Here is a 106,491-nt window from a genome sequence, read left to right on the forward strand (position 1 = left end):
GTTCCTATTTATTCTTCCTACTTCCTTTAGTCCCTGATCCCCTACAAACTGGCTTCTGCTCCTACCCCATGAAAGCCTAATTTCTTTCAGCAGTTGACACCACTTCCCATTCCTTAATCTAAACCCTTTCTTGTTTGGTCTTCTCTGACATCACCACCCTGTGAGAGCTGAAGTAAGTGACACAACTGACCTAAAAAGAGGGAAACCAAGTAGGACAAGAGACTAGCAAAGAAAGAAAAGGTGAGTGGAGGTTGCTAATTTCTGAGCGGGGACTTGGGACACAGAACGCAGAAAGGGTCACCGTGGGCGCTAAAACAAAGTGAGATATTCACCATCACCTTCATCATCTTTCTCCCTTCTTCCTTTAAGGGCCTGACGGTATTCAAGGAAAAACTACAGGGTAATGGCCACTCGAGAGACGGCGGGAGCCGGCCCCGAGGCTTCGACAAGGGCGAGCACTCCCTGCGGCGCGGCCTCCACCAAGTTGGCGGCGGCAGCGGCGGCGCTGGGGTGTCGGCGGAACCCGTGCGCGAGGCCGCTGTTGCAGCTCGGCGCGGGGCCGCTGGGGGGCGGACGCGTGTGCGCGTGCGTGACGGCCCTTCCGGCCCGGGCAGAGGCGAAGCAGCTTCTGGATGTGCGGGAACTTGACGTGTGGATCCCTTGGCGACTCCAGTCGTGTAACCGTGCGGGATACCTTGTAGGCGGGTTGAAGCCTGGCCGCGGCCTCCACCCGCCGCTGGCGCTAGGAGGAGAGCGGGAACCCCCTGGGCTGGGTGTCCTCAGCTTGGCCCTCAGCCAGCGGCGCTGAAAAAGATACGGGGGATAGGGGTTGGTGGGGAGATGCAGGCGAAGTAGGTTTCTCTACAGATCCAGCGCCTTTAAACCCTGCGCACACTTTTTTAAAAATGAAGAAATTAAGGCTTAAGGAACTAGAGAGTCGCCTGCAACAAGTGGATGGATTCGAAAAGCCCAAGCTCCTTCTAGAACAGTATCCAACCAGGCCGCACATTGCAGGTAGGGCGGCTGCTGATCACGCCCTTGTTTTGCGGGTTAGGCCTGTCTACTCTTTCTTATAACGAAAATAAGACAGTTATTTGGATACAAGAATGTCTAGAGTAATTTCGCTCTAAGATTTCACGTTGCGTGGGAGAGAACTTCCTTAACACTGCAGCTGAAAACGTCCCACACACAGGACACGCTGTCGTTTTACTGTTTGGTTTTCTGCATACCCCTTAATACTGTTAGACATCTTTTTAATGTGTTTATTAATCTCATTTCACAATTAACTCCCTGAGGGCAAAAATGTGCTGGTTTGGTTCACACAATTCCCAGTATCTAGAGTTCCTTATACTACTTAGGAGCTCAGTAAATATTTGCTAAATTAGGATCAGTTTCCTAGTGCAACGAATTTGCCAGGGCAAGAATTCCTGCGCGCTATACTCTGCCCTAGAAATGAATACTAAAGTTGGTAGTAGAAAGACTTGAGTTTTAACAAATTCAAAATAGGTGCAATATTAAAAATGAGGATGCATTTCAGTTTTAACAAATGATCTGAGAATCAGTTGCTTAATAAAGATTGGTACTGGAAGTAAAAGAACACAGGAAAAACCATTATATTAATAAACATATTACCAAAGTCATTGAGAAAGTCTTTGGAAGATTAAGTTGTTGGGAACACCAGGGGAGGAATCCCCTTAACTTCAACATAGTTCTGTTTCTAAGCTGCTAAAGAAAGTCGGGGGAAAAAGGGTGTACCCGCACTTCATTCCAACATATTTGTCATAATTCCAATCAAAAGTTGCACAAAATTGTATCTGGGGTAAGACCAGTTTTCCCAGTGTAGATAATGATTTCTTTACTGTCTTCTGGCTGTAGTGAAATCGTTTTTTTCCCCCCAAATAAGAATCTGTTGTTTGAAACCCACTGTGTAAACATACACATAGTTGTGCTAGTTCTTTGAGATACTATCTCTAAAGACATTAACACCTGCAGCAGTAATCAACAGCACAGTCAGTCTGAGACATCCTGGTTATTGTGTGTTTTGATAAAACCTCTGGATCCTGGGGCATCAGTGATGGCCAGCAACCTTTGGTAGGTTCAGAGATAGGCAGGGAGGTGTCAGTGGATATTACTCATGCTTAACCTCCATATATTCCCCACCTTTGTGTATTTAAAAGATCCCTTTCCCATCTCAGCAGCCTCTGTTCTGCTCCTCAATAGTTCTCTTATCAAGTTTCATTAGTAGATATTGTTTCTGTAGATCATAAGTATATGTGTGTGAATATTTGTGTTTAAAGGCTATATTGTGGATGTAGGTCTTTTCCTTTCCTATTCTAGCTTAATACAGAATATTATGATGACTTGAACTTTCTTCTCCAGTTGAGGATTTGTGTAAAGAAAATTTAATTATATGTTATTATTTTTAAACCTGGAACATGAATTTGGGGGAGAACTTAATAATGCAAGAGGAGAAATTGTTTTATAAAGGGTCATTTGCACAAATTGGATTTTTGGTCATCCACTTGCCTACTTACTCCTTAATATATTTTTTGATCTTTCAGCATGTATGCTCTATACAATCCATAATACATATGATGACATTGAAAATAAAGTGGTTGCAGATCTAGGATGTGGCTGTGGAGTGCTTAGCATTGGAACTGCAATGCTAGGAGCAGGGTATGTGATCCACTATATTTCTATTTTAGTATGGGGTAGTTTTAATAAGAGTAAATAAAATCAACTGAATTATGAGACTCTACAGAACATGATGAGAGGAACAATAATCCAATACTGAGTACATTTTGAATGGGCAGAACATCAAAACAAACTTAAAAAAAACAAAAAATGGTAATAGCAGCAATTAGAAGCCTATATTTTAGATGAACCTGAGTTTCCAACCCCTGACAGTTTAGGAAATCATGCTGTTGAAAGGCATCACTCACTGTCACTTGGCCAGTTGGGTTAAAATGGTACATGGTTTTGGTTTTGTTGTTTTGATTTAGGATCTATAAGTATTTACTTTGTGTTTTATATTTATAGGTTGTGTGTTGGATTTGACATAGATGAAGATGCATTGGAAATATTTAATAGGAATGTAGAAGAGTTTGAGTTAACAAATGTAGATATGGTTCAATGTGATGTATGCTCATTATCTAACAGAATGCCCAAATCATTTGATACAGTAATTATGAATCCTCCTTTTGGGACCAAAAATAATAAAGGTTAGTAATAATAATCAGCTGTGCTGGTATCTTTGTAAAAAAGCAAGTTTTAAAAACCATTTTTTCATTGGATTGTTTGGTTAAGTGACTTTATCACTGTTCATTAAATAAACCAGTCTCTTACCTGTGTAATTATTACAATTTCAATCTCTGTTTAATGCATGACTAGAGAACTGAATTTTTCAATCTTTGTTTTCATAAATTTGTGCTAAGTGAACAAATTTATTCACTTATTATTTATTCTTCATCTGATTCCTAGAATGATTTACCTCTTTTGAAGATTTCTTATAAAGTGTTTTATACTTTTAAAACCTCTTTTTAATGCCTCAACATTCAAAGATTTCAGTAACAATGACTTATTGTGGCTATTTATTTTATCTGTTTTGTGGGCAAGGAGGGTAGGGAGTGAGCAACAAGAGGAAAAGACATGCACAGTTTAAAAAGCCCTCCCTCCACCAGCTCCCATCATTCTGATTACTACTTTACCTGTTCTCTTCTGCCCTCTTTGAAAGTTGTTAATTTGGAATATATTAAAATTTTTACTTTAGCCTCATTTAAATGAAACAGTATAATTCTGATTTTCTTCCATCAACCTTAAAAGATATTTAGACATCTTAGATATTTGTACCCTGTCTTGTTACAGAAAGAATTTGAAACAGCTATTTTGGAGTTTGAAAAAAAAAGTTTCCAAATCCCCAGTATTCCTTTAATCTTCTATTTTGATAACAGTTTTTTCTACTTTTAACAGGGACAGATATGGCATTTCTGAAGACTGCTTTGGAAATGGCAAGAACAGCAGTATATTCTCTACACAAATCCTCAACTAGAGAAGTAAGTTCAAATCATCATAATATTCTGTGTTATTTATTTTTAAATTCATGACAGTGTTTGAAGGATTTACTATCAGTACTAAATACCAAGGTATCTAATTCTCCTGAAATTTTTAAACATCTGGCACTTAGAAATTAAATTTTCTCCTTAACTAACTAGCATTTATGAGTAGCTTTATTTGTCAAAGATTTGTCCAGGCAGGAATTGTTAACAGGAAAGAGATTATATAATTCAGGAATAGAGAAGCATGGTGTGACTGTGGTTACAGTATGTCCTGGTTTGCTTGGGTAAGTCCTGGTTGATGCCTGTAATCCCAGTGTCTCTGTATGGCCTAGTGTACTTGAGAGAGGCAAGGACAGCCTGGTTTTTAAGAACACTGAGCCTAGGAAGCTAAACTAATCTGAGTTCAGAACTTATTTCTTCCATTATTTTTTATTGTCAGCACATGATACTTGAAGGTGCATAAGACATATTCTAGAAAATTGGGGGTGGGGTGGCACATTTTTTTAGTGTCAGTTTAACATAGTGATCAAGAACAGACTGTAGAGCCAGACTACCTAGGTTCAAATCTGCTTCACAGCTGTCTTCTCTTGGTCAAGGTTCATTTTGAGTTCATTCGAGTTCACTTTCATCACTTACCCTGTACTCACCTATACTCTTATAGCATAAGGAACTAAGAGTACTTTATACTTTGTAGGGTTGATGTGAGGATTAAATTAGTTACTGTTTACAAAGCACTTATAATAGTGTATAGCAATTGGTATGTTAGCAGTTATTTTTAAGTGATATATATATTAAGAGATTTTAAGGTTTTGTAGGAAAAACATTAATATAAATACAGTGTACTGGAATTCGGTTGGAAACAAATTATGACTATATGATAAGCTAATAAACTTTAAAATATATAAAATTTCATAGCTAAAAATATATATAGGCATACTTGCCCTTTATTGTGTGGGGCTTCCCCTGATGGCTCAGATGGTAAAGAATCCACCTGCAATGCGGGAGACCTGGGTTCGATCCCTGGGTTGAAAAGATACCCTGGAGGAGGGCATGGTAACCCAGCCCAGTATTCTTGCCTGGAGAATCTCCATGGACAGAGGAGCCTGGTGGGCTACAGTCCATGGGGTCGCAAAGTCAGACACGACTGAGCCACTAAGCATAGCACAGGATTGCACTGTGCAGATAATGCATTTTTGCAAGTTTAAGGTTTGTGACAACCTTGCATCAAGCAAGTCTGTCAGCACCATTTTCCTAACAGCATTTACTCACTTTGTCTATCTCATTTTGGTAATTCTTGCAATATTTCAAGCTTTTTATTGTATTTGTTATGGGTGTTGGTGCTCTTTGATATTACTGTTACAGTTGTTTTTGGCATTGTTTAGCAATAAAGTAATTTTTAATTAAAATATATACTTTCGGGGGACTTCCCTGGTGGTCCAGTGGTTGAGAATCTGTGCTTCCACTTCAGGGGGCATGGTTTGATCCATAGTCGGGTAACTAAGGTCCCACATGCTGTGAGTTCCAGCCCCCAAAAAAGTACTTTTTAAAGACATAATGCTATTGCACACCTAAAAGACTACAGTATAGTGGAAACAGAACTTTTATATGCACAGAAAACAAAAATTATTCAGGTTACTCTTGTGATATTCACTTTATTATTCTGGTCTGTTACCAAGCCTGTAATCTCTCTGAGGTATGCCTGAATACTGCTGAACAATTAGTAGTGATACATGTAGGTAAGCAGCAGAACACAATATAACTTTATTGGTAAATAAATCCCCATTCAGTTAAGTGAGACCAAACACCAGTAATTATTGCTATCTAAAAAGCCTGTGTTGAGGAGGTCCCCAAGACCATCCTCAGGTTTGATGATTCACAGGGAAGTCTAACAGGACTGAGCATATAGCCATACTCATGACTGTGATTTATTACAGCTAAAAGTTACAGAGTAAAATCAGCAAAAAGGAAAGGTGTATAGGTCACAGTCCAGGAGAAACCAGGTGTAAGCTTCCAGAGTTCTCTCGCAGTGGAGTCATATGGGATGCACTTATTTTTTCCAGCAAAGAATTTTTGTGACAAGGCATGTGAAATGTTAACCAAGGAAGGTCACTGGAGACCTGATGCCAAGCGTTTTTACTGGGGACTGATCACATATCACCCCCTTGCCTGGCACATACCCAAATTGCAGACTCCCAGCAGCAAAACAGGTATTCAGCATAAACAGTTTAAGTACAGTAACCCACTCTTATTAAAGAATGGGGAGTGAAAACTCTCTCAAAAATCTAACTTTCCATACTCCAGCCAAAGGCCAGACTAATATGTAGACCTTTCCAAGGATAAGCAGTCAGGACTGCTGTGAATTCTTCTGCACAGCCTGGCATAGGTCTTATATTACTCATACATAGTTCATGCAAACCAAGTAAAATATGCCAATAAAGAGTGCAGTTAAGCAGCAAAGCCTAATAACTTGAATAAATTCCTTTAGTCACATTACCAGGGAATGCCTGTCTTCATTGTTTGGTATTGCCATGTTCCACCACCAGGAGGCAGCAGTATCAGCATTGTCTTGGCTGGCCTAATAGAATTTTAAGCAAATATCTCTTGGAGTTGGTGATGGACAAGGAAGCCTGGCGTGCTGCAGTCCATCAGGTCGCAAAGAGTTGGACATGACTGAGTGACTGAACTGAACTGAAGCAAATATTTACTTAAGTACAGTTTTCTATTTTAGCAATGCAGAAGTATTTCCATTAGCAGAGTAACTAGTTTGAGAAATTAATCTGGTGTGTGTTGTGCATATTGTGAAGATGTGATGAACTTCTAATATTAAACAGTCCTTAGATTATGCTGTAGATACATCTGCTATAAGCCTTGTGATAATTTTGCTTAAGCATTCTATTGTAACTAGTAACATTATCACTGACGCTTATTTCAGACAGACCCCTTAACTATAGACCCTTGTCTCTTTTAAGTACTTGGCCCTCTATTCATAATACAGGTGCATTTGATACAACTTTTTGATAGAAAATTTGATATAAAGCATGTCCTGGCAGACTTATACAATTTACTGAAAACTTCTACTGGCACCCAAGGTATTTGTTCTTTCCAGGCTCAGACAGAACCTTACATATCATCACAGTGACTCCAGTATGCTGCTGCTGCTAAGTTGCTTCAGTCGTGTCTGACTCTGTGCGACCCCATAGACGGCAGCCCACTAGGCTCCTCTGTCCCTGGGATTCTCCAATAAGCTAGACGACTCTAAAAGTTGTTGCCTTATCTTCTTTCATTAGGCATTATGAGAACTTAAGTTCTTGGCTCATAGTTAAATATGTGAACCTCAAATTTAGGGAGATGTAAATAGCTAAAACCAGCATTTAGCACTTGTTTTTTGTGCCACCACAGTTCAAAGCACTTTTCACCAGTCTAACAATTTGATGAGATACCATTACTATCTTCATTTAACAGATGAGGGAACTGAGGCACAGAAAGCACGATTTGCTCAGGGTTACATAGCTAATAGAGCTTCAGTTCAAATGCAGGGTGTGATTCCAGAAACTATGTCCTTAACCTCTCTACCATACTGCCACTGAATTGCCCTTGGACACAGATCTCTGCTGGTTTCTGGGAGAGCTGTGTATTTATCTTTAATATTTTTATGCACATCAAAGTCCATCAAGCGACTTCTGAAATAACAGCTTTGTTACTTATATAGTTTAGTTCAGATTATTAAATGGCTTGGCTTCTTACTAAAATATTATCCATCCAGTTGAAAAAAATTTTAAAGGTCTAAATTCTAATGAAATTTTAAAAGCTTGAAAACTTACAATCAAGTATTAGTAAAAAGCAATTTTTTGAAAACTGTTTTAAGACCAACTCACATTAACATGTTTATGTTCAGCATATTCAAAAGAAAGCTGCAGAGTGGAAGGTCAAGATAGATATTATTGCAGGTAAGACAATTTTTAAGTTTCTCACAAAACAAATTTCAACCATAATTATCTATGTTTGGTAATGGGTTGGAAATGGAGTAAAGGCAGGGTATCAGTGTTTGCTCAAGATTATCCCAATTTATGCATTTTACTGAGAACTTTTAAGCGATCTAAGAGCTTGGGCTTAAGAGTTTGTCAGGTCTTCATTTGAAATCCATTCCTGAAACATACCACCAGACTATGCTTGGATTACTTTTCAATTTTCTAATTGTTCCTGAAGTCAAATAACATGAAGCTTTTTCTTTTAGTGGGGGACAGAATATAATCATCCACACTATGTAAATCATGTTTGATACATTTTTATTAGTAAATTGCATAATACTCACAGACATCAAAATGGCAAAAGCATATAACTAGAAGCTGACTATAACCCAGGTAATTCTGAAAAGTCTGAAATAAGAGTATACAATAAGGGGGAATTTTTGTGGTTTTTTTTGGACTGGATTTAACAACATAACTAGAAATGTCACCTTCATAACAATTAGTAATGTGTCCAAGTCTGTATTCCTATTCAGTACTGTCATTCCTTTCTTAGTTTAAGATATAATATGCAACGTGGAGACCTCAGAACAGTTCCAATAGTAGTATACCAAGTCAGAGACTTGCTACTCCAAGTGTGGTTGTCAAGTATGGACCATCAGCATTGACATCCCTTGGGAGCTTGTCAGACTTGCAGAATTCAGGCTCCACCCAGACATACTGAATTACAATCTGCATTTGAACAGGATTTGACTTGAAGGTGATTTGTTTGTGCATTAAAATTTGAGAGCTGTGATTTAGAGAGAATGCTTAGTAGGAAGATAATTAGCTACTGACTACTGTTACTAAAATCCAAACCAGAAATTTTTAAGATAATCATGGTTATTATGAAATTGGTAGCTATTGATTATTTAGGAAATTACAAATAGGAAGGTACTACCATATTTAAGTCAAGCGTGGTAAATGTTTAGAAGTACAATTTTCATCCTTAGGTGGCTTTTGTTTTATAGAGCTGCGATACGACCTGCCAGCATCATACAAGTTTCATAAAAAAAAATCAGTAAGTCTCTTGATTCTGGTTTATCCACATTCAGTACTGAAAAACTTCACAATAAGTAATTATTTCTAATGCTATCAAGTTGCTTGAGTAAATACAGAAAGCCAGCCTAGAAGATAAATATTTAACTACAGAATGGGCCTATGATCACAACAGCCAATATGCTGGTTTAACATGAATTCTTTCTCCAATACTTTGGGCACAAAAATAAAAAAAAAATAAACTAAGTTTATTTTTATGCAGTATACATTTTATTACTTTGTACTAATGCATTCATATTACAAAGGCAACTTAATGGAAGAATGTTTCTTTTGATATTTGAATAATCCAAAAGAACACAAACAGAACTGCACATTAAAAAACTCATTTCGATAACAGAAGACAAGTTCAACAATAACAACAACAAATCTTCCTTTCTTACAGGTAGACATCGAAGTGGATTTAATTCGGTTTTCTTTATAACAGCCTCCAAAGACAAAAGCAGCTTAAAATCTAATTAAAATGAATAAAAAATTTGTTTATTAAACTACTGGTCTTCGGCACCATTTTCTGTTTTCTGTTGTTTTGATGGAGGTTCTTCTTCGTCTCTTTCTTCTCGTGCTCTTTTTACTGCTCCTATACAATAAGAACTTTCATTAAGGGCACTGAAAGCATTACTCTTGAGCATAATTATCAAAAATAATTTTGTTTAAAAAGATTAGCAATAACTTCCCTAGTGAGGAAAGGCTTTTCCTTTAGTACAGACCTGCTCTCTAAATTTAGCTTCCAAATATTTTTGTTTGCCACATGTAATACCACCATAACCAGGGTCAATCACAATCTGAGAATATCACTTACACAAAACCACACTGCTGTTCTCGCCCAAATAATTTTTCATCAAAGTACCAAAGGACTTAGAAAAACTTACCAGATGCACCGTTTGCATCACGTTCATCATCACTATCAAATTTAGTTTTCTTGCCCTGAAACTGTACTCTTCCTTTAGCAGACCCAGCCTGGGCAGCTTTATTTCCCTTTCCTTTTCCTTTAAATCTGCGACCTGTAGCGACATAATTAAGAAATCATCACTCTTTTAAATCTCTTGTCGATGTCTTTTAACACCAATTATAAATTTTTAACCAAGTAAATGAGTTAAATTGTAAAAGAAAATCAGAACTAATGACCTTTTGACTTCCATTTGTTTAGAGATTCTTGTTGATCTTCTATTATTTTTTTCAGTGCTTCTTTTTCCACATCTCCTTCTAATACTTCCCAGGTGACGTCTTTGTTCCTTAGTTGTAGGTTACCATTATTGGCCTCTTTTGCTTTATCCAGTGCTTCCTTAGCTTTTTCTTTAAAAAGAATTATTCCCTACACCAAAGACAGAAAACAAAAGCCAGGGAATTCTACTGAACATCAGACATCAGGAAGGAAGTTATTAAAAAGCTTGCAGTCACTAATTTCCAATAGTTATTCACAGCACAATCTCAAAAATATCAATCAGACATCATGTCTAGTTATAACAGTAATAAAACAATTGCTTTCTTCTTTAATGTCATCTTAAGATAAGTTTCTATGGGTTTTTTAATTGATTGGTAAAAAGCATATGAATATTCCCCAAACCTCTTTGGCTCCTCTGACAAAGTGTATCCATTTTATTTCACCATGATTTGAGAAAAGGGTGTGCAAATCTTCTCTACACGTCTGATCATCTAAGTCTCCTGAAAATTTCAGCAAGCAGCCAATCTTTTCTTCTAGAGATTTCTGTAAAAATATACAAGGCAATACAAAGTTTCTTAAAGCAATCACAAACCAGAAATGGCATGTACCACTCTCTACATATATAAGCTAAAATGTTTTGAAGTAGTTTAAGTAGTTGGTGTGTTTTCCTTTATCATCCTTTGTTTTACATGGCTTCTGATTTTAACTTACTTTAACTTCTCCAGCAAGTCATCATTAGTATATAAATCTTATTGCTCTGTATAGTAGTAATTTTAGGCAATATTTGGCTAGTACTTCAGTGCATTGACAACTGCAGACTTGCTTACATATTTTCTTTAAAAAGTCCCCAGAGCTTTTTGTTCTAACTTTGAATTACAGATTTCTTAAGAGACTAGTAATATATACTTACCATTTCAGCACTTTCTGCTAGCTTTTGTTTTTCTTCTTGCTCTCTACAAATAAAAATATCATTAGAACATTTCCATCTACTTTATGCATAAGAAAATTAAACCCTGATAAAGTTAACCTTAATCATGATTACTAAACTACTAAATGGTACAGTGATCTATTCTCTAACCACACCAAAAGCTCAGATTTTACCATCAAGCCTAATTTTAAGTTTCACATACAAAACAAAAGCCAGTCCTTGCGTTTTCTGACTCTCTGATGCTAGAGTGCAACAGAATGTGGCCCTAGGATTATCAAGGCAGCTTAGGACCTCAATATTTCATAAGCAGAAGAAAGGTCTATTGCTACTCATATTTCAGAGCTCATCATCAGCTTCACCTCCCAGAACCAATAACTTTACCTTTGTCAAAGCTTTAAGGAACTAAAATGTGATTAGCTCAACGTACTTACTGTTTAGCTCTTAATTTAGCTTCCATTTTATTTTGCTTTCTTTCTTCAATTTTTTTGGTGAGGTAATCTTCCCTAAGGACACACAATGTAAAGGCTAAGTTCATGAGAACTTTTGAAGACTGAAAGTTAAATTGAATGATTTAAGATATCACATAAGAATAAATGTTACATTTTCTATCAACATAATTACCTATAAATTCAAAATACACTAAGGAAGTTACTCTTATTTTTAAAATAACAGTTTTACTAAGAAGTAATTCACAGGCCATAAAATTCACCCTTTTAAAGTACATAATTCAATGACTTTCAGTATAACACTGATAGCATGATTTATCACTATGCATCTCTAGGTCCGTCAGGTTTATTTTAAGTACTTAGTATTTAGAAGACTGTACAATGCAGAAGTAGGAGATTATGGACCTGCAATTCACTTTAACATGAAAATGTCCAGTCTGTGCTAGTTTTTAGACACAAAGGGCGATACACAAGAATGTGATTCAAATCGCTATTTATTAGTCCTCTATACTATATGAAAACACAGGCATATAGACTGTGAGAAATACAATTAGATAATGATTGTACAGTGATCTATTCTCTAACCACACCAAAAGCTCAGATTTTACCATCAAGCCTAATTGTAAGTTTCACATACAAAACAAGTACTGAAACTTAACCTTCTTTATTCATTGCTAGCAGTGAAAAGGTCCTAATAAACCCTTACAGTCAAAGGACTAATAGTACCACTAAAAGAGCTTTAAATATTTCTCAAAGAATGCCTAAAAGGATACTGAAAAATACTGGTCTTACTTAACCCCAGCGTTTTAATTCTAGATAACTAAGTGCCCGCCTCTCAAAAAAGTCAGCAAACAGACTTACTTGAAAAGTATTAGCAGGTCTGTGTCTTTGTACTTCTGGCCAGGGGTCTCGACAAACTTTTTAGCTGATTCAATACTATCAAATACAGCAAATATTGAACCCTTTGAAAAAAGGAAGAAAAAAAAATTTTTTTAAGTTACATCCCAGGTAATTTTCAACCAGAAAAAGTAACAACATACAAGCATACCTTAAACGCTTTGTGCAACGTTCTTCTCATCTGAATATTTAGCACTTGACCTTTATCTTCCAACCATTCTTTTATGTCATCAAGAGCTGCATCAGTTGGGAAGCCTTTCTATGAAAAGAAGAAACACACAAATGGCATCTCAAGTAAACAATGTCTCAGAAATTCTGATTTACTGTGTCTTGAAATGAAGCCAGGATATACATATTATCTTTCTGTCTCTTAAATGTTTAATAGCTCTAGTTAAAAGCTGTTGTTGACCAGTGCAATAGAAGTGACCCGTTTATCTGGGATCCACTTCAAAATAATCCAGGTAGGGCAAAGATAAAGCAATATTAATCATGCTAAAAACTGTTGAAGAGGATAGTGGTACATTTTATATATTCAATCTACTTTTGTATGTCTGAATTTTTGCAGTATAAAAAATCTACTTAAAAATTAACATTATAAAAAAATTAATGTTGAAGAAAATAGCTATCAAGTTTAACTATTGATAAATAACAGCCAATATGCACTTGATGCTTACAGTATGTCAAAGATTCTGTCCCATGTTATATGGTTTTTTTGTCATTTAATTCTAACAACAGTTCTATAAGGTAAAAAATATTATCCCCACGTAGGAAGATAAGGCTAGTAAGGTTAAGAACATTGACCAGAAATATACAGCAAGTGGTGAAGCTATGATTCCTGAGTCCTTATTCTGATCCAGTAAGAATCCATGTTATTTCTACATAACTTTTAAGATACAATTAAAGGCCCACTTACAATATAAACAGATCTGTTTTTTACATCATTTTTATACTCATCAGTCACTTCAGGGAGGGGTTTGCTGGGAGATCTTCTAATTTTAGTTTTATCTTCACTTATTTCCATGAGTTCTGCCTTTGATTTGCTCAGGGCCTCTACTATTACATTAAAGTCTGTCGTTAAACGGTTTAACCTAAAAAAATATAAAAGCATTGTAAGATTTAGAAAAAGCCCTTGCTGTTAACAGAAAATCTAATAACTTAAAAATGTTTTTACCTATTAAACTTTATCATTATCTCCAAAGGAACCCAGCCTTCATCCAGTTTGATCTGTTCCTTTAAAAATTTGTCCCGTGGCAAATTGAAGTCTCCAAAATAATACTGCAAGATAAGTACAATATACTGCAGAGCACTGTAGAATATCAACTCTAATCCTGGAGTTTTTAAAAATTACCATTACATCACCAAGGTCTAGGCTTTAAAAGTAGCAATATGTGTCAAAAGTTAACTGGCAATAAACATTTTCCCTTAAATACACTTTAATAAAATACTTATAATGCAACTTAATAAAAATATAAAACTAAAAATGACTATTGAAAGAATGTAATTAGCAGACATGATAATAGAAAGCCTTAAAAAAATTTAAGGATTTAACAGATGAAAAGCCTCATTTCAGTGTGGAAAGAAGAGACTATTATAAAAACTGGAATAAACTTGTTAAACACTCTAATTTTAATTGTTTTTAAATTAGAAAAATCTACTGTTCTCTACATCATGTGAAACAGCTTTTAAAAAAATTACTTTAGCTTTTTGTTTCAGCTGCTGGACAAGGCAACTATATTCCAGCACATCTTTTTAACCTAATGAAACCTTCTTAACCTTCTTAGCCAACCAAAAGAAAAATAACTAACTTATGTGTAAAAATGTAAAGGAAAAGCTTATGATTATATAACAGGGAATTTGAATCATCAAATAAATTATCTTACAAAAATCAAACTTACTTTCAAAACACTTTTGTACTTGTGAAAAGGAAAAACTCATGCTGAAATACAAAATCTGTAGGCTTGTATAATGAATTAAGAGCATTCTTACACATGAAACAAATGGTTCAAATATTTTACACATAATTCAATTTTCAAAAAATATGTTGGAAACATGTGACTAGTGTGGCCAACAGACTGTAAACAGAAGAGGTAACCAGGTGCATCTTCTGAACTGTGCAATTAAGAGCCTCTATCGCAGGCTTCCCTGGTGGCTCAGTGTAAAGACTCCACCTGTCAATGCAGGAGACACAGGTTCGATCCCTAATACGGGAATATCCCACATGCTGCAGGGTAACTAAGCCCATTGAGTCCCAACTATTGAGCTTGTGCTCTAGAGCCTGGGAGCTGCAACCGTTGAGTCCATGTGCCACAACTATTGAAACCCAAGCACCCTAGGGCTGTGTTCTGCAACAAAAGAAACCACCACAATAAGAAGCCTGCACACCACAACCAGAGAGTAGCTCCTGCTCTCCACAGCTAGAGAAAAGCCTGTGCAGGAATGAAGACCAGCACAGCCAAAAATAAATAAAATATTTTTTAAGAAGAAAAAAAATAGAAAAATCTAAAAGTTTATTAAATTTCCTGTGTTATTTTAAATTTCCCATGTTACAACTTTACTAATTTCTTTACAATTGTGAAGAAAAATTACAAATTATTCTGTGTTCAATATTTAGAGGATATAAAAAGTTTATCAAAACTTATAATTGAAAGCAATGAAAAACATTTTCACCTAACAAGTTCGCCAAAAATTCTAAAAACAAGAATACTTACTATTGGCTTGAACACAGAGAAATGGTCATGCAGGTAGAGTATTAACCACCAGTAAATATCAAATATCAAAAGTTCTTAAGAAAAATCATGTATACCCTTGAGACAGAAATCAGTAAACATGTTTAGTAGTATTTATGTTATACAGATACTCATCACAGAACTATTACAGTTAAAAAATTGGAAATGTCCTACATATCAAATAGTAAATGGTATAAATTATTGGTGATATGAAACTACTACCCCAAAATGCATCTTATTTTTGGTGGGAGGGAAAGGGAAAAAAATTATGTTATCATGAGTACTGACCAATGTGTGAAAGGGTATTCATCAGTCTTTTAACCTTGACTACCTCAAGAGCATGAGATTTGAGAAGGGGTAGGTCGTGGAAGGGACATTATTGACTTTTTCCACATATATTTTTGTATTATTCCAAATACTGATCATAGAATAATTTATAATTTTTCTTCACAATTATAAAGAAATTAGTAAAAAAAAAAAAGTTGTAACACAGGAAATTTAAAATAACAGAGAAGTGCAACTTGTTACAATACCTAAATTAAAAAAAAAGTTTAAGAGAACTTTGAAAACAGACACTTAAAAGTTACGATGACTGAGAAGACCTAATTGAGTACAAAAACTATCAGGACCTTCAGAATAAAGTTCTATTTAACAGGGAAGGTATTTTACAAAGAATTTTTAAATTATCCTTCTATGTGCTATGCATTATTCCAAAATGTTTGACATTTTATGAACTACTGTAAACCTCACAACCATCTTATGAGGTACTAATTCTATCCTCATTTTATAGACCAGGAAACAAAAGCAGTAAAGAAGTAAAGTTATACTGGTCTATAGTGTTACCTTTTGAAATGTCTTTGTCCTTGGGTTTTAGAAACTGGCTCCACCAATATAAAACTGTACACTACTGTACATCTATCTTAACTCCAAGAATCAAAAACAAACCAAAATGTTAGACAGGTCAATATATCAAAATTAAATGCTCTATCTTTGTTTTAAGGTCCTAAATCTCCTCTCAAAGAGTCTGTTTTCACACTGTAATACCACAAGAATCATACCTCAATTTGATGACAGATTTTGGCCTCCAGAGCGGCCATTTTTTCATTATCACCATTTTCAGCCATTCTGGCTATCTGCAAAATTTTCCAAATTGGCATAAAAGTTATTTACCTTTTACATAGAACTCAAGACATTTAAAAGAATGTTTTAATTATCAATATCCCACTATTTTCCTAAATAAAAAACAATTTCACAGGTTCAATTTCTCTACTCAATTTTCTAATTTCAACAAAAGAAAAATTTTGAACTAAGTGATGAAAAACTATCAACAATCCTCACTTCTTTCAGTAAATCATTGTTCCATCCTCTATAACAAAGTGAGTGGGTCATCTTCATTTAGCTGATCCAGAAAGCTCTGAGGGGAAAAAACTCCATGCATTTAAGCATATCAGTTGTTAATATCATGGATCTCAGTCTTGTTTGGTGTGAACTGAATTTCTTAAAATCAGCCACAGTTGATTTACCAAAAACAAGACTATGTTATCAAAACTTTTGGGTGAAACAAAATTTTAAAAATATTACACAGTGTTAAATAAATAAATGCTAATATTAAGGAATATATGAAAATGATCATTTGAGAACCTGAGAACACTAAAACAACATTAAACTGGAGTATGCCTACTATTTGGGCTTCTCAGGCGGCGCTAGTGGTAAAGAACCCGCCTACCAATGCAGAAGACACAGAGAAGGGTTCCATCCCTGGGTCGGGAAGAAGCCCTGGAGGGCATGGCAACCCACTCCAGTATTCTTGCCTAGAGAATCCCATGGGCAGAGCAGCTTTCTGGGCTCTGTCGCAGAAGTCGGACATGACTGAAGCTGACTGAGCATGCACATACACATGCCTACTAACATTGGTTAACCTTACAGCCACATTCCTGTTTCACATCCCTCACAGTAACATTGCAAGAAAATCATAAGTCTGTGAAGTTGGTTTGCTAGGACTAACAGTCTCCTGACTTCAAATTATTTGCTTCTAGTTCTCCATTAAGCCATCAAAACACACTGTATATTTATAAGAATTCATCAAGGCTATCTGCCATTAGTTAACTCTAATGATACACTTCTTGGAGGCAACCCTTTATAACTTGTAATTACTATGCAATAACATGGATGCACACTGGAATCTCTCCTATGGTGCAACACCTTACTAACAAAATTTGGTCAATCTTACGCAATGGTTTTTTCACCAGGATTCCTAAGTTATTACCGTGATCTGTTGTTGTTTAGTAGCTTAGTCGTATCCGACTCTTTTGCGATCCCACGGACTGCAGCCTACCAGGCTCCTCTGTCCACGGAAATTCCCAGGCAAGAATACTGGAGTGGGTTTCTATTTCCTTGTCCAGGGGATCTTCCAGACTCAGGGATCGAACCAGCGTCTCCTGCACTGGCAGGCGAGTTCTTTACCACTGAGACACAGGGAAGCCCTACTGTACTCCAGAGCCTTCTATAAAGGAAAGGGTGAAATAAAAGAACTATTTAGTCCCTGTAATACTTCTTTGGCCTACTCAAAACTGGAACTTCGTTTCATGAGATACACTCTTAGAATGTACAACTGAAATATTACCCACGTTTCTCAATTTCGCTCAGAAGCCCTGATGTGAGTGAATAATGACCGTTAAAACCCAAGAGAGTGACGCCAGGAGAAAACCTGCGGCCCCGATTCCCTGACCCCAGTCCGTCTCGTATGATCCAAGAAACCCTTCTGCGTTTAACCCACGTCAACCTCCCCAGAATCTTATACAGCCCAACCGAAACATTCGTTTTCGGCGACACTGCAAAACGGTGAAGGTACGAAACCTTAAAGACGCAGTGAGGATGCAGGCAGCCTGAGTCCAAATAATCCGCCACAGTCCGTCCCAAAGCAACCAATTGGTCGCCTGGGCCCCAGCCACGTGCGAGGAAATCCTCACTCCCCCGAAGAAGGCAGGATCGGCTCCCCACCTCGCAGCGGCCCGCGCCCCTTAGCTCCCAGCGCAGCTTGCCACATACGGCTGCGGCCCACGCGGCGCTCTCCCGGAATGCGAGGAAGGCGAGGAGCGGACGCACCCAGCGTGAGGCAGCAATGAAAGGGACGCGCCGTCGCGCACCACGCAAAACAGACCCTTTTGTACTTTCTTCTCTTTAGCCACGTAGAGTTGCTCACCTTGCAGTTCCTGGCCCCACAGAGACGTGGCACACGATCCCCAGCAGCGTCTACACTCCTCTGAGTCGCCGGCTTGCCCACCGCGCGTAAAGAAGATGGGGGCCGTCCCGGCAACCCTCGCGGTTAAAGTGGGCGGGGCTTCGGCGCACCAGAGCCGGCTCCGCCCTGTGAGCATGCGCCTCGGCTGCAAGCTCTCAAGGTCTGAGATGTCCTGCGCCTTATTTCGGTGGGGTTGGGATACAATGTTCAGCAGCACTTTGGAAGTGTTAGGATTAAATATTTATTTTTAAGTATTTCTGGAGAGCATTTGTATTTCCAGTCCTTCCTTGGGCTCTCCATTCACATGAAGTGGTTGACTTTTTTCTGACTATACTTAAAAAAAAAAATTGTTTTGATTATCCGTAATAGTTAACCCGTTTTTTAAAAAATGACAAGTAAAAAATTTCATATTTTAAATGAAAAATTCATGGAATTTTAAATTTGAGAAAAAAATACAGTAGCGAGTTTAGGAGCTGGAACTCTTGAGATCCGACTGCCTGCGGTCAAATAGCAGCTCTCCAGTTTACAGGTTCTGTGACTTTGGGAAAGTTACTCAACCTCTCTATCCTTCATATGTAAAATGGGGCCAGTGATAACTATCTTACACTTTATATAGCTGTCGTGAGTATAAAACATGGTACAACATATACCTTTTGTCGGGAACTGTGCCTGGCATATAATAATAGGAGCAGCATGTATTAATCTAAAACAAAACACGTCGTTTAAAGAGACCGAAATGCCATCCATAGTAGTGCAGAAACTTACTGCTCTATTAGAGCGCCTGTTTTTTGAACCAGCTGCAAAGACTGTGGGATCTTAGTTCCCCCACCAGGGATTGAACTTGGTCCCTCAGTAGTGAAAGTCCCGCACCCTAACCAATGGACTGCCAGGGAATTCCCAAGAGCCCATTTCTATTAGTATACTTTTTGCACAATAATTTTAGTCACTTAAGGGAGTTTTTTCTTGTGGTGAAGCAAATCTTTCCAGCGTTTTCTTGAAAATTTAAAACATCTGGTGAAATAGTCTTTTAAGTGAGTTCAGAGTATTTTGGCAGTTCCAAAACAGATCAAATGAATTTATCTGGGGAAAAAAAATTTCAGTTATAGATTCAATCCAGACATTACATCAAGCCAATGAGAAAAAACTGAGTTATGCTGAGGTAATTTAAATTCAAATTAATCATGTTCACTTTTATCCACTCAACAAATATTTATCAAGTCTCTACTTTGTGCCAGACAAAATAAAAACAATTCACTTTATGATCAAGTTAGTGAGAATATTAGTATTTAATAGGACAAATTATATGCATGTCAGGGTAGCCTCACTCAGTGGTTCTGAATATTATTTACTCCATGCCTACTAATGTCCTGGGATGGAGCTTGGCAATGGGAATAAAAAGAAGACCCAGACTCTGCCTAGAGACAGTGACACCTGAGCAAATGTCCCTGCTCCTTTATGCCCCCACAATGTCTGGGTAAACTACAGATACAGTCTACTACCAGAAACCACACTTATTGCAGAAGATATATTTATTGCTCCCATCAGGCCCCTGGTCCTTTACTTCTTCCCTTTCTTCTTCCCTTTCTTCTTCTTTGTCTCTCTCTTCTAGGGGCCAAGCTCTATGCAGCTATCACCCTTCAGGGAAAATGGATTCCTGGCTGCACATGGGGTAAGTTCTTTTTTCAGATGAAGCACCAAAAAGGCTCTCTCATGCTGATATCCATTTCTCTCATGCTGATATCCAGTTCTCTCATACCATAACTGTATAGGATAATATATTAAAGACCATCTTTTTGAGTTTTACTAAGTAGACTTAGTAAAAATATTCTAGACAGTAACTTGGTAATAATATGTGCTAAAGTTTATGATATGCATAGTTGATGCCCCCAAAGTGTATTCTAGGGAAATTTTTACATATGTGCTTAAGAAGGTATGTTCAAGAATATTCATAGGTGCATGGTATATAAATGCAAAGAATTGGAAATACACTAAAGGTCCACCAAAAAAAGAATGGGCAACTAAATTGTGGTGTAATTAAACAATGAACTAATTAACTACACAGTAATGAAAAGACATAAACCAAACTACATGCATTAACACTGATGAAACTCACAAACATGATGCTGAGTGGAAAAAAATTTTTAGAAGAAATATAAGTAGCACCCCTAGCCATTGTGGCAATGAAAAATCCCTCTACATTTCTAAACACTGCTGCTGCTGCTAAGTTGCTTCAGTCGTGTCCAACTCTGTGCGACCCTATAGACGGCAGCCCACCAGGCTCCCTCGTCCCTGGGATTCTCCAGGCAAGAACACTGGAGTGGTTTGCCATTTCCTTCTCCAATGCATGAAAGTGAAAAGAAAGTGAAGTCGCTCAGTCGTGTCCGACTCTTAGCGACCCCAAGGACTGCAGCCTACAAGGCTCCTCCATCCATGGGATTTGCCAGGCGAGAGTACTGGAGTGGGTTGCCATTGCCTTCTCTGTTCTAAACACTAAGAAATGGTTATTGCTTTTCCCCTTCCTTTTCTCCAATACTGAGAACAATTAGTCTAGGATAATGGCATTATTTTAGCTTAGTTAGGCATTTAGTTTGAAATATTTGTTAGCCATCCAGGTAGAGGTGTCAAGTGGACAGCTGATAGATGAGTTTGCAACTTAGGAGAGAAGGCAAGGTTGGAGATACAAATTTTGGAGTTATTAATGTAAAGAAAACATTTAAAGTCATGACATTAGATGAGCTCTCCTAGAGAGAGTATAGACAGTGAACATAAGAGCCCAAGACTGAACCTTCTAGTATTGCCACTTTTGGGATATTAGATAAAGTAAGAGAAGCATGCACAGGAACTAGAATAAGCACAGCATTCAGAAAACTAAGATCATGGCATCCAGTCCCATCACTTCATGGCAAATAGATGCAGAAACAGTGGAAACAGTGGCTGACTTTATTTTGGGGGGCTCCAAAATTAATGCAGAGGGTTATTGCAGCCATGAAATTAAGATGCTTACTCCTTGGAAGGAAAGTTATGACCAACCTAGACAGCATATTAAAAAGCAGAGACATTACTTTGTCAAAAAAAGGTCTGTCTAGTCAAGGCTATGGTTTTTCCAGTAGTCATATATGGATGTGAGAGTTGGACTATAAAGAAAGCTGAGCACCAAAGAATTGATGCTTTTGAACTGTGGTGTTGGAGAAAGAAGACTCTTGAGAGTCCCTTGGACTGCAAGGATATCCAACCAGTTCATCCTAAAGGAGATTAGTCCTGGGTGTTCACTGGAAGGACTGATGTTGAAGCTGAAACTCCAGTCCTTTGGCCATGTGATGCGAAGAGCTGACTTATTTGAAAAGACCCTGATGCTGGGAAAGGTTTAGGGTGGGAGGAGAAGGGGACGACAGAGGATGAGATGGTTGGATGGCATCACTGACTCAATGGACATGAGTTTGGGTGAACTCTGGGAGTTGGTGATGGACAGGGAGGCCTGGCGTGCTGTGGTTCATGGGGTCGCAAAGTCGGACATGACTGAGTGACTGAACTGAACTGAATTGAAGTCCCTAAGAGCATAGAGTGCCAAACCAACCCTGGTGGCCTCCTAGAATGGATTCACCATTTAATCAAATTTTTTAAAAAAGCAGATATGTCTTTGCTAGATTGACACAAAAATGTAGATTGCTAGATTTTAGATCTGAGTTAGGCAACAGATCTGTCACTAAGTGGCAGAATATGCTAATAAATCAAAGCTCCAGGCCAAGATCCCCACTCTGAGGCTGCTTGCCTTGTGCTAGACCTTTATGTTTGTGTGTGTGTGTGAGATGCATGTCAGAATGCCTAAAAGCCAGAAATCCAGTGTCTCTCTGAGCTTTGGGAATAGGTTGTAGGACTTTTTTTTTTTTTTGTCTTCCTTCTAATAGAGTTTTTTAATATATGACAGAATCTTGTCTGAGACCTGCCATTATATAACATATATATATTAGATCACCTGAGCATGAGATTCTTGGAGGGAGACTTAGAGCCTGACCCTATGTCTGATAATTGGAGGCCGCTAATATCCCCTCAATTATCTACTAATTGTGAGTAACCAAGTTTTCTTGAGTCATTTGTTACATTTGATATATATGCACATGTTGATATATATGTAAATTGTAAGTAGACCTTATATAGGCAACAGAGAGAGACAGACAGGAATTCGCTACGTCTGTCCAACTCTTTGCAACCCTATGGACTATATCTGACCAGGCTCCTCTGTCCATGGGATTTCCCAGGCAAGAATACTGGAGTGGGTTGCCATGCTCTCCTCCAGAGGAATCTTCCTGACCCAGGGATCGAACATATGGAAATTCATAAAACAGCACAGGTTCTGTACTAAGACTTTGTTTAAAATAAAATATTTGTGACACATAAAGGGAAAAAAAGGAGCTTTTGTGGGTAGGGGGCAGGTAGCTGTAAATTTTTTTTTTAACTTTAAAAACAAAAATTATACAAACAGTGAAGTGCGTGAATTTCAAGGGTATGGCTTGATGAAGTTTCACAAATGAACACTACCTTGTAAACACCACCCAAACCAAGAGAACATTTTCAGCACTCCAGAATGTTCCCTTTTCCAGTCAATACCTCCTTAAAAGTAACCAGCACAGATTAGCTTTCCCTGTTCCAGAAAGTCATGTAACTGGAATCATGTAGTAAATATATATGTGGTATATGAATGTACCACAATTGATTTATCTATTCTTCTGTTGGTGGATATTTGGGTGTTACAAATAAGCTGGTCTGAACAGTGCATGTCTTTGGGTAGATGTGTGCGCTCATTTCTGTGATTTATAGCTAAGAGTGAAATTACTGAGTCACTGGGCAGGCATATGTTTAGCTTTACGATGCACTGCCAAATGGCTTACTAAAGTGCTCAGATCATTTTCCACTTGTACCAGCAATATATCTGCTAAGTATCCTGGACAACACCCTATCATTCTTTTTAATTTTGGCCATTCTAATGATGGTGGTTTCTCATTGTGCCTTTAATTTGCATTTCCTTGATGATTTCTGACTGTAGCCCGCCAGGCTCCTCTGTCCATGGGATTTGCCAGGCAAGAATACTAGAATGGGTTACCATTTCCTTCTCCAGAGGATCTTCCCAACTCAGGGATCAAACTCGTGGCTCCTGCATTGACAGGTGGATTCTTTACCACTGAGCCACCAGGGAAGCCCCACATAGGCAAGTACATTGTATTTAAACTATTTACATAGTATTTACATTGTATTAGGTATTATAAGTAGTCTAGACATGACTTAAAGTATATAAAAGGATGTGTGTAGATTATATACAAGTACTATGATATTTTATAACAGACTTGAGCATCTATAGATTTTGGTATCCACAGAGGATCCTGGAACCAGTTTCCCCTGCAGGTACCAAGGGACAACTGTATACACACACTCACGTGCACGCACGCATGCACACACACACACACAGACACACACAGATGGAAAATTACTCAACCACACACAATAAAAGAACTCTTAACATTGGTGAGAACATGGATGGACCTTGAGAACATTATGCTAAGTGAAATAAGTCAGATAGAGATAGACAGATATGTATTATCTCAATAATGTGGAATCTAAAAAAACAAAACAAATAATTTTTTAAAAACCCAGTTCATGGTACAGAGAACAGACTGATGGTTGCCAGAGGCAGGGTGCAAGATAAGTGAAATGGGTGAAAGGAGTCAAAGGTACAAATTTTCAATTATAAAATAAATAAATCACGGGAAGACAACATACAGCATAGTGACTATACTGAGTAATGAAACCAAGGGCAATCATCAGTTAGATCTCTTACACTTAATAAATAGTATCCTGTAACCTGCCTTCACTGATTAAACTTGCCTTGATTGTTTCTACAAATTGTGTACTATCCAAGCCTCACATGGTTATATAACATTTTTGAAGATTCCTTTAACCATCCCCTATGTTATCTAACATCTCTGACATAGATTGGTTTCTCTGGTGGTTCAGTTGCTAAAGAATCTGCCTGCAATGCGGGAGACCTGGGCTTGATCCCTGGGTCGGGAAGATCCCTTGGAGAAGGAAATGGCAACCCACTCCAGTATTCTTGCCTAGAGAATCTCATGGACAGAGAAGCCTAATGGGCTACAGTCCATAGGATCATGAGAGTCAGACAGAACTTAGCGACTAAACCACCACCACTGACGCATAGGTTGCTATAGTAGTGGCTGCATAAGTTGTTTCTCAGGTAAAATGGACCTATATTGCCCAGTTCAAGCCGGTTTAGACCACTGACCATTTAACTAGTCCTGCATAAGTGGCGAGTGAATGACATTTTGATGTCAAAGGGTTAAAACTCCACCTTCGGATTATGCTACCATCCCTATTTTCTTAGTGTACATCCTCTGAAGAAGCTTGTCATCCAGATACACCTGCACATAACATTGATTACTTCACTTCTTTCTTGACTCTGATGGTCTCTCATACCCCAGACCACCCTGCTTCCTTATCCCATAAGTATCCCGAGTCTCTCGCCTTGGAGTAGGCGAATTTTAGGTTTGTTCTTCTACCTCCTCCTTGCTTGCCTGCTTTGTGAATAAACCCTTTCTCTGCTGCAAACCCCACGTTTGGCTTGCTGCAGTCTGACAAATGAACCTGATTGGATAGCATTAATACTGTATTGCATGTTGAAAGTTACTGAGAAAGCAAATCTTAAAAGTTCTTATCACAAGGGAAAAATTGTAACTATGTATGATGACTAATGATAACCAGATTTATTGGGGTAAACATTTTGCAATATATATACATGTATCAAATCATGAGGTTCTACACCTGAAACAAATACAATGTTACACATCAAGTACACCTCAATTTTAAAGAGTAAAGAAAATGGTTAAGATGATAAAGTCCTATGTATATTGCCACATTATAAATTTTTAAAGAAGCCAGGTAATAAGCAGCTAAAAACAAGATAAATCTCCTTGAGATTGGTCTAACACAGGGCTTATTTCCATGAGACCCCTCCTACCACATCCAGGCCATGGGGACAGCTTAGGCTGCTGCCGGAGAAAGAATCCACCCTAACAAGGTGACAAATGAACCACTGCAAGTGCCACGGCAAGCTTAGGTAGTTGTGGCCCTCTGTCCTGACCCCAAAGAAAGATTGGCATCAGAGGCAGAAGGGTGTCATACTGTGGTATACTCATTCAGAAGGTCTGGTTCAGATAGATTCAATAATTCTATACTGGATAATCTTTTATGTTTTAAAATTCTATTAAAAAATAAGTAACTTGAAAAGGCAGGTTTATATACTATTACATTCAGTGGAGTGAATGCCTCCTGATTCATCATTTGGGTTCTCAGTTCCCATAAATTTGACATGGCTTTCAATAGTAAAGCTTTTTATACTTTTTGTCTCTCTCACTGGAAAGTCAGCACTTTGAGGACACGAGCATATTCCTCAATCTTCTATAAAGGTAATACTGTGCATAAATTTTCTTCTTTTATTAAATATACTTTCCAGTATTCTTGCCCAGAAAACCCCACGGACAGAGGAGCCTGATGGGTTACAGGCCAGGGGATTGCAAAGAGTCAGACATGACTGAGCACACACACACACCCCACGCACACATTAAATATGTCCACTGTAAAAACAGTGGTGGATGATATAATTTAGTAAGCTAAAAACTGGACCACTGAATCTGGCCTGGGTTCAGGGAATAGAGACTAAAGACTTGGCCTCCACTCAAGTTGCTGTTACTTTGATTTTGTTCTGAATAAACTAACAAGCAGAGAGAAAGATACAAACAACATGTACATGCCAGAGAGTGAATGTGTCTTCCCATAGCCTTTCTTGTGTCTTTCAGAAGGCACCCAAAGTTTGCATTTCTTAGCAATTCTGCAGGTGGGATACCCCTCAAGTCAAAGCCTCAGGAACAACTTAGACTATCATAGAAGGTGATTACCTTGAGACTCAGCACCATGTGGCCAGGCCTAACTGCCACATTCTGGGCCTTGAAATTCTTATACCCACAGTCAGGCAGTCTCCCATTTCCTCTGAGTACAAGGGAGGGCATGGGAGTGCTCCATTGCATCTTTTTGGGTTTTTCGTGGGCAGGCCTTTTGAAAAACAACAGGAAACCCATACATGAAATTGAACCCAAGTATCATCAAGCAAGGGCTTCCCTGATGACTCAGATGGTAACGCATCTGTCTGCAGTGCAGGAGACCCAAGTTCAATCCCTGGGTTGGGACTATCCCCTGGAGAAGGAAATGGCAGCCCACTCCAGTATTCTTGCCTGGAAAATTCCATGGATGGAGGAGCCCAGTAGGCTACAGTCCGTGGGGTCGCAAAGAGTCAGACATGACTGAGCGACTTCACTTTCACTTTCATCATCAAGCAATGTATTAATATATAGAAAATTATGCTCGCTATTGCTTAGTTTTAACATGAATTGTTAATTCCACAAATATACATGGCCTGCCTACCATGTGTTTGAAGATACAAAAGTAAATGAAACAGCCCCTGCCTCCTGTATTAGGAAAGCTTGGAGTCTTGTTAAATTCATTGAGCCTTTCTCTAAGACCCTTACTTTACTGAGGGTGGACAGGAAAAAAACAGGATACACTGGTTTGAAACTTTTTTTTTTAAGTTTATTATCATTAATACCAGGTTGTTTAATAACCTTTTGATCTCTTTTGGTTTTCCCCTATCCCTCTGTCCTCTGCTATTTCCCCTAAAATAATACTCAGTGTCTGTTTTCATTAACTGGATATGTTTACTCTGAAAACAAAGCTGTGTGCATGTTCAGTCGCTAAGTCGAGTCCAACTCTTTGAGACCCAGTGGGCTATAGCTTGCAGGGCTCCTCTGTCCATGGAATTCCCAAGCAAGAATATTGGAGTGTGTTGCTGTTTTCTTCTCCAGGAGATCTTCCTGACCCAGGGATCAAACCTGAGGCTCCTGCAATGGCAGGCAGATTCTTTACCACCAAACCACCTGGGAAGTCCTGAAAACAGAGCTGAGGGTTATCACCTTGAAAGATTCTTCCTCTTTTGTCTCTGGCTAAAGCAAACTTTGGGAGACTCACAAGAATATGCAGAGATTTATTCTAGTTCTTAGAGTGCTAGCAAGGACCACTGACAGAGACAGACAGAACTTCATCATTTTTAGGATTTCAGGAGTGCATTGTGGAAGATCAAATGTGGACATGTGAGTCAGCCAGGAGTAGGCTTTGTACAGTCTCAAATTCCAGATTAATCTGAAGAAAATGAACTTGTTTTCATGAAAATTCACCCTTTGTATTTCTTATGAATTTATTGCTTAATGAGTACATATACTTCTTTCTATAATTGTTCCTGGATTTTGTAGATGCAAAATATTCTAAAAGAATTAACCAAGCCTAGGGAAAATCCTTTTACATAGTAAGTATACAAAAGATCTCAGAGGATACATACCTCAGGGCCTTTGAACTATTTGTTTTTAAAATCCTAGTCTTTCTTCCTTCAGGCCTGAGCACAGATGTCATATCAGAGAGAACTTTGCTGACCACCATATATAAATAGAACCTCTCTCACAATTTTGCCATTCCATCTTCTTCACCCAGATTTAATTTTTTCATAACATTTATCACCAACTTCTTTTTCAGTTTTACTGAGATATAATTGACATACAGCACTGTATAAGTTTAAGATATACAGCATAATGATTTGACTTACCTATATCATGAAATGATTACCACAATACACTTTTTTAACTTTATCTTGGAGCTTACTCAGGTATTATGGCTGTATAATATTCCATTGTGCAGTAGTGTCTTAATTTAAATAATTTTACATAGACATGTAGATTGTTCTCAGTCTTTTCCTACTCCAAATAATCTTGCAATGGATAAACTTGTATATGTGTTATTTTACACAAATGTAAATACATCTGTAAGATAAGTCCCTAGATATGCCTTTAGATATTAGAGTGATAAATAACACTCTTCATCTTCATCCAGGTTTCTGAGCCAATTGAGACACAAATCAAAAGCATTAGGCAGATAGGTGATCAAAAGTATGACCTTTATTACTGATAAGATCCGATGCTAAAGAATGTGACATATTTACTTACATAAGAGGGCTTCCTAATTTTGAATCTCTCCATTTAATCATAGGTAATGTTGGTCACCTACAGGCCTCTCAGAACAGGTTTTGGAGAGAGAAAGGGCTGAGTGGAGCCTTCCCTGTTTATTCTTTACAAATATAATAATTATAATAGAAAAGTCATCCCTGGTGCAGTCATTATGGAAAACAGTATGGAGATACCTCAAGAAATTAAAAACAGAATGACCATAAGACCTAGAAATTTCACTTGCAGGTATTCATCTGAAGAAAATGAAAACATCAATTAGAAAGGACACAAGCATTATTTACAATAGCCAAGATATGGAAGCAATCTAAATGCCAATCAATAGATGAATGGATAAAGAAGATTTTGTATATATTAATATAATAGAATATTACTCAGCCAAAACAATGAAATCTTGCCATTTGTGACAACATGAATGGACCTTGAGGGTGTTATGCTAAGTGAAATGTCATGGAAAGACAAATACTGTATGATTTCACTTATATGTGGAATCTAAGAAACAAATGAATAAATGTAGCAAAACAGAAATGGTTGTAAATATAGAGAACAAACAGGTGGTTGCCAGAGGGTGGGGAAGTGAGGGGAGGAAAGAAATAGATGAAGGATATTAAGAGGTACAAACTTCCAGTTGCAAAATAAATGAGTCACGGATATAAAAAATACAGTGTAGGGAATATAGTCAATAAATGTAATACTTTGTATGGTGATATATCATAACTAGACTTACTGTGGTGATTATTTTGAAATATGGAATCACTATGTTGTCTATCAGGAAGTAAAAAAGTGTTGTGGGTCAATTTACTTCAAAAACAAACTCATAGGAAAAGAGGTCAAATTTGTAATTACTAGAGAGTGGGGGTGGGGGGGGGGAATTGGATGAAGACAGTTAAAAGATACAAACTTCAATTTACAAGGTAAATAAGTATTAGGAATGTAATGTGCAATGTGCAACATGATAAATATAATTAACACTGCTGTATGTTAGATATGAGAGTTTTTAGGAGAGTAATTCTAAGAGTTCTCATCACAAAAAAAAAGGTTTTATGTATTTCTCTAAATTTTTATCTATATGAGATGACGGATGGTCACTAAACTTATGATGATCATTCTGTGATGTAGATCTTAATGTTACACAGTGCTGTATGTCCCATGTCACATACCTCAAAAAAAACAGGAATTAAAAAATGAACAACAGCAAAATGATAGTCATTCCTCCTTCTGTAGGAAGAAGCAAGGTGGGGGTATTAAACTAGTAGAGCTACTTCCACATCGAAGGGCCATCAGGAGAGGGGAAGAAGTGTTCCCACCCTAACAAAGAACTCTTCTGATTCAAAAGGATTTGCATGTATATTATAGATCAGTGAAACAGGATAGAAAACCCGGAAATAAACCCACACACTTAAGGTCAATTAATCTATGACAAAGAAGGGAAGAATATACAAAAAAGAAAAGACAGTCTCTTCAATAAGTGGTGCTGGAGGACTTGCCTGGTGGCTCAGTGGATGAGAATCTGCCTGCCAGTTCAGGGAACACAGGTTTGATCCCTGGTCCAGGAAGATTCCACATGCCACAGAGCAACTAAGCCCTTGTGCTGCAACTACTGAAGCCCATGCGCCTAGAGCCGATGCTCTGCAACAAGAGAAGTCACTGCAGTGAGAAGCCTGAGCACGGCAATGAAGAGCAGCCTCCACTCTCCCCAGCTAGAAAGCCCGAGTGCAACAACGAAGATCCAGCACACACACACAAAATTAATTAATATTTTTCAAAAAGAAAAGATAATATATTTTTAAAAGTAAGTGGTGCCAGGAAACCTGGACAGCTACATGGAAAAGAATGAAATTAGAACATTTTCTCACACCAGGTACCAAAAAGCTCAAAATGAATTAAAGAACTAAATGTAAAACCAGATACTATAAAACTACTAGAAGAAAACATAGGCCACTATGGAAAACAGTATGGAGGTTTCTTGAACAACTACAGAAAGAGTTATCATGTGATCCTGCAATCCCACTGATAGGCATGTATCTGGAGAAAACTCCAATTCAAAAACACACATGCACCCCAATGTTCTTAGCAGTACTATTTACAACTGCCAAGAACATGGAAGCAACTTCAGTGTCCACCTATAGATGAATGGATAAAGAAGACATGGTATATATACAATAGAATATTACTCAGCCACAAAAAGAATGAAATAATGACATTTGTAGTAACATAAGATGGACCTACAGACAATCATATTAAATGAAGTAAGTAGACAGAGAAAGACAAATACCTTGTGACATTAACTGCATGTGGAATCTAAAAAATGATGCAAATGAACTTATTTACAAAACTGAAATAGACTCAGACATAAAAAACAAACTTATGGCTACCAAATGGGATAGTGTGGAGGCGGAAGTAGAGACAAATTAGGAGTTTGGGATTAACATATATACACTACTATATATAAAAATAGATGAACAAGGGTCTACTGTATAGCGTGCCTGCATGCTGTCATTTGTGTCCAAATCTTTGCAACCCAACAGACTGTAGCCCGCCAGGCTCCTCTGTCCATGGAATTCTCCAGACAAGAATACTGGAGTGGGTTGCCATGCCCTCCTCCAGGGGCTCTTCCTCACCCAGGGATCAAACCCAAGTCTCTTATGACATCTCAGTTGGCAGGTGGGTTCTTTACCACTAGCGCCACCTGGGAAGCCCCTACTGTATAGCACAGGATGAGTGAGTGAGTGAAGTTGCTCAGTCGTGTCGGACTCTTGGTGACCTTATGGGCTGTAGCCTCCCAGGCTTCTCTGTCCACGGGATTTTCCAGGCAAGAGTACTAAGTGGGTTGCCATTTCCTTCTCCATAGGATCTTCCAGACCCAGGGAACGAACTTAGGTTTCCCCCACTGCGGGCAGACTCTTTACCGTCTGAGCCACCAGGGAATCTTAAATCACTTTGCAGTACACTTGAAAATAGCACACAGTAAATTAAATATACTGCAGTTTCAGTTCAGTTCAGTCGCTCAGTCATGTCCGACTCTTTGCGACTCCATGAACCACAGCACGCCAGGCCTCCCTGTCCATCACCAACTGCTGGAGTCTACCCAAACCCATGTCCATTGAGTCGGTGATGCCATCCAACCATCTTATCCTCTGTTGTTCCCTTCTCCTCCCGCCCTCAATCTTTCCCAGGATCAGGGTCTTTTCAAATGAGTCAGCTCTTCACATCAGGTGGCCAAAGGATTGGAGTTTCAGCTTCAACATCAGTCCTTCCAGTGAACACCCAGGACTGATCTCCTTTAGGATGGACTGGTTGGATCTCCTTGCAGTCCAAGGGACTCTCAAGAGTCTTCTCCAACACTACAGTTCAAAAGCATCAATTCTTCAGCGCTCAGCTTTCTTTATAGTTCAACTCTCACATCCATATATGACTACTGGAAAAACCATAGCCTTGACTAGACGGACCTTTTTTGACAAAGTAATGTCTCTGCTTTTTAAGAAAGGTTAAATGGCCTGGTTCAAAATTGGGAAAGGAATACATTGAGGCTGGATATTGTCATCATGCTTATTTAACTTACATGCAGAGAACATCATGCGAAATGCCAGGCTGGATGAAGCACAAGCCTGAATCAAGATTGCTGGGAGTGCTCGCTTCCAGCACATATGCTAAAATTGGAGTGATACAGGGAAGATTAGGATTAGCAAGGCCCCTGCCCAAGAATGACATGCAAATTTGTGAAGCGGTCCATACTTTTTATGTTTGACAGGAAACAACAAAATTCTGTAAAGCAATTATCCTTCAATTAAAAATAAATAAATTTTTTAAAAAGATTGCTGGGAGAAATATCAATAACGTCAGATATGCAGATGATACCACCCTAATGGCAGAAAGAGAAGAGAAATTAAAGAGCCTATTGATGAAGGTGAAAGAAGACAATTCAAAAGCTGGCTTAAAACTCAACATTCAAAAAACAAAGATTATGGCTTCCAGTTCCATCACTTCATGGCAAATAGATGGGGAAACAATGGAAATAGTGACAGGCTTTATTTTTTTCTTATCCACAATCAATGTGGATGGTGACTGCAGCCATGAAATTAAAAGACGCTTGCTCCTTGGAAGGAAAGCTATGACAAACCTAGACAGCATATTAAAAAATCAGAGACATTACTTTGCTGACAAAGGCCCATGTAGTCAAAGCTATGGTTTTTCCAATGGTCAGGTACCGGTGTGAGAAGTGGACCATAAAAAAGGCTGAGCACCAAAGAATTGATGCCTTCGAACTGTGGTGTTGGAAAAGACTCTTGAGGGTCCCTTGGACAGCAAGGAGATCCAACCAGTCCATCCTAAAGGAAGTCAACCCTGAATATTCATTGGAAGGACTGATGCTGAAGCTGAAGCTCTAATATTACTTTGGCCACCTGATGCGAAGAGATGACTCACTGGAAAAGACCCTGATGCTGGGAAAAACTGAAGGCAGGAAAAGGGGACAACAGAGGATGAGATGGTTGGATGGCATCACCGACTCAATGGACATGGGTTTGAGCAAACTCCGGGAGATGGTGAAGGACTGGGAATCCTGGTGTGCTGCAGTCCATGGCGTTGCAGAGTTGGACACGACTGAGAGACTGAACAACAAAACTCCTTCCAGGTGAGCACCAATGCAGGCCCGGACACTTATGAAAATGTAATATAAAAGTTTTCCAATTATCTGGTTTTCTACTCACGTTTCAGTACCTGAGGTTTTAACCTTGCTTCTTTATCTTGAAATATAGCACACCAGATTTTAATTATAGTAGCTTATAATAGCTTTATAGCATTTTAGTATCTGGCAGAGACTGTTAATGGTTCCCGTATCTGTTACCCCCTTCTTTCTGTCTATAACAAGACTCTAAGCTTCTACCTGAGCATATGACTCTCCATCTTTGTGTCCACCTACAACAGCACACATGCGTACTATTGGAAGGACATAGACTTTATCTCCAAATAAAACGGAGAGTCATCACAGGGGTTTGCACAGAGGAGCGACATGATCAGGGTCTTTCTGTTGTCAGCAGGGATTTATTTGCTCATCAGCAAAACCTGGTGAGTACAAGGCAAGGCACTTCTCAAATAGAATCAGACCAGAACTAAAGCCGCTCTACAGGTTGAGACTAGGATGACAGAGAACTGAATGGGTGGCTCTCCCTTTGCTTCACTCCAGTTCTTCTAAACGTTTGGGTTTTACAGAAAGGGAAGGGGAATGGAAAGGGAAGGAGCCTGATGAGAGTTTCAGATCTTAGATTTATGAGACAGGATGCTATGCTGCTTCCAGAGATGTTTGTTTTTTGTTTTTTTTACTTTCTGGCAGTTGTTTTCTCATAAAACTTTGAGCTTCCTCATTGAAAAAGATTTCAAAGCTTCAGCTCATCCACTGCAATGGCCAGGAACATCTGTATTTATAACTTATGGAGTAAAAACACAGGTTCAAAAATAATACATTTTTTAAAAAGTAGGTTCACAGAAGGCGGATGTCATTATGGAAAGATGCCCAGTTAGAACTACTTTTTAAAACATTACAGGTGCACTGATGAAAAACACAAATATGAAATACAAAGCCACAAAACGCACTGGAAGACTGAAGTTGTGTCCAACCAAGAGAATAATGATAATTTATATTGGGCACAATTTTGATTTAAACTTTCTAGCAATTCTGTGAACTACGTGTGTGCTGTGATTTTGGTGGAGCTGAGGAAATTCCTGGACACAATAGGGCTTCTAAACAGTGGGCAATTTCAGCCCCAAACCTTCTAAGAGAACTTCCTTCTTGTTTAAGAGACCAAGGTTATGGACTCTATCATGTTGCCTTCCTAACTTCTTTTAAAAGCAAAGATTTTAAAAAAAGAAAAAAACAGATACATTGTTAAACCAGTAACTTTGGGTTTCCATTCCTACTTAATCACACTGGAAAATGATTGTATGTGTCCTTTGTGGTGTTGGAGAAGACTCTTGAGAGTCCCTTGGACTGCAAGGAGATCCAACTAGTCAATCCTAAAGGAAATCAATCCTGAATATTCATTGGAAGGACTGATGCTGAAGCTGAAGCTTCAATACTTTGGCCACCTGATGCAAAGAACTGACTCACTGGAAAAGACTCTGATGCTGGGCAAGACTGAAGGCAGGAGGAGAAGGGGACGACAGAGGATGAGATGGTTGGATGACATCACTAACTTAATGGACATGAGACTGAGTAAGCTCTGGGAGTTAGTAATGGACAGGGAAGCCTGGCATGCTGCAGTCCATGCGATCAGAGTCGGACACAGCTGAGCGACTGAACTGTGTGCACTGGACCTGCCGTTAGGCCGAGTGGGAAATGTTTTCCGAAAAGTCTTACAAGCTCTTGGCTGAGCTTCCAAAAATAAATGACTTTTGCTAGAAATTAAAGGATATAAAAGCAGAAAGAAGCTCTAATAAAGACTGTATTTCAGAAACTTTTAAAAATTATGAAGAACAAAGTGCTCTAAAACTTTACTTTTAATGTATGTTTAGAGTTCCTGACTGGGATTATTTACCATTCTTTTCTTCTGTCTGATGTAAAGTCTCGGTGGTAGTCAGTCAGTTTCAACCTCACCTACCCATTTACTTTCTATTTGGAATTTTGAAGAGGTCCAAAATTATTGAAAATTTATACCCAAACTGCTTGTTGGTACTATTATTGTGAGAATGATGTGTGTGCGTGTGTGTATGCGTGTGTGTGTGAGAGAGAGAAAGAAGTGGAATAAAATGAATTATAAACTGATTTTTTAATTCTGTTATGCCAGGTGACTTTGAGAACCAGGATACTTTCTGTGAGAAAAAGGGCTACAGATATTGGGCTAGAAAAAACTAGGTAAATATCCTGTGGAGCTTTTACCACTTCCTGACGATGCTGGAACCTTAGAAATTTTTAACTGTAATTATCTCTCTCCTGTATTTAGTATTTTTATTATTATGTATTTTAATTTTAGGCCTAGAAACATGGGACAATCTAGTAGCAATAAGCATCCGTAGCATCCAGACTATGATTTTGCAATACCAGTTTTCACTGCAAGAAATCAGGGCTGCTTGGAGAAATGGATGATTACAGGTTTGAGGTAGGAAACGTTCCAAGATGAGCCAGGAGAATCTTGTCACACCAGATAGCAAAGGAACCATCAAAAACTACTGGGGCTGTGCCAAAAGGAACTGTGCCAAAAGCAATCTGCAGAGCCTTTCACTGGCTCATGATGATAAACGGAGCATCAATAAGAGTAACTGCAATGGACTGAAAGATGCTAAGTACATTTAAATCTATGAGTTCATAATGATTTAAAAAACAACAAATCTAATAAATCACCTTTGAAGGATGGTAACAACTATTCATTTTGCAAACTGGTACATAAAGTTAGGAATCAAGCCATTTCTTCTACCTTTCCCATACAAACTATACCTCCAGGTAAACAACTAGTAAGTGAAGGAAGGTTTCTCTTTATAAAGTATTTCAACAAATATACCAAGAAGAGAGAGCGCACTGGAAATCACCATTTTGCAACCCCTAATGAATTAAGGATTGGGTATTGAGCATCTATGGCTGCTAACATCTGAAAGAGACAATTATGTCTTTTGATGAAGGAACACACCACCACCTGTGAAGCAGTTTTAACCAAAAAAAAAAAAGAAAAGAAAAATGAAATCTGAATCTGATTAAGCTTCTGGATCTAACTACAAAGTTATAGGAAACATGGAGGACAGAGGAACATGCTAAACTACACAATAGGAACACAAGCAGTACAATCTCAACCCTGGAAAACCAGAATAAATCATCTAGCTTCTTCAACAAATAAATTGCAAGGAGTTAAAGAAAGAAGAGCTGGATGGGGAACTTATAGATTAAGAGACCTTAAAAATTTTTTCATGCATGTGAAAATAAAGGTTAATGTGCCCTTAAGCAAGTATCCTGATCTTGATCCTATTTCACTTGCAGTTTAAAAATAAGATTTGTGAGAAACAGCAACTTTCAAAATTTTGATATTTAGAGTCTTCTTAATTAAGTCATACTTAAAATCATCTACACAACTTTAATTATTTTGTAAAATAGTGTTTGCCCCTCCAAAGCAATGGCTTACATGTAATTACAATAAAATATTTCTCAGTCATACAACAGTGATTTGGAACTTGGAACAATTCCAACTGAATGTTTATCTTTCTCAATCCTTTCTTGGTACATATATCAAGAGCAAAAAAAAAAAAAAGAAATTTTGCAGAAAACAGGAGCTGGAAATAAAACATCTCAGATCACAAACTATTTTTCAAGATCCTTCACGCACCTCGAGATACTTTTCTGTAAAATTGATACCATCATCTTTCAGAAAAAAAGTATGCAGAATATACAGATGAAATGTTAGACCCTGAGAAGACGAAGATGGGATTCATGATCTCAAAATTAGCCAAGAGACATAATATGCACATATAAATGTTAAATTCTTTAAATGTGACAATGGGAGTTGTACTGTGGCTGAAACAGGAAAGAATTTCCAGTGGCTAGGCTTGAGTCAGGATTTTATAAGATCTGGATAAGCTGAAAAGGAGGTGAAGACGAGTCTAACTGTTCTCATCTGTTCATAAAAGAGATCTCTAAAGTACTACTGATAAAAAAATTATTGGTTCAGCATTAAATGCAGATATTCTTAAAGGCAATAAAATAGTCTATAATTCAGTTACAGGATGAAATAGTCTATAATTCAGTTGTTTCATTAATTCAGAAGCTTAATTGTTCTTCAATTTAACTGGCCCCAATTCAAGCAGCTTTACCATACATACGGTGATTTATTTATTTTTATTGAAAATACAAAGTAATATTAAAGAAAATTATTTAAATAATTTAAAAATCATTCCATATCCCCTACACTAACACAGTGAATTTCAGTTCTGCATATTACTTTCCACATGCATGAAGATTTTATAGTCATAATGATAGTGTGCATATCATTTTATATTGTGCTTACTTTGCTTATCATATCACAGACATGTCCACATTTCTACACAGTATTCCAAACAATTATTTTAATGGCAGTATAATACTTTTTTTATTAACCCACTTTATTCTTTGACATTTAGATTATTTCCAATTTTTTGTTATTGAAAATAATGCAGACATAAGCAACCTCATGCATTTATCTTTCTGTTTGTTTGTTATGCTTTAGGTTACAATATCAAGGAGTAAAATTTATGAGGAAAAGATATGGCCGTTATTATGGTCCTTTCTATATAGTACCATATTTATTCCCAAAGGGTTATATCTATTTAAAATGCCTTTTGAAACAAATGCATTAAACAGGTTCCTTCTAAAATTTAAAAATAAGTCAGAAGAGTTAGGTAGTTTTACACTTACATATTTAAGGTTAAAAATAATTATTGCCTCTTAAAAAATGACGAGTGTGGGTAGATGATCTAACAGATTTTACTAAGTTTAGATGAGTTAAGCAACGCTTCCAAACTTTTCTCAAATTATGGCAGACCTGGAAAGTGATATGGTAGGCACGATGGAGAAAATGAACAAAGATGTTTCTAGCCCAGAAGCTGCAGCCACCCAGACCACCTCAGGCAACCCCAAGAGATGTGGGATCTATGTCTAGGCACTCTGTCACCCAAAGTACCCGTGTACCTGGGAAGGGAAGCTCTAACTGACAGTAGGTTAAGTGACTCAATACAATTTACAAAATCTAGTTAGTGGAAAATGAATTCAAATTTCTTTTCATCAATGTATTTTCTACTGTATTACAATGTTCTACATGCTTTCCAGCTCAAAGTTCAATTTCATATGCAGACAAATATCTATACTTATGAACAAAGAGGATTTTCTAACATGCTTAAATTAGATACCTAAACTAGCAATTTACATCAAAGCTGAAAATTAAAAATAGTTCTTAGGATCAGCAAATATTCAACTACTTTCTCTGCAGCTTTTCAGATTTTCCATTCTTTTAGTTTGTAAACTCTGTGAATAGTAATAATCTTCTGCACAGTATCTTGTATATCTCTGTTGTCAGTAAATAATCATAACAATAAATAATACACACTATGAAGGAAAAACACTAAACTTAAGTACATTCTAAATAATTTTAAAGGTGAAAAAAAAAGCTTAAGTGTTGATTTTGTAGAGGTAGAGAATATTCCCTCCTTATATTTCAAATTCCTTGCTAGCTAAGTGGAAACAACATACACTAATACATTACAGGATCATAAGAGACATCTCATTCCACAGAATGATTTTGACCTACACCCAGTGTTGCTGCTACCAGGAGAAAAAATTCAGTACAAAGGCATTTCACCTTTTACCAAGTGTCCAGCATTCCAAATCACCTTTGATGAGCAAAGATTATAGGTGTTGACTCCATTGATTTATTCAACTGTAAATATACAGAAGGTTCTTCTTGACCATTAATCATTGGGTTGAGGTGTAGAGTGGGGGTTAGGAATAAGAATTTACCTATTATGTGCCAGGCCACAATAACAAGTAAGAGACTCCAAACCCTACATTCTTTTCTTACTACACCATGAAATAGTGATTACTTGGTCATTTCTTTGGACTTGATCAGACATTATACACACAAACACACCCATGGGACCTCATGGCACTTGGAAGATTACCCACAATTTCCCACTTATTAAGATCTGGATCGTATTTCTCAATGCTCTGAAGATACGTCCCCTTTGAGTAGGAATAGCCCCCAGTGACATAAATGCATCCATTCATGATGACGGCACCACACTCCATCCTCCTTTCCATCATGGGAGCGATCTCTCTCCATTCATTCTGTTCAGGGTCATAGCATTCTGTGATTGTAGTTTGTCCACCAACTAGATAGAGCTTATTTTCAAATGGAACTGAACACAATCCATATTCTATTAAAAAGAAAAAAAAAGCACATTTTTATTAGGGTAAACAAACAGAAGAGATACCTTAGGGTAGTGATGTAATAATGCTTTACAATTTGGCTTACAAAAATAGAGTAGTTGTGACATGTTGATTCCAGCACAAACTACTGCAACACGGACCCTTAAAATCCACTCCCAATCATCAGTTTCAGATGACTAGTTCCTGCCGCTGTCTTTCAGATTATCCTTAAACTGGCTTCTCAGGGTGCTGGGAAGAACTCATCCTCAGACCACTACCCTTCTGGGAACTTGTCAGCACAGGCGCCTTTTCTCTATGCCTGTGTGTAAAAGGTGTAGCAGCAGAGTCCCTCTGCCATGAACATGTCCTAGGTAACTGTTGTAGGATCCTTCGGGTCTTAGCAGCTAACCCTGAACTGGTACGTGCTGCCACAGATGCTTGCCTCTCTCATACTGCTGGTTAAGTTAAGGACACAAGAAGTTAAGAGAAACACAAGCCAGTTTACTGGGGGCACTGCAGTCTGTGACCTTTAGAAGCTGTGGAAGGTGCTCAAAGGCAGAGGGCTGCTGTGTGAGGTCTGTGTCCTGGAGCTGGGAGTCCACTTCTTGGGGCTCAGCCTTCCAGGCTGTTTTAATTTCTTCCACTTTATCTCCCCCTCCACATCCAAACCGGCAGGCTGTTTAAGGCACTGGGATCTCTGGCAACTTCACTTCTTCTCCCTTCTTCCCAGGGCTAGGATGAGGCAAGTGATGTGCCTAGAGCACAAAACACCACGAGGTGCTTCCTGTCCAAGTGACTCCTTCCGTTTGTGCCTCAGGTGTCTCGCTTGCCTGATGCTAGTCCCAGCCCTGATTCTTCTAACATCCCAGGTCTTAGTGCTCACATCACTCCCAGCCTATGAGTTCATTCTATGGAATATCAACTACAGACCTGAAGGAAGAGCAGGAGTTGTCAGGGGGATGAATATTATAGCAAATAAATGAAGATTTAGCTTTCCATTGCTGAGCTGTTCCTTCTGTCTGGAAGTCTTTTCTTTTCCCAGGTCTTTGCATAGCTGCCTCTTCTCATCATTCAGTTTTCATCTTACTATCAACTCCTCACAGGGCCTTCTCCTGTCATCCAACCTGCAGGAACCAGTCAGCTGTCTCTACAACATCACCCTACTTTAATTCTCTCTGTAGCACGTCTCACGATCTGATGTGGTTCCTGTTTACAGTCTCTCTTCCTTCCAGCAGTGCAGGAACTGTGTCCTGCCCAATGCTCCATCCTATTTGGAGGATGGGTGTTCATTGGAAGGACTGATGCTGAAGCTGAAACTCCAATACTTTGGCCACCTCATGCGAAGAGTTGACTCATTGGAAAAGACCCTAATGCTGGGAAGGATTGGGGGCAGGAAGAGAAGGGGATGATGACAGAGGATGAGATGTTTGGATGGCATCACTGACTCGATGGACATGAGTTTGGGTAGACTCCAGGAGGTGGTGATGGACAGGGAGGCCTGGCGTGCTGCGATTCATAGGGTCGCAAGAGTCGGACACGACTGAGCTACTGAACTGAACTGAACTGAAATGTCTGGCACCTTGTAAGGACTCAGTAAATGCTTGTTGGATCAATGAATGAATTGTACCTTGTACCCTCTGTGACCAAATATGTACTCCCAATACTTCATGGAAAAAAAACTGATAAGGCCTTCTTTAGAAAGAAAGAATGCACAATCATTCTTTGATTTCCCCTGTAAGTAGGGAAGACAGGTTCTTATCAGTAAAGCTGTTGCTATTTAGGCTTCAAAGCATAAGGAAAAGCCTGAGAAGATTGGTATTTCTGCTTTGAGTCCACATACTGATGTTCTCCAGTTTCTGACATCCAAGAATTCTCCCACCTCCGAAAACCCATTTATTCCTTTTCAGTTAAATAAATGTAGAATTTTTATAAGATTTCATTGTTTTTTGAGTACTTGTGACATATTATTTATATAAATCATGAGTCATTCTGTTAAATGGTTACTGTGAAAATTAATGATACAAAAATTTTATCAGTTGGTATAAATGATTCAACAGTGAGCTTAGTAGCCTATTTTTAAATTATTCAAATCTTACCCAAAGAAATCATCATTTTGTGACTCATGTTAAAGAAAAATCTCAATCTTTCCATAGCAACAAAAATGTCCAAAATAAAGTGACTCCTGGGCTCTCTATTCTGATTCATTGATGTATGTGTCTGTTTTTGTGCCCGTACCACACTCTTTTGATGAAAGCAGTTTTGTAGTATAGACTGAAGTCACTGATTCCTCCAACTCTGTCCTTTTTCAAGAGTGTTTTGGCTATTCAGGGTTTTCTGTCTTTCCATGCAAATTTTAAAATTATTTGTTCTAGTTTTATGAAAAATACCCTTGGTGTTTTGATAGGGATTGCACTGAATCTGTAGACTGCCTCAGGATAATGTGGTCATTTTAACAATATTAATTCTTCCAATCCATGAACACAGTATATCTTTCTACCTGTCTGCATCATCTTCAATTGCTTTCATCAGTGCTTTAGTTTTCTGAGCACAGGTCTTTACCTCCTTAGGCAGGTTTATTCCCAGCTATTTTATTTTATTTTTTGATGCAATGGTAAATGAGATTGTTTATTTAATTTCTCTTTCATTGTTAGTGTATAGAAATGCAATATATTTCTGTATGTTAATCCTGTATCCTTATGATCAATTATTCTACAACAAAGGAGGCAAGAATATACAATGGAGAAAAAAAAGTCTCTTCAACAAGTGGTGTGCTGGGAAAACTCACCAGACACATGGAAAAGAATGAAAGCAGAACACTGCCTCACACCATATACAAAAATAAATTCAAAATACATTAAAGACTTAAGTGGAAGGCTATTTACTATAAAACTCTTAAAACATAAGCAGAACACTCTAACATAAATTGCATCAAGGTCTTTTTCAATCTACCACTTAGAGTTCAGTTCAGTCGCTCAGTCGTGTCCAACTCTTTGCAACCACTTAGAGTAATGAAAATAAAAACAAAAATAAACAAGTGGGGCCTAACTAAACTTAAAAGCTTTTGCACAGCAAAGTAAGCATAAACAAAATGAAAAGACAACCCTCAGAATGGGAGAAAGAATATGCAAATTAAGCAACTGACAAAAGATTAATCTCCAAAATACACCAAGAGCTTGTGTGACTCAATAGCAAACAAACAACCCAATCAAAAAATGGGCAGAAGATCTAAACAGACATTTCTCCAAAGAAGACATATGGCTAAAAGCATATGAAAAGATGTTCATTATCACCAATTATTAGAGAAATGCAAATCAAAACTACAATGCAGTATTACCTCACACTGATCAGAATAGCTGTCATCAAAAAATCTACAAACAATAAATGCTGACAAAGATGTGGAAAAAATAGAACCTTCCTATATTGTTGGTGGGAATGCAAATTGGTATAGCTACCAGGGAGAACAGTATGGAGGGTCCTTAAAAAGCTAATCATAGAACTACCATATCTTCCAGAAATCCCATTCCTAAGCATACATTTGGAGAAAACCATGATTTGAAAAGATACATGCACCCCAGTGTTCACTGTAGCACTATTTACAGTAGCCAAGACATAGAAGCAACTTAATGTCTATCAAGACATGAATGGATAAAGATGTGATATATTTATACAATAGAATATTACTCAGCCATAAAAAGGGATAAAATAACGCAACATAAGTCTAGAGATAATCATATTAAGTGAGGAAAGTAGACAAAGACAAATACCATGTGATATCACTTACATGTAGAATCTAAAAAAATGATACAAATGAACTTATTTACAAAACAGAAATAACTCACAGACATAGAAAACACACTATGGTTAAAAGTGGGCAGTGTGGTGGGGAGATAATTAGGAGTTTGGGGATTAACATATACATACTACCATAAATAAAACAGGTGAACAATATGGAACTTAATATTCTGTAACATATACATACTACCATATATAAAAACAGGTGAACTCAATACTCTGTAAATGGTCTATGTGGGGAAAGAATCTAAAAGAGAGTGGAGATATACATGTATATAACTGGTTCACTTTGCTGTATGCCTGAAACTAACACAATATTGTAAATCAATTAAACTTAAATAAAAATGAACAAATAAACATTTTTTTAAATGACAAAGCAAAAAACACAATGGATGAACAGATAAAAAAGATATGGTGTGTGTATATATATATGTGTGTGTGTATATATATATATATATACATATGTAAAGGAATACTATTCCACAATAAAAAAGAATGAAATTTTGCCATTGGCAACAATGGATAGATTTGGAAAGTATTAGGGCTTCCCAGGTGGCACTAATGGTAAAGAAGTCTCCTGCCAATGCAGGTAGACGTAAGAGACGCAGGTTCGATCCCTGGGTTGGGAAGATCCCCTGGAGGGGGGTATGGCAACTCACACCAGTATCCTTGCCCGGAGAATCCCATGGACAGAGGAGCTTGGTGGGCTATGGTCCATAGGGTCTCAAAGAGTCAAATAGGACTGAAGCAACTTAGCACACATGGATAATATTATGCTAAGTGAAACAAGGCAGACAGAGAAAGACAAATATTGCATGAATCACTTTTATGTGGAATCTAAAATATAAAACAAACTAGTGAATACAACAAAAAAGAACTAGACTCACAGATCTAGAGAACAAACTAGTGGTTACCAGTGGGGAAACGGAATGGGGGAGCAGCAGGATAGGGGTAGGAGATTAAGAAAGTACAAACTATTATGTATAAAATAAATAGACTAGAAGGATGTACTGTAAAACACAGGGAATATAGCCGATATTTTACAATAACTATAGAGTATAAAAAATTTTTTAATTGTAAATCACTATGTTGTACATCTAGAACTTACATTGTACATAAACTACATCTCAGTTTTTAAAAAGTATAAAAATAAAATGATTCCTGGTATTTTTTCCCATTACCCAAATGCAACATAATGTTCTGTTATAGTTGGTGGAAACTTCCTCAGCTGTTAACTGACTTTTTTTTTTAATTGGTCACTCTATGAAGCCACTGAGGCTAAGGTACTGTATCTTGTTTATCGAGCTCCTAGCACTGTACACAGCATTCTAATGCTGTGCTTTCTAAAGCACTCAGCAAATATCTGTTGGACAAATGAATGAATGAGCAATTTCAAACCCAGTATGAAAACAGCTCAGAGTTTACACACAAATGTTCAGTATAAAAACATGGCAGTCCATATTCAGTTTTACAAGAGTGATCAGAACAAAGCCATGCAGGCATTCAGAAACAACCATAATATTTTCAGGTATTCAATATCCACTTTTTTAAAAAATGCTGTAAAATTTCTACTTAAGATTTTTTTTCTCACTGAAAAGAACTGTAAAGCTTATCTAATCTAACTTCCTCATTTTGCTGGAAAGTAAGACCCAAGAGCTTAATCTGCTCCCCAAGATTAGACAAGTAAATAAACAGCAGAGCCAGGAGAGAACATTCTCTCCATTGGACACAGCTCTCCACATATTTTTCTTCCTTATCACTTACTGCTTCTCCTGGGTTCTTCACACATTCTTCTTTCTTTCTCAGCTCATCCTTTAACGAATGCCGTTTCCCAAGATTCTGCTCATTGATGTGTTGTTAGTCCCAACCTCCCAAGGCATCTTATTCACCTCCACACCTGGCCATCATCTCTAAGCAAACAATGCCCAAGTCTCTGTATTTACCCACATTCTTCCTCCTGAGCTGCAGAACCACACTTCCCATTGCTTTCTGGACAGCTCTTCGAAGTTGTGTTAGTTCTCCAGTCGTGCCCAACTCTTTGCAACCCCATGAACTCTAGCCCAGCAGGCTCCTCTGTCCATGGAATTCTCCAGGCAAGAGTAATGGAGCAGGTTGCCATTCCCTTCTCCAGGGGATCTTCCCAACCCAGGGATTGAACCCTGATCTCCTGCACTGCAGGCAGATTCTTTACTGTCTCAATAACTAGTTCTTAACATTTCACTCAAAACTGAGCTCGTCATCCCTCCTCTTCCCCCTTCCCATTGGTTGCTACTTCAGTGCTGCCAGTCAACGAGCCAGAGAGTCTTGCCCTTATCTCCGATGTCCAATCACCCAAGGGGGTGATCACTACCATTCAATCAATGGTGAACCTATACTATTCCTCACACCTTCCTGTTTTCTACTCCTACCATTTCAGGCTGTCAGTATTTCTCACCTGGCATAGTATAGCTTTAGTAGGCCTCCCTGCCATCTTTCTCCCAGTCTACTCTCAAAGGAACTCTTTTCTTAAAACTAAAACTGACAATGCAGCATTCTTTTGCTCTGAAACTTTGGTAGTTCTCTATTTTTAAAATTTATGGAGGCCAGTCAAAGCCCTCCATGACATGATTTTCAAATGAACTTTGTCATTCAGTCTCTCATTCTTCCCTCTTGCATCTCACTCATACTTCTACTCCCAAGAACTGGAGTAAACCTGGAATTTTCCCATCAGCCTTCCTTCATTGGCTAACTTTCTGCCAGAAAGCCTAAATCATAACAACCTACTCCTGGAAGCCTTCTAAGATTGTCAGATTCCCCTTAATCAGACTGACGCTCTCTCTACCCTCAATTTCAATAGCACCTATTTGTAAGATTGTCTTGTGTTCCTGTTATGTATGTATATTTACTACTATATTCTGACTTCCTGTGGCAGTAAAATTAATCATCTTTAATGTCTCATGTAGTAACTATCAATAGGATGGTATCTTTCCCAAGGTAAGGTCTCAGTAAATGTTATCTTGAATTTGATGGAATTATACTCCCCTGTCTTTCAACTATACAAAGCAATCACCCTTAAAAGCATTAAGAAAAAGTATAACATTTATGTTACCTTTTAAAAATAACAACAGTCATTTAGTTGCAGTCTAAGCTACATATATGTAAGGTAGACTCATTACTGACATTTTACATTCCTCAGGAGGTGCTCCTAAAATGTGTAGGAAGCAAGTTGTTGTTGTTCAGTTACTAAGTCACGTCTGACTCTTTGGCGACTCCATAGTCCTCCTCTGTTCATGAGATTTCCCAGTCAAGAATACTGGGGTGGGTTGCCATTTCCTTCTCCTGGAGATCTTCCCAACCCAGGGATCGAAGTGCGTCTCCTACATTGGCAGGCGGATTCTTTACCACTGAGCCACCTGGGAAGCCCCATAGGAAGCATAAGTTGATATAATTTAGAGGATGTAGATCCAAACACTTCCCAGGGCCAAGGAGATAACAGATTAGCAGAATGAAGCAGGCTAGGGGTAAGAAAAACAGCAGCCACCACTCCCCCAAGGTCTATGATGTGATGAGCGTGGAACAGACTGTGGTGAAATGGAAGCCTCATCTGAAGCGAACAGCCACTACCTGACCCCAGTGATTGTTGCCAGGAAGGAATACGATCCAAGGTTGACAGATCTTGCAATTTTCCTAAAGGCCAGAAATAATGATTTTCTATTTGAAATCTCCTGAATTTTAAATATTGATAACAAGCCAGTTAAAAAATATTTTGAACACTGTGAGAGCCAAACAGAAGATACACAACATAGGTGATAATATGATATCTTCATTTCTCATTTTATGTTCAACCTGAATCAAAATGCTCCATATGGAATTCTGTGTTCACAGGGATTGACACTGTAATTTAATATTCATTTCTGACTGATTTTTCAATTTGCCGTGGATTTACATCCTTTGGCTAAAGTCTTACTAAGCCACCTGGAGTGGCTCTCCATCAGCCAACAAGCCATATCCAGTTTAAGTGTGTTATGGAAGATTTATTTTTAAAGGAATCCCTTTATGAAATATAAATTAAGCTTCTAATGTAGACAACTGCCCTCTGATTTGTTGATCTGACTTTTCCTATGTTGGATCTTCTTTGTAAAGATAAGTCAGAATAATATCTAACTTAAAAGGTTAACATGAGGATCAAATGAAGTAACAGTGTAGTTGTTCAGAGAATGGGCTTCCAGCCAGGCAGCCTGGATCTGAAACTCACAACAGCCTGGGCTAGCTGACCATGGGCAACCTATTCACTGTCTTTGTGCCTCAGTGAGCTATAAAACAGTAGTAGTATCTAGTTCACAGGATTGCTGTGGCTCAGAGGGTAAAGAATCTGCCTGCAATGCAGGAGACCTGGGTTTGAGCCCTGGGTTGGGAAGATCCCCTGGAGAGGGCATGGCAACCCACTCCAGTATTCTTGCCTAGAGAATCCCATGGACAGAGGAGCTTGATGGGCTACAGTCCATGGGTTTGCAACGAGTCGTACATGAGTCAGTGATTAACACTTTCACTGGATTAATACATGTGAAAGTACTGGAAAAGTTAGTGCCTGGCACATACTTGGGCTTCCGTGGTGGCTCAGAGGGTAAAGCGTCTAATCTTAGCTATTACAGGCATACCTTGAAGAAAGTGAAGTTTGGTCAGAACATGGTAATAAAGTGAGCATCACAATAAAGGGTCCACACAAATTTTTTGGTTTCCCAGGGCACAAAAATGTATGGTTACACTATACTGTAGTCTATTAAGTGTGCAATAGCATAATGTTTTATATCTAGAAAAACAATAAATATATGTTAATTTTTTAATATTTTATTGCTAAAAAATGCCAATTCGATTAGAATAGAATATCAAAGACTGCCGATCAAAGATCACCATAACAGATATAATAATTATGAAAAAGTTTGAAAACATTGCGAGAATTACCAAAATGTGACAGGACAGTGAGCAAAGGCTGTTGGAAAAATGGCACTGACAGAATTCTCAAGGCAGGGTTGCCACAAACCTTCAGTGAGTACAAAATGCAGTATCTACAAAGCACAAAAAACAAGGCCTGCCTGTAGTCAGTAGGACTGTTATTGTTATTCTCTACTGTAATTTCATTAGTTGTAACAGCAAGTTGTGGGGATTCTAGGATAATATATCTGAACTACTAGGAGATGGATGACTACCTCTATGATGTCTTCAAGAGCCAGGACAGCGTATGGCTGAAGTCTCTTTGTTGTGAAAGTCCTATTGTACATGGAGACACAGCACCAGATCAGGTGTGCTCGCCCTGAACTGTGAGATGATGCATGCATATGATGCGTGGTCAGGCTAGCTGCATTGGTTAAAAGTAGGAGAGCTTGCGCCCTTCCAGAGAAGCAGACTGCTTACTGGTTATGCCACAGGTTAATGCACTCAAACTTCCTGACTTTGAATCCTGACCCACCACTTCCAAACTGTGACCTTGGCAAAGCTACTTACCCTTTCTAAGCCTCCATTTTCAAATATGTAAAACAGGGCTAAACTCACCAAACATACCAACTCACAGGATTGTAGTTAGAATTTAAGGTAGTATTTCATGCCAAGTGCTTAGGCAGTATTTGACCTATGGAAAGTGCTCAAGAAGGTTAGCTATTACTATTATTCTCAGATGGTTCAAGCTTGTGAATTTTGATTATGCACTCCAGTGACTGACATAGCAGCCTGATGCCATATGGAAAATGATTCCAAGTAGTAGAGGGATATGGTGACATGAAACTTTCCTAATGAAAAAATCTTAACCAGATGGCATAACTGTAACAAGTCTATGCTTTCCCCTGAGCCTTACCCAAAGAGACAAGCCAAAGAACAAAGGACATCACAGAAGGCAGGCCATTCTTTGTGGGCAGACAAGATCCTGTGATGACTGAAAGGCCAACAAAGAGCTCTGCACATCACAGGAGTAAGTGCTTCATACCTATTGAAACTCAGAAGAACATGCTTCTTTAAAAAAAAAAAAATCTTTTCCTAAAAGGAATTAACAGACATCCTTCCCAACTATTTGACAGACTAGTGTTTTTACCTGTCCATAAAAATTCTGTTTTCTAAAAAAAAAAAAAAATTCTGTTTTCTGTAACACATGTAGTAAATGAAAAAAAGCATACAACTAAGGAATAGGGAACAGAAGAAAAGAATCTTTGTAAAAAAATTTAAAAAGAAAAAAAAAAAAAAAATTTAAAAAGAACTAATACTTTTAACCACACAGGCTTAAAATATTTGTCATGTAAAGACATCAGGGACAGAAAGATAAAGACCATTACAGTATACTAACACATATATATGGAATTTAGAAAGATGGTAATGATAACCCTATATGCAAAACAGAAAAAGAGACACAGATGTACAGAACAGACTTTTGGACTCTGTGGGAGAAGGCGAGGGTGGGATGTTTCAAGAGAACAGCATCGAAACATGTATATTATCTAGGGTGAAACAGATTACCAGCCCAGGTTGGATGCATGAGACAAGTGCTCGGGCCTGGTGCACTGGGAAGACCCAGAGGGATCGGGTAGAGAGGGAGGTGGGAGGGGGGATCGGGATGGGGAATACATGTAAATCCATGGCTGATTCATGTCAATGTATGACAAAAACCACTACAATATTGGAAAGTAATTAGCCTCCAACTAATAAAAATAAATGAAAAAAAAAAAGATGACCTGAATTGTGCCAGGTAGAAAGAACAACTGTGAAGACTTTTGTATAGGCTGTTCTGATAGTTTTTCCAATATGTATTACATGTGCCCATGTATTTATGAAGAGAATCATATTGAACAGGTGTTTATAATAAACTTTTACTACTTAATGGTACGTTAAAAAAAAAGAGAGAGACATCAGGGAAAGTATCTGTAGATGTCTTCAAATTGGAATAAGTTAATTGTGATTGTTGTCAGATGAACATGTGACTATTTTGGGCCTTTTAATTATACCCAAGTATAGTCTACTATAAATTTAGTACTGTCTACTTCCAGCATATTTTTAGCCATCTTTTATGCTGATAAGCTCATCGCAACATGTACTATTTGAGACAGTAATTTGTTACCTGGATGTGGACTGGAGGTGATGAGGCTCCATTCATTGATATCTGAATTGTAGCTCTGGACCTTGTCATAGGTGCAGCTGCCTCTGTATCCGCAGTGGCCGCCAATGACGTAGATAACTTCGTGTAAGACACAAGCAGTAGCATTCCCCACGCCTGTGTGTTAAATTAAAATCACATCTTCAGGTTGATCTTTTGGTTTTGCAATGAATACTGGACTAAGTTTATTATTGCTTTTGTTAATATGGACATTAGACACAAGGCATTGTCCTAGGAGTTATGAAGGATAGAAAAAAAATTTTTTTTAAGGCTCCCTCAGTTTTTTTTTAAAGGGGGGGGGTGGTGAGACATTAATACAAATAATTAGAATGCAGGGTAGAGAACTCCTGTGAGTTTTCAGAGCAAGGAGACATTGCTTTGTCTGGGGAAATCACGGCACAGTTTGACCTGGGCCTTGGTAGGTAGCCTTTGGCAGGTAGAGGTAAGAGAAAGCCATCTGAAGCGGAGGGAAAGGGGAACACAAAGACTCATTGGACAATGTCAGGTAGCCCGATTGATTCCCAGCACTTGAGCAGGCAGGTGGCACTCCTGGGGCTGTCGTGTGGGAATTAAAGCTGACGTGGTAAATTGAAGCCACATGGCAAATTGAAGCCTCATGCCCAACTAAGAAACATGCAATTAATTCAGTAGGACATTTTAAACAGAGGAAGGGAGGGACTATAGAAATAGAAGGGCAAGAGTCAGAAAAAGAGAGGTATTGGCCCAGGTGCAAAGTACCAAGGGTCTGACTTAGACTGGGCCTTGAGTATGGGGGAAGGATACCGAGGTAAGAGACACAGAAGAACAGATGGGCCTCAAAGACTGACTGCATCTAAGACAAGACTCATTCTGAGGTCCTGAGCGCAGAAAACTGGGAAACACCGATGCCACAGAAAAATAAAGAAGAAATGGATTCATCAGGGGAAGAAGATATAAGGAAGAAAAAAGTGAAAAGAAAGTGCTCAGTCATGTCCGACTCTGTGACCCCATAGACTGTAGCCTACCAGGCTCCTCCGTCCATGGGATTTTCCAGGCAAGAGTACTGGAATGGGTTGCCATTTCCTTCTCCAAGGAAGAAAGATGAGGAAGCTCATTTTAGCTGAAAACATCAGGTTAGTCTTTTAAGCAACATTTTACTTAGCCCATTCTGTGCAAGGTGCAGTTCGATCTTCCTGTACATTTCTACTCCAAAACAAAAGTGAGTTTGTAAGCAGTGCAGTTATGATGAAAGAGAAAAAAGTTAGGATTTTCTAAACAGCCAAGTATTTGGTTTTTTTTTTTGTTTGCTTTTTTTTTTGTTTTGTTTTGTTTTTTGTTGTTTTTTTTTTTTTTATTTGTTTTTAATGTACCTTTTTGGCTGTACCAAGTCCCACATGGGATCTCAGTTCCCCCAGCAGGTACTGAACCCACTTCCCATGCACTGGAAACTTGGAGTCGTAACCACTGGACCGCCAGGGAAGTCCTAAACAGTCAAGTATTTATTTCTTCTCTGTACATCCCTAAACCAAAAAAGGAAATGAATCTGAAATTTGACTCTGCCCAATTTTGGTGCTCATTACCGGGGAAAGCTGCTAGTTCATTTCATGACTACCAAATAAAACAAACTGGGGAACATAGTGTTATTCTTTCTAGAGACAAATGGGAAACTTAAAGTTCAACATGAGTCCACCCATCAGAACCAGCTCTTGCAAAAAGTGCACATAACTGACAAAAGTGTTATCCTTCCCTGGGATGGTCAGATATAATGAAGAATCAAAATTTAAGTTAAAAAATATAAAACTCTGGAATTTCAGACCCAGCTAGGAGGTAGAGGAGGACTTCAGTATAAGAGAGTCTTCCATTCCACTCAAGGCTAAGGTGAGAATACTTGTGGCTTTCTTTACAGTGTAGACACCCTTGCTGCATTTTTCTTTCCAGAAACATTGTTTCAAATATGATTTAACAACATTTCATAAAGTAATACATTTCAACCCTCAAAGAAATATACTCTAAACTACAAAACCACTGAAACTGTGATCTTACCATTAAGAAGCAAGGCAGAAATATAGCCAGGTTTACAACAGCTGCTAAAATATTTGAACTTTCTTTGTTTCTTTCATAGGAAAGGAGTTAGGATAGTTAGAGCCACTCTAGGGAGGGGAATTAGTAAATGGGGGAGTCAAGCTCGGGCAGAGTGAAAACCAGGGCAGCAACAGCACTGCGCTTGAAGCCACTTCTCCCATCCTGCCAACTGCTGCGGAAACTTTGGGCATGCAGGAGAGAGGCTGTAACTGAATATGAAAGATATTTCTGCCCTATCAAAGCTGACACGTTCTTCTCTAAGGATGGTCATCACCAGGACTTCCCTAGTGGTCCAGTGGTTAAGACTCTGCGTTCCCAGTGCAGGGACACAGGTTCAATCCTTGGTCAGGGAACTAGATCCCAATGCTGCAATAAAGGCTGAAGATTCCATGTGCCACAACTAAGATCCAGCACAGCCAAACAAATAAAACATTTTAAGGTGTTCATGACCATAATGCCTAACACTTACTGAGTGCTTACTCTATGCCTGTCTCTGTTCTAAGTGATTCACATGCATAAATTCAATTAATCCTCTCAAACCCTAAACTGTGTAATCTTGTCACCCCCATTGTACAGATGGCAAAACTGGGGCACAGGGAGATTAAACCATTTGCCTAAGCTCACCAGCCAGTAAGTGAGAGGTCAAGATTTAGACCCAGGCAGCTTGGCCTCAGAAGCAGTGTGCCTGGTCACAAGACCATTTTGCGTCTCAGGCTTCCTGTTCTCATCCAAGGATCACACCGGGTCAGATTCCCAGACCAGGTCAGATTCCCACACCCTCGCTAGCATTAAAAAAGAAACAGAAAGGCCTGGGAAGAAACATCTGGGATAAAATGACTCAAATTTGGTAACAGCCTACCCCTTTGTGTGCAACTCCCCAGCACCAATGAATATATGTAATGAAATAAATGAGATAACAGCTTAACGTTTCTTCCAGTAGGAGGGAACAACAACAAGGCTAATCTAGTACCAAACACAGTAGAAAATACAGTGTCTATCAGACAAATACTGAGATCCAATTGTGTGCATGGCTGTGTGGGCTGTGTGCAGGAGACTGGGGATCTGCCCCTCTCCTTTACCCTCTAAGATATGACTGGAATCACAAAGAGCAGAGGCTATGTGTCCTCTAGTTTTTGAAAGAATGTAATTTGTTACACCCTACAGGGACCAAACCTTTCAAGGTTTTAACGAAAGACCTTTTAAAAGACAGATGATCAGATGATGAGGAAAAAAAATGAATATTTAAAAGCAAGATTCAAAAAGCTTGGATTTCAAGAGCAAGAAAAAAAAAATTAAACATGAATAAAACTACCCAGTTTTTTCTCTTCATTTAGCCTTTGATTTAAATATAAATTCTTGACTGAAAGCAAGATGTAGATTCAAAACAGTCTCTAGAGTAGGCAGAATGAATTAGACTGTTTTCTTATATAAATAACATTTCTTTTCCAGCCTGGGTAGCATATTCTGACCAAATAACTCTCAGTCAAGTTGAGGACTGCTATATTATATTTTTACTTAGAACATTCTAGAAAGCATTATTTGACTTGTATAATCCAATTATAGCTCCAAGGTAGCATTCCAAAGTGATAAATTTTTTATAATGTTATCTGTGAGATAACATTTGTCTAATCTCAAACACCTAAAAAATACAGAATAAATACAGTCTGCACTTACCTTTAATCATGTTTGCAATAGGAATCCACTTCTCTTTCAATGGATCATAGAACTCAGCCTCTTCTGCTGGAGCCCCCTTTCTGTAACCACCTAAAGCATAGACACAGCCACCCAAGGTGACTGCACAGTGGTAATACCTGGCATTGAGCATTGGCAAACCTTCTGTCCATTCATCCCCTTCACTGTTATAGATCCACACTGTGTCAAGAGCTTCAATGTTATCAGTTCTGTAACCCCCGGTTACATAAATATTGGGTCCCAAACACGTAACACCATAGCTCTCCCTAGTGTAATCTGGTATTTCTGCCCCTTGGATCCAAACATTTGTCAAAGGATCCCATATGTGTACCTCTGATAAAGGGTGCCAGTAATAGCCTCCAATGATATACATTGTGGCTGTGGATCGCTGAGAAATCTCTTTATGCATGGGATTCAAAGCATTGTATATTAGAGATCGGATCTTATTTTCAGTTAATAGGCAGCTTCTTTGAAGGCCTAAAGCTGTTTTTAAATACACTGGATCTACATCTATGTTGATATAGCTTAACAGATTATATAGGCATTCAATTCGATTTTCTACATCATGAGCAGTCCACTTAATAACTGGCTCTATGACAGCTTCTTCTTTCCAAACACTGAGATTCTTTCTGGACAAGATAAAGAGAAACTTTTCAAGGCTGATTTCCAGAAATTCTTCTTGTTGCCATACTTCCTTAAACCTTGAGCACAGAATTCTTCGAGATTCCTTCTCTAGTTCTGGACACACGTGAAATTCTGCAAAGGAGTGCATTCCAATACAATTATCAATATCCAAGTGCCTTACCAAAAACTGCTCACATGCTTTCTTCACTGAAAGGAACTGTAGCAGATCGGCTGCTTCAAGCAGGCTTTGAACATTTCTTTTAGTTATCTCAATTTGGGAAGTGTACGCGTAATTTACAAGGCCTTCCAAGATATCATGGTGGATGCCAGAGATCTTTATTTTATTTTTAAATTTTTCTTTCATGTCAGCCGTGAACATTGCCTTAAAATAATTGCTGCAAGCAGCTAAAACAGCTCGGTGACAACGGAAGATTATGCCTGAAGGACACTGAAGGGTAATATCAGTAAATAATCCATCCAAGTAAAATGTTCTGAATGCATCCAGAAAATCCACTGGATGCGTGGTATCCTTGAAAAGGTAAATATAATCTTCTTGTCCTTTTAGAGCCATGGCTGCAATAAACATGAAACAAACGTGTTTTCAATTTTGCATATTATCCCAGATAATCAGTGCCCAATATTCCTGTCATTACAATGATTGATTAACATCGAATAGACAAAACTAGATAGACTAAGTTTAGCAGTCTAAGTCACAAATGCAAAACGTAGAAGACTATTTCATAATTTATATGATGGTCAATTTAATTTCAGGATAGCTCGTAGTCTGATATGAGGCCCCCGGATTATTCAGTGGTCCTCTCAAGAAGATGTTGATTTGCTACCCCATTCACCCAATCTCTTCAATCTGCCCTGAGCTAGCGGTCCTAGAGGGACCTCACATTTGACAATCCAAGCGTCCAAGAGGTCACCTCACTCGAGGCTGGACCTTGGCCGTCTCGGCTCGGCCCCAATTCAACCTTTTTCCCGAGCTCCGTCTTCCTTTCAAGTCGCATCGAGATGCCAGGAAAGGGATCATAGAAATACAACTGATTAGAAGAAATCTGGGGAAAGGGAAACCCTGTGCCTTTCTACTCAAGGAAGGACAGAAAGGAAAGCGGCCGGACGGCGGCCCCTCTATCCCCGCGCCACCTCCGCGGACTGCCGCAGGGGTTTCCGCGCGCCGCGCGCCTGGGCCCGGAGCCGGCGTTCCCGCCCGGGGACCGCCCCGCCCGGGGGTCGGCGCGGGGACTCGCTTCGAGGGCGCCGCGTGCCGTCCACTGGGCCGGGTGCCGCGTCCCTCTGTCCCGGGACGCGGCGCAGGTGTGGGGAGGGCGTCGCGGACGGCCCCGCGCTCGGCCCGGCCCGCCGCCCGCGCGGCCATTGTCTCCGCGCCTCTGCCGCAGGCGGGCTCGGAAGGCGGCGTGGCCTCGCTCCCCGCGTCCGGCCCCGCTCGCTCCCCGCCGGCTGGCCTCGGGCGGCGGGTCCGTTCCGCACCTACCTCCGGCAGTGGCTCCGGGACGCGGTGCGGACCTGCGGGCTAGCGGCGAGCGGGGGCGGGGGCGCCTCCGGACCCTCTGACCATCTTTGGAAGAGGCGCGGCGGAGGCTGCCTGCTAGTGCAGCTCCAGCCCACAAGCGGCTCCTATTTTGGTGCCCCGGCTGCTCCCCGCCTCCAACCGAACAGCCCCCCACGCGGCTGGGGCGCGGGGCCACTCGCGGGAACTCACGGGTGGCGGGGCCGCGCTGCGGGCAGGGGCGGGGTGGGCGCGCGGGCGCGCGGCTGCACTCCTACCGGAGGCTCCCCCTGCAGCAGGTGGGAAGGCTTCTCCGAGGAGACCGCCGGGGCCACTAGCTTTTCCCTCTTTCCTTAGACCTGTCTCCCTAGCCCCACCCCCCACACACAGACACTCCCGAGAGTTTTCTCTCTAGACAAACTCTCTAAGTCCTGAGTTAGAACCAGATATAGGGATTGGGGACCTCCTTTCTCCCTCCTTCAGTAGCTCTCCGCAGCCCAGGACCTAATTGTGGAGTGGAATTGGGGGTGGATGTTGGAGAGAATGCACCAAAGCTGAAGGTCTGGGGTTGAGGTTTACCTTCAAAATGCCAGAAGTAGGAGCTACTTTCCCGTGAACTCCATCCCACCCTTAGGAGAGCACTCTGGAGCCCCGGGGACTAATTTATGCAGTGTGGGTTAACTTGGAGCTTTGAGAAAAACTGAAAGCAGCCAGGGCCAAGGATTCAGGTTACAGTATTTAGAATAGAGTAGCTGGAAGGAGCAGCCTCCAGTCTTTCTTCTGGTGGCAGCCAGTCCAATCATGTAAAGGTGTCTATATGCTACACCAGAAAGTTCATTTTCTTGTTCCAACAAAACCTAATATCAAATATTTTCATTTATTCAGTCATTTGCAGGACTGTATTGGGTGCCTGCTCAGGCATAGGCACCGGTAATGATGTAGTGAAAGATGGTCCATAACTTTCATGGAGTTTACAATGTAGCCCGTTGCTTCAAGGCAAATAGATGGAGAAACAATGGAAACAGTGACAGACCATTTTCTTGGGCTCCTTAATCACTGTGGACAGTGACTGCAGCCATGAAATTAAGACAGTTGCTCCTTGGAAGAAAAGCTATAACAAACGTAGACAGCGTGTTAAAAAGCAGAGACATCACTTTGCCAACAAAGGTCCATCTAGTCAAAGCTATGGTTTTTCCAGTAGTCACGTCCAGATGTGAGAATTGGGCCATAAAGAAGGTTGAGCGCAGAAGAATTGATGCCTTTGAACTGTGGTGCTGGAGAAGACTCTTAAGAGTCCCTTGTACTTCGAAGAGATCAAATCAGTCAGTCCTAAAGGAGATCAGTCCTGAATGTTCATTGGAAGGACTGATGTTGAAGCTGAAGCTCCAGCCACCTGATGCAAGCAGCCGACTCATTGGAAAAAGACTTTGATGCTGGAAAAGATTGAAGACAGGAGGAAAAGGGGATGACAGAGGATGAGATGGCTAGAGAGCATCACCGACTCAATGGACACGAGCTTGAACAAACTCTGGGAGATGGTGAAGGACAGAGAAGCCTGGCTGCTGCAGTCCATGGGGTAGCAAAGAGTTGGACATGACTTAGCAATTGAACAATAACAACAGTGTAGCCAGCTTAAGGGAGGAAGGAGACCAGGATGAAAGGAACACCAGAGGCCCAGTGTGTTTCTCAGAATATGGTCTGAGAGACAATATACAAACAGACAATGACCAGACTGTATATGACACAGTACTTTGAACAACACAAAAAGCCCAAGAAGCCAAACCACAACTTCTGCAGCAATTAGACTAGAACAATTAGACCAGCAATTAGATCAGAATACTGGAGTGGGTTGCCATTTCCTTCTCCAGGGGATCTTTCTGATCCAGGAAGTGGTCACTGACAGCCAACTTACTGATTTTTACCCCTACTTCCAACTCAGGACCAACCAGAGAAAGCCAGTTTGTTCCCCATACCAACCGCATAAAATATTCCTTGATTCTGTAGTTGGTCTGGAGCTTTATTTACCAGGCCAACAACCTCCAGTAAAGCATACTGGAGACCTGCTTCTTCTTCCTCTTTTACAAAGCTTGTTCCCTTCCCTACCTGCCTTTGAGTTTCTATCAAAGATAAATGATGTTCTGACTCTCTGGCTATAGCATGATCTGAATAAATGGCCTCTGTTCTCATTTGAGTGATTTTAGTTTAATTCCACAAGTCAGGCCATCTCAATTGAATTATGTGGGATGCTAGAATCTGCATTTAAATCAAGGGCATCAGATGATTCTTTTGCACAATTAGAATGTCGGACCTAAAATGGGAGAAAAATGAAAGATTTACTATCTCAACATTCGGTAAACAGTTTAGTAGAGAAGAAAAGTATATGAGATCTTTTTCAGGATTAACATTCTCCTGTGTCACTTATCTATCATGTAACTTAACTGAGCTTCTCAGATCCTTAATTTTCTGACTCGTAAAAGAAAATATCAGTACTTTCTCAACTAACATAAGGTTACTGGAAAGATAAAGCAAAATTATGACTGATGCTGAAACTGAAGCTCCAATACTTTAGCTGCCTGATGTGAAGAGCCAACTGATTGGAAAAGACCCTGATGCTGGGAAAGATTGAGGGCAGGAGGAAAAGGGGACGACAGAGGATGAGATGGTTGGATAGCATCACCGACTCAATGAACATGAGTTTGAGCAAACTCCGGGAAATGGTGAAGGACAGGGAAGTCTGGCACACTGCAGTCTACAGGGTGTGAAGCATCAGACATGACTTAGCAACTAATCAAATGACCGTGAAAGTACTTAGGATGTGGTATGTAAATGTTAACTCTTATAATGAAAGAGTGTGAGTGTGTGTTAGTCACTCAGTCGTGTCCAACTCTGTGCAACTCCATGAACTGTAGCCTGCCAGACTCGTCTGACCATAGAATTCTCCAGCCAAGAATGCTGGAGTGGGTTGCCATTCCTTTCTCCAGAGGATCTTCCCAACCCAGTGATCAAACCAGGGTCTCCTGCATTGCAGGCAGATTCTTTACCATCTGAGCCGCCAGAGAAGCCCATAATGAAAGGATGTTTACACTCCTCTATCACAACCTCGATTTGAAAATTAGTATCTTATTAACATTTCTTCCAAAATTACAAACTTTGTAGTTAATTGTAATTACAGTTTGTCCTTCATAATGAGTAGTGATGTCATTGTTGGTGTTGCCATTCAAGGACACAATTGTGATTGATTGAAGAAGTGGCTGCTTGTGGCATGATGCTGTTTGTTGTACAGTAAGTATAGGCTCTATCTAACTCAAAGGAGGGCTTCTAGAATCATAATAGCATGTAAACATGTAACAAATGATTCTTGAATTACAGAATTCACTACTATATTGTCATTTGTGTAGTTATTTCAGATTGCTGCAGAGCCCAGTTAATACTTTTGCTTTCAATGCCTGACATTCGTTGGTTTTGAATTATTGCTTAAAACTATATATCAGCTACATGTCTACTATAACTAAAAGAAAAGACCGAAAAAAGTGCATATCAGTATAGAGTAGACTGCTTCAACCTGCCAGAAGAGCAATCTGCCAACAGAAGAGTATGGGCAGGAGCAGTTCCTCTTTACACATGCTTTATCAGAAAACCACTGCAAATGCTAATAGATGCAATGCACTCAGAAATATATAATTAGCGTTCATAAATCAAATAAATTAATGACACTGTTCAAGAAAACAACCATGCCATCTGTGAGTCCAAGTCTTAGGGAAATAAAGGGCCACCATAAGATGAAACTTGAAAGACTTGTGGCAGATACTGAGATTGGCATGGAGTTGGAATCCTTTGGACATCACACTGTACTTTTCAAAAGACACTTAGTTTCTAAAAATAACAATTTTGTTTGTTTTTACCTTATTAGTACACCTTTCCACTAAATGTTGCTACATCATTAAATGGTTGGTATGCTAATTGTGATATCATTATCAATACATATAAATGTGCCAGTATATACAGAAAACTTTGTGTACTTCATTTAAGCTACTCATTAAGATGAGTTGATGTTAAGTAAAAAAAAAAAAGGTATACTTTATAAGGCCACGAATACAGCTGTATAAGTTGTGCACTGCACAATTCCAGCTCATTCCACTCAGATTGCTATGTGAACAGTCTCAGGAATTGAATGGTATAAAACCAGCACAGGTACATGGGGCTGCCCTGGAGTTGCTATGTCTTGGAAAAGCCTTTTTGGTATGCTTCCTGGAAAATAAACATTCTGATGACTGGGCAATAAGTGCTTTCACAAGTCAGAAGGTTTCCAGTTCCTTGTTTTCAACAAAAGTCAAAGAGCATTTTTGACAAATAACTTGGAAAGAATCCATGAAATGAATAGCACTGCTATAATAAAATTCCTCTCATTCCTATCTAGTTGTCTGTGTGAACACATTTTCTCAGGGACTGTATCTATAGAAATGAAAAACAGGAATATCACTGATCCTAAAGTCTGTCTCATGCCAGCAGGAAGCAATAGTTAGCCAAGATACATGGTCTAAATGAAAGGAAAATAGCCCAATTCATCAGACTGAATTTTTGATAAATTTTTACTTTTGATTTAATTTAAGCATATTTATGTTCTTTGGTTAATTATAATAATCCAGTTCAGTTCAGTCGCTCAGTCATGTCTGACTCTTAATCAGCCTAGAAATTTTTTTACTATTTAAGAATCAAGAATATAAAATAGTTAAAATTCTAATTTATATATATTTTTGTTTCAGAGAAGCTTAAAAGGTACTAAGATTTTCAAGTATAAAAATATATAGAGGGAATGCAAACTAGTACAGCCACTATGGAAAACAGTGTGGAGATTTCTTAAAAAACTGGAAATAGAACTGCCATATGACCCAGCAATCCCACTTCTGGGCATACACACTGAGGAAACCAGATCTGAAAGAGACACGTGCACCCCAATGTTCATCGCAGCACTGTTTATAATAGCTAGGACATGGAAGCAACCTAGATGCCCATCAGCAGATGAATGGATAAGGAAGCTGTGGTACATATACACCATGGAATATTACTCAGCCGTTAAAAAGAATTCATTTGAATCAGTTCTAATGAGATGGATGAAACTGGAGCCCATTATACAGAGTGAAGTAAGCCAGAAAGATAAAGGACACTACAGCGTACTAACACATATATATATGGGATTTAGAAAGATGGTAACAATAACCCTATATGTAAAACAGAAAAAGAGACACAGAAGTACAGAACAGACTTTTGAACTCTGTGGGAGAAGGTGAGGGTGGGATGTTTCGAAAGAACAGCATGTATATTATCTATGGTGAAACAGATCACCAGCCCAGGTGGGATGCATGAGACAAAGTGCTCGGGCCTGGTGCACTGGGAAGACCCAGAGGAATCGGGTGGAGAGGGAGGTGGGAGGGGGGATCGGGATGGGGAATACGTGTAACTCTATGGCTGATACATATCAATGTATGACAAAACCCACTGAAATGTTGTGAAGTAATTAGCCTCCAACTAATAAAAAAAAAAATATATATATATATATATAGATGATCCTTTCTTTGAATGTTTCCAATATGCATGAATTTCAGTTACCACCATTTTGTTAAATAATACCAATCCATCAAACAAGGTTCAAATTTTAATTACTCTTGTGTATTTTTAATAACTTTAATTGCATAAAATAGAAATTTTGCCCTCTAGCTCTTCAGTTCACAAATCACTGCATAAATAACAGATGAGCATCATGGTTAGTGACCAATCACGTCTCTTCTTTCAAAGTCCATGGTGATTGGTCACTGTGCATGTTATTCAGTTCACATACAGACAACAAAGCTTCTGGTTGTCTTGCCTCCTGTCTGTGATAAATCTGCACAGTATTTTACAAAAATAGATGATTGAAAGAGGGCACTGGACAAAGAAAATTAAAATGTAGCAAAGAACTAAAAGTGATATTGCCAAAAACAGAGCTTGAATTCAGCATAATGAAGTTCTAGGAGAGAGAGCTGAGCATGGGAACGTGGGCAGTGCCGCCAGTGAAAAGACTAGATTGCAGTCAGCTGAACTTGGTGCAGGTGAACTTTTTGACTTAAAGAGGAAAGTGGTTGTTGTCGACAAAAAAGGTAACAGTGTCCTAGAAGAAGTAATGCTGGTAAAAATTTTCACTTTCAAAAGAACTCTTGGAGATAGGTCACAACATTGAAAGTGCAAAGGATAAAATGCTGGAAGCTGATCCGAATTTAGAAGTATGACAATTCACTAAGGCATAGAAACATAATCACTCTGTATTGTAAGTTACAGGACAAAAAGAAGAAGGTGAAAACTCTTTATTCTTAATAAATGTTTTACAAAAAAAATCATACATTTATTTCCAGTGTTTCTAATTGCAGTGTGTATGTGTCAGTTGCTCAGTCGTGTTCGATTCTTTCTACCCCATGGATTGTAGCCCACTAGGCTTCTCTGTCCATGGAATTCTCCAGGCAAGAATACTGGAGTGGGTTGCCATCTTCTTCAGGGGATCTTTCTGGGAGAAGGAATTGAACCTGGGTCTCCTGCATTGCAGGCAGATTCTTTACTATCTGAGACACCAGGAAAGTGTACTAAGTAAATATTGGTCTTACTGTTTTTCATTTTCCTATACACTTATAGGAAATATATAGAAACTGTCTTCCTATACAAGTCAGTTTTTAATATTCTGACCAAAAAAACTTAAAGGTCACAGGACAATCACAGTTGTTCTTACTGATTATAAAGACTATTTTGCGTGATAATTTTGCACGTTTTCATATGAGGACTGCCTATATTTTCAGTAGGACAACATTCTCTGGGAGAAGTGGAGTGGAAATACAAGCTCGAGAAAAAAATAAAGAGGGCTTCTCTGATGGTCCAGTGCTTGAGAATCCACCTGGCAATGCAAGGGATATCAGTTCGATTTCTGGTCTCGGAAGACCCCACATGCCTTGGAGCAACTAAGCCTGTGCACCATGACTACTTAGCACTCTAGAGCCTGCAAGCTGCAACTACTGAAGACTGTGCTCCGAGAGAAGAGAAGCCACTGCAGTGAAAAACCCACACACGACAATGAAAAATAGCTCCCCCCTGCCACAACTAGAGGAGAAGGCAATGGCGACCCACTCCAGTACTCTTGCCTAGAAAATCCCATGGACAGAGGAGCCTGGTAGGCTGCAGTCCATGGGGTCGTGAAGAGTCAGACATGATTGAGTGACTTCACTTTCACTTTTCACTTTCATGCATTGGAGAAGGAAATGGCAGCCCACTCCAGTGTTCTTGTCTGGAGAATGCCAGGGACGGGGGAGCCTGGTGGGCTGCCGTCTATGGGGTCACACAGAGTCGGACACGACTGAAGTGACTTAGCAGCAGCAGCCACAACTAGAGAAAGCCTGCATGCAGCAACCAAGGCCTACCACGGCCAAAAATAAATAATAAATCTTTAAAAAACAATAAGATAAAAATTTCCCACTGTTAAAGAACAACTTGTTTATGTATTTTTAAAGGAACTATGGTAGGTTTCAAATAACTATAGTTGGCTTTCACTAAATAGATTTTAAAGAGTTATTTTAAAGTCTACTAAAAAGTCATTATTTATAATATTCTAGAAATTACAACCTTGGAAAATGTTTTAACTTATAATGAAAAGTTTTCAATATCAATCTAAAAATGTGGAAGTGAGTCTATATGTTACTTTTGGGGTACTTGTTCAAAAAACACATGAAAGACCACTGGCTCATTCTCAAAATAGGAACTAGCTTACTACTCTTTGAGGGAGGGTCATTTAAAAGATAGTGGTTCACTGAGGATATGTTTTTGGGTGCCACAGTTAAAGCTAAATTTCAGATAAAATTAATACAAGGCAGAAGATAATAAACTAGGGCCTTTTTCAATTAGAAAAAAAAAAAAAGAAACCCAATTCTTCTGGCTAGAGAAAGTACCATGTGATTCTCCAGGCAAGAATACTAGAGTGGGTTGCCATTCCCTTCTCCAGGGGAACTTCTTGGTCCAGGGATTGAACTCAGGTCTCCTACCACAGGTGGAACTTTACAGTCTGAGCCACCAGGGAAGCCATTCTTCTGGCTGAAAAGTGTGAGTCACACAGTCGTGTCTGTCTCTTTGGGACCCCATGGACAACAGAGCCCGTCAGGCTCCTCTGTCCTTAGAATTCTCCAGGCAAGAATACTGGAGTGGGTAGCCATTCCCTTATCCAGCGGATCTTTCCTACCCAGGGATCAAACCTGGGTCTCCCACATTGCAGGCAGATTCTTTGCCATCTGAGCCAGCAGGGACCCAGAAAAAGTAAGAGCACTGGCTCAAATCAACCAAGACAGACATATACTCTCCTAAGTCACAGATTAAAACTGTCCGATGACTCTCTATTTCATTCAGTAAAAATCAAAGTACTTACAAGGGTCTCCAGCACCCCCTTACCCAGCCCAGCATCTCCCCTCACCAGGAATGGGTTGCCTCAGGGTCTCACTGCTAGCTATTCCTTTTGCCTGCCCAGCTCTTTTCCCGAAAATACTATATGAAATACTGGTCACTCACCTCTCCTGGATTTTTTGCTCAAATATCAACTTCTTAACAAGGTCTTTTTTTTTTACCAAACTATTTAAAATTATCTCCACATCCTACCTATTATTCCCTATTCCCCTTCCCAGCTTTAATTCATAATCCTTATTACCATCTATAATATCATATATTCTGCATATTTTTTAGTTCATTGTGAGATTTCTCCCACTAGAACATCAGTTCAGTTGCTCAGTCATGTCCGACTCTTTGCAACCCCATGAACCGCAGCATGCCAGGCCTCCCTGTCCATTACCAACTCCCGGAGTTCACCCAAACTCATGTCCAACTAGAACATAAACTCCATGAAAGCAGTGATTTTGTGTTTTGCTCACTGTATATCCCCCATTCATTCTAGTATTCCTAAAACAGTGTCTGCCACATAACAGGTACTCAATATTTTATACCAGTGAAAATATGAGCAGATTATAAGTAAGACTTTTGGAATTTGCTTTAAAAACTCGCTCAGGGCTCAGAGTTCTCCAAGAAATTATATAAATGACAATCCACAGACAGTGCCTTCCTGTAGAACACGATCTAAAAGTTTTGTGCTTTTCTTCATTTTCAAATTCAAAGCATCTGGTTTATTTTTTTATTAATTAATTTATTTATTTTTGGCTGTGCTGGGTCTTCATTGTGCACACGAGCTTTTCTCTAGTTACGGACAGCAGAGGCTACTCTCTAGTCGCAGTGCTCTGGCTTCTCATTACAACAGCTTCTCTTGTTGTAGAGCACAGGCTCGAAAGCATACAGGTTTCAATAGTTGTGCCTTCTGGGCTCTGAAGCTCAGTAGTTGTGGTGTGTGGGTGTAGTTGCTTCACAGCATGTGGGCTCTTCACAGATCAGGGATTAAACCCATGTCTACTGCCTTGGCAGGCAGAGGATTCATTACCACTGAGCCACCAGGGAAGCCTGCATCTGGTTTATATATCTCTTCGTTTTCCTTCTCACTCACAGCATGCTTAGGAGGTCTTTATCACTTCTACCTTGACTTACTGCAAGACTTTTCTGTGTCAGTCTCTTCCTTTTCCTCCCAAGCTGTACATTACCTTTCATACCACCTGAATACAGCTTTCTTGACATCACTTCCCTTTACTTGCTCCCTTAAGAGGTACCTGGAAGAAATGCAGACTCCATTGATTAGCTTACAAATCTGTCCATAAATTGGCCAAATCCTACTTACAAAGCTTTATTCCACTACTCCCCAGTTTAAACATTTAACTTCATCAGGCCAGATATTAATATATCATCACTACCTAAAGATTATGCTGTACCCATCCCCATCTTGGCTCACATTATTCCCTTCATCTGGGAAACTCTATCAAGTCCTTCCCATTTTTCCAGGTCCTTCCCATGCTGAAGGTATAGATCACAGTCTACCTCTTTCATAAAGCTTCTATCACAGTGAATCAATCGAGTGAAAACAAAACACAAACTGTATGGTCATCTAGTCCTTCTTTGACTTAAACACTTTTTATGCTGAGTACTAAGATGCTTTATGAAGCATACTTGGGAATTATGAATTACATGTAAATGTATCTCACCTCTTCAGTCAAACTGTAAGTACTTTGAAGGACATCATTCTTTGTAAGACATAGTCCTACACGTCTTAAATGTCCACAGGTTTTTGTTTTATTTAGGTTTGCTTTCTTCCACATATTAGACTCTCAAAATATTTGCTTACTGTAGTATTTTTATCCCCTCAAAAATTGTTCAATAGGATATTTTTCTGGATTTAAATCTGAAAAAGGTTAACTTGTTAATAAATCCCTAAAAGAACATATTCTCATATTGAACTGAGGAAAGTAAAACATTGCATAGACCAAGTTGTGAAAAGAGTTGAGATTTTTGGTATGTAACAAAATCCAGAATATGGCTGTAGAGTGGTAGAAAAAAAACATGAATGAGCAAGTTTTCCAGTTTGCACAGTTTTAAAATCCTATGTGACAAATGTTAGTTTAACTGTAACCATTTTTTACTAGTTGTTTAAACATGAATCTGAAAATTTATTATTTGAATATAAAAGACAAACTAATTTTTTACTAAGTAATATCTTCCATAAACAATGAGTGTTTCTAAGAATTTCTGTGTTAGGAAACATTTCTGTTAATGTTTTGTTTCAATATGAACCATCATCACATAGATATCAGATTGTATGACATAAACAAGTAAGATAGATTTAGCTTTTGGCCAGAAATATATTATTCCATAAGCCCTAGTAGAGCACATCAAAAAATCTCTCTTCAACAGAACCATCACACTGTCCACCTGAAAAAGAAACCCACCAGAAGGTAGGTTTTAAATGATAGGGTTTTAGGTAAAAGAGTTAAGGCAATTAATTATTATTAATATATTCCCTATAGCTGGTCTCATCTAAAGATGTGCTGTGGGGTTGTTAAGTCAGTAAAGGGCTCTCCCTCTCATCTTCTGAAAGAAAAAAGCATATCTCATAATCGAGGTAGGAAGCGGCTGTAAATTGCAGTCCCATTATCACACTATTAGCAGAGCTCGGTCTGGGGCCTGCCTGTGATATGCCAGCTGTCCCCTGGAAGCAGCTTATGAGACTACAAGTGAAAATCTTTTCTAACTCTCCTTTAGGACTAGTACAAACTAGGAGCTAAACAAAATTCAAATGCTATGACAGTAAATGAATATGTGGGCATATCAGAGAGAACATTTTTTAAAAAGTAGAATAAAGATGTAATTATAACTCATATTATAAAAGACTGTACTTGTACTACAAAAGCAGATTGAAAATAATAGATTTGTTGTGCCACAGTACATATAATATATAGGAATTTCCAGGTGGTGCTAGTGGTAAAGAACCCTCCTGCCAATGCAGGAGATGTGAGATACACAGGTTTGATCCCTGGGTCAGGAAGATCCCCTGGAGGACCTTCAATGGCAACCCACTCCAGTATTCTTGCCTGGAGAATCCCATGCACAGAGGAGCGTGGTAGGCTACTCCATAGCATCACACAGGGCCAGACAGGACTGAAACAACTTAGCACAACACATATAATAGATGGGTAGGAAAAGAAGCCTAATATGTATCTAATGCATGAAGGAAGTGACTGAGCTAGGCATCAAAAATATTAAACACATAGGTGGTGATTGCTATGATGTGACAAGGCTGTGGACTTGGTCAGAAGGAAATTATTACACGGGGGAAAATATTTTGGATCTGTCACTGTAAGAGTAGCAGTATTCTGTACGTACACTTGTGTATCTTCACTTCATCCAGAGATAAAGCGTACAGACTTTCAGTCATTAAGTAGTTCTCAAACAGGGATTATTGGCAATGTCTAGAGATGCTTCTGGTTATCACAACTTGCCAGTGAAGTGAAAGTTGCTCAGTTGTGTCTGACTCTTGGTGACCCTATGGACTATACAGTCCATGGAATTCTCCAGGCCAGAGTGGGTAGCTGTTCCCTTTTCCAGGGGATCTTCCCAACCCAGGGATCAAACCCAGGTCTCCCGCATTGCAGGTGGATTCTTTACCAGCTGAGCCACAAGGGAAGCCTAAGAATACTGGAGTGCGTAGCCTATTCCTTCTCCACCGGGTCTTCCCACCCCAAGAATCAAACTGGGATCTCCTGGATTGTAGGCAGATTCTTTACCAACTGAGCTATCATGAAAGCCTGAAAATGAAAGTCGCTCAGTAGTTTCTGACTCTTTGTGACCCCATGGACTATACAGTCCATGGAATTCTCCAGGCCAGAATACTGGAGTGGGTAACTTTTCCCTTCTACAGGAGATCTTCCCAACCCAGGGATCGAACCCAGGTCTCCCACATTGCAGGTGGATTCTTTACCAGCTGAGCCACAAGGGAAGCCCAAGAATGCTGGAGTAGGTAGCTATCCCTTCTCTAGCGGATCTTCCCAACCAGGAATCAAACCAGGGTGGTCTCCTGCATTGCAGGTGGATTCTTTACCAACTGAGTTATGAGGGGAGCCCTAACTTGGCAGGAGGGGTGCTAATGGCATCTAGTGAGTAGAGGTCGGGAATGCTGCTATTCTACAATGTACAGGAAACACACACTCCTCCCCTGGCCCCCAAAAAGAAATCGTCCAGCCCCAAAAGCCTATATAGTGCCAAAGGGGAGAAAGCCTATACCAGTTCCCACTCTAGCAGTTAATTTCTATGTCTAGGAACTCCTCTTTGATGATCAAGTTCATATGAGCTGTGGTAGGCTATTCTGTAGCGGTAAGCCTGAGCATAACCACATTTTGGCTGCTCATTTAGAGAGGCAGGCTGGACTCACCTTTAGGAACTAAACTGATTTTCAGGTTATTTCTATGGCACCCGGACTTGGCCTGTAAGCCAGTCAAGATTGCTTTCTGGGTTTTATTGTCTTTATAGGAAGTGGTGCTAGATTCAGCAACTTAGGCAGTCAAGTGGTAACTAAGTATTAAGAAGCATTTTATCTATGAGTGTGTCAGAAAAGCAGAATCTCAAGTCCCACCCCAGAACTATTGAAAACAATTTGTATTTTAACATGATCCCCAGCAAAGCACTGTTCTAATACACACTGAGGAAAAAAGGAAAAGAGAAGAAAGACAATGCTTATAAGAGCAAAATGAGATAACCGGTGACTTGATCCTGAATATAGTCTTGTGTCCAGTTAAAGGACAGTCGTAAAGGTCCGAGAGGATTATGAGTAGGTCAGAGAAGAGTCATGAATATAAAAACTGCCTTCTGATAATCAGATAAAGAAGTCATAGTTATTTAGCTCAAAGACAAGAAAACTAAGCAACATGAAGAGTTCAAACCTGTGACCTATTAATATGCTAAAAAATTAAAAGCAAGGTTGATCCCAAAATGGTTTTGCAGTAAAAGGAAAACCTCCTTCTAAAGGCCTTAAAAATAGGATGAGTTAACCTTATTTAGAGGATAGCTACTTAGTCAGTTCAGTCGTTCAGTCGTGTCTGACTCCTTGCAATCCCACGGACTGCAGCACACCATAGACAGAAGATAGCTCCCTGCAGCCAAGACTAGAGAACACTTAAATTCATGACATTACAGAATTTTAGAACTGGAAGGCAGTTAGGGATAAAATTCGCTCAGTCTAGTCATTTTACAGAAAGTAAAATGAATTCCAGAGAAGCAAAATAATTCACCAAAATCACAGAGCTATTTACCAGTTAGAACTGGGACTAGTGTTCATGTTTCTTATTTCAACATCACCTAGTTCTGAAGAATTCTTTTATTACTTGGTTCTGTGACCTTCCCAAGCTTGTTTTCTTATATAAAAATGTTGGAGCAATATTCCTATTTTAAAAGATAGTTGAAAATAAAATGAGTTTATACTTAAATTATATATGTAGCTTGAAGTGAAGTGAAAGTCGCTCAGTCATGTTAGACTCTGCGACCCCATGGACTATACAGTCCATGGAATTCTCTGAGCCAGAACACTGGAGTAGGTAGCCTTTTCCTTCTCCAGGGGACCTTCCCAACCCAGGTCTCCCGTATTGCAGGCAGATTCTTTACCAGCTGAGCCGCATGGGCAGCCCAAGAATACTGGAGTGAGTCGTTTATCACTTCTCCAGTCGATCTTTCCCAGCCAGGAGTCAAACGGGGGTCTCCTGCATTGCAGACAGATTCTTTACCAACTGAGCTAACAGGGAAGCCCTGTTACATACCTTCCTAATATAGTAGCTTATATTCCTAATATATACCCTCCTAATATAGTAGCTTATAGCGTATACTTTCCTAATAGCTTGTAGCTTATACCTTCCTAATACAGTGACCATGTCAGACTTCAGTACTGTTCTCTTATTTTACTGTATGGATTCCTTAAAGGACAAGGATCTTTCCTGTTTTCCTTCCTCCCAACTTCCCTCCCTCCCTCTTTTCCTTCCTTTCTTCCTTCCTCTTTACCATTATTAATTTTTTAATCTCTTCATTCCATTTAAAGTGCAAAACTGTAAATTTAAAAAATTTACCTTAAAGAATATTAATACAGGTAAATACTTAGGCTATAATTTTAAGTGATAAAAGCAATGTAACAATTATAAATAATCCATCTATGTCAAAGAGCACATATATATATATATATATGTATATATATATATAAGAGACACACATACACATACAAATACACAAACACATTTGGGGAAAATTCTGAAAGGATTTGGTGTATAGTGACATTATAAGCAATTACTTTGCAAATGTCACCCAAGCAGTGAAGCGTCTGGACAGTAGTAAGCAGTGCTTGGCAAAGTTTTATCTAGAAGTTGCTGGAGAAGGTCTGGGCAGATTTGGCTGCACGTGTGACCTGTGCAGTCAGAAGGATCCCACTCTTGGTTTAATGCTTTGGTGTCTTGAAATCCTTAATAATCTTTGAACAAGAGGTTTCATATTTTCACTGTGCTTTGGGTCTCATGTTTAGTCAGTCCTGTGTGAGCAGGTTAGGGTTATAGGGTGTGCTCTGTCTCAAGAGGTCTTGATTTCTTTAAATTTATTTTTCTTTTTAAAGAAGTACAGTCATATTATAAAAAATTAGAGAACATATTAGCAGGAAAAATTAAGTCCCTGTTAAAGCTCTCAAAGGCAGAGACATTTTCACGAGCATCTCTCCATACATCACAATGATGTTCAGTGTCTGGTCAGAAGAATAAAAAGTAATTTGTTACTTTATAGTTTAAATTGCCAAGCAATTTATTACAAAACAGCTATGTGTATGAAAATCAGACTTTTCCTTGAGATTAGCTATTGTGTTAGTTTTTACTGCTGTGTAACAATTAACACAAATTTAGCAGTTTAAAACAACACAAAAACATTGTCACAAGTATCTGTAGGTCAAAAATCTGGGCACAGTGTGGCTGGGTTCTCAGCTCAGGGTCTCACCAGGCTGAAATCAAGGTGCCAGCCTGGGCTGTGTTTCTCACCTGGGGCTCACAGTCCTCTTCCAGACTCACATGGCTGGTGGCAGATTCATTTCCTTGCAGTTTATTGTAGGATTGTAGTCGCTGTTTCTTTGTTGGCTGTCAGCCAGAGGCTGCTCTCAGCGCTACAGGCTGTCCACATTCCTCATTATATGCCTTCTTCCATCTTTAAACCAGCCATGACATGTTGAATCTTTCTTGTGGTTGAATCACTGACTTCCTTTTCCGCCACCAGCCAGAAAAACTCTGCTTTTAAAGGGCTCTTGTGTTTAGGTCAGGTCCAACTCAGACAATCTATTTTAAAGTCAATTGTGCCATAAACCATAACCTAATCGCAGCAGTAAAATACATCAAATTCACAGTACTAGGGATTATGTTTAGCGTGTACACCAGGGCATGGGACATCTCAGGGACCATTTTAGAATTCTGCCTACCACGGCTATCCTAGAGTCTCCTGTGAAGAATAGGAAGTTCCTCTACTTCTGTGTTCAATCCTATTATGATATTAATAGTCTTTCTCAATTTCTATTTTTAATTCTAGCATCTATATTAGCTCACAGTTTAGCAGCCATGGAAAATCTGCTTAGCTTTGAGGGAAACAGAGATTCTTTTGCTTTCAAAGGAAAATTTTTAGAGAACAAGAATCTTACATTTTAAAAATCCTAATTAGTTAGTGTGTATCAATATATTTGTTTCATTAAATCTAACATAATCTAATGAGATAATAAGGTACATACTAAATTTAGATGTTTGTATTTTAAAATAAAGATTAAGAACAAATTATCTAGAAATAAAACAAGGTTTAGAAAAGATGAACACAATATTAATACAAACAATATTTATCACAGATATAACAATAGTAGTATCTTCCATATACAAAGTGCTCAGAAAAAGATAAGCAGAACATAGATCTTATAGATAAATAAGCAAAGGACATGTCCAGACATTTAAAAAGAGGAAATAGAACTAACTTAATAAAGTTGGACCTTAGTGAACTAACATTGAGTGTATAGTATGTGCGTGAGGTGCTGGCATAAATGAGAAGTGCTATGCTTCTATTCAGATCCAGACACTGTTATGGTTGTGGCCAGCATCCATTCTTATTTGGTACTTCTGTTTTTACTAGCTGGTTCCTGTGCTGTAGTAGTTGCTAAATATATTGACTATTACCACCGATTGTGTGCAAAACGCTCTATTACCTATAGTAGGCTGAATAATGGCCACCAAAATGTATCAAGTCCTAATCCCTGGAACCCATAAATGTTCCCTGGAACCCGTAAATGATCGCAAAGAGTTGGACACGACTGAGCGAGTGAACAGTAAGGAAAATGGGCCTTTACAGATGGAAGTTAAGGATCCTGACTCGGGGAGACTGTCCTGGATTATCTGGTTAGGCTCTGAATGCAATTACAAGTGTCCTTATAAGAACAGGGCAGAGGGAGACTTGACACAGACCAAAGAGGCGAGAGCAATGTGGTCATGAAGGTAAAGACTGGGAGGATGATGCAGCCACAAGCCAAAGAGAACAGGCAGCCACTAGAAGCTGGGGGAAACAATAGATTCTCCCCTCAAGTCTTTAATGGAAGGTTGTCCTGCTGACACCCAGGTTTCAGCCCAGTGAAACTGTTTGTGTTTTTAGCCTCTGGAACTGTGAGTGTTTTACGCTACCCAGGTTGTGTTACTTTGTTAGAGCAGCCATAATAAGCTAATAGCATGTACAATTCAATATACCTTTACAACAATCTTAGGGGTGGTAGGTACCATTATCATTGCCACATAAAGGATAAGAAAATTGAGATGTTTGGAGGCCAGGAATTAACCAAATCCAGGGCTAGAATTCAAATTCAGGTCTAACCAAGAGCAGAGCTTTTAATCACCATGTTAAATTAGGAATTAAAAATGAGATACTACAATTTCCCAGGAACTGGGACTGGTCTAACCATCCCACTATAAACAATAAGAAAACTTGACAAAATATATGAAATAGGAGTTTCCAGGCACTGAACAACAGGCAGCACAGGAATGTGATCCATAAGAGAAGAGAAAACAAATGAGGTAAGTCCTATAATGCCTGCATTCCTGCCTGGAGACATTTTCCAGCCTGAGGTGCAGGCAAGGGGAATCCCAAGCAGACCACAGTAGTCTCACTGAGTTGAGGAGTTGGAGGTAAGTTTGGGGAGGTAGAACTGGCTGGAATTTGTAGGACAGAGTACCAGATAGGAAGGAGCTAAATGGAGAAAGAGTTTCAGAAATCTGTAAGAGGAATTGTCCCCCTGACTCTATGGTTAGATACTAAGACACACATGCATAGGGTGAAACACTGTTAAGTCTGGCAAAGAATGATCCCAAGATCATCACAAATTAAGTTATTCCCAGAGTTCACACAGAGCTGGAAAAGATCTAAGTTCCAATTGAAGCCAGAGAAGTACATGCTTTTTTACATTGGGAAACAAAGAAGGAAAGGGGACAAAAAATGCTTATGTTAAGAGAGGCAGAAGAAAAAAATTAAAAAGATGGCTAGATAGAGGAATGGACAGCTATGTGATAAAACAAGCAGAGTAAAATGTTAATGTAAAATCTAGACAGCAGGTATCCATGTGTTTACTGCAAAATTAAAGGACTGATAGGGCAGTATTATGAAAAACTTTATGCCCATAAATTTCACATGAAATGGACAAAGTCCTTGAGAGACACTTTACTGGCTTAAAAGCATATCCAACATCCTTCAACTCCTCCCTCAAAGTACAGTTTAATTCCCCTCCCTTTGATTGTGGGCTTGACTTTGTATTGGTTTAACAAATAAAATATGGTAGAATTGATGATGTTTAATTTCTGAGACTACATCACAAAGGCATTGTGGTTTCCTCTTTGCCCTCTTTCTTGGATTGGTCACTTGGCAGGAAACTATGTCTTTAGGATATTCAAGCAACACTTTGAAGACACCCATGTGGTTGGAAATTGATACCTTCTGCCAACAGTCAGCAAAAAGTTGAGATTTCTAAAAACAATCATTGAGAAACTGAGGCCTCCTGCCAAAAACCATGTAAGCCAGCCACCTTGCAAGAAGATCCTTCAGCTCTAGTCAAGCTTTCATATGACTAGAGCTGGAGGTGATACCCTGACCTGAGATCCTGAGCCAGAATGATACAGTTAAGTGCCCCTGAGCCAAAGGAACTGTGAGATAATTAATGCTGAGTGGTAACCTGTCAAATTCTGAGGGTAACTTACTATGCAGCAAAAGATAACAAATACTGTCACACACTGCCAAAGCTTACTCAAGAAATACTATACAACCTGAATCTATAAACAATTAAGGAAATTGAATGAGTAGTTAAAAATCTTCCAGCAAAGAGAACTCCAGGTTTAGATGTCTTCACTCTTCAACTTTATCAAACATTTAAGAAAATATCAGCTGTTATAATTGTTGCTCCTTTCAAAGTCATCTTTTCCCCCTCTTTAGCTGCTTTATGCTTTTTCCATCATAGATTACTGGTAGTTTTAAAAGGATGTGATTTCATGTGGTTTTCATTTTCCTGTTTGTGGTTCATAAGAACTCTTGAACATGTGGTTTGATGTCTTTCATCAACTTTATAAGGTTCTCAGTCGTTATCTTCAAATATATTGCTTGTTTCATTTTCTCCTTTCTTTCTGAGACACCAATTTACTATGTTAGATCTTCCTATATCTTACACCTCTTAATTTCTCTTCTGCATTTTCATTGTTTTGTCTTTCTCTGCTATATTTGTGTATTTTCTTCTAACTTGTGTTTATTCACTAGTTCTCTCTTGAGCTATGCCTGTTCTATTATTAAATCCATCCATCAAGATTCTAATTTTAGTCATGGTAATTTTAGTTCTAGTATTTCCAAATTATGTAATTTTCAGCTCTGCCAAAATTCTCATAAGTTTAGTTTGTATCTGAAAACTCCAATTCCTGACGGTCATGCAGATATGTTTAAGTAAAAGCTTCTGCTGGTGTTCATTTTTATCTATTGGTGTGGCTACTTTTTACCACATGCCCTACATTATACTTACAAAACTGTTTAGATTTTGCAACCTACTGCATTAATTTGGCATTGCTACAAACAGTATTACCACAAACTTAGCATATTCAAACAATATACATTATCTCATATAGTCTATAGTGACCGGGATAAACACAAAGGTGTGGTCACTCACCTAGGGAGTGAGACATCCTAGAGTGTGAAATCAAGTGGATCTTATTACAAGCAAAGCTAGTGGAGGTGATGGAATTAGTTAAGCTATTTCAAATCCTAAAAGATGATGCTGTTAAAGTGCTGCACTCAATATGTAAGCAAATTTGGAAAACTCAGCAGTGGCTACAGGACTGGAAAAGGTCAGTTTTCATTCCAATTCCAAAGAAGGGCAGTGCCAAAGAATGTTGAAACTACTGGACAATTGCACTCATTTCACATGCTAGCAAGGTTATGCTGAAAATCCTTCAAGCTAGGTTTTGGCAGTATGTGAACTGAAAAATTCCAGATGTACAAGCTGAGTTTAGAAAAGGCAAAAGTACCAGAGGCCAAACTGCCAACATTCGTTGGATCATAGAGAAGGCAAGGGAATTCCAGATAAACACCTACTTCTGCTTCATTGACTACACTAAAGCCTTTGACTATGTGGATCACAACAAACTGTGGGAAATTACCAGAGATGGTAATACCAGATCACCTTTCGTCTCCTGAGAAACCTGTGTGTGGGTCAAGAAGCAACAGTTAGACATTACATGGAACAACCTGACAATTTGATTGGTTCAAAACTGGGAAAGAAGTACAAGGCTATATATTGTCACCCTGCTTATTTAATTCTTATGCAGAGTACATCATGCAAAATGCCAGGCTGGATAAATCACAAGCTGGAATCAAAATTGCCAGGAGAAATATCAATAACCTCAGATATGCAGATGATACCACTCTAATGGCAGAAAGTGAAGAGGAACTAGAGAACCTCTTGATGATGGTGAAAGAAGAGTGAAAAAGGTGGTGGGGGAGGGGAGTGCCGGTGTGGGGACAGAAAAAAAAAAAAAAAAAAGAGTGAAAAAGCTGGCTTAAACTAAACATTCAAAAAACTAAGATTACGGCACCTAATCCCATCACTTCACGGCAAACAGAAGGGGAAAAAGAAGAAGCAGTGACAGACTTTATCTTCTTGGACTCCAAAGTCATTGCAGATGGTAACTGCAGCCACGAAATTAAAAGATGCTTGCTCCTTGAAAGGAAGGCTATGACAAATCTACAATGTATTAAAAAGCAAAGACATCATTTTACTGACAAAGGTCCATATAGTCAAAGCTATGATTTTTCCAGTAGTCATGTACAGATTTGAGAGTTGAACAATAAATAATACTGAGCGCCTTCGAACTGTGGTGGCAAGAGAAGACTCTTGAGAGTCCCTTGGACAGCAAGGAGATCAAACCAGTCAATCCTAAAGGAAATTAACCCTGAATATTCATTGGAAGGATTGATGCTCAAGCTGAAGTTCCAATACTTTGGCCACCTGATGCAAAGAGCTGACTCATTGGAAAAGACCCTGATGCTGGGAAAAATCAAAGGCAGGAGATGGGGATGACAGAGGATAAGATGGTTGGATGGCATCACCAACTCGATGGACACAAGCCTAAGCAAACTCTGGGAGATAGTGGACAGGGAAGTCTGGCATGCTGTAGTCCATGGGGTCACAAAGAGTTAGCGACTAAACAATAGCAACTAAACTAAACACAACTTAGCGACTAAACAATATTCTGTAGATCAGGAGTCCAAACATAGCTCAAAAGGGCCTGTTTCAGGGTCTTACAAGGTTAAATCAAGGTGTTAGCCTGAGCTGTGATCTCAGCTGAGGTTCCACTACCCAAACTCACATGGTTGCAGTATTCAGTTTTCTGTAGACTTTTGGACCTAGGACCTACTTCTTGTTATCATTTGGAGGCCACCCTCAGTTGTTTGCCATGTGGCCCTCTCGGAAGGCCAGTTCATAACATGGCAGCTTGCTTCTTCAAAATCACCAAGGGAGAGAGTTTATTAAGATCAACATAAGAATCTGACATAATATAATCATATACAGATTAATAACATATCCCATCATCTTTGTGGTAATGTATTGATTAGAAGCAAGTCCTCAAGTCCTATCACCTTCTCCACACATACACAGAGCCAAGACCAGCTTATAATTATGGGGGTTACCTTATAGACTGCTCACCATACTAAGGATAGTAACTTCCTCGTAAGACAGTTCAGATTTGCTTTAGCCAAGCATCTGGGAACTCTAAAAACTGTAGATAACTTCAGTCCAATTTCAGGGATTGAGAGTATTCAGAGGTGAGCTGCCTGCCCTTTGAAGCCCTGCTTACTTCTGTTAAGTAAGAAGCAAGCATGTCACTGTTACACATCATGGGCAGCCTTCTGGGATCATTATTCAAAGAGGAAGAGTTTATCACCGCAGGCCTCATACTTCAATACCTCTTCCCTCAGGTCCCAATAAATTGTCAAGATAGCAACTTCGTATCTCAGATGCCATTCAGAGAATGCCCAGCCCTTTCAGGGAAAAGCAGCTCACTACTTAAGTTCTTAGGGTTCCTTAGTAATTTTTTATCATCATCAGTTCTCTCATGTCTTTAAGCAGATATTTTAAAAATCTGTTTAGTTATCAGCTTTCCAGATGCAAGCTGTAGAAGATCTGGTCCAAATTACTTGATCTATAACAACTACAGAAGAAAGTCTTATGGTTTTTTTAACATCTATAATTTATCATTTGCTTCAACTTGTAGAGAAATCCCAATTTATAACAGTGTTTCAACATAATCTAACCAGTTAATTTAAAGCAAGACAAAGTTTACTTTCTCAACTTGGAAAAAAATAAAAGTACCAATTTTTTTCCCATAAAAGTACATTGAACATTTTTATTTCTGGAGCTTTCCATATGGAAAACAAAATCCTAACATTATTATATAGCGAGTATTTATGCCTACAACATGTGAACCTAGAAATTAACATGGTACTACAAAATGTTCTAGGTCAGTTGACATTTTGCTAATATCCCTATATAAAACAGCTTCTTAAATGCTGAATATTCCTACAAATTATGTATTACATCACTCAATACTTAACTGCCAAAGAGTAATAACATACTGATTAAATCAGCATTCTGGAGTTATAGTCTGTGATGATGATATTAATTTAAAATATTTGCTTCTGTAAATGACATTCCAATCACTTCTCCAAACTTATTCCTGACTTAGTTCTAGAAGAGGAAATAAATTACTTTGAATAAATAAAATAAAATAAAGTATTTGGCCTTTCAATAAATAAATAAATAAAATATTTGGCCTTTCAAAGATTTAGAAAATTAATATCATTTGAACTTATAATGTTCAGCAAGTTTTAGCACGAGTGATTTTGTTTCACAAGGCTTATCCTTTACATAAACTGTTCATTCTCCATTTTTGTAATCATTTGTAGTAATTTTTTTTAATAAAATGCATTGTTCAAAGTTTTCTGAGAAATGGGATTTGCAGTTCTCTCCAACACCCAAAGCATATTACTTATCATTTATCAATTGTGTGAATTTCCCTTCTTCATTTGTATTCCAAATATACGAAGTTCAAGTAAAAAATAAATAAATATTTGAAGAACATTAATTTGTATTTCATTTCAAAAGGAAATTGTGAAATTGATGAAAACTGGGACAAGATAATGAATTCTTATCTCTAAAATTAATTGATTTGGAACTAGTGAATTCTTATGTGAATTAAGAATTAGGTTATATTTTTAAGATCTGTAACTGCTAGATATGCTTTGGAAATAAATACCTAAGTGAAACTCAGACTATTCTCTCTGGGAATAAATTTAAAAATATAATCTGTCTATTAACCATCTTTGGTAGAGACCACTAGTTGCACTTACCTCAATTTTGTACTCCATTTTCCCCCAATTTTTCCTAGGCATATGACCATCTGGAATAAAAGCTACATTTTTCATCCTTCCTTGTAGTTAGGTATTGTAAGTTTTGACCAATGAAATTTAAATGAGGTTGCAACCTTCTCTCACTATCCTCCTTGCTGGCCAGAATGTTGATGTGACAGATGGAGTTTGAACAGCAATCTTGGATCATGAGTTGGAAGCCAAGTGCTGAGGTTGGTAGAGCAGACAGACTTTGAGATACTAAATTCTGAAATTCTTTTAAGTGAGAGGAAAAACTCTTTCTCTTTTTAAAAGCCACTGTTATTTGGAGTTTTATGCTGCTATATCTAACCTTAACTGATACACATTTCAATTGTTGGCATATTATTCCTTTATTAGAAATTGTAAATAAGAAATTATTTCAACACCTGAAGACCAAGATACAACAGAAGATTCCATAGGCTCAAGATTTTGACACATCCTATAAAGAGTTTTCTGTAACGCATATCCCTTCCGTGGCATAGCAACATCGTTCTTCTTTAAAAAAGTTACTGGACAGACATCATTTCCTCCATCACCTATATAAACAATTCGTGTATAATTCACTCCTTGTTGTAACTGCTCACCTACAAATTCTACTAAAACTACATTTTTGCAAAGATTTTGGGGGCACCGAGTGCAAGAATGAGTGTGATGTTTTTCCACAGTGAGATGACCACTGCTATCAAATGCTGCTGGATTTGTAAACACTTTATCAAACACATCATGAAAATTGGCAGCTTCTAAAACCCAATCTATGAAGACTGAATTTGAATCTGAAATAATGATGCAGTCAAATTTATTCTTGTTCTTTCTTATAAAGTTTAAAAGTTCCACCATCCCTGGAGTGAAAGGCATTGATATCATTGCTCTCTTCATTTCATCTTCTCTTACACCTTCATCTCCCAAATACTTAAAGACTCTGCCCATAAATTCTGTCCAAAATCCCTTTTTGTAAGAATCTTGCAGTTCAATAGGAAGCTTTTTCTCTGGAGCACATTGTACAATCCAGGTGTCACTATTATCATCTATGATTGTATTGTCAAAGTCAAAAACCAACAAAATTTTCATGGTTCCAGAAACAGATTTGGGTTACCCTGGAAAAGAAGAAATGTTATTTCCTAAACATATGTTGTTTTATATATCTAGCTATGAGGTGAAGTGTGAAAGCATTAGTCACTCAGTCGTGTTTGACTCTTTGCAACTTCATGGACTGTAGCCCACCAGGCTCCTCTGTCCGTGGAATTCTCCAGGCAAGCACACTGGAGTGGGTAGCCATTCCCTCCTCCAGGGGATCTTCCCGCCCTGGGATGGGACCTGGGTCTCTCACATTGCAGGCAGATTATTTACCATCTGAACCACCAGGAAAGCCCCACCTAGCTATAGTTACCTATCTAACAACTCTTAATCTGCTAAAAAACAAAGGATGAATAACAAGTTAAAATGACCAAGCACTATAAGACCCACTATTTAAGCACTTTTCCCTAAGCAAAGTTCATATCTGAGTATGTTAAATGAATGGAAAACAGAGTATCTAAAAAGGATACTCATATTATTGTGTTCCTGAGGAAGTGATTCTTTGAGCATTCAGAATTAAACTATAGAACAATTCAACGAGAGAAGCAATGAAACAATTATCCCCTTCAAGTTTAATTCAGAAAAGTTGTAAAATAAGACCAGAAAAATGTAGGCTAATCATTCTTATTGTCTTTAAATTATCGATCACAAACTTATTAGTTTAAAATATTTACAATAATCTTCGTACTAAATAATAGGTCATGTACAATACAGATTCTCTGTGAACTAACCAAAATTCTGACCAAATTTAACATAATGTGAAATCTTGTAAACCTAAAATAACTTTTCTAAAAAGGTTTTTAGCTTGAAATCATTGCCAATGTTAATCAAACGGTTGCTTGATGCTGTACCTGAAATTCTAAACAAATTACTTGAACTGGAAGTGGATTAAATTCTCCCAGACTAGAAATAACTTGTGTTAACAAAACCACATTTATTTATATTTTCTCTAGACAGTTTAGCTCTGGAGTTCCAAATAATCTGGATATAAGTGAGTAATCACACTGCTTTTGATATGATAATTACTCAAGTCTCTATTTTCATTAAAAGATAATGAAGGTCATTAGCTGTAAATTTCAAGAGAAAAAGAAAGAATAAACTGGTCATAGATGGTATGAATATCATCATGTAAAAAAGGTAATTATACAGAATTCCCAGGAAAAGTTGCAATTAATGTCTGTAAACTAAAAAAAAAAAACAATTTTTTTTTAAAGAGTAATTGATATTTTTTGAGATATCTGGACTAAGACATTGGACTAAAAACCTCACAATCTCACTGTCTCATTTAACTGTCAGAAGCTCATTTAGTAGGATTATTATCTTCATCTTAAAGATATGTAAGGGCTTCCCTGGTGGCTCAAAGACAGTAAAGAATCAGCCTGCAATGCAGGAGACCTGGGTTCGATTCCTGGGTTGGGAAGAACCCTTGCAGGAGGGCATGGCAACCCATTCCAGTATTCTTGCCTAGAGAATTCCCATGGACAGAAAAGCCTGGTGGGCTACAGTCTATGGGGTCACAAAGAGTCAGACACGACTGAGCTTCCAAGCACACCTAAAGATATGTAAACAGGAGCTCAAGTATTAAGTTGGTTAAGTATTAGTTAAATGGCAGAGCTAGAATTCGGATTCAAGTCTGCCTGACTCCAAAGTTCATGCTTTAGTAACACATTCTAGTGCCTAAGAAATAGAATAAAGACTATAAATCAGTTTAAAATAAAATAGTAAGCCAATTTGATGAAAAGATGTTAAATATAAAAACACCGATTAATTTCAATGTATACACTAACCATGATATTGTATCTGTGATCTACTTTACAACCATTCTGAGGTTTTAGTAAGAAGTTCCAAAAAGAAAAGTGAAGAACCTCATCAAAAAGAAAAAAAGAAGAGATCAATTAAAAATAGAAAACATGATATTTATCTATATGTGAGTGAAGTGAAGTCGCTCAGTCGTGTCCAACTCTGCAACTCCATGGGCTGTAGCCTGCCAGTCTTCTCAGTCCAAAGGATTTTCTAGGCAAGAATACTGGAGTGGTTTGCCATTTCCTTCTCCAGGGGATCTTCCCAACTCAGGGATCAAATCCTGGTCTCCGCACTGCAGGCACATTCTTTACCATCTGAGCCACACATGATCATATCTATATGTATTCTCTGGTTTATGATAGATACGCAGTAATTGAAACTGAGACTAGAGCTCATGACTCATATACAAGTAAGCATTTTTGGTCTCTCAATTTAGAAAATCTGGAGAACAACTAACCAAGAGATTGTATCTCCTGTTGTATGCATTTAGATGGCATAAAATATTCTGATAGTCTGGATCCTTGAATCACTAAATGTCTATCCAGGGGTCTCTGATTGGCTTTCAGAGATTTAAGTGCAGAATTCATTCTCCCTAGAAACAATGTAATAAATAACAATAAAGCACAGTTGACAATCCCATTAGAACTGCACCTAAGCACATTTTAAATTAAAATGCTTTTTAGGCATTCTGAATTTATACATAGTTTAAAAAATTTTTGCAAATGTAACTCACTGTGGGTTGAAAAGTGTTTCAAGCCTAGACTTAATCAGCCACAAGTTACTAAAATCCCTGCAATATTAACCTCCAAATAAGATGTATCATAAACCTGAAGTTAACAAAGTTCCAACTGTGTTAACTCAGTTTCACTGCTAACTACTAATTTTTATCAACTGTACTTTTCCTAATTTTAGATCTTTTTCTATTAGTTTTTTTCCCCACCACTCAACACAAACCTTTTTTAAAAAAAATACTTACCCAATTTAGTATTTCCAAGACAATCTTCCTTCAGCATACAGCTTAGGTTAAATAGTCATGACTATCTTCATCTTTAAACACCCACCAGTTTCTAACCAACATTACTCCTACGCTATATGCAGGGGAAAAAGTCTTCTGGTTTGGAGCAAGGGAATGGAGACTTCTTAAATTGTAAAATAAAAGAATTTAAGACATTTTAAAATTTATGTTTTCTAATACGCTTTCTTTTACATCAGAAAAGCACCTACTGGCACTGGGAGAAATAAAATTTTGTTTAAACAAAAAGTTTAAATACAAAACAGGGAATGTCATGTTAATATAAGTTCCAGTAATGAAAACTAGAACTTACATACAAGAATAGGGAACTGCTTAAATAAGATATGCACGATAGTCACATAACAGAACATCTATTTCAGCAGTAAAAGCTTAAGATGTTCAAATTAAACAAGTCACAAGAGTGTTTACAGTATAATCTCATTTTTGTTTTTAAAAAAGAAATATCTGTGTACAGTGGTAGCATCAACTGCAGTTTCTACACTGATTTTGTAATAAAGGTGTTCCCCTCCAAATAATTTAAGCTCTGTTTCAAAGTGCATATGCTACCTTCTTAATTTCACAACAAAGGGGAAAAAAAGGAGTGGAGGTCAGAGTGGGTAAATAATTTTAGATACACTTGGCTGTAAAGATCCATGCACCAGTTAGAACCAAGTGCTGTTAAGTGAAATCATTAACTGAACATTATGTCAAACTTGCAAATTACTGACACCAAATCTTGTAAGATTCAATACTTTTTGTAACCAATTCAGTTAAAATTCCACAGAATTTTTGTTGAGATCATCTCCTTGGGTCTCTAGTGGTTCTGCATAGCTTGTAAACAAGGTACTCACTGCCCTTTGCTCTGGACTGTTGTCTCAAAAATGTTATGTACAGCGAACAGTTTTAAAAGGCATGCATCCTATGGCAACTGGGGCAAAATTACTGATATTCTGGATACTGCTGTAATTCATCACGCATCTAGGGGGCTGCATCTTCTACAAAACTGTGGCAGGCTAAGTTGTTAGCATGCAAGCAAAGTAAAATCTCTCTCTTGCCAGTTTCTTACTTTTTTAAAACTATGCTTCCAAAAACCCACCAATGTTATATGTGCAAAACTATATTTCAACAAGTATTTTTATTAATCCTCTCATACTTACCAGCATTATTACGATGGATCATCTGATAGAAAACCTGAAGAAAAATAGTACGACTATGTGTTAGAACTTTAGTGACTAAAAATCTTACCTCCCTTACCAAACTGAGCAACTCCAATTTGATGCCTAATGTGTATGTGTTGTACCCAACTAGCTTGTAATCATTTGTACCTCGATTTGTTAGCAAAGGATCTTTTGAAATCAAGTCTCTATCCACTCTTAACAGGTTTGTGTGTCCTTTGAGGTCTGACTGGTCCTCCAAATACATTCAATTTAGTATAGTATATTTACTGAGCGATTAAAGATTTCTTAAAGGTCATAACATGAATATTTCAATCCAAGTTTTAACATTCCGATTTAAAAAAACAAAAACAACTACGCCCCATCTAGTCCGGACATGCCTTAGAAACCAAAGTATTTAAAAACAGATTTTCTGTCAATTAATTCTTGAGTATCCACAGTTAAGGGAGCAGGGCTTTGCCCTTCTTACTCCCGCGAGGAGGTCCATGGGCCACACACGCCAAGCCCAGGCCTCGTTCTCCCACACACCTGCCCGGTACATCCCCAAAATACGGGCAGGAACCTAATTTGGTGTCGTTTCCCGCGGGGTGACGGGGATGACGATGGGAGCATCAGGCCGAGCGCGGCCGGGTCCCCAGGACTCCTCACTGACCGAAGCCAGGGATCGCAGCCATGCTAGACTCGGCGCGGCTCCCGAGTACTCTGTCCGCCAGCCTCGTCCGGGGGCCTGAAAAAGAGTTCCGCCTGACTCGGACGCCGGGCCTTGACTTCCCGCGCAGGCGCACTCTCCCTTCCCCATAGCCTACAACTGCGCGTTCTTCGTTCCTCGGCGACGATTACCGTCACTTCCGGTGGCGTTGCTAAGCAACTGCGTGGTTTGGCGAAAACTCTGCCGCCTGGAGGCCGCGGAGCTTTCGCTTCAAATCGCCTTTCCAAGTGTGAGAACGCCGTGGGCACCTTAGAGATGCTGGTGCGGTTCGGAAGGCGCAGTGGACAGGCGAAGGAAAGCATGGGTGAGCTAAACTGGCCCATCCCGGCACAGGGATTGTTTCTGGTTCCCAAGCATGGGGTGAGAGGCGAGGGTACATTACCTTCTGAAACGGGCTCCACCAAATAAAAACAGCACTGTGGGCATCGTCGGGCTCTGTGTAAATTAGACAGTTTTGACCATGGATGAGTGTGTAGGTGGGAAGTTCACAGAAATAAGGGTAGAGAAGAAGTCAGAAACTTAACAGTTGACTAGCTGGTCTGGGTCTCAAGCTGCGCAGTTGCAGCTCCAAAAGTCTGGTGTTTGCTGAATTCTCGCGCACCTACGCTTTGTTCTTCATTGAGTGACTTGGAATGTATTTTGGAAATATAAGTGATCTTATTAGAGTCTTGGCTCTACTGTGAACCTACTGAGTGCTCTTAGGAAAGTGTCTGAAGGAAAGCCTCATTTTCTTCAAATCTAGAATGAAGGTAATGTCTCACCCTACGGCATATAGTCCGATATATCAGAGTGTACAAATAATGCTATTTAAGGTGCATTAACTCACATGACCTTTTATAAAAATTTGATTTTGTAATAGAAGTAGCTTAGAACATTTAAAGAACTCTTTATTAATTTCAGTGATTTGGGTTTCTTAAGTCTGTAAATTCCCAATTAATGCTCTCATTAATTAGAACCCTGGGAACTTAGACTCTCTTCCTGTCATTGCTTCGGTAGCAGTCGAGTTCCTTGTGTCAAGTGAGAGCCAGCCATTCTCCCACCCAGTGGGCACTCGTGCATATTTATGCTGTGGAAAACTGAAGAAGTACCAGCAGAGGATCATGACATGTAGGAGGTAGTACTTAAGGGGCATGTATTGAAAAAACACAATTGCTCTCACGTATTCACTTTCCTATATATAAAGTACTGCACTGGGAGTTCCCTGGTGGTGCAGTGGTTAGGACTGGATGCTTTCACTGCCTGGACTGGTTGCACTCCCTGGTGGAGGAACTAAGATCCCACAAACTTCAGGGAGCAAAAAGAAAAAAAAAGTGCCGTGCTAAAATATTTACCTGATAGATTGAACTCTGGCAGTTGGTTCAGAAGTTCCCATCTGAGCCTCACTGCTAAATTTTATCTTCATTTGGAAGATGTCGAGACTCCAAGAAGTTAAATAACTTGCCCACGTTTACATAGAAAGCAATTGACTGAGCCAAGGACTCAAATTTATGTCTTCTGATTTTTAACTCTTGCATACTTTCCACTTAATCCCAGCTGTTCTTGAGATAACAAGAATAAAATTATTCTTTGAAACAACTTCCAGATATCATGCCAATATAGAAATGTCTGTGAAAAATCACTTAAACTCTTCTTGGAAGTTTTTAACTCATTTTTAAAAATTTATTAGAAATGAAGAACTGTGAAGAAGATCAAGTTCTCTATCCACCTCTTCTGCCTAGCAAAGTAGATCTCCGCCAGGTCACCATAATTCCACACAATGAGTGGGAAAGGATTCGAGATAGCCTAGACAGTTTGACAAGAGAAGCAGCATGCCTTCGTGCAGAAAGAAAAGCAAAGAAAGAAATGCATTTACGATCCCAAGAAGTGGTAAAACATTGGACTAATACATATGCAGTAAGTATTAACCACCTCGGAGTACACGTGCACTGAAGACTTACTCTTCTTAGTGCTCTTTTATAAATATTTTTAAGATGTAAAATAGCGTTGCAGTGCATTGTAACACATTTTCAACAGCTTTATTTAGGTATAAGTGGCACACAGTAAACTGGATATATTTAAAGTGTACAGTTTAAGATTGGATGTGCCTATTTACCCCTGCAACCATTATTATAATCAAGATAATGAACATATTCATTGCCCCCCAGAAAGTTTTCTTGTACCCCATTTTACTTCCTCTCATTGCTCACCATGCTAACTCCAGTGTCTCCAGGCAACCAGTGATCTGCTGTCTATTATAAGTTTCACTCAGACAATTATTTGGAAATTCTTTCATATTTTGTATCAATTATTAATTCATTTTATTGCTGAGCGGTATTCCATTGTATGGATATAACACAGTTTGTTTTTATGCTCAGTTGTTGATGGATGGACATCAAGCAGATATTGACATTCGAGCTGCAACAGAAAGTAAAGACAGTTTATGAATTTTACTTCTTTTCCAATCTGGGTGTCTTTTATTTCTCTCTTTCTCTTTCTTTTCTTTTTGCCTTATTGTACAGGAATGGATGTTTGATTTTTAAGGTGCTTTTTTTTTTTGCTTGTCTCTGTTGACGTAATCATGAAGTTTTAATTCTTAATTTTGTTATATGGTGAATTGATCAGTATTCAAACATTGAAGCAAGATTGCATTCCTGGGATAAATGTCTGCTGGTCATATGTTATCTTTTTGATGGTTTCAGTTTGTTAAAATGTTAATTTTTGCATATGTGTTCATGCGGGATATTGGTCTTCTTGAAATGATATTGGTTTTCTTGAAATGTCTTTGTCTGGTTTGGATATCAGGATAATGCTGGTTATTGTTATGATGGAGGATTGTGCAGAAACACAGGTCTTGAAACTGAGGAACCAAGGAGCTTCTTGAGGAATCCAGGCAGCTTCTTTTCATCTGCCTCTGTCTGTCATTCCATTTTTTTCTAGAATGATATATGTCTTTGCTGTGCCCTTCTCTGTGCATCTGTAAGATTCTCTACCTAAGAGGTACAGTAACCTTCATTTAATGCTATGAACATGAATGGGAATCTACTTCAAAGTGGGGAGGTGTCCTCTGACTCCTTTTATTATCTCACCTGGGGAGAAATGCTGGGAAAAGATATTCTCATCCCACTATAGCACTTGTCTGGATCATAAGGAACTGAGAGGCAGGATTTTTTCCTGTTTTCTAGTAGAATTTTTAAAACTCTGCAGGCATAATATCTGCTTAGCGAGTTCTGACCTTTCCCTACCCCCCAACTTTGCATATTTCTTTCTGTGTTGCAAGGAACATTATGTGTCTTTGGGAGGGGACACAGAAATCTTGTCTTTCCTTGCTTTAGGAACAGTGTTGATAATTTATGAATTCTCTTTTTTCTAAAAGAGGGAAGAGTTACATCATGACTGATATCATATAAGTAATATAGTATGTGACATTATGAAAAAGGCAAAACCTACAGGGAAAGAAAACAGATCAGTGATTGCCAGGGGGTACAGATAGGGGAAGTTGTTGACTCTAACAGGACATGAGGGAATTTTGGGGGAGGATGGAACTGTTCTATAAGTGACTATGCATTTGTAAAACTGTATGCTAAAAGAGCATCTACAACATATACTGTAAAAAATTTGATTTTAGAAAAGCCCTTGGTCCATAAATAGATGGGGAATATACTCCCTGCTTTTTTTTCCAGAAGTACCACACTACACCTAATACTTTACGCTTTCATGGGTGTTAAAGAAGAAAAAAAAAATGTAGTAAGTATAGTAGAAACATAATAATAAAAACTGCACTATAGGCACAGGGATTGGCAAAATGATCCATCAGCAGAGAGAGCCTAGGAGCAATCCTGTGTTATACGTGGGAACCTGCCATGTGCTAGAAATGTCATTGCAAATTAGATGGAAAAAGATGGAAATTCCATAACAGGTACTGAAATAATTGGCATATGGAAAAGATGAAATTATATCCCTATGGTACAGAATATACAAAAATGAATTTCAGCTGGATTTAAGACCTAAATGTGGAAAAGGGAACATTTAAAAATAAATCCTAGGATAGCTTCAAGGTTTCAGGGTAGGTGAGATTTTCTTAAGATGTAGAAAGTATGACCCATAAAGGAGAAAATGACTTCATCGACATGAGACATTGGCTACCTCCTCAGGGGTGTAGAAGAACATGTGAAATATGCTGTTGTTGATTTTTTAAAGGGTTTCCCTGCTGGCTCAGTGGTAAAGAATCTGCCTGCCAATGCAGGAGACACGGTTTCATCCCTGATCCAGGAGGATCCCACGTACTGTGGAGCAATCAGGCCTGTGCTCCACAACTATTATTGAGCCTGTGCTCTAGGGCCGGGAGCCACAACTACTGAAGCCCGCGCGCCCTAGGGCCCGCGCTCCCAGCAAGGGAAGCCACCACAGTGAGAAGCTCTCACACCACAACCAGAGAGCCACCCCGGCTCACCACAACTAGAGAAAAGCCCTCGCAGCAACGAAGACCCAGCACAGCCAAAAATAAATACATAAATAAAAGGAACACAATTCGTAATATTATTTATTAAATATAGAATGGAATTATGGAAGTAAATGTGAGAAACGAAGGGAAGTGTTTAATCTTAGAGATTCCAGGTGGAAATTAGGACTGGAGGGAGAGGTCCATTATACACTTTTGTAATATTTTGGATTTTGAACCACGTAAATTGTATTACTTACTTAAAAAATTCAATTAAAGATTAGCTCATAAGTATAACCTCATATTTATTAATGGTATGTGCAAATCCAATGCTCAGGGAAAGCTCTAATTATAATGTTAAATTTTGTCAGGTTAAATTACAAAATGAAAACAAACTACTGCTTTTATCTTTTTGTAGGGGATGAAAGAACAGAAACTTGAAGCCAAAAAGAAGCGTGATGAAGAAATAGAAGCAGAAAGACAAATTCTTGATATAGAAGAAGCAATATACAAACAAGGAGAAAGGAAAAAGGCCATTGAACTTGCAAAGCAATACCAATTTTACCAGACAGAACGAGTGAAAAACTTTCATGTACTACTTGGGTTTTCTTACATTTTATATATATTTAACACATCTGTATATAACTAGACTTCATTTTCTTAAAATATTGCAATTTTTTTTTTTTGTAGTCAGGACTACTTCTTAGTAGAGTTATGAAAGAACGGGATGCACAGATTGAATTCCAAAAGAGTAAAATAAAATCAGATAAAAAATGGGAGGAACAAGTGAAACTCAATGTTGAAAAAGCTTTTAAAGAAGAACGAGAAAAAGCAGAAAAACAACGCAGAGATAGAGTAGCTCTTGCTAAAGATCATTTAAAACAGTATGTATATATAAATTACCTTTTTTTGTACGTTTTTCTTTTTCTCATAATGGATATAGCTTTTTTTTTCTGATTATATATATAAAAGTAACATATGCTAATATACCTAGTAAGTAGGAAAAAAATACAAAGAAAGAAGTTAAGAATCACTATTACTCCTTTTGGTGGCTCAGTCACTAAGTCGGGTCTGACTCTGCGACCCCATTGACTTTAGCCTTCCAGGCTCCTCTCTCCACGGCGTTTTCCAGGCAAGAATACTGGAGTCGGTTGCTATTTCCTACTCTAGGGGATCTTCCCGACCCAGGGATCAAACCTGTCTCTCTTGCATTGGCAGGCAGTTCTTTACCACTGGCACCACCTGGGAAGCCCCTGGTATGTCATGAAATCTTGCCATGTTGGTAAATGGAAATCAAAGCTGATTTTTTTTAAAGTAGCTATTATTAAAAAATAAAAGTAGCTTTTACTGTACATATGGAGAGGAGTATATTTGGGTGTTATTTTACTTACTTTTCTAAATAACTGATGCATGCACATAGGAAGAGGCACAAAGGGGATTTAGTGAAAAGTCTTTTCCTTGTCCACCAGCCACCTTGTGTGAGACCATTTCCTTTATACTATAGTTTAAATGTATTAATATATACATTGTATTAATGTACCCCCCCCAAAATAAACAATACTGTTTGCGGACATTTTTACCATTTTTAAAGAAAAAATACGATTTTTATACTTAAGCATTACATCATTAATTCATTCATCATTAATTATTTTTAAATATCATTAAATAAAATAGGATATAAATTAAAAATCACCAGAAATGCTTGATCCAGATTAAGCACTATTAACATATGAGTGTATATTCATCTGCTCTTCAAAATTTTCTTTTAAATTTCACAAACTGTAAATGAATGATATGCCTATTGTTTCAAATTCAAGCAATATAAAAAAATTTGGAGGAAAATTTAGAATTTCTTCTTTATTTCCACTCTATTCAATGTCTTTAATTTTCATTTTGCTCTTCGAAAATAGCCATTATTAGGCTCCCTTGGTGCCTCAGTGGTAAAGAATCCACCTGCCAGAGCAGGAGACACAGGTTTGATCCCTGATCCAGGCAGATCCCACAGGCAGCGGAGATAGAGAGCCTGGGTGCTGGAGGGCTGAGGACCCAGCACTGAGCCCTTGCACTGCAGCTCCTGAAGGCTGAGTGCCCTAGAGAATGTGCTCCGCAACAAGAGAAGTCCACACACTGCAACTCGGGAGTAGCCCCTACTCCCTGCAACTAGAGAAAAGCCCATGCAGCAACCAAGACCCAAAACAGCCAAAAATAAATAAATAAAAAATTTAAAAGTATCCATTATTAAGAGTTTTATAGCTGTCACCTTGGAATGTTTTATTGCAGTTACTAATATTTATGTTCAGGACAGTCTCTGTCCATGGGATTTTCCAGGCAAGAATACCGGAGTGGGTTGTCATTTCCTCCTCCAGGGGATCTTCCCGACATAGGGATTGATCCCACACCTCTTATGTCTCCTGCATTAGCAGGCAGATTCTTCACCACTGAGCTACCTGGGATGTGGAAGTATATGTTAATCATTGATTAATTGATTAAAAGCTGATAATGAGTGTATTTATATATATTAGATGTTAATTTATTAGACATAGTGCAGATTTTTGTCATCAGTATTTGGAAAATATGGCCTATTTTATTGTTTGTCTTCTATCAGTATGAGAGTCTGCCTGTGACTCTCAGTGGGCATGATGAGGACAGGGCAAATGGACTCTGTGACACCAAAATCCCCCCAAAGAGGATTTTTGGTCGACAACCTTAAAAAAATTATTGTAAGGACACTTAAAAAGTATAGATGAGGTTGATTACATCAAGGAAGTCCCAAATGTAAGCTTCTTGAGGGCAGGAACATGTGTTGCTTGCCTGGGCGGGATGCGTGGATGTACAGACACAGACACCTCAGGCTGGAGCTGTCTTGCCAGTATGCTGAGGATCGACTACCAAATGTGGGCAGGCAGACTCTGTGATAAACCACTGATGGTACATGCTGCTGCCTGTGATGGTAGTGGGGCTGAGGGTGTGGGTTGTACAGAGCTGGTGCTAAATCCGGATCGGAGCTCTGCAGCGAGGAGGCTGCTCACACGTAAGCCCTGTGAGAGAACCAGCACTTGATGACTCATCAGTCAGAAGGCATCAATAGTTAGTGTTAGCTAGGGAGGGATAACAACCAACGTGGCCTGCAGGGTAAGGAAGTTGTTGCCTTCTATCAAACCGTTTTGTGAGGGGCCAGGTCCATAGCTTAGGTAGTGTCTTGTAGTGCTGAAATCGAAAAGCAGAAGGGATTAGGGACTTTTCTGTAAAACTGTCACCATTTCAGCATACTGTCTGTTGTTCAGTTAACTGGTTATTTCTAAAGGAAAGAAACATTTGAATCTGGTGTAGGACTTAATTTTGGTGAGTAATGAAACAAATTTGAAGGAAGAAAAATAATTGGCAATCCTGGGATAACCAAGTTTGGATTTGGTTTTATCACTGCTCTTTACCTATCTGTTCTTGTCCCCAAAGAAATCCAGAAGTTTTCCTTTACAGCTTCAAATCATCCCAGTAAGAATCGAATTCATTTCTTTAAAATATATTCTATTTTTCTGCTTCACTCTCAACTTTAGTTTTTTTTTTTTTCTTTAGAATAAAAGAACATGAAGAGGAAGAAGAAAGAAGGAGAAAAGAGGAAGAAAAGGATGCTGAGGAAATAAAGCGACAGAACTCATTATATGAAATAGAAATGAAAAAAAAACAAGGAAAGAAAAAAGAAGAGATCAATGAAAGCAGGAGACTATTTTTTGTAAGTAGATAATACTCAGAAATGTATCTCTTCAAGAATTGTACAAAGTCCAATGCCTAATTTTCAATATATTTTTTTATAAACAATAGTGGAGTAGAAAACAAGTTTACTATTAAGTTGGGTTTCTTTCCATTTTTAGTATATGTGCTGCCGAAGCAAGCACCTAAGTTGGGTTTCTAAGTATACTTTGAGGGGAACTATATTTGCTATAGTTCTACATGTATGTGCTGTTACTCATGAACAAGGATTAAGAGAATGAGACTTTTTGTCAAATGAATTTTCTTATCCTTAAAATGAGAGCTGTTACAAGCAATGAATGGGGTGATACATGTTCAGTATCTGCTGCACTATTAATTTGTGCTCAGTAAATGGCAATATTTGTTTTTATGGTTGTTGTAATTTATTTTGTAATTTTTAGCATCCTTTTCTTTATAAAGTTATTTTTTATTCTTAAGTAACATATTCATTGTTGTTGTTTAGTCACTAAGTTGTGTCTGACTTTCACGAAGTTACATATATACAGATTTAAAACATCAAACATCACAAAATGCTTAAGAGTAGTAGTCCTTGCCCCACTCCTTCTGCTTCTTGGAAAATTATATTCTAAATAATCTATATTAAGCTTTAAAGATATGTATCTTGATTTATCAGTTTTAAATGTTTTCTGTCTCTCTGCCCTAAAGAGGATTTAGCTCTTTTCCAATATTACCCTCTTCCCATTCTCCTCTTCTCCCTAAATAATCAGGGCATAATTTTAGTTTAATCATTGAGATGATTAAATGACTATTGTCCATCAAAGAGTTAAAATACTATGACTATATTTTCTGCTTCCATAAATATTTTTCTGTGATTAAAATAATTCATTGTTTTCATTTGCTTTAAAGTTGTACACCTCAATTTTTTCCATGTGTTCCATGTTCTGTCGAATGGATGATACTAGTTTTCAAGTGTTCAACTAAGTAATATTAAATTATCTATGTTATTGGTTTTTTTGGTGCTCCCACATCCAGAGTCCTCCGTCCTCTGCCTTCTGGACTGGTTGCTCTCTCGGCCTGCTGCTCAGCTGCCATTCTGGGCCTTCCCTGTGCCGGTTTCCTGGGTCACAGCTCCTATTGCCTCACTCTTAAGCCTTCCTCTTTCTTGGTTTATGCCTTCGTCTTGCTGAGATACATCTTTGAGTAGCTTCTGAAGAAAGGATATAGAGGAGGTGAAATTTTTGAATTCTTATCTGGAAAGGTTATCATCTAATGTAATGCTAGCTTTATAGTTTGGATGTAGAGTTCTGGGTTCAGAATTCAGAGTTTTATATTATAGTTTCTTAATTGTCTAGCTTTCAGTGTTGCTATTGAGAAGTTTTATTCCATTTATGGTCTCATCTTATGTATGTAATCTACTGTGTTTGCTTTTTTCTTTCCTTCTGTTTTTCTGAACGCTCTCAGAGTCTTTATCTGTGTAGCTGTAAGATTTCACAGAGACATACCTTCTTTAGGTCTTTTTCATTTTGCTAAGCACTCAGTTGATGCTTTAACCCATAAATGTGTCAAGTTTTCTTATTTCTTCTATAATTTATCCCTTTCTGTTTTGTTTTCTCTGTTCTAGAACCCTTCTGGACTTTCTGAAGTGATGCTCTAATTAAAAAAAAATAGTTTCTCATATTATTAGTTAGAGTACAAGCATATAACAGAAAACTCCAAATGAAAAATGTAAAAAATTACAAAATAAATTGCAACAGTACCTTAAAAATTAAAGCTTTCTCTGAAGAGCAGAGCTAATCATTCCAAGGCTGATATGATTCCTCCAGAATCAACAGGGAATGAGACAGCTTTTCTTTTTTTGCCTTCCTCTTCTCAGAACAGAGGTGGCTTCTGTTCTCAGGATTGCCTCATGGCCTTGAATAACTGCTGGAGCTCCCACCCTCTTGACCAGACTCCAGGCAGCAAGAAGAAGAGAGGATAAAGGACAGAAAAGAGTGTTTTAACTATCTGTTCTCCTTTTAAGGAACTTTTTCAGAACTCCCACTTAACAATTTCCATTAAATCTCATTGGTTATAATTTAGTGACACCTCGCTGAAAAGAAAGCTTGGAAATATAGTCTTCTAGCTGAGAATATTGCCTCTCTGAACAAAATCTGGGTTCAGCTACTTATGCAGAAGGGAAGAAAGACTCTTCAGTAGGCAGTTAATTATTCCTGCCATGTTGGGGTTTTTTTTTACTTTTGAGAGTTATCCTCAACTTTGTCTTCTAAATCTTCTATTGAATTTTTAATTTTAGTGATCAAAGTTTTAATTTCTAAGAGTCATACTAGTAATATCATTATTCCTTTTGCATGAAATCTTATTCTTGGTTCATGAATATAATATTTTTATCTCTCCAAGTCACTTTGGAATAGGACAGACCTATTTTTTTTTTAATGTTAACTTGGCCACTTACTAGCTATGTGACCTTGAGCTGAGGCTTTTGGGTTTTAAAAAATCAGAATTAACTTTGTGTTAATTCTAACTCTTTTCTTATTATAAAAATCCTTATGAATATTACAATAACTTAGAAAAAACAATAAAATAAAGCTTTTAAGAAATAATTCAAAACAATCACTTTTAAGAGTTTGATATTTTCATTACCTTTTTATGTCAAATAATCTATCTCCTAACCATATTACAGGCTTTTAAAAGTAATATCCTATAAAATAGAAGAGTACTTAAGCAAAGTAGGTACATAGTAATCTTGAGTTATAAATCTGTTGGAATAATAAATAATTGCACCTAAAAATATAATAATTGCACCTAGTAACTTTTACCTTGAATTCATTTCTACTCTTGGTAACAGAAGCACTGATCTATCTATATACCCGGGCTGTTGTGTTCAAAGGCACCTATTGTTGTGATGACTAACTGAGGTCAGGCAGTAGAATATATGCTGATATGAACAGATTTTTATTTTTTGTTTAAAAAATGACCTACTTTTAAAATTTTTGTTAGAATATACATCTGGATAATTTTTTGTATATGTGCAAAAAGAAAGCCTAGACAAGAAATTAGTTTCAGAGTAATTGAGTCTGGTGGGTGGAATTAGGCATAGGAAGATAGTGGATGTGGTAGGAAAAATTTTACACTATGTGTTTTTAAAATATTTTAAATTTGTATAGCATATGACTATATTAACTATTCAAATATTAAGTGAGATTATACATATTTACTGTATTTTTGATTATATTAATAGTATTGTTTTAAATTACATAGTTGTAAAGAAATGAGATATTTGAAAAGAAATACAGAAAATTAAGAAGATGTAAAAGTCACCTATAATCCCATACTCTAGAGACAACTACTGTTAACATTTGATACATTTCTTCCAGTTATATATTCAATATAAACTTATATGTGCTTGAAAAACTAAAATACACTGTGGTAATGCTTTATATTCTGCTTTTTCCTCCTACCTACTGATTGTTATTTATATCCTCCAATGTCCTTGAGAGCATAGTTTAACTGTTTCTCCATCATTGAATATTTAGAAGTTGTTTTTAATTTTTCAATATTATAAATAACTCTGAGATGAATTACATGGTACATGAAGTTTAATGCCCAGCTATGATTATCTCCTTGAGATAAATTTCCAAGAGAGAAATAATTATATTAGAAACTGTGTCCATTTGACAGGTTCCTGTTAGATATCTATATGTTGAAACTTTTGTGATAGGATAACACAATTTTTCCCCGCCAAGGAACATTTGAATGATAAACATGTCATCAAAGCTGTAGAACGGCAGCAGCAAGAGGAAGAAGATGAAAAGATTAGAAAATTTATCAAAGCAAAAAAGCGTCTTACACAAATGGGGAAAGAGAAAGAAGCTGAAACACACAGGTCAGTGTCTATAAAATAATTTTTGTGCTTAATAAAGTACTATCTGAAATTATTTTATTTTAAATCAGAAGTTGTGATATGAGAGTGCAGTCTTTAGGAATAAAGATCTTATTATTTTATGTATATCAGGGCATTTAGTCACTTGGTGATTTCAGCTTGGAGCATGTGAATTGGGGTTCCGTTGGAATATTGATGTCATCTATGTGATAGATGACTGGAAATACTGAAAATCTCTGATTTAAGAGATGGGTATGAGAGCTGTCTAAAAGCCAGAGATGGCTTTATGAGCCATTGATAGACAAGTGGCAGCTGGAACTGTGGGTACAGGTGAGCTCACCTAGGGGGAGCAGATAAGAAATGAAGGTGACATAGTCCCTATGGAAATCCATAGTTAAAGGTCAAATGGAGAACAAAGATAATATGAAGACCAAGGAATAGTTTCCAGAGAATGGAGGAAAAGCAAAGAAACTGCAAAGGGTGGTGCGGGTTGGGGTGGTGAGAATTTAGTAAGGAGAGAGCAGTCATTAGTGTTAGATGACCAGAGGGAGAGAGTTTTAAAATAAAGCAGTCCTCAGATGTAGAGGTCGTTGCTTACCTTAGTGAGCAATTTGGGATGAAATGAATGAAGATACAGTACATCGTGTTTCTGTCTATATTATGCTTTTCACTTGTGCAAAACCCTCTGGTGACTTCACACCACACTTAGAGTGTTGATTATCGCCCATAAGGCTCTGTACCCATCCTAATTCCCAGTGACCCTAACTCCCTCTCTCAAACCTCATCTCTTACTGTTCTCTTTCTTTCCCTCTTGATCACTTACACTGAACTTCTCCTGTACCCTATTTGGGAAATTCTCACCTCCCTTGACTCTTTCAGATCATTACTCAAATACTGCCTTCTCATTCAGGACATCCCTGTGTTATTTAAAATTATAACCCCACACCCCACATTGCTTATCACTTTAACTGCTTTATTTTTTTCATTGGTGATACAGTACTATTTTAATTATTTAGTTTGCTGTGTCTCTACCCCAGCTATTGTGAAAGCTCCACAAAGGCAGAGATTTTTAATGTTTTTGTTTACTTCTATGTCCCAATAACTTCAATAGTCCCTGGCACAAAGTAGATAATCAATAAAAGTGTTTAAAATATTGTTTTTGAAAGCCTAGATGAAATGTGACTTTTCCCATGAAGTCTTCCTTTTTTCATTTGCCCATATCACGTTCTAGGTTTATTGTGGCATTTATCACCTTTTGCCTGCATAGTTATTTACATAGTTGCCTTTTCTCCACTTTATTGTTTATTAATTAATTCCTGGCTGTTCCGGGTCTTTGGTGCTGTGTGGGCTTTTGCCTCGTAGGAGTGAGCAGAGGCTGCTCCCTAGGCATAGTGGGTGGGCTCACTGCAGTGGCTTCTCTTGTTGTGGAGCGGAGGCTCCCGGGCATGTGGACCTCAGGAGTTGTGGACTGGGCTTAGTTGCTCCATGGCATGTGGGATTTTCCCAGACAAGGGATCAAACCTGTGTCTCCTGCATTGGCAGGCAGATTCTTTACCACTGAGACAGCAGGGAAGCCCTTTTCCCACTTGAGATGGTCACTTCCTTGGGGCAAGCATTGTGTCCTTTCTCTTCATTTCTCCAGTGTGGCTTCACAGATTCACTCAGTGATCAGTGAATATGTCACAGCTACAGTTGAAAGTTTTTGCCCAATTTCCTAAACCAAAATGCCCCCATTCCTTTAACAGATAGGTAGTTATTGTTGATGAGGTGCCAGGCACTATGCTCGGCCCTGAACTAGAGAGAGGACTTACCCTGTACAAAAGGAAAGTTATTTATCTTCATTTAAAGTATGTTGGCTCCATAATAAAACCATTCTTGAAGACTTGACTAGTAAATGGTTATTTTGTTATAGGCTAATGGAGGAACGGAGAGAAAGAATAAATAACTTCCTGAGTAAACTAATGAAAGAGAAATTTGACAATGAAGATTTGATTATTGCTAGAGATATTGCAGAAGCTGAGGCTGAGTGGGAAAAAAGAGAAAGAGAAAAGTATGAAAAAAACAAAGCAGAATTAAAAGCAATCGCAGAACATAGAGCTCTTGTGGTAAGCAATTCACTGATCACAAGTAAAAATCAAACAAAATTGAGCCCTTTGCTGTAGTTTCTAACTTACTCTCTCTGCTTCTCTGACAAAAAACTAAGAGATTTGAAAAACAATGTATAAAATTATCTTCCAATATTCTGGAAATCAGACCATGTTTACTCTCTACAGAAGATGACATGGTAATTACAAATAAGATCTTTATAGATGCAAAGTAATAGTCTCTTCTGTTTCAGAACCATCTGAAATGTAAAAAAGTTATTACCTTTCATTTGAATGTTTTTAAGATAAACCAAGTAAAAATTACCCCATTGTGTTTCTGTATATCTTGATACTTCAGAATTTATCCCTTACATGACTGACTTTCATAAGATTTAAATTAGATAGTTTTTAAGCATTGTAGCAATTATATAATGCTATATATGTTTCCCTATTTTTGAGATGGTCTTGCTTTTCTGTTCCTATATATTTTTAAACCAGTATCATTCTACTTATGTTTTCATTGTTTCTTGATGTTACTAGAACAAAAAGTAAACTGGCCATGTGGGAGTCACCCCAATTTTTGGCCCTTTCATTGTGCCAGGCTGACTTTCACTTGGAACTTTCTAACTTCAAAGCTGTTGGTTGCTAAAAATGGTTTTAATTTTTTCTTTTGCCTGCTATCATCTAGATGAAGAATAAAGAGGAAGAGGAAAGACAAAGGAAAATAGAGGCTACAGAACAATTGCTAGCTATCCTAAAAGCAGACCAAATTTTTTGGGAGCATGAAAAGGAGAAAAAGCGGAAAGCTGATCAAGAACGTCGAGAAGTTCAAGATGCCCATATTCAGCAAATGGTAATTATTCCTAAATGTTTATACTTATAAATAAATATGTAATATAGATTTCATGAGTTTTGTTTCCCAAAACAGTTTTATCAAGTAAGATTAGACAGTTGCTATGGTTATGATACAATAAAATGTACTACAAATGTGAAGAGTTACTTTTTATCAATATTGAGGTTTCTGTACTAGGTTTATGTCTTTTGTACAGATATTTTTCTTTCTTTAGTTTCAATTGTGTTTTAGTAAATGTGAAAGAAAATACAAATGCATATGGCAGGCCATGATGCTTTTTACTTTTTCCCCTCTTTATAACTATTATCCAGAGAATATGTTGATTGGGATCTCATAGGTTTCATATTTGAGGTGAGTGGGGGTCCCAGAGATTTTAGAACATGTATGCAGGACTGGGCATGTAATCATGTTTCTGAAAACTGTTTTCCAGAATAGCTCTACCATTTTCCATTCCTTCCAGCAATGTATGCAAAGACAAGTTGCTCCACATCCTTGCTAACACTTGTTATTGCCATCTTTTAATTTTTAACAATTCTAGTATAGTGTTATCTCATGGTGTTGTTTTGCATTTCCTAACAACTAAAGATATTGAACATCTTTTCATGTTCTTTTTAGTTGTTTTGTGCCTTATTTTGTGTTTACTTAAATCTTTTGCCAGTTATTTAGTTGGGTTGTTAATGTGGTGAAGTATACTGTACTATTTTTAATCATACAGTCCAAGGGCATTAAGCACATTTATACTGAGGTGCAGTTGTCAACACTGTCCATCACCCTAACTTTTTCATCATCCTACTCTGAAGCTCTGTACACTTTAAAGAGTAACTGTCTGTTCTACCTTCCTCCCAGTTCCTAGTAACCACTGTTCAACTTTTTGTCTCTGTGAATTTGCTATTCTAAGCACCTCACATTAGTGGAATCATACAGTATTTGTCCTTTTTTTTAATTTCACTGAACATAGTATCTTCAAGTTTCATTCATATTGCAGCATGTGTCAGTTTCATTCCTTCTTAATGATGAATAATATTCCACTGTACATATATACCAGATTTTGTTTATCCACACATCCATCAATGGATGTTTGGGTGGTTCCCATATTTTGGCTATTGCAAATAATGATTCTGTGCACACTGCTATATTGATAGATACCTGTTTGAGTTCCTGTTTTCCGTTCTTTAGCTTATATACCCACAAGTGGAATTGCTAGATCATGTAGTAATTCTATGTAGTTGTTTTTCAGAAGCACGATACTGTTTTCTACAGCAGCTGCAGCATTTAATGGAGCCACCAGCAATGTTCAAGAGTTCTACTTTCTCCAAATTCTCAACACTTGTTTTCTGTATTTGTTGTTGCTTATCATAATAGATTTGAAGTGATATCATGGTTTTCACATGCATTTCCCTCATGATTAGTGATATTGAGCATCTTTTCATATACTTATTGGCCATTTCCATTCAGTCTCAAGATTTCCTTTAGCATGTTTTACAGCACAGGTACACTAGTAATAAATTAATGTTTTTCTGGAGGTCTTTATCTTGCCTTCATTTTATTGGATATGAAATTAATTGGATGTCATTATTTTTTTCAGTCTTTTGACTGTTCCAGTGCCTTCTGGCCTTCACCATTGATGACTGGAAATCTGTTAATAATATTGTTTGTCCCCTGTATGTGTCAATTTTCTCTTGCTGATTACAAGCTTTTTTATTGTGGCTTCCTGCAGATTGACTGTGATGTTTTTCTTGAGTTTTTCCTATTTGAGATTTGTGGTGGGTCTTGGATGTGCTAGTTAATATCACCAAATGTGGGGAGGTTTTTTTTTTTTTTTTTTACTATTTCAAGTATTTTTCCTGCCTCTTTATCCTTTTTTTTTTTCTTCAGGGACCCAGTTTGCACATGCATAGAGACATCTGATATTGTACCAGAAATCTCTGACATTCTGTTCATTTTAGTCAATATTTTTCTCTTTTTCTTCAGATGGGATAGTTTCTATTGACCTACCTTCAAATTCACTGATTCTGATGCTGAGCTCACCTAGTGAATTTTTCATTTCAGTTATTGAACTTTCAACTCTGTTTTTTTTTTTTTTTATGTATAGTTTCTAATTCTGATTCCCAATTCACTTGTTCTGAGCATATTTCTTTTAATTTACTGGGTATTTTCATAACTGCTTTGAAATCTAATTGCCAAAGTCAATAAGTAGTCTCATTAAGTTGTAACTTTTGTAACTATTAGTTATAATTGTTTCTGTTGAACTTTCTTTCCTGAAAATATTTTTCTACTACTTTGCAGTCATTTTTGGTTGAAAATCCAACACTTTATATAGAAAATGTTGCAGATTGTTTTGTTCTGAGGCTTGTTGCTTTTTTAGTAGACAGTTCCTTTCCCTGGATGCAAGCTATGAAATCTGCCTTCACCACAGTACCTCTGATGTCTTTGCTCACTTTTATGTTTTAAACCCTGGATCCCTAGGGTTCTTTCCTCACTGTACTGGTTTTGTTTGACAGTCATCCAGTAATATGGGTAGTTTATGTTCAGACACCATTAGCCAGTAATGCTTTTACTCCTGTGCCTCCTGTGTGGATGTATTTTTATCAGTCAGGGATGTGTGTAGATTTATCATTACAGCTTTTCTCTCATTCCAGAATCTCCTCAAATTTCTAGCTGTTTTGTCACTTGACCCAAATAGAATCTGCCATCATTGTCCAGTAATCTGCATGTTTTCGCCACCTGAGCTGAAGTGATAGCAATGCCCTCCGGACAAGAATGTTATGAACTTGTACTTCTTACCTTGATTTAGCAGTTTTTCATGAAAAAACACTTCGCAAGCAGTTGCCTGTACATAGTCATTTACCAGTGCTCTGAAATGGTTGACTTTAAGAATCAACTTTTCTGCAGTTTTGCCCAACCTCGTGTGGCCATTATCAGAAGTAGGATCTGCCATCTTATTTTGAAGCAAATACCAAATATCATTATAATTTTATCAATGTATATTTCACTATCTATCTATAAAACCCAGGGACTCTTTATAAATTAACATAATCACAATTCTGTTATCACATCTAAGACATTCGAAAAATATGTAACATTTAACATTTAGTGTTGTTTCAATTTCCCCCCGATTGTCTCATGAATTATTTTTTAAAGTTTTTTGAGGATGAAACAGGGTCCATACATTCTATCTGGTTGATTGTTATATCTTTCAAGTTTCTTGTAACCTGTAACTCTTCCTTCATCCCCATCCTTCTTGTTCTTTCTCCTTGTCTTCATTATCTTGCCATTTGTTTGTTGAAGGAACTGGGTTTCTTGTCTTTTAGAGTTACTATAGTCTGGATTTTGTGGGTATCCATGCAGGGTAGTATAGTTCCTTACATTTCATGCAAAATTCAAGAGTAAGTCAGATTCAGGCTCAATTTTTTGCTGAAAATCCCTCATAACTGGTGTATTTCCACTAGGAGGCATGTGATGACTATTGTCTCACTTTCTGTGACACAAGCAAACTTTGGTGATTGTTACCTAGATTTAATTCATAGGTGGAAAAATGTATTTTCTCCTTCCTTCTCATTGATTGCTTAAGTGTTCAAATAAATTTTCATGATCAGCAACTGGTTTCCCTTAAATACAATTTTAAAAGACAGGATAAATATTTGATTTTCACTTTTTTGAGTTTCCAATTAGCTAACATCTCCTAAGGTATTTGTTACTTTACCCACCATGTGATCATTTTTAGGATTTTAAACTGATCAATATTTTACAAATCTGTATTTGATGTATATAAAGTTTGAGGTACCAGTCATATGATCCATTTTGGTTATCCTTTCCTTCCACTCTCCTTTCTGTACTTAAAAAACGTTTATCCCTGTTCCCTCAATGTTTCTACAAAACTGCTACCAAATCAGTTTATCCCAATTGCTCCTTGTCAAGATCCCAAATTTCAGCATCTTACCATTGATGAGACAGTTTTTAGCCTTTTCTATTTTTCCTAATGTTATTTAATGTCATTTTCTATTTTTTTAAACTCCTGGTGTCTGTTCCTATTCAACAAATAGCATAAAAGTCCTAGTGTTGAAATATAGCATTCTAATAAAAATTTGGTATTTTGTATTGAATTCAAAATAGTTGTTCTATTTCATCACAAATTTCAGTTTATGATTTTAAGCTACTATTTTATGCTGCAGTGTTTGGTTATTGATTTTGAAAAATTTATTTGCATGAGTATATAATACATTCACAAGTGAATTTTTTATAAACTCATTTCTTAAAATGCACCAGATACAATGAAAAGCTGTCAACCAAAACACAGAAATCTTTAAAAAGCCATTAGTCATTTCATATGATATAAACAGAACGTGTTTGTAAATTATAAAAAGAAAAAAAATGAAATGTTAGTAAACTAGTTGATAGATTGCTTATTCTACCTAGCTCCTTCCTGATCAACCTACACTAATAAATGTCACTTGTTCCAACTTCATATTCTTAGGAAACAGAGAATGTAACTAGTTTAACTTAATTCAGATATTCATTGAAGACTTAATCTTATGTGGCTGGGTCACATCGTATATGTGGCTGGTTTGGGATAGCAGGTTTGAATGCATCCTTTCAAAATAGTGGATGGACTGGGACAGTGATTGGTATGTCTTCTATACTTGTCAAAGAACACACCTTATAACTGGTAGAAACAGGATTTTAAACTTGGTTATTTTAATCTTAATTTCATGCTATATTGTTTGAAGATGTACAATCACATATTAAGGTAAGCTTTACTGAGCCACTGCTTTGAACATATTGTGAGAAGCATGGGGGAATTTCTGAAATAAATTATATAGTTAAGTCAGGACTTGTCAAATGTTAATGAATTTAAAAGCTCTACCTAAAAAGAAAAAAAAAAAAAAGCTCTATCTACAACTTCATATGCTATGTGTGTTTAGAAAATTGGTCAATTTTCTAAACGTATCAATATGTAATTATATTTTCTTTCCCCAAACAGGCCAAACATAAGTTTAATGCACTGCAAGAAAAACAAGCAGAATCAGAGTACTGCAGACTTACTGAAGCTCTGGTGGCTGAAAAGGAGAAGGAATTTCAGGATTATGCCAGAGAAGTAATTGAATCTGAGTCTGAATCGACAAACAAATATATTTATCCTCTTGTAAAAGCTGTGCAGGAAGGACCCGGAGGTGGCCGTGGACCAGTTCTCGTGGACAGAGGTGGATTAAGACCCAGCTATCAGGCAAAGGATACCACTGGAGTCCAGCTCCCTTTTTATAACTCTCAGGGATCGAAATATAATAATTTTCAAAAGTCTAAGAGAAGGCTAGGTTTTACATGGTAGAAAAAAATTTTATTTTTAAGATTAAGAAGACTAATTTGTAGCTAATCTGAGCTACACATTCAAGTGAATTATATGCTTATAATTTGTAATAAAGCTGCTTTTCTTCGAAGTACATTTATGTCTGACCTAATTGATTCTTCCCCACTCAAGATTAAGTCAGATTCTCTTTTTTATTCTGATAAGAGATATACACAACAAAATGTGTAATTTTAACTATTTAAGAATATTCAGTGGCATTAAGTATATTCATAATATTGTACAACCATTACCATTTATCTAGTTCCAGAAGTTTTTCATTGTTCCAAATGGAAACCCTGTTATCTGTACCTATTAGTGCACAACTGTTCTAAGCCACTAATTTGATAAAACATAGCTAAAACTTGTGGCAAAGATGTAAATTTGAACTAAAACATTTTGGGTTATTGAGAGGTCTTGGGGGTGAGGGAGGTGTAAAAATTATGAATCAGCACTACTTAAAAATAAAAAGAAATACAGTATTATATTAGGAAATATGTTTAGGAAAGAAACCTAGAAAGCAATGAAACTAGAAAACACAAATTGAAACTAAAAGTATTTTAATACATAAATCTGTACAGCCCATATGACACACTCACATTTTACATATTCTCCTGGCTTAATAAAACATTTAAAAACACTCCAGAATTTGAGAATTCAATAATATTCACCTACTAACACATAT

General features: G+C 38.1%; 5 protein-coding genes and 1 non-coding gene across 15 annotated transcripts; 3 read left to right on the forward strand and 3 right to left on the reverse strand.

The window, feature by feature from the left end:
• The first annotated feature begins 590 nt into the window (after nt 1-590).
• Nucleotides 591-9,603, forward strand: METTL5 (methyltransferase 5, N6-adenosine). Of its 4 annotated transcripts, none has more exons than XM_043894274.1 (7): nt 591-1,014; nt 2,562-2,676; nt 3,040-3,221; nt 3,970-4,052; nt 7,951-8,002; nt 9,013-9,080; nt 9,501-9,603. In XM_043894274.1, exons 1-7 carry the CDS (start codon nt 906-908, stop codon nt 9,537-9,539), a joined length of 648 nt encoding a protein of 215 aa, XP_043750209.1. In that variant the 5' UTR covers nt 591-905; the 3' UTR covers nt 9,540-9,603. The 4 variants fall into 4 exon arrangements, with proteins under 4 accessions (XP_043750209.1, XP_043750210.1, XP_043750207.1 ...); XM_043894275.1 differs by having other exon boundaries at nt 9,031-9,080; XM_043894272.1 differs by lacking the exon at nt 9,501-9,603 and having other exon boundaries at nt 9,013-9,358.
• SSB (small RNA binding exonuclease protection factor La) lies at nt 9,310-18,627 on the reverse strand. 3 transcript variants are annotated; one of them, XM_043894271.1, is made up of 13 exons: nt 18,477-18,599; nt 17,610-17,777; nt 16,333-16,407; nt 13,720-13,823; nt 13,462-13,636; nt 12,700-12,807; nt 12,513-12,613; nt 11,637-11,708; nt 11,188-11,230; nt 10,680-10,820; nt 10,241-10,427; nt 9,985-10,116; nt 9,310-9,692 (listed from the first exon to the last, which is right to left on the reverse strand). In XM_043894271.1, exons 3-13 carry the CDS (start codon nt 16,396-16,398, stop codon nt 9,604-9,606), a joined length of 1,218 nt encoding a protein of 405 aa, XP_043750206.1. In that variant the 5' UTR covers nt 16,399-16,407; nt 17,610-17,777; nt 18,477-18,599; the 3' UTR covers nt 9,310-9,603. The 3 variants fall into 3 exon arrangements, with proteins under 3 accessions (XP_043750206.1, XP_043750203.1, XP_043750205.1); XM_043894268.1 differs by lacking the exon at nt 17,610-17,777 and having other exon boundaries at nt 18,477-18,627; XM_043894270.1 differs by lacking the exons at nt 17,610-17,777; nt 18,477-18,599 and adding an exon at nt 17,541-17,596.
• Nucleotides 18,628-32,270: 13,643 nt separating this feature from the next.
• Nucleotides 32,271-32,381, forward strand: LOC122688855. Its single transcript, XR_006339597.1, has one exon. It is a non-coding gene; the product is annotated as a U6 spliceosomal RNA (small nuclear RNA).
• A 5,057-nt stretch (nt 32,382-37,438) lies between these two features.
• LOC122688344 (kelch-like protein 23) lies at nt 37,439-56,703 on the reverse strand. The gene is made up of 4 exons (XM_043894267.1): nt 56,300-56,703; nt 54,160-55,374; nt 50,389-50,541; nt 37,439-39,526 (listed from the first exon to the last, which is right to left on the reverse strand). Exons 2-4 carry the CDS (start codon nt 55,370-55,372, stop codon nt 39,216-39,218), a joined length of 1,677 nt encoding a protein of 558 aa, XP_043750202.1. The 5' UTR covers nt 55,373-55,374; nt 56,300-56,703; the 3' UTR covers nt 37,439-39,215.
• A 23,378-nt stretch (nt 56,704-80,081) lies between these two features.
• PHOSPHO2 (phosphatase, orphan 2) lies at nt 80,082-85,593 on the reverse strand. 3 transcript variants are annotated; one of them, XM_043894738.1, is made up of 3 exons: nt 85,467-85,593; nt 84,797-84,830; nt 80,082-80,844 (listed from the first exon to the last, which is right to left on the reverse strand). In XM_043894738.1, the coding sequence occupies exon 3, from the start codon at nt 80,816-80,818 to the stop codon at nt 80,093-80,095; it is 726 nt and encodes a 241-aa protein (XP_043750673.1). In that variant the 5' UTR covers nt 80,819-80,844; nt 84,797-84,830; nt 85,467-85,593; the 3' UTR covers nt 80,082-80,092. The 3 variants fall into 3 exon arrangements, with proteins under 3 accessions (XP_043750673.1, XP_043750675.1, XP_043750674.1); XM_043894740.1 differs by having other exon boundaries at nt 85,377-85,581; XM_043894739.1 differs by having other exon boundaries at nt 85,343-85,581.
• Nucleotides 85,594-85,665: 72 nt separating this feature from the next.
• CFAP210 (cilia and flagella associated protein 210) lies at nt 85,666-105,904 on the forward strand. 3 transcript variants are annotated; one of them, XM_043894209.1, is made up of 9 exons: nt 85,666-85,827; nt 87,190-87,416; nt 90,359-90,532; nt 90,631-90,824; nt 93,514-93,670; nt 97,392-97,531; nt 99,441-99,633; nt 100,301-100,465; nt 105,447-105,904. In XM_043894209.1, the coding sequence occupies exons 1-9, from the start codon at nt 85,779-85,781 to the stop codon at nt 105,789-105,791; spliced, it is 1,644 nt and encodes a 547-aa protein (XP_043750144.1). In that variant the 5' UTR covers nt 85,666-85,778; the 3' UTR covers nt 105,792-105,904. The 3 variants fall into 3 exon arrangements, with proteins under 3 accessions (XP_043750144.1, XP_043750146.1, XP_043750145.1); XM_043894210.1 differs by lacking the exon at nt 85,666-85,827 and adding an exon at nt 88,440-88,499 and having other exon boundaries at nt 87,286-87,416; XM_043894211.1 differs by lacking the exon at nt 87,190-87,416 and having other exon boundaries at nt 85,697-85,827.
• Nucleotides 105,905-106,491: the final 587 nt, after the last annotated feature.

The sequence above is a fragment of the Cervus elaphus genome, chromosome 33, assembly GCF_910594005.1.
Source record: "Cervus elaphus chromosome 33, mCerEla1.1, whole genome shotgun sequence".
Classification (NCBI taxonomy): domain Eukaryota; kingdom Metazoa; phylum Chordata; class Mammalia; order Artiodactyla; family Cervidae; genus Cervus; species Cervus elaphus.

Excerpts from the sequence above, each read along its gene's own strand:
- PHOSPHO2 (XM_043894738.1), bottom strand. The coding sequence starts at position 80,818 with ATGAAAATTTTGTTGGTTTTTGACTTTGACAATACAATCATAGATGAT.
- LOC122688344 (XM_043894267.1), bottom strand. The coding sequence starts at position 55,372 with ATGGCTCTAAAAGGACAAGAAGATTATATTTACCTTTTCAAGGATACC. Across the intron at positions 50,542-54,159 it reads TATTGCAAACATGATTAAAG|GCGTGGGGAATGCTACTGCT; the intron begins GTAAGTGCAGAC and ends TTTAACACACAG. Across the intron at positions 39,527-50,388 it reads CACCTCCAGTCCACATCCAG|AATATGGATTGTGTTCAGTT; the intron begins GTAACAAATTAC and ends TCTTTTTAATAG.
- METTL5 (XM_043894272.1), top strand. The coding sequence starts at position 906 with ATGAAGAAATTAAGGCTTAAGGAACTAGAGAGTCGCCTGCAACAAGTG. Across the intron at positions 3,222-3,969 it reads TGGGACCAAAAATAATAAAG|GGACAGATATGGCATTTCTG; the intron begins GTTAGTAATAAT and ends TACTTTTAACAG. Across the intron at positions 4,053-7,950 it reads ACAAATCCTCAACTAGAGAA|CATATTCAAAAGAAAGCTGC; the intron begins GTAAGTTCAAAT and ends GTTTATGTTCAG.
- SSB (XM_043894268.1), bottom strand. The coding sequence starts at position 16,398 with ATGGCTGAAAATGGTGATAATGAAAAAATGGCCGCTCTGGAGGCCAAA. Across the intron at positions 11,709-12,512 it reads GACCTGCTAATACTTTTCAA|GGAAGATTACCTCACCAAAA; the intron begins GTAAGTCTGTTT and ends GTGTGTCCTTAG. Across the intron at positions 9,693-9,984 it reads TGATGCAAACGGTGCATCTG|GAGCAGTAAAAAGAGCACGA; the intron begins GTAAGTTTTTCT and ends CTTATTGTATAG.
- CFAP210 (XM_043894209.1), top strand. The coding sequence starts at position 85,779 with ATGCTGGTGCGGTTCGGAAGGCGCAGTGGACAGGCGAAGGAAAGCATG. Across the intron at positions 90,533-90,630 it reads AACGAGTGAAAAACTTTCAT|TCAGGACTACTTCTTAGTAG; the intron begins GTACTACTTGGG and ends TTTTTTTTGTAG. Across the intron at positions 100,466-105,446 it reads ATGCCCATATTCAGCAAATG|GCCAAACATAAGTTTAATGC; the intron begins GTAATTATTCCT and ends TTCCCCAAACAG.